This window comes from Phalacrocorax aristotelis, chromosome 6, assembly GCF_949628215.1.
Source record: "Phalacrocorax aristotelis chromosome 6, bGulAri2.1, whole genome shotgun sequence".
NCBI lineage: Eukaryota > Metazoa > Chordata > Aves > Suliformes > Phalacrocoracidae > Phalacrocorax > Phalacrocorax aristotelis.
This window is the reverse complement of record NC_134281.1, coordinates 26,249,119-26,393,297: the sequence shown is the minus strand read 5'-3', so window position 1 is coordinate 26,393,297 and position 144,179 is coordinate 26,249,119. Positions and strand designations below refer to the sequence as shown.

The following is a 144,179-nucleotide window of genomic DNA, read 5'->3' as shown; positions in this document are numbered from 1 at the left end:
AACATTTGTGTCTGCAGTTGTTCTAGTTGTGTCATGGAAACTCATTTAAGAAAAATACAGTTGGGATCAGCAGGTTTGGACAGTTTAGACGTAGGGGTCAAAGCTGGACACAGTCATGACCCAGAGAAGCCAAAGATTATCTCAGAACAACAACCTAATCATGAAGCTCATGATGAAGTTGGAAAAAACACAGAAGTAAATAGTTCAAAAATTGCAAGGTTGTTTGCATGAACACAGACAAAAGTGAGACTGAAAACAAGGAACCTGAAAAAGCTATATTGCTATGTGGAGTCCAGACTGAAGAGTATAGGCCTAGAGCTAGGATCACAAGAGACTGGATTTGGTCAGTCAGATGGATCCAAGCTCTTTCTATGGGTAAAGGAAACTACTAGAGGAAGAAAAGGAAGGTCTTGGAAAAGATAGCACCAGAAAGCACCTAGAGTTTATTATGGAATAGGTACTGTGCAACAGTTACTTAGGATTTTGAATCTTAGAGGAGCAAACAAAAGCATTTCAGCTTTAGAGTAAAGCCAGAAGCTACAGTTGATAAATGGGTCAATCTAGCCTTCTGATTGTGTAGAAAGTGAACCTGTCCTGTTTTCAGCTGGGATAGAGTTAAATTTCTTTGTAGTATCCAGTATAAGGCTACGTTTTGGATTTGTGTCGGAAACAGTGATGATAATGCGGAGATGTTTTAGTTGTTGCTAAGTAGCACTTACACCAGTCAAGGACTTTTTCAGCTCCCCATGCTCTGATGGGTGCACAAGATGCTGGGAGGGGACACAGCCAGGACAGCTGACCCAAACTGACCAACGGGATATTCCATGCCATATGACGTCCTGCTCAGTATATAAAGCTGGGGGAAGAAGGAGGGAGAGGGGACATTGGGAGTAATGGCGGTTGTCTTCCCAAGCAACTGTTACGCATGATGGAGCCCTGCTTTCCTGGAGATGGCTGAACACCTGCCCGCCCATGGGAAGTAGTGAACAAATTCCTTGTTTTGCTTTGCTTCCGCGCGCAGCTTTTGCTTTACCTATTAAACTGTCTTTATCTCAACCCATGATTTGCCTCACTTTTACTCTTCCGATTCTCTCCCCCATCCCACCATGGGGGAGTGAGTGAGTGGCTGCGTGGTTCTTGGTTACTGACAGGAGCTAAATCATGACAGAACCACAAGACTTAGGGTATACAGCTAAAAGTAATTTACTGTGCGGCATATTACATTATAAATTTATGGTGTTGTTGCACGTGTCTCCCTTTTTATCCTGTGCTGAATCTGTATTATACAGGGACAAGAAATAGTATTCTTTCATTTATTGCTTCCTCTACCCCTACCTCTCTTTCTGAAGAAGAAGAAAAGGGCTCAGGCATTGTCAGAAAAATCTAATGCCAGGAAAGAGCTATTTAAAGCTTTTTGGTCTTTTGTGAGGTGGAGTACCTTTAAATTTTCTACTCAAAAGAGCTGGGTGAACAGTATGTTAAAACAAAGGTCCTACCTTTCAGGTGCTTAATTTACTACATTTCATCTTATCCAGAGGTCTTCGGCTTTCATCAGTTAATGAAAAGAAAGTCATCTGCCTATTAACAAAATCCTAGATGCAAATATTAGTACTTGGAGTAGCTGGAAATAAACAAATGAAAAAGACCAAGTAGTTTTACAGAAAAAAATAAGAACAATTTAAAATTAACAACATTCTTGAACTTGAAATTATCCTCACAAGAAACACAAATATTCAGGGACCCATGTCCTCTCTTCCATATACCTTTTTCAAAGCTTTCTTCTTTCTTTCAATGAGCTATGAAGACATGAAAAAGCAGTTGATCTCAGAAACTTCCTATATCCAGAAGGAAGTGGTTTGTGTAAAATCAAATATTGCTGAAGTTTCTGGACATGCATCATTGGTTTTTCAATAGTAGCAAGGAGGATTTCCACGGCCTTCTGAGAAGAGAAGAAAACTTCAAAGTCAGTGGGCATGTTTTTTCACTGGAAAAGGCACAAAACTTATTAAGATCCATGGCCTCAAACCATGGTCTAGAAGCAGTTTAGTTATATTTTCACTGTGACTGACCACGTAAGCCCTGCTGTGGAGCTAGACTGCTGGCTAGATCCAGTTCAAGTGTACCTTTACTGTGTTCTGTGGGACTTATTCTGCAGTGGGCTCAGATCCAGTGGTTCTGGATTTCCACTTAACCCTATTTCTTAGTGAGAAGATGCTCTGGCTGGTAAAGGCCATGATGGTATGATGGGAAGGGTAGTGTGCTTTAGGAATAGACAATATTCCTTTAGGAAGATCCTAATCATCAACAGCAGTGCATGTTCCGCTCAGTGGCATTATTCCTCCTCTTTTTACAACAGCTTTACATTCTGTTAACTTTACTGACTGGAGATGACTTAATCTTCTATTACATGTGAGAGCAGAATCAAACCCCAGTATCATCATCTTGAAGATTAGCTGCTCCTTCTATGACATTAAGGCTCTTCTTCAAACAATACACATTCATGTTTGAAAAGAAGTTTTAATCAATATGTAGAGGAGTTTTGCTGTGTCAGGAGAATAAGGAAAAGCTCATTTTACTATAGTTTGTCTGAAGCTTTCAGAATAATCAGAGACTGCATTTATCAAGGAAACTAGCAGAGATAACACCAGTACATTCTGAAAGGGAGTATATTATCTTGAAACACTGGCCCTCTAGTTTTTTTGTTGCAGCATAATGGACATCATTAGAGAACTGCACAACTCTTCAAGTAAGGGAGTAATTTGAAAGTTGATCAGAAGAGTGTTACTACTCACATGTTCTTATAATTGTTATGTGCTGGGAAAGGACTGCTTGACTACAAAAGCAAGTTGAAGGTATTCACTCAGCAATTATGCTGTTATTCATAAGTTTTATTATCACTGTTATTAAGTTTTATTGTATTATCAAACAAAACAGGAAATACACAGTTTCTATTTCCTACTTAGAAATAGGATCTCTGCGGTGCATGTGTCATGTTTTATCTCTGATGCCAACTGTCTAACATTGGAATAAATTATATGCAAGAATGCTCCACAGATCTACAAAAAGGTTAATAATATATTTTTTAATAAGTTCTACAGGCAGCAGTTCTGTAAGGATTCAGTTTTATTTAATTTCTTTTGTATAATGCTCCAAGAAAAGCAAATATATTTTTATTCCCGATGAGAACCATACTGAAATCTGCTACAAGTGAAAGTCAGTTCTTTGGCGGCTGCTGGCTCCTGCTAAGATAAAAGGTGTATTTATTTAGCTCCCACAACCCTTAAAAATACTGTAGGAAAAGAATGTAATTCTTCTTAATTAAATATTTTAAATTAATAATATATTATATAAATAAAGACAGTTAAAAAGGACTGTCATGGCTTAGCCCCAGTCAGCAACTAAGCACCACATGGCTGCTGCAGACAGATGGACACTGAAAATCCAAAGAGGATGGAGGTCCACCATTCTTCTATAGGATGAAGCCAGTTTAGCTGGTAAAGATGGTGCTCTTTTGTCAACTTGTTTTCAAAGGTAGGCATTTAGATTGCCAGCTTTTTCTAAAGCAAGACAGTTCCACATTGATGCCATGAAACAAACTAGTTGAAATGCTTGATGATGGCTGTAATTTAGGATGTTGACAGCAGTTTAAAGGCATGCACAATACCATAATTTGCAGCAACATTACAGTAAGACCATGTACTAAAAGGTATTGCTTATTGTGGAATCACAAGGCAAGGAAAAAGGACTAGCTAGATAGCAATGTCAAAATGGTAAATCTTTTGCTACTGAGTTTGACTTGCAAGACCATCAGTGAGACACTGAACTTTCCACTGGACATACTTCAAGGGTATGCATCTGGTATAAATGACTGAGTGAATGAATTTTTTCATTAATTTCATGCAGATTTTACTGTGATAAGGCATAGTAATTTTCATCTGAATCAATCTTATGTGTCCCTAAACTCTATGTCCTTTCTGACTGACAGGTAACTGTTAGAGGAAAACACATCATGCCAGATCCAACAGACTGGAAGAAGTGAAGCTGCTGCTCCATGTCCCTGGGCCTAAACAGTAATGCAGCCGAAGATATGTTCTCAGGGGGCACGCACAAAGCACACATATGTGGTACCTATATACATAGATACATGGCAGGCCACACAGATCACAGACAAGAATCCACATGAACATAGACAGCACTAACAGCTGCTCCCCTCTCTGGTTGGGCAGGCTTGAAGTCAAATAATGAGGATATGTATGTACATATGTGCAAGAGAAGATCATGTTTGAGATCACCTGAGGAACCTGAACATACATAAGTCTATGGGGTGTGACAAGATGCACCTCAGAGTCCTGAGAGAATTGACTGATGTAGTTGCTAAGCCACTCTCCATGATATTTGAAAAGTCATGGCAGTCAGGTGAGGTCCTCTGTGACAGGAAAAAGATAAACATTGCACCTTTCTTTAAAAAGGGTGAAAAGGAGGACTCTGTCACAATCCACTGTTGAAAAATCTGGCAGAGGTTAAATCCCTTGCTTTCCAACTGACCTCAGATAATTCTGGGAGGTTGGGTGCAGCTGGGCTTAACTTCTGATTAACTCCAATGTGTTATCATGACTAGGTTCCTTTTACATTCTCAGAAACAGAATTAAGGTTCAAAAAGGAGTCAAGTGCCAAGTCACTTTATTTGGCCAATAACAAATGCCGAAAGAAAACCAGAGAAAGAGAGAAAAGGGGAAAAAGGGAATGGGAGAGAGGGGGAGAGAGAGAGAAAGAGAGCATGAGAGTGTTGCAATAGCTCTCACCATGGATCTGCAGTGGTCCATCAGGTCTGTCCAGTCTGGGCAGGTGGGGGGTCCCTGTGTCTAATATATCTTTGAAGCCTGTGGAGGGAGGGATGTTCCAGAACGCTCCTCCTCTAGTGTCCCCTTTTCATAGGGTTGTCCTCTTGCATAGTCGATAACTGTTCTGCATGCCCATACCTCCCACTAGGCGGTAGGGCCCATGCTCAGTACCGTTACTAGAGGGTGCTTGAAAGTTCTAGAGGGTCTGAGTCCCCTGTCCCCGTCCCCCGTCCCCAATATGTTGTCAGTTGACCCTGGGCAGAGGCACATGCACAGAGGACATGTACTCCGAGACAGCAGGACACACATTCCTGTCGGGTAGAACTCAATGTGCTGCCTTGGCGATTAAACTGTCTCACTCAGTTGCTCCGGTGATCAGGCTTCAGCAGTTAAACTTGCCTGCCAACAATGTTGAGACTAATTTCTAGTCCCTTACAGACCCTGAGAACTACTGACCTGTGAGCCCCACCTGTGTGCCTGGGAAGATCATGGAACAAATCCCTCTAGAATCTATGGTAAGGCAAATGGAGGACAAGGAGGTGAATTGAGAGAGCCAGCATGTCTTCACCAAGTGCAAGTCCTGTCTGACCAACCTAGTGGCTTTCTATGACGGAATGACTGCATCAGTGGACAAAGGAAGAGCTACAGATGTCATCATCTGGACTTCTGTAAGGCCTTTGACACGGTCCACCACAACTTCATTCTCTTAATTGGCTTTTCCCATGCAGCCTGCATTGTCTCACTCCTTGGAACCAAGCCTCTTAGTCTGAAGGGTGATCTGGAGAGCCAGACCCATGGCTCATGGTGATGGGTGTGCCACCTGGACACTGGGGCTGATGGGCCCTGGACAAAGTGCTCATCCTTGTGAGCCCTTGAATCAGCTGTCCACTTCCATTGGGCACCCCTGCACTTGGATTGTGCAGGTGTTCTGATGGCCTCTGCGATAGGCGTGGGAGTAGCCCAGCAGTCTGTGATTTGTGTTGTCCCTTGTGCCATTGTCTCTCTGAGCTCCCCAGTGGTGTGCAGAGGAGCTTTATCACATAACCTAACATTCCCCAATTAGGAGACCAGCTAGAATATTTTTATCCAACAGTTAAACCTCATTAAACCTTTATCTGCAAGAAACTTAATACCTGTCCAACTACCCTAATAGTATGAAACCAAACACAACAGGAGCCATTTTGTGATATTTCTTTCTTTTCTTTTCATTTGCTCTTCACATCTGGTACATACCAAAATGTCTCAGAATTTACCCAGATCAAACTAAGCTTGTGCATTATTACTTTGATAGAATGGAATTTTAAAGTTAGGATTCCTTTAGGTAATATTCAAATATCTACACTGTACCTGAAGCTTTTCTGAAACCTAAATAAGGTCATAGTCCTCTATATATTACAGTACAGGGTAACTAGTAAGTTTTTCATTAAATGTCCTGAAAATTACCAGAAGAAATTTCCTGATAGGTGGTGAGACAACTGGTGTTATCCTGATTCTTGAGCTCACAGGCTTCCTGTTGGAAATTCTTGGATTAACTGGTGAGAATAAGTGACTGGCTGGCAAACACCAAGAGCATATTCTCTGTCCCGTAATGCAGAGACTGACCTTAAGCCATCTTCTCCTTAATAAATGATTCATAAAGATTAGGTGAAGATAAAGGATTATACTTTATAAGTATACATAATACAGTATATAATAAATATTTAATTTATATATAAACTATAAAATATATATTTATAATCTATTATATATTTATAAATACGTATTATATATATTAATACAGGATTTTACTGTATAATTCAGATCACCTAGGAAATAAAATTCCCACAACTTAAGTTTCAGAATAGAACTTTGATTTTCAAAAAATAATTGATCCTTTCTGGAAAATCTCTCAGTCCTTCCGAATATACAGAATATACTCTTTCAAATATGACCGAGTGTTTTTATTAAATTCCGTGTACTTTGGTGAGCTTCCTTGGTTAATTTACTGAAGATAAAAGTCAAAGTAATAGGTAGCTTTAAAATTTCCAAATGATGTCTTCATTTTTAACAGTGTCTTTGACCTCATTTAATATGTTTATCTATTTTAATATATATAATTTATACATTTAGTGTATAAAGCCATTGGGACTCTTGGAAGAGGATTTAGAATGCATTGCACCTCCAGTATTTCCTGTGAATGCCGCTCTAGAAAAACAGAATGCAAAACTACCTGAAAGACATGAAGTTTGAGGTCTCACAATCTGAGGCCTATGGACCAGAAATGCAAAGCATTATTATGCTGTTATTTTCAGTGTTCCATATATGAAACCTTTAGACAGCAGCAACAAAAACAGGTTCTGTAACACAAAGTACATATAGAAGTCATAATCCTTCTTTTCATTAATTTTGAAGTATCCCACATGCTGAATTCCTCCTTTATGATTAGTCTTTTAAGTGCTTCACTAAAAAAATCACTGACACATCTGACTGCAAGCTCTTCTGCTTGAGATTTACAGTAAGATTATTTTCACTTTGGTACTGGTCATGAACAAAAATGGGGTTTTATGTGAAAATAAAAAACAGCCCTATGCTAGCTGTTCATCATAATCATATCACTATGAAATGGTAGGGCCAATTACAGTTTCCCAGAATGAATAAATCTTGTAAATATTAATGAGATTTTAATAAACTCTGAGGAGTAACAAGTTTATTTTTCAGAAGCAAATTCATTCAAAACATGTCATTTTAATTTTCAACTCTTCAGCACCCTTTTCAGTAAACAGAAAGACAAATGTTTAAGACCACCCTTCAGAACACTGTAAATTAAGCTTCTTATCACAATAAACAATTACTTCATGTTCTCTCTTTATAAAACCCAACATTAAACGTAAAACTGTGGGAACAAGGTCTTTTATGATATTTCAAACATTATTGTGACAACTGAAGTTTTTTATAATCTATTTTAAAATCAGAAGTTCAAAGAGTTTCCACAGACAAAAATCCCTCATACTACCCAGACATTTCAGGTATAGATTTGTATCCTTTGCCTGAACATTTGAAGGTTATGCTATTGGCATGCTCCCTACATGCACACCCACCCCTTAAGCTTTGTGGTGGGATTTTTCAAACAGGGAAGACCTTCTGTTGTCATGTTGTCAGAGAATCTAAATTAATCAGAATCATGCAGGCTGTTTTGGAAACTACTGCGTCTTCTTCCTTCCTTCACACACACCGCCACCTATAACTCACTAAGTATATTGGCATTTATAATATAAAACAGTTGTTTCCAAATTCAAGTGTGTGCACTCCCCAGGGGATGTGTAAGACAACCCATTGGGATACATGAAGAAATCATTAGAACTCATATGTATATTTAAGTTTTACTAAAAAAAAGTAAGAACAAAATTAAGCTTTGCTTATATTTGATGTACATTTCTGATGCCCTCACTTGGTCCATATGTCAGTCAGTCTTATATCACGTACAGTAGGTGAAGCGTCCTGGGGGAAGAGTGGGTGTTCACAGTGCAGAGGGGTGACCTCACACATTCACTTATTTTCAGCATATTACAACGTATTGCAATTTAAGTGTGCCCAGTAAAGTGGATTCACAGATTACATTGGTCTAGTTATAACAAAGCTTACCCTCACAAAATAGACAAGTACCTTAAAAAGATTCCTGCAGAGAGACACGGACTGAAGATAAGGCTAATATTTTCACAAGCAAACCAGATGGCAGAGCTGATGCTTCTCCTACTCCTAATACAAGCCCTTCATCAGCTACATTATGAGAAAAATATAAAGATGATCTAATCAGATCTCAGAACAAAACACCAAATGAGTTTGTACTTATGAAGAAGGCTATCTGAAGTATGGATTTACCTCTGCTATCATTAAGGACGAACCTCACCCTAACTGTATACTATGCCTTGAGATATGAGTTAATGATAGTACAAATCATAGAATCACAGAATCATTAAGGTTGGAAAAGACCTCTAGGATCATCAATTCCAACCAACAACCCAACCCTAGCATGTCTCCTACAACATGTTCTGGAGTGCCACATCTACACGTCTTAAATACCTCCGGGGATGGTGACTCTACCACCTCTTTGGGCAGCCTCTTCCAGTGCCCGACCACTCTTTCAGTAAAGAAACTTTTCCTAATGTCCAATCTTAACCTCCTTTGATACAGCTTAAGGTCATTTCCTCACGTCCTATCGCTAGTTACCTGGGAGAAGACACTGACACCCACCTCACTACAGCATCCTTTCAGGTAGTTGTAGAGAGCAATAAGGTCTCCCCTCAGCCTCCTCTTTGCCAGACTAAACCACCCCAGTTCCCTCAACCTCTCCTCAGAAGACTTGCTCTCTAGACCCTTCACCAGCTTCATTGCTGTTCTCTGGACATGCTCCAGCAACTCAATGTCTTTCTTGTACTGAGGGACCCAAAACTCAACAATATATTCAAGGTGCAGCCTCACCAGTGCCAAGTACAGGGTGATCACTTCCCTACTCTTGCAGGCCACACTATTCCTGATACAAGCCAGGATGATGTTGGCCTTCTTGCCCACCTGGGCACACTGCTGGCTCATATTCAGCTGGCTGTCAAGCAACACCCCCAGGTCCTTCTCCATTGGGAAGCTTTCCAGCCACTCTTCCCCAAGACTGAGGCATTGCATGGGGTTGTTGTGACCCAAGTGCAGGACCTGGCACTTGGCCATGTTAAACGTCATACAGGTGGGCTCAGCCCATTGAACCAGCTGTACAGGTCTCTCTGCAGAGCCTTCCTACCATCAAGCAGCTCAACAATCCCACCTAACTTTGTGTCGTCTGCAAACTTACTGAGGGTGCACTCGATCCCCTCATCCAGATCATTGATAAAGGTATTAAACAAGACTGGCCCCAACACTAAGCCCTGGGCAACAACACTTGTGACCGGCCGCCAACTGGATTTAGCTCTGTTCACTGCAACTCTCTGGGCTCGGCCATCCAGCCAGACTTTTACCCAGTGAAGATTATGCCCATCCAAGCCATGAGCTGCCAGCTTCTCTAGGAGGATGCTGTGGGATACAGTGTCAAAGGTTTTACTAAAGTCCAGGTGGATAGCATCCACAGCCTTTCCCTCATCCACTAGGCAGGTCACCTTGTCATAGAAGGAGATCAGGTTGGTCAGGCAGGACCTGCCTTTCATGAATCCATGCTGTCTGGGCCTGATCCCCTGGTTGTCCTGCACATGCCTGGTGAGCTCACTCAAGATGAACAGCTCAATAATATTCCCCAGTACTGAGGTCCAGCTGACTGGCCTATAGTTCCCTGGATCCTCTTTCCTGTCATTCGTGTAGATGAGCGTCACGTTGGCAAGCCTCCAGTCACCTGGGACCTCCCATGTTAACCAGAACTGCTGGTAAATAATGGAGAGTGGCTCAGCAAGCTCCTCTGCCAGCTCCCTCAGTACTCTTTCGTGGATCCCATCTGGCCCCATATACTTGTGAGCGTCCAAGTAGAGCAGCAGGTTGTAAACTGCTTCCTCCTGGATTATTGGGGGGTTATTCTGTGATCCATACCTGCCTTCCAGCTCAGGGAGCTCAAGACTCTGGGGATAATTGTTCTGACTTCTAAAGACTGAAACAAAGGCAGCATTTAGTACCTCAGCCTTTTCCTCATCCTCAGTTGCAATGTTCCCCTCTGTATCCATCAGAGGATGGAGATTCTCTTTGATTTTCTTTTTGTTGTTAACATATTTGTAAAAACATTTTTTGTTATCCCTTACAGCAGTGACCAGGTTGAGTTCTAGCTGGGCTTCTTCTTGCCTAATTTTCTCTCTGCAAGACCTAATGAGGTCTCTGTACTCTTCTTGTGTTACCTGCCCCCTCTTCCAAAAGTGGTAGACTCTCCTTTTTTACCTGAGTGTCAGCAGAAACTCCCCGTTCAGGCAGGCCAGTTGTCTCCCCACCAGTTCATCTTGCGGCACTTGGGGACAGCCTGCTCCTGCACCTGCAAGTCTTTCTTCTTGAAGAAAGCCCAGACTTCCTGGTCTGCTTTGCCCTTCAGCACTTCATCCCAAGGGACTCTCCCAACCAGTGCCCTGAACAGGCCAAAGTCTGCCCTCTGGAAGTCCATAGTAGTGATTCTGCTGACCCACTTCCTTGCTTCGCCAAGAATCAAGAAATCAATCATATCATGGTTGCTAAGCCCAAGACGGCCTCCAACCACCACGTCTCCCACCAGTCCTTCTCTGTTTGTGAACAGCAGGTCAAGGGAGGCACCTCCCCTTGTAGGTTCACTTGCCAGCTGTGTCAGGAAATTATCTTCCACACACTCTAGGAACCTCCTAGACTGATTCCTCTCTGCTGTGTTGTATTTCCAGCAGACGTCTGGTAAATTGAAGTCCCCTACTAGAACAAGGGCAACCGTTTGTGATACTTCCTCCAGCTGCTTGTAGAACACTTCGTCTACCTCTTAATTCTGGTTGGGCGCTCTGTAACAGACTCCTAGCAGGGTACCTGCCTTGTTGGCCTTCCCCCTCATCCTTACTCATAAGCACTCGACCTTACCATCAGAGTCACTAAGCTTTATGCAGTCGAAGCACTCCCTAACATACAAAGTCACCCCACCACCTCTCCTTCCTTGCCTATCCCTTCTGAAGAGTTTATAGCCATCCATTGCAGCACTCCAGTCGTAAGAGTCATCCCACCATGTCTCTGTGATGGGAACTGAGTCATAGCTATCCTGCTGCACAATGGCTTCCAGCTCCTCCTGATTGTTGCCCATGCTGTGTGCATTGGTGTAGATCCACTTGAGCTGGGCTATTGGTTTCACCCCCAACCCTGGCATGCCACCTCTAGGCTCCTCTCTGGTGAGTCTGGCTACAACCCCTTCCCCCTTCAAACCTAGTTTAAAGCCTTCTCAATGAGCCCTGCCAACTCAATACGAAATCATCATACTTATCAATAAGTGAAATAACATACTTAAGTGGAACATGCTCAAGAATTTTTCACTGATAGGGGTATGTGATCCAAAAAGTTTGGACACCACTGATCTAAAAAAAGACTCAAAAACAATACCTCTATCTATTAAGTGAAATCCAACTAATGTATACCTATAGAGACACAGTGACTATGGAGGCACAATAACACACACGTGTTTCTGCTTACACTAGAGCACTCGCTTGTTTAAAATCCCATTAACAGTTAGTTACAGCTGACAAAATCTTCCTAAAGGACATAAGTCTTCTTATCTACTGCCTGTGGTAATCACGTTTATAGCCCAAGTGACATCAGCTTTAGGCTCTGCTATTCACGGTCTCAGGCTCAAATCAAAATGAAGTTTTTTGGAGGTTAGCACAAAAATACTGTTGGTACTTAAAAAAATCTACACCATTAGCATACATCAATATAAGCATGCAACCTCCTTTAGCAGTAAGGAAAAATATTTATACTATCTATGGTGAACATGTCCTTTAAAGAGCAATATGATTTCATTCTTTTTAGAGACTGCTCTTCAAATCCATAAAATTCTTCTCTCTCTCTCTCTCTCTCTCTCTCTCTTTGTTCTCTCCATCTATGTTTTTACCATGACTAAAATGCTATGGAGATTAGTAGCTGTAAACACAGAGTAATTATATGCTGAATTAAGAATATAGAATCATAGAACCATAGAATGTCCTGAGTTGTGAGGAGGGACCGGCAAGGGTCATCGAGTCCAACTCCTGTCCCTACACAGGACAACCCCAAATTCACACCGTGTCTCTGAGGGTGTTGTCCAAGGGCTTCTTGAATAGCGTCAGGCACGGTGCTGCAACTTCCTCCCTGGGTAGCCTGTTCCAGTGCTCCACCACCCTCTGGGTGAAGAGCCTTTTCCTAATACCCAACATAAACCTCCCCTGGCACATCTTCCTGCCATTCCCTCAGGTCTATCGTTGTTCACCAGAGAGAAGAGATCAGCACCTGCCCCTCCTCCTCCCCTTGTGAGGAAGCTGTAGACTGCGATGAGGTCTCCCGTCAGTCTCCCCTTCTCCAGGCTGCACAAACCAAGTGACTTCAGCTGCTCCTCATACGGTTTCTTCTCTAAACCTTTTACCAACTTCGTGGCCCTCCTCTGGACACTCTCTAGTAGCTCTGTATCCTTAAAATACTGTGGTGCCCAAAACTGCACACAGTACTCAAGGTGAGGCTGCACCAGTGCAGAGTAGAGTGGGACAATCACCTATTTCAACCAGCTAGCAATACAGTGCTTGATGCACCCCAGGACACACTTGGCCTTCTTGGCTTGGTTGAACACTTGTGTTCAACTTGGTGTTGACCAGAACCCCCATATCCCTCTCTGCAGAGCTGTTCTGCAGCCTCTCATTCCCCAGTCTGTACGTACAGCCAGGGTTGCCATGCCCCAGGTGCAAAATCCAGCACTTGCCCTTGTTAAATGTCATATGGTTGGTAATACTACCAGTAGTAATTGGTAACAATAAGTAAGCAATAATATGTACCAACTAGTAAGTAGTCGTGTTGCTGTACGCTTCTATGGGAGAACTTATCTTGGGCCGCATATCTCCGGGACACAGGGCTCTACCCACCCTGGGGACAGTGATGCACAGACATCAATAGGATGGATACAAAATGTCCGTTTATTTAGCTGCGTCACACGCTTATACAGCTCTTGCGCTTCCTGTTCCTGCCACTCCTATGGGGAGGAGTCTATCTATCCGTCACATCCTGTGATCTTCCGGTCGCCGATCCCTGTCTATTCCCCTACATAGCTGGTATTAGTAGTTACACCTAGTAGTACCTTCAAAACGTAGTATGTCTCCTTTTAAAAAGAATAGACAGAAACATTGTGCACAAAAGCTACATGCACAGTTTGTATTCTTTTAAATTACCTTTTTGCAAAAATGGTAAAAAAATGCACAAAAGGCTTGTTAGTAATCTCTGCAGGGTACCTGTAATAAGACTGAATGGTTATGCACTTGAACTAACCCGTTGGAGTATTCAGAAAAACCTATTCAAGGATCACCCTTGCAAGCTCAAGAGTGATGCGTACCAACAAAGAGGAAGTCTGGCAAAAATGCCAGGAGGCGTGTACAGATGAACAGGGAGATCATAGACAAAGAGAAACACAAAAAGGAAGCCTACAGAGGGTGGAAGCAGGGTCAGGTAGCCTGGGAGGAATACAGAGAAATTGACCGAGCAGCCAGGGATCAGGTTAGGAAAGCTAAAGCCCTGATAGAATTCAATCTGGCCAGGGGCATCAAGGGCGACAAGAAAAGCTTTTATAAATATGTCGGTGATAAAAGGAAGACTAGAGAGAATGCGGGCCCTCTCCAGAAGGAGACAGAAGACCTGGTTACCTGGGATACGGCGAAGGCAGAGGTACTCCATGACTTTTGTATCTCAGCCTTCACCGGCAAGTGCTCGAGCCACACCGCCCAAGCTGCAGAATGCAAAGGCAGGGACTGGGAGAATGAAGAACCACCCACTGTAGGAGAAGATCAGGTTCAAGACCACCTAAGGAACCTGAAGGTGCACAAGTCCATGGGACCCGATGAGATGCATCCACGGGTCCTGAGGGAACTGGCGGATGAAGTTGCTAAGCCACTATCCATCATATTTGAGAGGTTGTGGCAGTCTGGTGAAGTCCCCACCGATTGAAAAAGGGGAAACCTAACTCCCATTTTTAAATAGGGAAAAAAGGAAGACACAGGGAACCTCTGTGCCTGGCAAGATCATGGAGCAGATCCTCCTGGAAACTATGCTAAGGCACATGGAAAAAAGGAAGTGATTGGTGACAGCCAACATGGCTTCATTAAGGGCAAATAGTGCTTGACAAATTTGGTGGCCTTCTACAACAGGGTTACAGCTTTGGTGGATAAGGGAAGAGCAACTGATGTCATCTACCTGGACTTGTACAAAGTATCTGATACTGTCCCGCATGACATCCTTGTCTCTAAATTGGAGAGACACGGATTTGATGGATGGACCACTCGACAGATAAGGAATGGGCTGGATGGTCGCACTCGAAGAGTTGCGGTCAACGGCTCAACGTCCAAGTGGTGACCAGTGACTAGTGGCGTTTCTCAGGGGTCGGTACTGAGACCAGCACTGATTAATATCTTTGTTACTGAGCATGACTAGGCTAATAGTGATCATACTGTTAGTGAATCCCTCGCGGACTAACAAGTGCTAACTGGGTATCACTCAGAATCTAAGCCCAGCTGCCCCTAGCCCCTCTGACATCTGAGGACTAGCTGGATTGCAAGGGGTGTTATTTTCTGCCAAATTTCTTCACCTATTAATGCAACAGTAAAATTGGCATAGTCGGCAGGATTGCCATGGATAAACTGCTGCAAAAAGAAGCCTGCATACAGGTAACGTACGAGAGACAAGTTCAGGAAATCCCCAATGGTAGCTCCCATTGACCCGGCACGATTAAACCCTCTTACTCGCGGTCTTCCTGAGAGTCTAAAAATATTTGCAGCAAATGTCCAAGATTGCTACAAGCCATTCGTACTCAGAATGAAAACACCAGTCGTGGTCATAGAAGAGGTCAGCAAGACCCCACCCTGTCAAACCCCATAATCACCTGGAGTGAGCTCGTACAAGAAATAGATAGACACAGATGCTGCATGGGCTGGGTTAGTTCAACCTAAACAAAACCCCAGTACATGCCCGGTGGATTCATCAAATTCATACCTCGCCACCCAAATCTGATGGGAGGCTTAGACTTAATAAAGAGGAGAGTGAATTGTGGCTAAAAACCCTAGCTCTGGGTGTGCCTTGACAATATTTACATGGTGCCCACACTGATGACCTCTGCATATTAGTACAATCTCTGAGTAAGAGGAATAACTCGGCTGAGGAAAATTACCCAGCCAAGAAATCCCCAACCTGTGATAGAAATATACCCTCTGCACCGGAGTGTAAGTTAGCTGATTTGACAGAATCCCAACCGAAAAACTCTTGCTCCCAGGGAGGGCAGTGAGCCACCCTGCCTGGCAGGTACTAATGATTCAATGGCTCTCTGATAAATGCTCTGAACCCAGCACCACGATTCTTGTTGGAGCCCAGAAAATAATGGTAGATTTTCTTATTGATACTGGAGCCCAGATGTCAGTAATTACTAAAAACCAGCAGAAACCCTTGGCATACAACCTGGCTGGTGCAGGATAAAATACACAAGAATTGAGGGTGTGATAAAGGAATGCCCCACTGCAAAACCCATTCTCTGGTTACCAGGGGAACAAAGACTAACCAAGGCAGAGATATTACTTAGTGCAGCACACACTGACATGTGTGACACAGTGAAGCATGATCAGCAAGTTTAGGGAGGTGATTCTCCCCCTCTGCTCTGCCCTCATGAGATGAGACCCCACCTGGAGTACTGTATCCAGCTGTGGGGCCCCCAACATATGAACTACATGGACCTGTTGGAGTGAGTCTAGATGAGGACCCCAAAGATGATCAGAGGGTCGGAGCACCTCTCCTATGAAGACAGGCTGAGAGATTTGTGGCTTCTCAGCCTTGAGAAGAGAAGGCTTTGGGGACACCTTATAGCAGCCTTCCAGTTCCTGAAGGGAGTCTACTAGAAAGCCGGAGAGGGGCTTTTTACAAGGGCTTGTAGTGATAGGACAAGGTGTAGTGGCTTTAAAATGAAAGAGGGTAGATTTAGACTAGATATGAGGTAGAAATTCTTCACTGTGAGGGTGGTGAGGCACTGGAACAGGTTGCCCAGAGAAGTTGCGGAAGCCCCATCCCTGGAAGTGTTCAAGGCCGAGTTAGATGGGGCTTTGATAAACCTGGTCTAACGGAAGGTGTCCATGCCCATGCCAGAGGGGCTGGAACTAGGTGACCTTTGAAAGCCCCTTCCAGCCCAAACCAATCTATGATTTTATGATTCTATGATAATTATTTGAAAGTAATTTTACATTCTGATTTAAAAATAACAGCAATGTTTGGCTTGTACCTGCATTCCTCTCCACATTAGAAATGTGGAGCACAGTGTTGGGGGTGAGAAGAGGGGGAAGAGAAAGAAACCATATGAGTTTTTGGCTGTGCAGTTCCATGAAGTTTCTTTCTATGCTTACTCTTCACAGACTAGTCAAAGAGATGGTGCTGTGTTGGTTTTTTTTTTTGGCACAACCGATGAATATTGCTTCCCTTCAACAGAAAATAAAACAAACCAAACCCCACAAAACAATAGAGTTGGTAAAAGTAGGTCTGAAAGGAAGCATAGAAGTCTGAACAGTGATACAACATGAGCTCTGGTTAATAGTTCACTGGCAAGTAACAAAAGTGATTTGAAGAAAGATTGGATCAAACTACAAAGAATTTGGAAGGATCACCAGAGAAGAACACCTGATTGCACTCTAAGTCTCAGTGCTGAACTGACTCACTCAATCAGGGCTTCAGTGGTATGAAGCTGAATTGAAAACGCCTGCACCTTTCAGCTAGGACTTATTAAGAGTACAGTGCAATGTCCTATTAGTAATGATGCCTACCAATTATTCTTTCACAAAAACCATGGTCCTAGGTAAGTCAGTCATGATTTTGCCACCAGCTTTATGCGTCACTGTCAAACAGCGATGTAACTATCAAAAGACCTTAAGGAACTTTTCATATTTTATGACCTATACAATGTTGGTTTCTCGTCAAATATAGATGACTTTGTGTCGTGGTTTAGCCGGCAGCTCAGCCCCACACAGTTGCTCGCTCACTCCACCACCGGTAGATGGGGGAGAGAATCAGAAGGGTAACGCTCGTGGGTTGGGATAAGAACAGTTTAATAATTAAACTTAAAAGAAGCAACAACAGAAATGCAATGTAAAGGAGAACAACGAGAGGTGCAAAACCCGGGGGGAGGGAGGGGAGGGGAGGGGGGAGGGTAATTAACCGCCAAAACAAACTGCACGCGATGCAGCCACCTACCACACGCCGACCCGAAGCCGCGCCTCCCCCGAGCCGCAAACTGCCCCCCCTCAATATACTGGTCATGGTGTCACATGGTATGGAATGAACATGCCATCGGCCAGTCGGGGTCAGCTGCCCCCGCCATGGCCCTGCCCCTCCCAGCCCCCCCCGCCACGCGGCAGAGAGCGGGAAGCTGGAAAGGCAGCCGACCCCTCATGGTGAGGAGAATTAACCCCCTTCTCAGCCAAAACCAGCACACTTTGAAAACACAGTACAGCTCCCTATTTGTCTATGGACTTTGCATAGATAACTTTGATTTGAGATTTTTTCTTAAGACGATTAGCCTGTTTTCCAAAGGCTTTGTGAATAGCTCAATAGTTAGAGAAATAGCTGTGGATCATAAAAATTACTTTAGAGCTTTCTGTGCCTCCATTTGTGTCATCAGCAACATCAATAATATTCTACATCTTCTTTCTGTAGTTTAGAATATCTTTTATCCTTATCATAGGTCATCATCGTGGGGTACGTAAAGCAAACCAAAACATTGATACTGTCAGATGATGCAGGTGGAAGCAGATTGCAGGCTCATTCATTTGTTACAAAGTGCAGTGCAGCCTGCAGTGCAAAACAGAAATGCTTATTAGCACCAGTCAACCTTCTCCATTCACACACAGTTCTGCTGGATAAAATTGCATTGCTATAAATTTGTTGCCCATATTAGCTAATGAATCTACAAGAAAAGTTAAACTAATTAGTGCATGAAAAAGGAATATCTTCCTCTAAATATATGTGGTTCGTTCCCCATGGAGGTGTGTGTAAATTTACATTTATTTGTAAATATTGTAATGTAATTTGTAATGACCAAAATTAACTTGTGCGTCAATAAATTTACCCAATTCTAGGCATATAGGCATTTTTTAGTTATGCGTTTAGACTGGTTTCTAACGGTAAATGCCTGGGAGAATTTCAGAAGCTGTTAAATTATTAAACCTATCAAATATCATGCATATTAAAAGCTAAGAATTACAAAGAAATTCAATAAGAACATTCTCTTTATGAAGCTCATCCTTTGGCCTATGAAGTTATTCACCAGTGAAATAAAATCATTGCACTTGACTTCAATGGATTTTAAACCAATCCCTGTAAGAAGGAGAAGAAACACAACTCTGAAGTTAATGTTTGCAAACAAATTTTTTCTAGTTTCCAGGTAATTCCTGCCACATAGGCTTCTGAAGCATTCCTTCAAATGATGCAAACCTAAAAATTCTGAGTGTTTTGCATTCTTATTCAAATGCTGTCCTGCACACTAGGTTGAAATGACATTTTGCTCATTTAGCATTCATAATGTCAACAAGATATCAATATTAAAATCGGTAATTGATTAAGTTCAAATGTGAAGAGAGAACTCTTAATTTCAGGAATCATTTATCTATAAAATTGAGATAAATTGATTTTTTGTGACAATTATCATACCTGAAGCAAAGAATCAAATCCCTGTTTACACTTTTTTCCCTGTTCCAATCCACATTCAAAATGAAATGGCAGAATATCCAAATTTAACAAATAAGTTCAAAGTGATCCCAAATTATTATTGCATTCTTCATAATTAAAGAGCAAGATTTGGTGTGACAATAATTAAATTAAACTATATTGTTGCTGTACGCCTCTATGGGAGAACTTATCTTGGGCCGCATATCTCCGGGACACAGGGCTCTACCCACCCTGGGGACAGTGATGCACAGACATCAATAGGATGGATACAAAATGTCCGTTTATTTAGCTGCGTCACACGCTTATATAGCTCTTGCGCTTCCTGTTCCTGCCACTCCTATGGGGAGGAGTCTATCTTTCCGTCACATCCCGTGATCTTCCGGTCGCCGATCCCTGTCTATTCCCCTACACTATATCAAGACTCTTTTGAGTATAAATAAATAGAAACATGCAAAGGGAAGTTTGAGACAAGGTCTTGAGCATCTTATTCAAAAACATTTTTGATATTGTATTTCTATCTTTCAAGGAAACCAGAGGTTAGAAAAACTTTTGCTGCATATGAGTGTGATGGGGATAGGACAAAAAGGATACGGAAGGCCTGAAAGGCACTGCTCTGTATATTTTCTGGACCACAGCAAACCCTTATTGCTGTAGTTTTCCTGTCAGCTCCACTTAAATAAAGCACTGAAGACAATTTTCACATGCATCTTAAGATTTCCTGTGTTCTTCACTTCCTTGTATAGGATCATAGAATCACAGAATAGTTTGGGTTGGTAGGGAACTTTAAAGGTCATCTAGTCCAACCCCCCCTGCAATGATCAGGGACATCTTCAACTAGATCAGGTTGCGCAGAGCCCTGTCCAACCTAACCTTGAATCTTTCCAGGGATTAGGGATTCTACAACCTCTCTGGGCAACCAGTTCCAGTGTTTCACCACCCCCATAATAAAAAATGTCTTCCTTATAACTAGTGTGAATCTACGGTCTGATTTAAAACCATTACCTCTTCTCCTGTCACTACACGCCCTACTAAAAAGTCTCTCCCCATCTTTGTTTTAAGCCCCTGTGCTGGTTTTGGTTGAGAAGGGGCTAATTCTCTTCACTGTATTGCCTGTGGTGGTCGGGGACCTTTCCAGCTTCCTGTGCTCTGCCATGTGGGCAGGGGGTCAGGAGGGGCGGGGCCACAGCCAGGACAGCTGACCTCAACAGGCCAATGGGATGTTCATTCCGTACCATGTGATGCCATGACCAGTATATTAACAGGGCAGTTGGCACACAGAGGGGGCAGCTGTGGCTTGGGGACTGGTGGTGTTGGGTGGCTGTGTTGCATGCTGTTTGTTTTGGTGGTTCATTCCCCTTCATTCCCCCTGGTTTTTTGTGCTTCTCATTGTTTTCCTTTCCATTGCATTTTTGTTGTTGTTTTATTTTAATTGTTGAATTGTTCTTACCTCAACCAAAGTGTGTTACCACCTGATTCTCTCCCCTGTCCCACCTGTGCGGGACTGAGTTGCTGGCTAAACCACAACAGCTCCCTTTAAATATTAAAAGGCCACAATAAGATCTCCCCAGAGTCTTCTCTTCTCCAGACTGAACAACCCTCAACTCTCTCAGCCTGTCCTCATAGGAGAGGTGCTCCAGGCCTTTGACAATTTTCATGGTGGTCCTCTGGACCCAGTCCAACAGGTCCACATCTTTCCTGTACTGAGGTCCCCAGAGCTAAATGCAGTACTGCGGGGGGAGTCTCACCAGTGCAGAGAGGAGGAATCACCTTGCTCGACCTGCTGGCCATGCTGCTTTTGATGCAGCCCAGGATACACTTGGCTTTCTGGGATGTGAGTGCACATTGCCAGCTCATGTCCAGCTTTTCAGCCACCACTACCTCCCAAGTCCTTCTCAGGGCTGCTCTCAAACTGATCATCTCTTAACCTGCATTGATCGCAGGGGTTGCTTCAACCCAGGTGCAGGACCTTGCACTTGACTTTGATGAACCTCATAAGGTTCACATGGGCCCACTTCTCAAGCTTGTCCAGGTCCCTCTGAATGGCATCCCATCCCCCAGGTGTGTCAACCGCACCACTCATCTGCAAATTTGTTAAGGGTGCACCCAATCCTACTGTCTATGTTGCTGGTGAAGATACCAGTACTGGTCCCAATAGTGGTCTCCTGAGGGATACTACTCATCACTGATCTCCATCCAAACACTTAGATGTTGACCACTACTCTTTGGATGTGACCATCTAGTGGGTTACTTCTCCACCAAATAGCAGAACCCATCAAATCCTTAACCCTCCAATTTAGACAGAAATAAATTGTGGCAGACTGTGTCAGAGGCCTTACAGAAGTGCAGACAGATGACATCCATAGCTCTTCTGTGGTGGTTTTGGCTGGGATAGAGTTAATTCTCTTCACTGTAGCTGGTAAAGTGCTGATGGCACACTGATGCTTTAGTTGTTAAGTAGCGGCTAAATGTCACGAAGTAGCACCTATAGTAGCCAGGGATCTTTCCAGCTTCCTGTGCTCTGCCACGTGGGCAAGAGGCCAGGAGGGGCGGGGCCACAGCCAGGACAGCTGACCCAAACTGGCCAATGGGATATTCATTCCATGCCATGTGATGCCATGACCAGTATATTAACTGGGGCAGTTGGCACTTGGAGGAGGCAGTTGCAGCCTTGGGACTGGTAGCATTGTGTTTGTGGGTGGTGAGTGTCTGAGTCATGTACTGCTGGTTTTGGTTGTTCAATACCCCTTCCTCCCTGCCCCAGGTTTCACCTCTCTCGTTATTCTCCTTTTTATTGCATTTTTATTGTTGTTGTTGTTATTATTGTTTTATTTTAATTATTAAACTATTCTTATCTTAGTCCACGAGCTTTACCCTTCTGATTTTCTCCCCCATCCCACCTGTGGGAGAGTGAGCAAGCAGCTGTGTGGGGCTGAGTTGCTGGCTAAACCACAAAACTTTTCCACAGGTATAGTCACTCAGTTGTAAAAGGCCACTAGGTTGGTCAGGCAGAGGTGAGGCTGACAGGTCAGTAGTTCTGAGGGTCCTCCTTTCTACCCTTTTTAAAAATGGGTGAAATATATATATAGTATACATTAATTTGTTTTTCCTTCCTAAGAACTAAATCTTCTGGTGTTTTGGGCCTTATTCTACCTTATCTGCCTCTTATAAGTAGAGTCTTTGCCCTCCTTTCAATAAAAGATATACAACTGTCCCTGGAAAAATAACGTGTGTGAATGTACACAGGTGTAATTCCTGTGTGTTTTCTTGTTTTATTCCAATAGTTTTTGCAAAGCAGTCACATCATTGCTATACATTTGATATATTTTACATCAGAATATAGTTGTCACCTATCTATCCTCGGGAGATAATTATTAGTACTGCTTCCAACCTCATTGGACTGAAGTCTATAGAAGCACAGTGAATCACTTTATTGGAAGTGACTTCTGTTTTTTGGATGTATTGGGATGTGAGGAGAGACCTGAGGCTGCCCTCATATCAGATACAGCCAGTCCCAGCCAGCCCCCAAATGAACCTACCACAGGACACAGCTCAGCCCATCAGCAATGCTGGTGGTGCCTCTGTGATAACGTATATAACAAACAGTATAAAACACTGTGTAGCACGTGTGAGAGATGAATGACCAAAAGGAAAAAAAAAGTGAGAGAAACATGCCTTCAGACACCAAGGTCAGTGAACAAAGAGGGGAAAGAGGTGGTCCAGGAGCCAGAGCAGAGCTTCCCCTGCAGCCTGTAAAGACGACCATGTTGAAGTTGGTTGTCCCTCTGCCTGGGGGGGACACCCTGCTGATGGAGGACATTGGAACAGATATTTACACTGTGGCCAGTAGAGGACACCACACTGCAGCAGGTTGACATGCCCTGAAAGAAGCTGCAGCTCATGGAGAGCCCACGCTGGAGCAGACCACTCGTGAAGGACTCCACCTCATGGAAAGGACCCACACTGGATCAGTTCACAGAAGCAGAGGATCACAGAATCACAGAGTGGCTGAGGTTCCAGTGGACCCCTGGATGTCATCTGGTCCAAAAACCCTGCTCAAGCAGGGCCAGGTAGACCCTGTTGCCCAGGAGCAAATCCAGATGATTTTTGAATATCCCTGAGGAGGGAAACTGCACAACATCCCTGGGCAACTTGTTCTGGTGCTCAGTCACCCTCACAGTAAACAAACGTTTCCTGATGTTCAAATGGAGCCTCCTGTGTTTCAGTTTGTGCCCATTTCCTCTTGTCCTGTCACTGGGCAACCACTGAAAAAAGCCTAACTCCATCTTCTTTGTGCCCTCCCTCTAGGTATTTACATACATTGATAAGAACTCCTCTGGGCCTTCCTTTCTCCAGGCTGAATAGTCCCAACTCTGTCAGGCCCTCCTCATAGCAGAGATGCTCCGGGACCTTCAGCACCCCTGTGGCCCTTCACTGGGTTCTCTCCAGTACAGCTATGTCTCTTTTGTACTAGTGAACTGTCATGATCAACTGTTGGGTTGAACAATTTGGCAGAGGTTTGCAGCCAACCTCAGGTAGCTCTGTGTGTTTGGGAGCTGCTGGGCTTAACTTTTGATTAACTCAAATATTTTATCATGACTAGGTTCTTTTATATTCTTGGAAACAAAATTAAGACTCAAAATGGAGTCATGTGCCAAGTCACTTTATTTGGCCAAGAATAAGTATGCAAGAGAAAAGGAGAGAAAGAGAGAAGAGTGAGAAAGGGAGGGAGAGAGAGTTGCAATAGCTACCACCACAGATCTGTGGCATCCCGTCAGTCCAATGTATCTTCAAATCCAGTGGCAGAACATTCCAGACATCCCCCGTGGTCTCCGCTGGTTTCACCTTTTATAGCATTGTCGTACTGCATAGTCAATAAGTTCTCAGAACTGTTTTGCATACCCACACCTCCCACTCGGCCATGGGGTGCATGTCCAGTACCATCACTAAAGGGTGCTCGAAAGTTATAGAGGGTCCGAGTCCCCCCCGCCCCCCCCCCATATGTTGTCAGTGGACCCTAGGCCCAGGCATGTTGGCAGAGGACTGGGGCCATGTGCTTTGAGACAACAGGACCCACTCACATTCCTGTCTGGTAGAACTCACTCGTTTGCTGTGGTAATGAGGCCTTAGTAGTTAAACTGTCCTGGTTGCCATGATGATGAGGCTTCGGTAGTTAAACTGTCCTGCTAACAATGCTGAGACAATATTCTAGTCCCTTACAGAAGCCCAGAGCTGGACACAGTCATTCAGGTGTGGCCTTAGCAGGCTGAGTAGAAGGGAAGGATCTCTTCAGTCAGCGTGCTGGCAGTACCTTGTCTTTTGCATCCCAGGATGCTCTTAGCTTTCTTTGCAGATAAGGGCATGTTGCTAGCTCGTGGCCATCTCAGTGTCCACAGGACCCCCAGGTCCTTTTCTGCCAAGCTGCTTTTCAGCTGGGTGACACCCAACACACATTGCTGCCTAGGGTTTTGCCTCCCCAGGGACAGGACTTGGCACATCTCCTTGTTGAACTCCATGAGGTACCTGTCAGCCCATTTTTCCTGATTATTGAGGTCCCTCTGAATCACACTACAATCCTCTGGTATACCAACCATTCATTCCAGCTTTGTGTCATCTGCAAACTTGCTGAGAGTACACTCTGCCCCATCATCTGAACCATTAGAGAAGAAGTTAAGCAGGATTAGACCCACTATTGACCCCTGGGGTACACCACTAGTTATTTGCCTCCCAGTAGACTTTGTGCCAATGATCACCAGCCTCTAGGCCTGGCTGTTCATCAGCTTTCAGTCTACCCTACTGTCTGCTCAACCAGCCTGTACATCAATATCTTCTCTAAGAGGATCTTCCGGCAGACAGTGTCAAAGGCCTTACTGAAGTCCACGTAAACAATACCCGCTGCTGTCACCTCATCTACCAGCCCAGTTATTTCATCCTAGAAATCTATCCAGTTGGTCAAGCATGACTTCCCCTTGGTGAATCCATGCTGACTACTTCTCATGATTTTCTTGTCTTTCAAGTGCATGGAAATGGTTTCCAGGGTTAGCTACTCCACTTTCCCAGGGATCAAGGTGAGGCTAACCAGCCTGTAATTCCTTGGGTCCTGCTTCTTGCCCTTCTTGAAGATAGAAGTGACGTTTGCTTTGCTCCAGTCCTTGAACACTTCTCCCAGTCACCATGTTTGATCAATGATTTTCAAGAGTGGCCTCACAAGGACATCTGCTAACAACTTTAGTGATCAGATATGCAATCTATCAGGCTCCAAAGACATGCCCAGTTTGTTTAAATGTTTCTGAACCTGGTCCTTTTTCATCAGTCTTCACAAGTCTTCCTTCACCTAGATTTTCCCTCTGGCCACTGGGACCAGGGTTCCTGAAGGCTGGTCTTGCTAATAAAGGTTGAGGGAAAGGCAGCACTCAGTCCCTCAGTCTTTTCCATGTCTAGTGGAACCAGGTCCCCTGTCCAATTCAGCAATGGGCCCATATTTTTCCTAGCCTTTCTTTTGTCACCTATGTACTTAGAGAAGCCCGTCTTTTCTTCAACATCCCTTGCCAGATTCAATTCCAGTTGGGAATACGGTTAGGCTTTCCTAATCTCATCCCTGCATGGTTAGGCAATGTTTCTGCATTCCTCCCAGGTAACCCATCCTGGCTCCCACCCTCTGTATGCTTCCTTTTTGTGTTTGAGTTTGGCTGGGGGTTCCTTGTTCAAACAGGCAGGCCTCTTGTCATTTTTGCCTGGCCTCCTGCTCAGTGGGATGGACCACTTGGAGGAGGTTATCCAGGATTATAATCCAGAATAATTGTTTCAATAACCAAGAATAATTATTTCTTGGGCTTCTCTTCCTTTGAGGGCCCTATGCCACAGGACTCTTCCAAGCAGGTCTTTGAAGAAGCTAAAATCTGTTCTCCTGAAATAGAGGGTTGTGAGCTTGCTTTTCACTCTCTTCCCTCCCCTCAGAATCTTGAACTTCACCATCCCATGGTTACTGAAACCAAGGCTACTTTTGATCTTCAGATCCCCAATGAGCCCCCTTGTTGGTGAGTATGAGGCCCAGTGGAGCACCTCTCCTTGTTGGCTCATTTGTCACTTGGGTCAAGAAGTTGTCACTGATGCTCTCCAGGAACCTCACAGACTGTTTGTGGCCTGCTGTGTTGCCCCTTCTGTATATATCAGCGTGATTGAAGTTCCCCATGAGGACCAGGGCCTGTGAACATAGCTACTCCTACCCGTCTGTAGAGGTCTTCATCCACCACTTCTTCCTGGTCAGGCAGCCTATAGCAGAAAATGACTACAATGTCACCTTTACCTGTCTTCTCTTTAATCCTTAGACATAAACTCTCATTTGACTCCTCATCCATCCCCAGGCAGAGTTCTGGAAAAATAAATTAAAGACAGAAATCCTAGCTATGCAGAGGTTTTGAGATTAAGATATCAAATTATCATATCTTTCTATTTAATTGTTTGGAAATGCTTCAGAAGAATTAGTCAATGAAATAAAAGATTTTTAAAATTAACATGATACTTATCAAACTTTTATTGTTAGAAAGAAGTAATTAGAAGAACTAAACTGAGTTTAGTATTGGTAGCATTTAAAAAATTTTGTCTCATATTTTACATTTTACATGAAAAAGCCAATATGAAATTCAGTAACCCAGTTTGTTCCCTTTGGATTATATTTTGGAGTGTGAAAAGAACAGTCATAACAAATTTTTAAAAAAGGGAAGAAGCAACAATTGTAAATGCAGTTAAAAATTCTGAGACAGTAATAGAGATTTATTGGTAGTAACTTGATATATTTTAAAAATCTTCCCCTAGGAGAGTACGGTTTACTGATTTCTTAGAACTTCACTTCATATGTATGAATGTTTGAATAGTATGAAATGGAGTGTCTGCATTCTGAATAAAGTCAGTTTGTCACTATAAAGTGAAATGAGAAAATGTGTTAAAAAAAGAAGTTCCTAGTACATCAGCTGCAAACATGCCAGGAAAATATAATATCTGTCACCTGCTAACTGACTATAAACTGTCCTTTTGGAGTCCACACAGAAAGTTCTGAACAAGTACTTTACTTCATAAATTTAATCTGTGATTCCTCATGGAACTATTTCACTCACTTTAAAAAGCACATTAATAGGTAAATAACATGTAATAGGTAATAAAGATCTAAACTTTTCATCAGACTTACTTTTAACCTTCCTTTCTACATCTATTTGGCTCAGGAGAAATGTAACCAGGAGTCTTATCTTTTTGTTCAGTTACATAGACAGGATGAACATTTGTAATCTGAAATAGTAGAGGTGCTGGGAACATTTTTGAATACCATTTGATTTTTTGAAATTGTTGTGGTTCAACCGTGGCCAGCATTTAAGCCCCATAGAGGTGTTCATTAACGCCTACCCCGGTGGGAGTGGAAAAATAATCTGAAGGGTAAAAGTGAGAAATTTCATGGGTTGAGATAAGGGCAGTTTAATAGGTAAAGGAAAAGCTGGGCTTGCAAGCAAAGCAAAATAAGAAAATAAGAAATTAAATCACTACTTCCATTTGCAGACAGGAGTTTAGCCATTTTCAGGAAAGTAAGACTTCATCACAGCTGACTCTGACTTGCGAATACAAACACCGTAACTCCAAATGTCCCCCCTTCCTTCTTCCCACAGCTTTTATTGCTAAGCACAACATCATATGGAATGGAATATCCCTTTTGTCAGTTGGGGTCAGCTGTCCCAATTGTGTCCCCTCCCAGATTCATATGCGCTCCCAGCCTACTTGCTGGTGGGGCAGCATGACAAGCAGAAAAGGCCTCGACACTGTGTACACACTGTTCAGTGATAACTGAACACTGTTATTACTGTTTAGTGATAACATCAGTGTGTTATCAACATGGTTTTGGTCGTAAATCCAAAGCATAGGACCATAGACACTACTATGAAGGAAATCAATTCTATCTCAGCCAAAATAGTACAGATATACACCACCTCAGAGTCAAATGTTTCATGGGTTTTCATCACATTCTTCAGTCTGGAGTTACACATGTCAGTAAGAAAACTTGATCCAAACACCTTGATCCACATTTTGACATGATTTCTCTAAAGGACTAATTTTGAAAAGTTTTATTTTATTGAAATTACTAATGACATCTGTCAGGAAACACAAAAGTTTCACAGAACAGAATTGTCTTCTAGCTAGCAACAGAAATGGCTATCCATTTATAGAAAACCCCAAATATTTATCAAGAACTTTAACTTTTTGCAGTGATATGTTCCATAATGGAACACAGGCTTCTCTATGGCCCACTCATTTGGCAGAACATGAACCGATTTACAGTGAAGAATAGAACTTTATGAGGCATATCTTCGTACAAAAGGGGTTAGTGAGAAAGGGATAAGAAAGAGGCTGTTTTGCAATGAAGAACTATGTGACAGATTTAACACTCTGTCTGGGTCTAATCCAGTGGAAGAATGGAGAGTACTCTTGTTCAGACCATGATAGTCATAGGACAGGGCCCCATATCATTCCAGTTTTGGCAAGTTAGATAAAGCTAAGGGATAATATAAACCATTAATGCTGATAATTTTCAAAGCCAATTATGTTGTAGACTGAGATTGACTTGTGTGCCAAAACACTCAATTATAGATAATGTGTCAAAGGACTATTGGTTTTGAACTAACTTCTGGAGGGATGAAACTACTGACGAGGGCATATTTGAAATTCTGTTATTTAATTCTAAAATATTTTTATATCTAAATTAGAAAAATATTCATTTTATATGCCCTAAGAGGTAATTGGAAAAGGACTTTTGCACTCAACTCTTACTTTATATCATACTTGTATATCATGAACTGAGACAAGATAAGAGGCCATCACAGGTGGTTTTACCCCACTGAATACATGTAAGGACTAAACAAACCCGTATTCTATTTTTCTTTTTTCCATTTTTATTTGTTCAAGGAAATACTAATATCAGACTTTAAAATGCTACATTTTCCTACATGCTGGGGGCAGGTTTCTGTTTCATTTCGAGAAGAATGTTGCCTCTTTAAGAGATACAACAATACATGACATTATTTTACCTACTTTAGAAATTTAGTTGCTATGGATTTAACATGACAGAAATTTAAAAGATTTCTTGCAAAATCATGTACTGATAACACAGACAAGCTTCACTGTCACTAGGAGTGTAATTCCTTTTTATAGAGAATAAAGAGCCTTAGTCTGAAAACAATGGTAATAACTAAAGAGAAGATTGTTTACTTTGGCTACAAAATGACCAAAACTCAAGATGAGTGAAAAGGAAAACCTCAGGTTTTAAATGGGGCAACATTTTTTTTTTCTAAAATGACAGATGCCGAGACTTAACATAGATGCTAAGAAATTTTTGTTGTTGTTGTTGTTCCTCAATGCTGCAATGTTGACGCTTCTTTTAAAAATGAAATTTACACTGGAAATGGTTTTGTTCAGAAAAATGGGAATATTTTACACAAAATATTGTCTCTCCCTTCATCCTCCCTCTTGCACCCATAAGTTAACCTATACCTTGGCATATATCTTAAAATTTTGATCTTTCAGAGAAAATCAAGCCATGATCCACAGCCTGAATTTTTCACATCATTATGCTGGTTTTGTTATATCCTCGTTAAAAGACCACAATGACAGTAATGCTGATACTGTCTACACTGGATATGTGAGTGGACAGAATTCCAGTGTGAATATGGACACATAATCTGAATGCATTAAAAACCTTCTATACTCTGCTATGGTTATTGCAAGTTAATGTCTAAACTAGCAACTACTACACTGTTGTATCTGAAGTACTACACTACTACACATGCCAGAAGTATCTGAAATCTGAAAACAGAGAATGATTACAGTAACTCAGTTGCTACCAAGTAATAGCAGATGGTGATGGTAAATCATCTTGTTTAATTACAGCCATTATCTAATACATTCCCATCTGGAGCATTTGCATGTGTGTGCAAAGAAGAGTAAACATTATGATCCTCCTCTGCAAATGGACCTATAAAGGCACAGAAAGCAAAGAAGTGAGTGGGGACATTGCCATAGTATACTACCTCCCTTTGCAATTACTTTCTTTGAACCCATTAAGCAGAAGTTACAAACAGACTATGGAAGAGTTTAAGAGCTGTAGATTCCATCATAGTCCTTACCTAGTTTCCATGTACATATGACATCGTGAGATCCAAAGGCTGTTGACTTTGTTGTCCTTCCACATGCAGGTCTGATAAGGTTACTGGGACTCCTCTTCAGCCAGGAGTATATGGAGCATTTCTGAGGAAAAAGATTTAAAAAATTAACTATCAAACTTTTCCATGTTGCTGTATTCCAAGGTTATGGAGTGGCTTTACCTATGTAGCTGTACTTTCTAAATAAAAACATTTCAGGTACTTCTGGCACTCTCTATTCTTCAGCAGCCTGCTGCATATATTGTAATGTGCTGTTGATGGATAGCCATATAGCAGTAGATATTAAAATATGCATATAATTAATCTATAGCAATTTTTAATTCAGTTTGTAATTATATTTATTATGATACTTCATTGGATATACATAGATTAAACAATTTCAAACATGGAATTATAAATATTGAATGTGATTATACCATATTAGCACTCAATGTGTGCCAAATTAAATGCAATGATCACTGTGTGAAGCTGTATAACATGGAAAATATTATTTTTCCTGGTTAGATAACCTTCTGGTTTCTAACTAGTTAACATATGGGAGCAAGTGAGCAACATGAAGACCTCAGTCAAGAAAAATGCTGGAAAGTACTTTTAATTTTGCACATGGGGTAGTTCCATTGATTCCAGAAAATCATCTGCTCACAGAAAATAATCAAGGGCTCTGATGGACGAGGCTGCTATTCTAAAAACCGCAAAAAGACTTGATTACTCTTTGCTTTTTACTGCCACCACCAAATCATCTTGATGTACTTTTCAGAAGTCTCAGTCAATCCTTAGTCTTCTGCAGCAAGATAATTTACAAGTGTATAAAAATAAGCAATTTAGTAATTTCTTTACTGAAGAGCTTGAATAGTTTAATCACCCCTGTTAGGAGCATAATCTTAGTTCTACCTCGTTCTCTTCATCACTTTTGTGAATGTAGATTCTGTATTTTTCTGGTTTTATTCTGTTTGATGTTTTCACAGTCTGTAAATGAGGTAGTGAACTTGGTTACTGAAAGAAAGTACCACATTCAGTATTTTATACACAACACTATGATACAATAATATAATGATATTTTGGACTATGTTTCTAAACTCACTACCACAAAAAAAAAAAAAGCATCGTGTTAGCTAGAACATTTTAACTGGCTCCCCAGCACAGTTGTTCCTTCAAAAGAAGCAAGCTTTAGGAAGATCTCTTACTAATGCTGCAATGTGCTTCTGGTGAAAGTTTTTATAGTCACTTAACCCATAATCAGTGTTGCAATTTGTTAAATTACTGGGACAGATTTCAGATTGTGAAATATAATCCAGTGCATCTATAAAACCTAGAAGTAAATTTCTAACAAAAAAAAGCATTTAATACTGCATATGGATTTCAAAACCAAGCTTTAATATTTTTTGTGTCTGGCACTAGAAAAATGTTGATTAATATCAACCAACACAGGGAAAAAAGATATGTTTACAAAAGTTATCCATCGAAGGCCTTTCTCTTCCCTTTTCAATCTGATATAAAAATGCTTGTTTTCTCCTACAGTAGAAAAGAGTAAAACTGCACTAGCAAATTATAATTTATATGCAAATTTAATTAATATCCTCTCACTTTAAAACTCTAAAATGCTTTTCCATTTTGAAAGATGTTTACTTCCATAGCATCCTTTTGCATTTGGATAAAAAATGTATCATTTTACCTCCTTCTACTGAATTTATTTTCCTCTTTTCAATGGAGAAAGAACACACGGGTACCCTGGCTATGTTAACACTGTTTTCATCGATCATTGATTTGCTTAAGCTTCTTCCATTTGGGGAGGAAAAGAAACGAAGAAAGTAGTACAGTATCTTTGCTATTACTTTATTTTTTTCCTCTATCAAATAGTTCAATAAAGTATCAATACCAATAATTTGATTATAAAAAAACAACATGCAATATGTCTGGTTCACTCCCCGACTGGACAAGTGGCTTACAGAGATATATGCAGTTTCAAAACATGCTTCTAGTGTTTAACAGCAAATGGGAAGTGACTGAGATTTAGGTGCAAACACTCCAAAGAAGAGATGTTGGGTATTTCCCATACAGATTTATAATGCATAGAACACAGTGTAACCCTACTTCCAATTGAGACTTTTCAGCATTTAACCTATAAAGAAATCAGTAGTCTTTTCTTTATAAAACTCAGGTCTTAAAGGTGAGTATACATAACTGCACACAAGATCATGCATATGAAGACCACCAAGATATTATTATGCTAGCATTATTCACATTGAACAATGCCTCCTCCTGTAAGGTTTTCCTGGATGTCTTCATCAGCTTGCAACTCAGCATGAACAGGGGAAGCAGAGTATGGCCTTATTTTATTTTAGTCAAGTAGAAAAAAGAAACATCACTCTTAGTGTTAAAGAGCTGATTTATTTGATCTTTGAAAGTAAGCATTGAATGTTGTCCTGGTTTCAGCTGGGATAGAGTTAATTTTCCTCCTATACTCCTGGTATAGTGCTGTGTTTTCAATTTAGTATGAGAATAATGTTGATAACGCACTGGTGTGTTAGTTGTTGCTAAGTAGTGCTTACACTAGTCAAGGACCTTTCCAGCTCCCCATGCTCTGCCATGAGCAAGAACAAGAAGCTGGGAGGGGACACAGCTGATCCAAACTGACTGGAGGAGGAGGAGGAGTACCCCAACTTCCTTTCCAAAGCCTGCTGCATCCTAAGAAGACTCAGTAACAATTTTACAAAGATCAGTGAGACCACGTCTCTTCTTATTCTGTGAAATAGTTCCGCAGTTAAATCCATTTTTCTTTTGATCCTGAAGAACTGGGACTTCACTTATGAAAGGATGAAAAATCTGCCAAAACTGCCTTCTCTGACAATACAAAAAACCTACACAGCTAGCAGCTACAAACAGACATCTTAGTCTAGGTTGGTTAAAGTTAGTTAGCACAAATAAACCTGCAGCAGCCAGGCATATAAGATTTGACTTCAGAATCACACATTTTCTGAAACAGTGAAAGAAATTCTATGCAGCCTATGCAGATTACAGTTAATAAGGAAATATATGGATCTATAATCCCTTATGGTACCATAATTTTTTTCCATATACACCTCTACTTTTACTGAATTCACTTCCTCTGTCCTCCCCCACTACCAACACAGATTTGTATAACAATATATTTTCATCTCCCCTAAGAATCATAGTTTAACTCACAAAGATGCAGCGGATTAATATTTTAGTTTTTTAATTATCATAAAGCATGAGTGGAGGTATACAGAAATAGTCACAGAAACAAAGAACATTTAATTCATTTTTTCCTAGGAACCATTATAATTGCAGTGGTTCTGGGAAGTAAAGGGTGTAGAGCACTATCAAACTGGACAAGCTCTGTTGAACTTCCAAACATTTTCTCTCTCTGCTACTTGCTTTTATGCTCATGTAGAGCAATAAACAGCATATTCAGGACTGACCTTAGATCATCACAAAAGACAATGTTATAAACTCATTTACTATCTAATATGTCTTGATGAAATTAAAAATCCTACAGCAATAGAAGAGGGAAAGGTATGCCTAATACATATTCATAATTAACATTCTACATATTAAACTGCATAATATATACACTTTGGAATCAGTACATTACCCAAAAGAATCACAGTTTGTGATCTACATTAATGAAGAATGTTTCTTTAGAACAGTGACATGCATCTTCAGATCTCATCTTTACAGACTAAGAGACCATGTTTTGTTTTGTATCTTGTTGGTTCATCAAATCTCTTTTGCCAAGAGTTGTAAATGCTCCCACTATGTTTCTGCCTTTAACACTTTAAAGGTTGCTGTCAAAACTAATATATTTTCCTTCTCCAACAGCACATTTTTGACATTGTAGTCACTTCTGTGGCTTTACTGCCCTATCCTGTCCAGCAGCTTTAAGCAGTCATCTTTTGTGTTCTTTCTTTGAACGGTGAACTGTAGTATCTTTAATGGATTAAGTTAATAATGCCATTCAATTTTACACTGGTCTCATATTTCCCAGGTCTAGTATTGCTGGAATTATATAACCTGGTCCACAAGCCAGTTGAGATCCAGCTGTTTCTTATGAAACAGCTAACTCGAAATATGGAAGGATTGTTGCTTCCCAGTCAGGCATATGCCGTCAGGGCCCTCCATTTTATTAATATCCTTTTCTCTATTAGAGTATTCCAGCCTCTCAACTACATCAATGGATAACAAATTAGTTAATGATACATGGAGCCTTGGCATTATTTCCCTCAGGCCAAGCATTCACCTTTTGTGCACTTTGGCACAGCTCCTAGCTTACTGTAAGCTACGTGCTTTCTTACTGATTGCCTTCCCACCTTGCCCCATCTTGCTCCTTGCTCTGTCTGGAAGACTGACATCACTTCAGAGTCGCTCTTGCTTTGATGATAAATTTAGTGTATGTTCCAGAGCCTCCAGTTACCCAAACCTCTGCCCTTGTTCCCAACTCCATTCCCTCACTTGTATTGTAATACCTATTTGAGAGGCCATACTGTAAACTATATCGCTGAAATGATTTGGATTAAAAATGCCTCCCTCTTTAGCAGGAATGAATAGTGAGAGGTAGTGAAAAGCAATCTCCTAATTTTATTTCACTGCTGAAGCCAGTTTTCCAGGCTAGCCCTCTCTTATATCTGTTTCTCCCTTAGACATGTATCCATCCTCTGAGAAATAATCCTTTCTCTAATTAGGGAAATTCTAATACTACCAATTATATCTTTGGATATATCTGAGATATAAAACACACAGGTAACCAAATTTTTTATTAGTCATATGGTTTAGTTTTAGGTAGCCTTGCGAGGAGCAGGGAGTTGGACTTGATCTTTATGGGTCTATGGCTCTAGGATTCTATGATTCTCAGTATTATGGGAGATTAAAGTCCATTTCAAAAACTGAAAATACTTTCAAAACTAATAAGGCAACTGCTGAAAGGATGCTGAACACCTATGTTCCTAACTAAATCTCCTGTATTCAGATATTATAGGTAATATAATCTCTATATACTGCATAATATATATTACATAATATATAATATTATGTAATATATTTATGTAACACATGTGTAAGAGATAATATTTATAATTATGTGCAATATACTATATAATATATTGCCATATTTAAAATTCTAATAATATATGTACTGAAAACTGTATTAAGAACACTTAACTGCAAGTTTTTATGTGCCAGCACTTTTCTGAAGGCTAGCCGACCACACCCATTAAATCTTATTCCAAACCATCTGGTAATAGAACACTATACTGATTATTTTTAAAGGCTAGAAACATCTAGATCCGAATCTAGAAAGTGATAAAATAACCATGATTAAAATAAAAAATTTCCCTTTGATTTTACATAATAACTTTTACACTTACTTTTTTCATGTATTTTTTTAGTTTTATTAAACTGTTGACATGTGCTGTAATTTTACACTCTTTATAGACCTGAGTTAAATAAGGAAAGTTTTCTTTTGTGCACACATATCAATGATTGACCATAACTGACCTTAGGGTACAGATCAGACACTATTTTGCTTTAAAATTATGATGTTTTCAATAAAATTAGGAAATAAATTAATCTGAAGTAATATGATACTAATTATTTCTTTCTATCTTACCAAAGCTTGGTATTTGTACAACACCAGATAACTAGTGCGCATCATTTGTTCACATGATTTTATAGCTATGTTGGATGCAAACTTTTATTTGGACAATTTCTGTTAATAACTAGAGAAAAAATGTTAGTTAACAAGAAGAATAACAGCAATTTATCACTTTGATGAGGTATATGATAGACTGCAACAAAACAGCCACTTCGTACACAGCCATTCCTGTCAGAGAAGATAAAGAGAGACAGGGCATAGCATCCACTTCTCTCTTCATCGCCTGGAACAAAGCTTGACTGACAGGGAAGGTTGACACTGTTAGCTGATCTTGCAGAAAACTTTTATTCTTTCTGTCATCCTGGGTGATGTGAGAAGACAGAAAGTCAGCCTGGTTAGAAGAGGAAAATTACTGAACAGAAGAAAATTTCTGCTGGAAAATACTGCCAGAGAAAGGCCTGCCAGCCTGGGAACTACAAGACTGGGAACTCAGCCTGTGAATCAGAAACACCCTTGAAAATTGCAGCTGGGTTACCTAGAACCTGGAGACATCCTGAGATACCACATATAAGGGCAAAACCAAGAGACTGTAATGACAATTTATGATCTGAGAAGGTGAAAAACAGTCCAGAAAAAATAAAATTGGTCTTAAAGAACCGAAAGCATCATCAACTGTTGGCTGCTACAGGTGAAAAGTAGAAATTAATTGCATCTATTTGTTGCTCAAGGTGGTGGTGTCCTATGCCCTCTTATGTATCTATGACATAAAAAGGACTTAATTTCTATCCAAAATGAAGCCTCTCTGAGATCTTCTCATGCTGTACTTACTTTTCCTTTCCTAGACAGATTGAACTGTCCACAAAAACTTTCTATATCTTGGACTCTCACCAGGGATGCCTGGCTGACTCCAGGCATTGTGACATGGACCATCTCTGAAGCTAGACCGAGCCTGTTACTTTAAAGGTCACCCTTTGAGCCTACTTTTGGGGTTAGTTCTGTTTGTCCTCCTTTTTGAGATGGTTTGCTGCCCTCTGAAGTCTACCTAATTCACTTGATATCAATATCATATATCCATATAATTAATCTATCATAAGCATATCTACTGTTATATTGTTGATAAGTTGCTTTACTTATGAAGAGTTGATAATAAACTGTAAGAGTATATACTTACCTGGTTGTTGCAGCTATTGGTTATTGCTATACTCTAACAACTTATACTTTAATGTTGATTAATACTATATTATTGATTGTTGATTAATTTATAATAGCTTGATATATAAATATATTTATCAACTGTAGGTATTCTTGCTAGTGGTGATTTTGTGGTATTAGTGGTAATCTGTAGTAAAGTAGGGTAATTTAAAGGATAAAGCCTCAGTGTTCTTGTGTATTATGGAATCCTATGAACTCACGGTAACAATCTCTACACACCTGCAGGCTGGGTAACCCTTTAGGTTGTGACACATGGATCTTCCCCAAAACAAAATGCTCTCATTGGAGGGCTTATCACTCACAGAATCTCTTGTCCAGAACTGTGGGAGCCAGTGCGCCATCACTGAGATCAGGCACTTGCCTAAATGTACCATCTGGAGACACTTGGACTCTTTTCACCTATATCCAGAGCAGGCTGATGTAACTGTCAGTTGCACCCCCTGCTTGTGTAACAGTTCACTTCCATATAGTCCATCTTTAGAAGAACAGCACAGAAGATGAAGCATACACTCTGGCAAACCCTTTTTGAGTCCAAAATAACATTCTAAGTATGTGACTCCAAAATAATAAGGCAAAGAATTTTTTTTAAATTTTGAAGTGCACTATTGTTATGCCTCTATTGTTTTGTAGCAGGCCTCATTTGTCAATTGCCAGTTCTTCAGGATTCCATGCACTGGAAGCCCCATTGCAATTATATTTAATAGATTTGAACATGACCGTGCTCAGAAAACAAGACTGATTGCATGCATTCAGAATTCATCACTCCACGTAAGACTACAATGAAAACAATATTATATCAATGTGACATCAAAACTCTCTTTAAAACCTGAAACATAAGTTTTTAGCAAAATAGAAAATACAGAAACACAGGATCTAAAAAGAACTTTACAAAACCAACCAATCTAGCCTCCTCACCAAAGTAAAATAAAAATATACTGTCCATCTTGGAGTAGTTATATATTGGAGAGGGAAGCAATCTTCCCAGTGTCAGGGTTTCTAATACTCTCCACTTAATAAAATCTTTATGTTGTTGTTCCCTTGTATTTAAAAAAGGTAAAATACTTCATATATTATACCTTGTGAAAACAGATAACTCGGTACTGATCTCTTTACAGCTTCCTTTTCTGTATGAAGAGATTGCTTTTCACAGACTTTTTTGTGAAAGAAAAGAAGATACATTTTCACACAAGTGTGACATAGGTCAATTTCACAAGCCTTTTATAATTCCCATTGAAGTCTCCCGAGTTCGTCTGCATCTTTGATGAAAACTGGTATCCAAAAATTAACCAGCTCTTATATACTATTAACCACTCTTATATACTGCAACTAACTCTCTCATTAAGACATATAAATCTCAGTTTCATGAAAGAATCCTGGCAGATTTCACTCAAAACACTTGACAGCTAATTATTGTTACTTATTCTCTGAGTTTATTTTTCAATCAGGTCTACATTTCATATATTTCATATGAGTAGCCATAGCATATGATGACTACATCACATTTTTGTTCCCTCTTTATAATTGTTGAGCGTCTTTTAATCTTTGCAAATATATAAGTATTATTTAAAACCATGCTATTGTTCATCTGCTACTTTAAAGCTCATACTTTAACAGTTCATCCCCAGCATGGAAATCATACTGAGCAGTTTACAAATTTTTGAAATCATTTTTTCATATTTTTAAGCATATCTTTGTCCTTAACAGGTCTGTTGAAGTACTACCGTATGTCTCACACATCCTATATGAGTTCTTAGAAATAATTTAAACATTTCAGCTGCTGCTATTTCCTTATGTACTCTAGTACGGGATAGTTTATTTTCTTCCTAGTAGCTGTTATAGTGCTCTGTTTTCAATTTAGTATGAGAATAATGTTGATAATGCAATGATGTTTTAGTTGTTTCTAAGTAGTTCATACACCAGTCAAGGACTTTTCCAGCTCCCCATGCTCTGCCGGGTGCACAAGAAAGTGGGAGGGGACACAGCTGATCCAAACTGACCAAAGGGATATTCCATACCATATGACATCATGCTCAGCATATAAAGCTTGGGGGAAAAAGGAGGACGGGGGGATTTTTGGAGTGATTGCGTTTGTCTTCCCAAGTAATCGTTACACCTGATGGAGCCCTGCTTTCCTGGAGATGGCTGAGCACCTGCCTGCTGACGGGAAGTAGTGACTGAATTCCTTGTTTTGCTTTGCTTGCATGTGCAGCTTTTGCTTTACCTATTAAACTGTCTCAACCCATGAGTTTTCACTTTTCCTCTTCCAATTCTCTCAGCAGCTGAATGGTGCTTAGTTGCCAGCTGGGCTTAAAGCACCACATCCTCAGATAGCCTAACATTATCAGGAAGGTCTACTTGCTTTAGAACAAATAGCTTATTTATATTCTGTCCAAACTTTGTCCCATGAGACTGTTCCATTGCTAAAGAATGAACAGTGCTACATTTCTGGTTGACACCTGTTTTTAACAAATTTTTGAGGGAAGTGCAAGTAGGGGACACTCAGATTATGCCACAGTCTAATGAAGGCTTATGCCCACCACTCTTTATGCTGGCTGACTCATAAACCAGCTTTCTCCTGGCTCTTTAGCACATAGGTTGGCAATCCTACTGCAGGGAATATTTCTATAGTCAAAGGCAATGCCATGATCCACCGTTGGGTTGAACAATTTGGCAGATGTTAAATCCCCTTGTTTTCCAACTAACCTCAGGTAGCTCTGGGTGGTTGGGGGCAACTGGATTTAACTTCCTATTAACCTAAATGTTTTATTGTGACTAGGTTTCTTTTACATTCTTGGAAACAGAATTAAGACTCAAAACGGAGTCAAGTGCCAAGTTGCTTTATTCGGCCAACAACAAGTATGCAAGAGAAAAGGAAAGAAAGAGAGAAAAGAGCGAGAAAGGGAGAGAAAGAGAGTTTGATAGCTACCGCCACAGATCCATGACATCCCTTCAGTCCAATGTATCTTTGAATCTGGTGGAAGAACTTTCTTCTTTCTTCTTTCTTTTTTCTTCTTTCTTCTTTCTTCTTTCTTCTTTCTTCTTTCTTCTTTCTTCTTTCTTCTTTCTTCTTTCTTCTTTCTTTCTTCTTTCTTCTTTCTTCTTTCTTCTTTCTTCTTTCTTCTTTCTTCTTTCTTCTTTCTTCCTTCTTTCATCCCTTCCCTTCCTGCAGGTCTCCACTGGTTTCACCTTTTATAGCATTGTTCTCAGAACTGTTTTGCATACCCACACCTCCCATTCAGCGATGGAGACGCATGCCCAGTACCATCACTACAGAGTCTAGAGGGTCCGAGCCCCCCATATGTGGTCAGTTGACCCTGGGCCCAGGCACATGTGCAGAGGACTAGGGCTATGTGCTCTGAGTCAACAGGATGCATATATGTCCCTGCCTGGTCAGACTGTCCTCTTTGCCGTGGTGATGAGGTTTTGGTGGTTAAACTGTCCTGCTCAGTTGCCGTGGTGGTTAAAATGTCCTACTTGCCATGGTGGTTTAAACTGTCCTGCCAACAATGTTGAGACAAGTTTCTAGTCCCTTACAGCCAAGAATTAACTTTAATCTAAAAGGGAACAAAGCAAAAGGAAAGAGGAAATAAAGCTGTGACCTTGTACCATTTCTCCAGTGAACAGCAAGCAAAAATGAGGAAATGTTTCTGTGTACAGTTTCTTTTAATAATTATTTTCTATTATTTTGCTTTTTCAAATGTATCAGTTGCACCATGCACAGGAAATCATGAGGATGTCAAGCCAATAATTATTACTGCTTTAAATGAGATATAGATAGGATGAAAAGAAGGCATCAGGGAAACAATTTTAGAAAATTAATTAATTATAACCTGATAACAAATATTAGCATATATGAAAAGTTTCTAGTGGAATCTTCAGGCATCTAAATAGAAACACTGATCTGAATCGTTGCTATTGTACGATTCATTGCTTCTTTTGGGGTGGAAAAAAGGAACTCTGGCATATTCTTGAGGAAAAAAAAAGTATTGTAAACCATTTAGAAGAAGAAAAATTTTCATTGTGAAAAATAATTCTAAATACAATGTACAGCAAGATTATTTTAAGAAATATGAAAAATATTATTTCAGATTTTGCTCTTCAGTTGATGTGAACCTCCAGAAATGTGCTTCCATTTGGAACTCTTTCCGTTTTCTGTACTTGTCACCATGTTCTCTGCTGCAGAAATACATTCCATTTATAATACTAAATAAGGGATCTACTTCAGTTTTGACGATAAGACACTATGTAGTCTGCAAGCCCCAAAGTGCCACCTTAAATTATGTGTGTAGTAACCATGTGCTGCCACAAGTTATGCAGGTAGCTATTACATAGGATAGCAGTTCTTTGTTACCGGTATTCTATTTCTAAGAATCATAGGATCATTAAGGTTAGAAAAGCCCTCTAGGCTCATCAATTCCAACCGTTAACCCAACATTACCATGCCTCCTAAACCATTTCTACACATTTTTTTTAACACCTCCATGGATGGTGTGTCCACCTCCTCTCTGGGCAGCCTGTTTCAATGCTTGACCACTCTTTCAGTAAAGAAATTCTTCCTAATATCCTATCTAAACCTCCCCTGATACAGCTTAAGGTCATTTCCTCTCATCCTATCACTAGTAACTTGGGAGAAGACACCAACACCCATCTCACTACAACCTCCTTTCAGGTAGTTGTAGAAAGCAATAAGATCTCCCCTCAGCCTCCTCTTTGCCAGACTAAACCACCCCAGTTCCCTCAACCTCTCCTCAGAAGACTTGCTCTCTAGACCCTTCACCAGCTTCATTGCTGTTCTCTGGACATGCTCCAGCAACTCAATGTCTTTCTTGTACTGAGGGGCCCAAAACTCAGCACAGTAGTTGAGATGCGGCCTCACCAGTGCTGAGTACAGGGGCATGATCACTTCCCTACTCTTGCAGGCCACACTATTCCTGATATAAGCCAGGATTCTATTGGCCTTCTTGCCCACCTAAGCACACTGCTGGCTCATATTCAGCCAGCTGTCAAGCAACACCCCCAGGTCCTTTTCTGACGGGCAACTTTCCAGCCACTCTTCCCCTTGCATGCAGTTTTTGTGACCCAAGTGCAGGACCCAGCACTTGGCCTTGTTAAGCCTCATACAGTTGGCCTTGACCCATGGATTCAGCGTGTCCAGGTCCCTCTGCAGAGCCTTCCCACCATCAAGCAGATCAACACTCCTGCCCAATTTGGTGTCATCTGCAAACTTACTGATTGCACACTCAGTCCCCTCATCCAGATTATTGATAAGATATTAAAGAGTGGCCCCAAAACTGAGCCCTGGGGGACTCTGCTTGAGACCAGTTGCCAATTGAATTTAGCTCCACTCACCACAACTCTCTGGGCTTGTCTATCCAGCCAGTTTTTAACCCAGTGAAGTGTACACCCATTCAAGCCATGAGCTTCCAGCTTCTCTAGGAGGAAGCTGTGGGAGACAGTGTCAAAGGCTTTACTAAAGTCCAGGTAGACAGCATCCACAGCCTTTCCCTCATCCACTAGGCAGGTCACCTTGTCATAGAAGGAGATCAGGAGGCAGGTCAGGCAGGACCTGCCTTTCATGAATCCATGCTGTCTGGGCCTGATCCCCTCGTTGTCCTGCACATGCCTGGTGAGCACACTCAACATGAACTGCTCTATAACCTTCCCCGGAACTGAGGTCAGGCTGACTGGCCTGTAGTTCCCTAGATCCTCCTTCTGGCAATTTTTAAGATAGGTGTCACATTGGCAAGCCTCCAGTCACCTGGGACCAACCCTGTTAACAAGGACTGCTGATAAATGATAGAGTGAGTTTGCACAAAAGCAGAAGCTAAGTAGCAGACACAGTGAGGAAGAGCATATCCTTTATCCAGAGACCCCTGACGACCAACAGGCATGTGCAAAGGACATTTGCATATGATAATGAGTTATCAGAAAAGTGATGTCTATGTATATCTTTTCTCAGAAAACTTATGTATATGTACGTAAAGCTTGTATATGTTATGACACTAACCCTGTGCAGGCACGCACATTAGGAGGTGTGATCCCCTGTGCTGCAGTAAAGAATACCTGCTTAACAGTCATTCAGGCTACTGAGTCCTGATTTTGGCTTTTCACGACATCATCATAAAATATGGGATTCATTAAGGTGAGGGAATACTTGACTGCATTTCATCCGAATTTAATCCAAATTTGAATCAAATCAAATCCAAATCTGAAAATGCCTAGATAAGAAAAAGTATACCAATTTACAAACTTTGTTTTGGTGTCAACAGACTACACTTCAGGTGTGCAGGAGAACAACTGGAAGAACAAGCAATCTAACACCAAGACCAAACTGCTTGATCTGGTAGTCAGAGGAGGGAGCTGCAAGACCAGGAAGCATTTGTTTTATGATTATACCCTTGAAGAAGACCTGAGAGTCTGATAAAAGGGAACATCCTGCCTCAGCTGGGTAATAAAGTGTCAAAACCGTGTTAACTAGGGGAAAGGTAAAGGCAGCAGGGGGAGATCACAATCACCAACTCAATTCAGGAATGAGAAGTCTTGCCCCCCCCTTAAAGAGCATGCATGTTAATTTCCATAGCTAGCAAGGAAAGCTAACCAATGAGTGGGAGACAAAATTTGGTAAGGCAACAGGGAGAGGAGATCCCTGGAGCCTTTCTGAGGAATGTCTCAAGCCCTCACAAGATGCAAAAACCCAGAGGGCAGTCCGTAGTGACTGGCAGACATAAAAAGCGAAGGCAAGTGCCATAAGGGAAACTTTTTAGACCAGTGCTCGTACTGACCAGACACCCCCTGCTGGCTGGACCAATGCTGGAACCCAGACTCATGATCTCTCTCTTCCCCCCTGCCCCTCCCCAGTCTTCCCCTTTTTTTCCTTTATTTCACCCTTTCTTAATAAGTACCCAAGATTTGAACTAATTAGGTAACACGAGGCTTAAGCCAAGAGATATATTTGACGATATTGGTAGGCTCCTGTCAGTAAAATTATGATTTTGCACATTAAAAGTAATGTTTGACCTTGAGTGTCATTTTACCTTAATTCACACCAAAAGGATGGTGAATCTGAGTCACCAATCCCTCCTCTGGCAGGATGTGACAGGGTGGTCTTTAGGTGACCCTACAATCTGATTCAGATAAACATATATTGACTTTAAAATGTTCCTGAAGAATTTTTTATATTTTTTTAATATATATATAATTTATATTTTATATACACTTTATGAACAATTTTCAATATTTTTATTACTCAGTACATGACTGCTTAGCCATAATATTATCATGTAAACAGATAAATAAACAGAACTGAGGACTACAGAATTTGCTAATATAGTATTATCACATTTCTATGTGAAATTAAACAAAGCCTTAGTGCAAATAGTCATTATCTCTGCATAGTCTCTAAAATGTAAAACTGATGCTTTGAACTTTTACAATACTGATTCATTCAATAAAAATCTACAACCAAGCCTCCAAGTTTAATAGTTCTTGCAGTTTAACATAGGAAAAGGCCAGACACCGAAGTGTATTCTATAAGATTTAGGCTGAACTCTGCATGACTCCTGGATATTTACCAAGGATTACCAGTACGGCCTCCTGTGACCCACTTGTCAACTGGGGATGTTATCACCGTATTCCATAAAAAAGGCAGTAAAGGTATGCCCATTGACATATGTGGAGTAAGCAAACACTACAGGAAGGGATGCTCCAGACAGGTTGTTTCAGCGCAATCATTCAGAGCATATTCATTTCATATGAGTGAAAATAATACCTTCAACAACAAGATCCCTAAAGGACTGAAAAAAATTGCTATGAATCTGGGGAGGGAGGGTTACACCTAATCTTTTGTAAATGTGTACATCACCGATTGTCACAGTCCATTTGGATCTCTCAAATATACATGACAATGTACATTAAACATACATGGCAACCGTAAATTAAACTATAAGCTCATTAGGAAAGAAACATGACAAATGCGAGCTCAATTCCCTTTGTACAGACTAGTATAACATGAATTCACTAAATTCATCACTTACGTAATGGGGTTTTTACCTCAGAAGTTCTCTAATTCTTAACTTGTAACTCCCAGCTCATAACTTTTGTAACTGGTAACTTGTAACTTGTGCTCCTATGAGCAAAATAGTTACCTAGCTGATGGTGAGTATGTTCATCCTTCCTCCTCCACTATGGTGCAGGCATTCCCTGTGTCACACTGGGCAGTATGAAAGCTCTAGCAGTCCAGCTGCTCTTGAATTTTCTTCCAAAATCTTTTGGGGTAAGATGAAGAATTTACACCATCCAGCTTGGAAGTTTGGTCTATGCCATTTCCATGAGTTAGTAGATTCTGAAGAAACTGCCAGGCTACCAATATGCAAGGAATATGGCTGCAGGAGATAACGGCTGCATAATGACCTTTAGCTCTTTCTGGCCACTGTGTCCTGCCTATGTGTTGCCCTTGCTTTGACCTGGTGCTGCTCCCCTCATCCATCAGGCTTTATCATGAAAATGACATTAAAAATTTATTACCTAACTTTCCCTCAGAAATATGGAATAACTATACTTGGTTAACTCTAGGCTATAGACTACCACCACATGTGATAATATTACCCAATAATTCTACCCAAGCAAATGTCCAGCATCCAGGGCACAGGAGGTATTTACTACTAAACAGTTACACAATAAAGAAAACCACAGTATCAAGAAAGTTCATTCTTCATGTAAAGTAACAAGATAAACAACTTTTAATGGTTGAACTAATTTGCTGTTTAAAACGTTCTATTTGCTTCAGAAGATGCAGAGAGAAATGCAGACTCAATATCCTGACAACAGAAAAGTTCTTGATAGTTTGTGATACTGATATCCCACAGAAAATGGCATTTTCCAGTAAGTAATATCAATGAACCATGTGAATTTAGCAAAACAGAATCTGGTGCTCAGTGTTATCCTGAGAAGCGGGTCCGTTTGCCTGGTGTGCAAAACATCAAACTACGCACAGAGCGGAGGTATTTTATTCAAGTCATTTTTGTGCAAAGATTGGTGCTATCTGGTAACCCACAAAGCTAGCACACTGCACTGAGAAACTACAAGGTATTTATACAGTTAAATATGTCAATCACAGCTAATATTCACATGCCTCAGCTAACAATTGGTTAATTTTCACTTTGATGTAACAGTACAGCTCACTTTTATTTACTACGCATGCTCATAGATTAAGGGACTTGTTAGAGAGGGGGAAGTTCCTGGTCTATAGACCTGATTTTTAGTATTATAACAAGGATATTTCCCCTACTGGGCACTTTGTTTTAGTTCTTATCTACATCCCAATTAGTTGTTCTCCTTGACTGTACACTTTATCAGCCCATTGTCAGCGTCTTCTGAGGAGGGATGTATTTATCTTTTTGTGTTAAACAATCACTACAACATCTTTTAGACTAGACACATTAATTAATCCTGACATCTTTTATACACCTGAATATATCTCTTGATATATTATCAGATTATAAGATTATCAAATTATCAGATTATCAGATATTTAATATCAGATATTTAATATTTTGAGACAGGAATCAATTCTATTTAGATAAAACATAGTAGTACTCTAGATTTATGTTACTTTTCAGTTATTCTAACATTACAGTTTGCATCGACATCTCTGCTTTCTGAGCAGCAACACTGTGCGTAACAGTGTTGTTGATTTCTTTTGTTTAGAATATGCTTATTTTATTAGGAAAACTACATTGTTCACTAAGTTTAAAAATACAGCTTGGCTTATTTAATAATATGCTTTCTAGTAGCAACCTTTCATATGTTAAATCTCCAAAATTTTTCTAGCATTTTCTGAAGACATTTTCATTAATAATAGGAAGAAACAAACTTGTAATCAGATTTTTTTGCCATGTATGATGAGGTATTAAATACTGACAGTAAAATTGAAGGAACAGAAAAAGCTAACACAGAAGAAGGATACAGGATAAATAGGTTTCATTTAAAAAAATTTTCTTCTGCTCACCTTAAAATCTTCAGTTTCCTATGAAGTAAATTAATGAAAAAGAATGCCTACCACCATTACATACTTTGTCCACTAAAAATGCAGTTACAGGTTAACTGTACATATATAAATGCTGGTCAATATCATTAAATATTTTCAGTGGGTAAAAAAAGAGAAAACTTTTTTTTAAAAAAGTCAGAGCTTTTTATTTTAGTATTACTAGAAAATAGTTCTTGATTATTTTTGTGTTTCATAACTGAATGTCTAAATTTCACTCACTTTTTATATAAGAAAAAAAATTACTGAAATTTGATTTAACATTCAATTAAATTTTGGGGGGCCTCAAAACATTTCTGTTTTATGTTAATCAGAAAGCTTAAACTTTTTTTTATTTTAGGACAACTCATCTTTTTTTTTTTTTTAACTTAAATACAGATCCAAATAATCAATTATTCGTATTACTCTGCTAAGCGATTACACAAATTAGAGACTGAGCTGTTGTTAGTGGTTTATGATTAATCAGATGAGACCTATTGGAATCTAACTACTTTTGACAATGTGGGAACTTGTTTATGTGTTTTTCAGAATAGACTTATTTATTTGAAAATGCTCCCCAATATGATTGTGTGGCCACTCTAAAATTATTTTTCTAAAATATTTCAATCCACCTTTTGTTTTACTCTGTGAGGTAATGAACTCTGTATGGAAAGTTCTAAGAGAATAGTTATATACACTTTTAGAATTCTAAACAATCCCCAAGTTCTACTAAGGTAATGTCTTGCAGATCATCATGCACGATCCAGAGCTCTTTCTCAAAAAACATCTACAGAAGATGTTTTTGTTCCTCTCTTATACTGCTGGAAACCAGGCTGGAGTAAGAAGCATGTAGCATGCTACTGATAGGTCCGTTTATTCCTACCTTTTACACCCTCTTTATTAATTTACATTCAGGTATATGCATTTCATATTTTGCACAGAAGGAATGTAAAATTTCAAATGGTTCTATATATCTGTAAACATGACAAAGGCAGCATCAAGATCTAACGATTTATTGAAACATGGGTCTTTTGAAGGCAATGACTTATCCTATTTTTATTCTCTGATCATTTTGTCCCAAACACTATGATATTTAATAAAGCAGGTAAATGGGAATGAAAAATTAAATTCACTGCATGGTTGCAGAAAGAGATATAAACACCATGCTCTTATTGAGCATACTGATTGTAGTAAATGGGTGACAAAAAAAAGCCCCACACCCAGAAGTATCTGAACTTTATTGTCTGGCACCAATCCCTCAGCACTTTATGTTACATTTATGTTATATTTTCTCCTCCTTCTTCCCACAGTTGCACCATACATTAAAAAAATAATACATTTTGCAGCACTCCAGCCTTAGCAAGGAGGGTTATCAAGAGAAGAGAAAAATACTTGAGAAGGGAGAATTGTTCCTCTCCTTCCTTAGTGACTGACTCTATGCTGTCATACGTACTTCAGCAAAAGCAAACCATGATGTTTCTAGCTAGATTTTATTTAATTTTATTTCATATTACCTCTCTTAGTGTATCAGGAAAATTTTGCTGTTCCTCAAAATGATTTCCATTTCCCATGATTAAATCAAAAAGCAAACCAAGACTGTCTTCAACTAACTCTTTTCTTTTATAAAAAAATATGTTAATCTGTAGTAAAGGCAGTAAAAAACATGAAAGCAAGAGTTGGGTTCTCTAGTCTTCATCACAGGAAATTAAGAACTTAAAAATTGAGAAAATTCAATGGAGGCAGGTGAGTGTCTGAGGGGGGAAAAAACAAAATTAAGTGCACTGAGGAGTGAGTGGCAAAATCAAAGGGTCAGGCAGAGAAAACCAGAAAAGGATTGAGTAAGAATGATATGAGGGACAGGCTGAGGACAAAAATATATTGACTCAAAATTAATCCAGTATCACAGGCTCTCGAGAGCAGTACAGATGCATCACCAGGAGGAAATAAGTTATACAGGGAAGGAAATAAGGCAAGAAAGTAGAGACAAGCCAAACCCACCTCCCAGCCAAGGGACCTAGGAGGAACACAACACATTTTCAAGCAGACAGCAGAGAGGCTCCACTCATAGCAGGTATATTAAGGATTAGTCTTGAGCCACAAAGTTATGAAATATGACTGTAAGATATTTTTAACATATGTCTTATTATCTGTGTTATTTGATATCCTAGGTACAGAAGATAGATTTCATTTAAACGCCTGTTTTATTTTAGTAAAATTGAAAATACCTTTCTGGCCCTTTATGCAAGAAATATTTAAAATATGATAACACTGTGCCTCTAAGGTCAGACAGCAAAGCACATAACTTGTTTTAATTAAAGATAAAATCAAGATTTAATACAAAATTTTAACTAGGATTAGGTCTTTAATCTTATTCATCTTTAATCTTATTCAGGGTGGGATTAGCAGTGTTGACTATGGTATGCAAACATGAAGTTTACTCTTTAAAGGCATGAGGCAGTTATTTTCTTATAATATGATGATTTTAATAACTGAGATTTCAGGAAGCCACAGGAAGAGATAACTTTGGCTACTACCTACCTTTACCCAGGTCATATGATATTATTTGAGAAAGGCACCTCACAGCAACCTTTACTTAGCCATCAGCACTGAAGAAAATTAGATGTGTGCAAAGCAAGCATTCAGTGGCCTAAGGTTATTCCCTTTCAGAGGCAGAGAGATAACTATATCGATGACCCTAAGCTGCTATCTGCGAAAAGTAATCACCCCACAGAAGATTAGCTGGAGGTGTCACAACAATGTTTTGACCTTCATGCTGTACCGGTGTTAGGCAGGCATTTCAGTGAAAACCAGCTCTGCAGCAAGATCCTAAAGTAAAAGCATATTTTTATTAATTTTCTGTTAATGCTTTGTCTCATGCTGAAAGTGTATTCCGGAAGTAAACTGCACATCAATCATTTTCTGTATGGGGCTCTTAACACATTTGCTTATACAAAACGTATTTTACAGAGGGCACCCTAGTTGTTCTGAAGCCATTTCTCCATTACAGAGTCTTGCAGCACTGATTCATCATATAGACTTTAGGTGAACATCTCTGGTTCTTCCATTTCAGTAGAACATAAAATATACTGTAAAATAGAATTGATTGTAGAACTGTTCAAATCTGGATTTTTAAATTCAATTTACTAATTAAAAAGTATCGGATAACAGGCAATCTGTGGCAATCTGTTTGATCTTTGTGCCACAAGACACATTTATTCTCAGCCAAACTATCCAAGTTATTGTCGTGGTTTAGCTGGCAGATCAGCCCCACACAGTCGCTCGCTCACTCCCCCACCGGTAGATGGGGGAGAAAATCAGAAGGGTAACTCTTGTGGGTTCGGATAAGAACAGTTTAATAATTAAACTTAAAAGAAACAACAACAGAAATGCAATGTGAAGGAGAACAACGAGAGGCGCAAAAACCCGGTGGGGGGGATTAAGGGAGGGGAGAGGGGGAACAAACTGCCGAAACGAACTGCACACGACGCAGCCACTCACCGCCCGCCGACCTGATGCTGCGCGGCTCCCGAGCCCCAGCCTGCCCCCCCTCAATATACTGGTCATGGTGTCACATGGTATGGAATGAACCTGCCATTGGCCAGTCGGGGTCAGCCGCCCCCCCCATGGCCCTGCCCCCCCAGCCCCACGCCACGTGGCAGAGCAGGAAGCTGGAAAGGCAGCCGACCCCACAGTGAGGAGAATTAACCCCTTCTCAGCCAAAACCAGCACATTCTCCACCCCTTATTCCATACCATTTACACCATGCCCAGGTCCCATACGATCCAATAGAACCATACCAACCACCACCCCTTCCCATCCTTTAACGTAATACACAGACATCATTCCCTTAGTCTATGGACCTTCCCTGTAAAATGTCCATAAAAATGTCCATTGAGTTCACCCAGTCCATGACTCTGGGCTCCATCTGTCATATCAGTCTTTCAGGGTGGGAGAGATGGTGTGTGTGTGGCGTTGGGTTGCTGCATACAGAGTCAGTCATCATTCCGTCACTGCTGCACGGCTTGTTTCACAGTTTATCTTCCATGGGTTGGGAGGCTCGTACTCTGATATCATTGATACAACACAGAGGTGACACACAATATTATACAGCAGTTCACATTGTGCCATTGAGTTCATTGACTGTTTTCGCCCAAAATCAAATCCCCTTGAGGCACACATTGGATTTCTCCATCCTCCTGCACCACCCACCAAGTGCAGCCAGGTCCTTGAGAAAGAGCAATCTCACGAATGTGTTTGCCTTTGCCTGAGGCAGGAAGAACCCAGACTGTTTTGCCCAGCATAGTTTTTATGTGCACTGCAGGGACTCTGTCCCCTTCCACAGTATGTAGGATTTCTGACTGGGCAGGGCCAGCTCGGTTGGAAGATCCCCTCGTGTTGACTAACCACCTGGCTTTTGATAAATGTGTATTCCAGTGCCTAAATGTTGCACCTCCCCATTGCTCTCAGTGTAGTTTTTAACAGTCCATTGTACCGTTCAATTTTCCCAGAGGCTGGTGCGTGATAGGGGATGTGATACACCCACCCAATGCCGTGCTCTTTGGCCCAGGTGTCTATGAGGTTATTTCAGAAATTAGTCCCATTGTCTGACTCAATTCTCTCTGGGGTGCCATGTCGCCACAGGACTTGTTTTTCGAGACCCAGGATAGTGTTCCGGGTAGTGGCGTGGGGGACAGATTATGTTTCCAGCCAGCCACTTGTTGTTTCTACCATTGTAACCACATGGTGCTTACCTTGGTGGTTTTGTGGGAGTGTGATATAGTCAATTTGCCAGGCCTCCCCGTATCTATATTTCAGCTATCATCCCTGATACCACAGAGGCTTTACCCACTTTGCTTGCTTGATTGCAGCGCATGTGTCACATTTGTGGATAACCCGCACAATAGCATCCATGGTCAAGTCCACCCCTCCATCACAAGCCCACCTGTATGTTGCATCTCTCCCTTGAGGGCCTGAGGTGTCATGGGCCCACCGAGCTAGAAATAATTCACCCTTATGTTGCCAGTCCAGATCCACCTCAGCCACTTCAATCTTGGCAGCCTGATCCACCTGCTGGTTGTTTTGATGTTCTTCAGTGGCCCGACTCTTGGGGACGTGAGCATCCACATGACGTACCTTTACAACCAGGTTCTCTACCTGGGCAGCAATATCTTGCCACAGTGTGGCAGCCCAGATGGGTTTGCCTCTGCACTGCCAGTTGCTTTGCTTCTACTGCTGTAGCCAGCCCCACAGTGCATTTGCCACCATCCAGGAGTCAGTATAGAGATAGAGCACTGGCCACTTTTCCTCTTCAGCAATGTCTAAGGCCAGCTGGATGGCCTTTACCTCTGCAAACTGGCTCGATTCACCTTCTCCTTGAGCAGTTTCTGCTACTTGTCGTGTAGGACTCCATACAGCATCCTTCCATCTCCGGTGCTTTCCCACAAGGCGACAGGACCCATCAGTGAATGGGGCATACTGCTTTTCATTTTCTGACAGTGTGTTATACAGTGGGGCTTCTTCAGCACGTGTCACCTCCTCCTCTGGTGATAATCCAAAATCTTTGCCTTCTGGCCAGTCCATAATTACTTCAAGATTCCTGGGCGACTGGGGTTTCCTACTCGAGTCCGCTGGGTGATCAGTGCGACCCATTTACTCCACGTAGCATCAGTTGCATGGTGCGTAGAGGGGATGTTTCCTTTGACCATCCAGCCCAGCACTGGCAGTCGGGGTGCCAGGAGCAGCTGCGCTTCAGTACCAACCACTTCTGAAGCAGCTCGGACCCCTTCATATGCTGCCAATATCTCTTTTTCAGTTGGAGTATAGCGGGCTTCGGACCCTCTGTATCCCCAACTCCAAAACCCTAGGGGTTGACCTCGGGTCTCCCCTGGCACTTTCTGCCAGAGGCTCCAGGTAGAGCCGTTCTCCCCAGCTGCGGTGTAGAGCACATTCTTTACATCTTGTCCTGCCTGGACTGGCCAAGGAGCTACTGCATGAACTATTTCTCATTTAATCTGTTCAAAGGCTTGTTGTTGCTCAGGGCCCCATTTGAAATCATTCTTTTTACGGGTCACTTGATAGAGAGGGCTTACGATCAGACTGTAATTTGGAATATGCATTCTCTAAAAACCCACAACGCCCAAGAAAGCTTGTGTCTCCTTTTTGCTAGTTGGTGGAGACATGGCTGCTATTTTGTTGATCACATCCATTGGAATCTGATGACATCCATCTACACATTTGATTATTTAAGAACTGGATCTCTTGTGCGGGTCCCTTCAACTTATTTTGTTTTATGGCAAAATCAGCTTTCAGAAGGATTTGGACTATTTTCTCTCCTTTCTCAAAAACCTCTTCCGCTGTGTTGCCCCACACAATGATGTCATCAATGTATTGAAGATGTTCTGGAGGCTCTCCCTGTTCCAGTACAGTCTGAATCAGTCCATGGCAAATGGTGGGGCTGTGTTTCCACCCCTGGGGCAGTCGATTCCAGGTGTACTGGATGCCCCTCCATGTGAAAGCAAACTGTGGCCTGCACTCTGCTGCCAGAGGGATTGAGAAGAATGCATAAGCAGTATCAGTTGTGGCTTACCACTTGGCTGCCTTTGACTCCAGTTCGTATTGAAGTTCTAGCATGTCTGGCACAGCAGCACTCAACGGTGGAGTGACTTCATTCAGGCCACGATAGTCTACTGTTAGTCTCCACTCTCCATTACACTTCTGCACTGGCCATATGGGACTGTTAAAGGGTGAGTGGGTCTTACTGATGACTCCTTGGCTCCTCAGTTAGTGAATGAACTCATGGATGGGGATCAGAGAGTCTCAGTTGGTGCGATATTGCCGCTGGTGCACTGTTGTGGTAGCATTTGGCACCTGTTGTTCTTCAACCTTCAGCAACCCCACAACACAAGGGTCCTTCAAGAGGCCAGACAAAGTAGACAGATGTTTAATTCTCTCCATCTCCAAGGCAGCTACACCAAAAGCCCACCTGTACCCTTTTGTGTCCTTGAAATACCCTCTCCTGAGACAGTCTATGCCAAGGATGCACGGAGCCTCAAGGCCAGTCACAATGGGGTGCTTTTGCCACTCATTCCCAGTTAGGCTCACTTCGGCCTCCAATACAATTAGCTCGTGGGATCCTCCTGTCACTCCAGCAATGCTAATGGGTTCTGCCCCTATATAGTTTGATGGCATTAAGGTGCACTGTGCGCCGGTGTCCCCTAAAGCTTTATACTCCTGTGGGTCAGACGTGCCAGGCCATCGGATCCACACAGTCCAGTAACCCCAGTTATCCCTTTCCTCCACCTGGCTGGAGGCAGGGACCCTCTAGTCCTGATCATGGCAGTCACAACTCACTTCCTGTAAATGTGAATCAGGAGTCCCTCTATTACACTTAGAAATAAAATCAGCACTTCTACTCTGTCTGGGGAATTGCTCACTGGAAACTGGAGCAACAGCTTTCCTGGAATAGCCTCCCTGAGTGACTGTTCTTCCTTGCAGTTCACGCACTCGTGCCTGTAGGGTCGAGGTAGGCTTGCCATCCCACGTCGTCATGTCCTCTCCGTGGTTACGCAGGTAGAACCATAGGGTGGCCCATGGTGTGTATCCCCTCCTTTGAGCCAAAGGATGCTTATTCCTAACAGCTGAGACACTACTCTGTAGAGGTGGGGTGCAGGACAGATCTTCTTTGAGTTGCTGGACCTCTTGGGACAGTTTCTCCACAGCAGAGACGAGCGAGGAAGAGAGATTTGTTTCATAATCCTGGAGTCTATCAATCACCTCCGCCACTGTTGGTGTCTCATCATCTTTCCAGGACATCACTGCCAATGAGTTTGCATACGAGGACGGTGCACTCTGTACAACCTTCCGCCACATGGGTTGTGTGCACTGGGCTTCATCTGGACCTTGGATGACCGTTGATCATCCAGGTCACCATAAATCACCTCAAGCACAGCTAATTCCCTTAGATACTGGATGCCTTTCTCCATAGTTGTTCATTTTCCTGGGCGATATGTAACATCTTCTTTAAAGGGATACCTTTCCTTCACTCCGGACAGGAGTCACCTCCAGAGGCTGAGGGCTTGTGTTTTTTTCCCAATTGCTTTGTCAACGTCCCCTTCCCCAGAAAGGGAACCCAGTTGTTTGGCTTCTTTTCCCTCTAGTTCCAGACTACTGGCCCTCTTATCCCAGCATTGGAGCAGCCAGGTGACAATGTGCTCACCTGAATGACGGCTATAATCTTTTTGCATATCTCGCAACTCACTCAAGGACAGGGATCGGGTGGTCTCTATTTCATTTATGACTTCTTCCTCCTCTCCCCGTGATGGCCCTGCTTTTTCAACATCTCGTTCTAAACGAGTTGATGTCCACTTCCAATATTTCATCTTGTGTATGGGGGCAACTGATACTGGTAGGGGTTTATTCTCTGAGCCAGCTCCAGTACTTGTTGTGGGGGTTTGAGTGGCTGCAGTGCCTGTCCTCAGGGCTGGAGTGACTACAGTGCCAGTCACTTTGCATTTTAATCCAGAGACCTTCTCTTCTCCTTGGGAGCACTGAATACTGTTGAGCAGGGCTCAGTACACATGGGCCAGGCCCCAGCATGTTGCAGTTATCTGTGTCTCTCTGGAGTTCCCAGCATAACAACATACTTTCTCCAAATATTCTACTAGTTTTTTAGGATTCTGTACTTGTTCAGGGGTGGAACTCCAAAACACTGGGGGTGCCCACTGCCCCAGGTATTTGCCCATGCTGTCCCACATGCCCTGCCACTCATAACTATCAAGCCTTGGGGAAGATTTCTGGGTGATATTTTTAAGTTGCTTAGTCAAAACCAAAACAGCGTGCCCAAAAACTAACAATAAGTGCACCTTATCCACCCAAGGGTGTTCAAGATACAAAAAGGTTGTTGTGGTAAATGCAGAGACATCATAGAACAAAGTTGCAAAGGTACTATTCTGTATTTCCTCCATATAAAATCTCTCCGAGGAGGAGGTATAATTGCTAGTTGCCTCAACAAGATGGTATCCAAAGTACAGTAACGGTTTCAGCAAAAACCCCAAATAGCAGATAAAGCTGTAAACGAGTGTTTGTATAGCAAATCTTGTAGGCAAAACATTACTAATCACAGCAGAACACAGCAGACTAAACAAACCAACACCGATCTTTAACACCAACTGCAAAAAGGACAACATGGTGCTGTGACCATCAGCAGTTATTATCTCCAACCCTCAAGCCCCACGTTGGGTGCCAAAAAGACTGTTGTGGTATAGCCGGCAGCTCAGCCCCACACAGTCGCTCGCTCACTCCACCACTGGTAGATGGGGGAGAGAATCAGAAGGGTAACGCTCGTGGGTTGGGATAAGAACAGTTTAATAATTAAACTTAAAAGAAACAACAACAGAAATGCAATGTGAAGGAGAACAACAAGAGGCACAAAAACCCGGGGGGAGGGGGGAAGGGAGGGGGGAAGGGGAACGAACTGCCGAAACAAACCGCACACGACGCAGCCACTCACCGCCCGCTGACCCGACGCCGCACGGCTCCCGAGCCCCAGCCTGTCCCCCCTCAATATACTGGTCATGGTGTCACATGGTATGGAATGAACCTGCCATTGGCCAGTCGGGGTCAGCTGCTCCCGCCATGGCCCTGCCCCTCCCAGCCCCCCGCCACGCAGCAGAGCAGGAAGCTGGAAGGGTAGCTGACCCCCACAGTGAGGAGAATTAACCCCTTCTCAGCCAAAACCAGCACAGTTATTTACCAGAAAAATTTGTTATAATTCTGATTTGTTATAATTCAGATTCTAACTGTTGGTAATGCAAACTTTCAGTCAATAATTTCTCCAAATCATGTAGATTTAACATAAATCTGCAAATGATGGAATACAAAAGTATGTGATGAAAATCTGAAATGCCACAAATGCACCCAGCTCAATGACTTAAACTCTTCCCTTATAAATCAGCTGAAGGTAATAAAAACACAACACCTCAAAGTACAGCCATTTTACAAATCAAAACGAGAAGATATGTGGCAATTTCTCAGACATCAGTAAGGTGCTCAGAAATGGCATGTCCTTGCCTGAGGACCTTGAAATAAGTCAACTCAGATTTTAATCTTTTTCCTAGTGAAATTAATTCTTTTCAAAAGCCTATCCTGCTTATTGGAAATGGCAGATGTGCATTTATTCTCCAGTTCTCTTTCCATCTTTGCTGGTCTGTTTCCAAGAATGTTGCTGAGCAACAGAACTCTCTCTGGCCAGCTTTTCTGAGCATTAAAAATACAAGTGTACATGCTGAAGCTAAAGAAATAGGACTTTTCTCTGCTTTCCATGGAGTGGACACCTGTGACATGGAGTGTCACAGGTAGCAAAACCAAACATTTAATAGGCAAAAGGTGCCCCATGCTGTAAGCAGGAGAGCGTGCTCTGTAGGCCTTCACTTTGCTCTTAAAATGAGAGACCATCTGCAGAGACACATTGTTGACCTCACTAGCTTGTTCCTGACCCAGATCACATTTGACCTGTGAATTAAGCATTAATTAAGAATTTAGCATCAATTAAGGCTTTGAGCAACATATGTTTAGTGGTACCAAATGGGACATTCCTTTCTAAAAGGGCTTTTATGCTTTCAGGAGGCACTGCCCATTGAGAATTTAAGCTATCCAGATCATACACTGGCTATGTAACTATTATTTATGTAACACTGCTGCCATTATTAAAAGACACGAACAGTTTCATACAACAGCAATCTTGTATATAGCACCTATTTTCAGGTTTTGTTCTATGAGTGGGAAAGTTATTAATTCTACCATTCTCTGTTAAATTTCAAATACACTGATTGAGTCTACCCCAATACATAGAATTCACATCCAGCAGGCATTAACTAAGGCCTCAGTATTGCTTCCTATTTTCTTAAAACAAAGCATGTTATTATCATAATGATTGTCATCATTATTAGATTTTTAGCTACTCTGCAGCTACTGAAAATAACTGAGCTGTAGAATCTATGAAAACACACCTAGGGCAAAATATAGGTTTTGAATACTCTAACTCCATCTGCCTCTATGTCTAGGAAATATTTAAATTCTGAAGTGTGAATAATAAATCTCTTAGAAGAGGAAAAAAAGACTGGAAACTCTCCAAGCTCAGCATAACTGTCCTTTGACTTTGCCTTATGAGTCTCTGACATAGTACAACATGAAAATTCATAATCTTAAAATAAATAAATAATTACAAAAGATCTTCAAGTAAATTCACAGTTCCTTTTTGCTTTTATTAACATTATTTGCAGGAAGACAAAAATGTACTAAGGGTAAAATTACCATGAGCATCTACATGTCCAGAAGTCTCACTGCTGGAAGGTAACAGAACTCAGAGACCTCTTGGACATCTGTCTGTCAGTGTACACTTCCCCAGAGCATCCATGGAGATTGCTGTATGAACATTTTATGTTTCAGAAGGACGTGGACCTGATTCCCCTAAAGACAAACTGCAGATATCTCTGTAAGTGCAGACATTATCAGTGCTACTCCAGCTCTTGGATGAGTGGGTTAGGCATACCTAACAGGAAACAATTTATCTTACAACTTTTCTCACTAACCTCTGTGAGGAAATCCACATACACTTTATTTTGTAGTTTAAAGGATACTCTAGATGGCCTTGTTCTTTGAAAATAAAACAGCTATGGCATGCAAGCCACCTTCTTCATGATCAGCACTGTGTACTAATTGAAATAGTATGATACTAAATGCTGAAAGAGAAATTCAATTTCACTGAACAAGGTCAGAGTGAAGTCACAAATTTTTATTAAAGGAATGTGTTAAGACAAAGAAAACATGGTTCAAGATCCGTCATAACTGAGATATAAAAGTACTTTTTTGCACTTTGTATGTATGCCAATTAGCCTTCCAAAAGGGTCTGATTCATTTTTCTTGTGAGAGTTACTTACTGCTATTTATACATTGCTATATTAATAGCAGGATCTTTAGCATGATTTACATGCTCTGCTGGACACAACCTGAATCATAAAATCATAGAATGGTTTGGGTTGGAAGGGATCTTTAGAAGTCATCTATTCCAACCCCCCTGCAGTGATCAGGGGCATCTTCGACTAGATCAGGTTGCTCAGAGCCCTGTCCCTCCTGACTTTGAATGTTTTTAGGGATGGGGCCTCCACAGCCTCTCTGGGCAACCTGTTCCAGTGTTTCACCACCCTCACTGTGAAAATTTTTTTCCTTATATCCAGTCCAAATCTACCTTCCTTTAGTTTAAAACCATTACCCCTTGTCCTGTCACTACAGGCCTTGCTAAAGAGAGCTCTTGAATGCTGAGAAGAAAATGTGTAGTATGCACACTGCTTCTTCTACCTGTGTTTAAAGACCAATGCTTGAGAAAATGATAAAATTACTCAGCAATTTCCCTTAACTCATGTGTCTTGCCTGATTTTTTTGTTATATCTTAAGACTGATAGCTGATGTGGCCTCATCTTTTGCATGAATGATAACTGAAATTAGGCAAGCATATATGTGTATCAGGATACCAATGTGCTTCCCAGGAGATAAAAGTAAAGCATTTGCTTGGACTGTGGAAAATGTTTCCCTCATTTCATGCACACATAAATATACAAAGAACATAAAAATATATTTTTATGTAATAATAAAAAAGACAAATTCTATATATCTATATATGCAACATATTTACAATGCAGGGGTTTTTTTGTTCACCAAGCAAATGCACTTTCTGGCATTTGTATCTCTCCTGTGCAGATGATCCCTACCAGTTATTTTTGTTACAACTCAGTCACAGCTCTAATTACTTTCTGACCAGTATATATACCTTTGTAAATTTGCAGTTCCAATTTAAGCAGATCCTTTTGTCCAAGTCATCATCTCACTGCTGGGTTCCATAGTATAATGATATCTGACTGCTTGTCATTTTATAATAGTAAATAATTTTCTGATGCTAGGACCAACACAAATACAGATTTATAGAGAAAATACAATAGTTCATATCTATGAAAGTCAACACAAATATGAAGCTATTTCAGCTGGAAAAGATGGAAAGAAGAATCAAATACGTAGTATTTCTGTACTACCTCCTGTCATTTTCCTTATTACCCACTGACTACATCCGGTCTACTCAAAAAGGAAATAAGCTTTTTTCAGATGCTGTGATTCCTTTCATACTCATTCCAAAAAAAGGTAAAAGCACTAGATTTATGTGTAAAGGGACTGTGGAAGGTCAGACTTCATATGAGGTTTCTGCTGCTCACACCTGAAGAGGGAATAGCAAGAGTCTGGGGCTATATTCAAGCAATGAGCACTGTTCTTTACCCCTATGGTATATTTGAAGATTTATTCACACGGTTGTGTTTTTACTGTTATCACAGTATCCATTATGCTAGTCTGGTGCCTCAATATACTTTACACAGCCAGGCCACACTATGCCTTAAAGAGGAAGGGAAAGGAAAGGAGTTGAAGGCAGGCTGAGATCATCCTTCCACCTCCTGAAAGCAAAGGAGAGAAGAGAGCAGAGCAACCACATTGTGGGTTAGTGGAGAGTGTGGGTCTTCCAGTAGAAAAGCTGTGAAGGAGGATTCCTCAAGGACCTGAAGCAGAAACTGGTGATCCTGGAAGAGTTGCTGCTGGAAGGACCTGTGTAGGGACTCATATAATAGAAAGAGTTGGTACTTTAAGCCTGTCCAGTTCTACTTTTCACTGCTGCTATATCAGGAAAAGGCAGGTCCTGGCCTGTCCAGAAACATTAGACCAACAGGGAAAAGTAAATTAGTACTGGGGAGACAGAAAAACTCCCAGGTGCTGTGAGCACTGTCTCCCTCAGAAAACTACTTACCCAAGCTACACCTGTAAAATGTCACCATTTAAGTAGTATGAATACATTTGGCAATGCTGTGGTACTTGTTTGGGGTCAGTATTGTGAACAATTTACAGGATTAGACACAATATTTCTATTGTGGACAGACCCAGCTTCAAATGTGGATCAGCATATCTGGAGAAAATAAGCCATATCACTTCCCATATACAACAGAAGACTGGTTATTTTTAGCTCCACCTTTACAATTACTAGCCATAAAAATGCTAAGTTACTATGAAGAAGGACATAGTTATTTTTTCTTTCACAGCTATGGCAGAAAATACTTTTTCCATGAGATCTAAAGCCTAATTTTGCATTCCTTTTAGATTCCGGTCTTCTAGGTAAAATTTCAGTCAGGTCTTCAGCATCCTGTACACCTTCATGATATCCAGTGTTTTACCATTATAAATGTAGATTTGCCTACTTGAATGAGTGAATAAGAACTTTCTGGCCTTATACTTCAGTTGAATGAATAGCTGTAGCTGCATTTAAAACAACAGAGCCAAGGAAAATCTGTTTCAAGGCATTCAACTCGTCTCCAGGAAGAATGACCCTAGGGACTAGGTCCAGTGAATGATTGTTCTCACTGTAAATAATTTATTTTTCTAAATCAAGATGTAGGTGCAACTCTTCTGGTGCAACTTGTACTCAACGTGGCTCCTTGTGAGGAGAGAGCCTCTGTTCTCTTTATAGCCGCCCCTTAGTGCTGGAAAACTGTGCTAAGGATCTCCCTGAGCCTTCTCTTTTCCAGGATGAAAAGACCTAACTCCTTCCATCTTTCCTCATAGGGCAGGTTCTCCAACCCTTTGATCATCTTTGTGGCCCTCTTTGGGGGCCAATGTGCCTGTGTCTGTCTTGAACTGTGGGGACCAGAACCAGGATCTTATTTGCCTTTGTTGCTGTAGTAGCAGTCTGATGATTCATGTTCAGCTTGTCCACCAGGACCCCCAGGTCCCTTTCAGCAAGACTGCTCTGTAGCCATACAGATCCCAGCCTGTAGTGGGCAGGACCTTGTACTTGTCTTAAACTTCATACTGTTCTTGCTAGCCCATGCTTCCAGACTGTCCAGGTATCTCTGTAAGATGGCTCTCTTTTCTGATGTGTCCACCTCACCGTCCAGTTTAGTGTCATCAGAAAACTTGGTAAGGGTGCTCTCAATCCCACCATCCAGATAATTTATGAAGATGGTGAACAGCATGAGGCCCAGTATCAACCCCTGGAAGACCCACTTGTGACAGACTGCCAGCCTGAGTAAAAAATATTGATCATCACCCTCTGAGTATTACCTGTTAGCCATTTTCCCACCCATCCTGCAGACGACCTATTCAATCTGTACCTTGCCAACTTGTCCAGCTGAAGACTGTGGGAAATAGTGTTATTCTTTGCTGAAGTCCAGGTAAACAACACCCACTCCTCTCCCCATTTTAACAGAAGATATTATTTTGTTGTAGAAGGTGATCAAGTTAGTTTGGCATGATTTGACATTGGTAAATCTGTGCTGGCTTTTCCCAATCACCTTCATTTGGTTAGTAATACTTTCTAGGACTCATTTCATTACTTTCCCAGGGACTGGGAACTAATGGGCCTGTAGTTTAATGGGTCCTCCTTTGGGCCCTCCTTGCAGATGGGTGTGACATTTTCCCTCTTCCAGTCATCAGGGATATCCCCTGATCTCCACAACTTTTCAAAGGTTATAAACAGTGGCTTTGCAGTAATGTCAGCCACTTCTCTTAACACCCTGGGGTGGGTTTCCTCTGGGCTCATCAATTTCTGTGGGTGGAGCCCTTGCAAGATGCTGCAGACCATTCCTTCTCCTGTTAATGGTGGGTCAACATATGCATTGCTATAGCTACTTGATTCTGTGACCTGGGGTCCAGTTACACTGCTCAAGACAGAGGGAAAGAAGGTATTGAGAACCTCTGCCTTGTCAGTATTATTTGTAATGTAGTGTTCAGCCTCAGCTGGCAAGTGAACACCACGCAGCCGCTCGCTCACTCCCCCCCACCCCTGTGGGATGGGGAAGAGAATCAGAGGAACAAAAGAACTTGTGGGTTGAGATAAGCACAGTTTAATAATTACAGTAAAATAATAATTATAATAATGATTATGATAATAATGACAATAATGTTAATATAATTAAATGGAAAAGGAAGGAAATAAAAAAGAAAAGAAACCGATAGAAACACAAACAATACAGTAGCTCACCACCTGCCGAACAACGCTGCCCATCCCCGAGCCGCAATTGCTGCCTTCCCCCAGCCAGCTCCTCCCAGTTAACATACTGGGCATGACGTTACATGATATGGAATATCCCTTTGGCCAGTTTGAATCTGCTCTCTTAGTCACCTCCTCTTCTTCCCTTCCTATCTTTCAAAAAAAGCTTGTTGCCATCCATTATGTTCTCCTAGTTATGTGGGTTTTCCCACCAAGTTTCTGTTATTCCTATGACATCATTACTCTCAGACTGGGCACAGAGCTCCAGTTCATTCTATTCATTGACCAGACTATGTGCATTATTTTACATGCACTTGAGGTGGCTAGTCTTAGAATTCTTGCCTTTGGAGAGGGTTGAGATGCATTCCTAACTATTCTGGCTGGTGCTTGTCTGCGCTGCTTCTTATGAATACACAGTTATCACAGCTTTCAACCCTACCACCACAGTTCGCTAGTTTAAAGCATGATTCACTAACTAGCCAATCTGCTAGCAAAATTTCTCCTGCTTCTTCACGATAGGATCCTATCTCTCTTGAATAGGTTGTATTCACCAAACATCCAGTGATCAGAGAAACCAAAGCTCTGTCAATGACACCAGCTACTAAGACAGGTATTGGTCTGTATGATGCATTGACTTCTGTCTACACCCCTACCTCTGACTGGCAAGACAGTGGAGAAGATCACTTGGGCCCCTGACCCCTTCAATTGTGCACCCAGGGCTCTGAAGTCCTGCTTGATATTGCCCTGATTGTGTTTTATTGTGTCACTGGTGCTCACATAGGAAAGCAGTAGGGGATAGCGGTCATGCTTTTTACCAGTGTGGCACCCCAAACCAGATCTTGGCTCCTAGGAAGCAGCAAACTTCCCTTGACTGTATAACATGCTGGCAGATGGGTGCCTCAGTGCTTCTCAGCAGAGAAACACACTACTAGCACTTGCTGCTTCCTTTGACAGCTTTTAGTGTGTGCAACTGATGAGGTTTCTCCCTATGAATCCTGCTCATTAACTTTGTCCACTGCCAAGGCTTCATATCTGTTGCTGGTTTGTGTATACAAGGAAGGGGAATGAGGTGATATTCTGTTCCCACAGGTCACCAGACACCATGACACCTCCTTCTCCAAGGTACTGTCTGTTCATTTTGAAGCTCTTTGGTAGTCCTTGGAGGTCAGTACCAAGGAGATGTTATATTTATTCTTGTAAAGTCTCAAATTATTGTCTATTCCTTGTTTACCCTTCCTAACACAGAGTAACCTGCTAACTTCCTCTTGCAGCTCTTCCACCCACTGCCTGAGTGACTCCACCAGACCACACCTTGCACAGGTGGATCTTTCACTCTCCTGCACCCAGGAGAAGGGTACAGTCTTTGCAGCCCTCTACCTGGACAGCCACTTCCCTGATAGCAAGCTCTGTCTGGGTGGCTGCTTCCAATCATCCCTGGCTAGTCTGGCTAGTTAGCTTGCTCCTTGCTGGTTCCAGCGCACAGCCCAATCTCTGACACATTGCTTCCAACAACCTCAAAGCACTGTCTAAGAAGCCCTTCTAATTCCCCGGAGACCTCAAGCCACCAAGTGGCTTGCACAGCCATCAGTTGGTGAAGGTGACCATCATTGCTGCAGCCTAAGTCTGTCATCATGCTAACGCATCAAAAATCTCTTCAAAAAATGAGTTATAAAAGATCCTGCTATTACATTTTTCTCACAGCCTAAAAAACAACACAAAACCAGACCCAACAAAATAACCCTAGTACATTCACCATTTCTATCTATGGCTTTCTTGATATTTGCATGGAAAATATTGAATTCCTAGAAAGATGGTCAAATAGGTACAAGTTAAATGAAGAGTGATATGGAAAAGAACTAGCTTTCCTAATTTATCTCTTCTGGGAGTCACTTTGAGTTACACTACTACCACTACCTTAAAAGTTTTGTGTCAAATGCTTCATATTTTCCTTAATGCCTTCCAACTCACTGTTCACTAGTAGCTTAGGAAGCTTACTTTGTTTTTAAGAGCAGTTTATAATGAAATATGTTAAACTTAACATCTCTCCTCTGACACAAGTCTTCAGTAAGCTCCTAAGTGTACAGTGCTCTAGAAGGTGGCAGAATGTCACTGTAGCTTTTAGTCTTTAATTATTTCCAAGCCATCATTTCTGTTTTCTACACTTACTGTGTAAAATACAGAGAGAAGAATTACAAATATGTATCCACATTTTCAAAGCCACAAGGCACAACTGGATGAACTCTGATTAAATAATTGAAAGATATGTAGAATATTTTGAGGAAAATGTCATCCATTGTCTCAGAGAGAAAGTTCCCTATATTACATGTATTTATTAGGCATTTATTGTATCTGTATATAGACTTTTTTAGTAAATTTACCTAAAAAAAAAAAAAGACACTAAATTGGCATTTATCTGAATCTTTTTTTCCTAAATATAAGACGGAAACAGGAAGTAGTAGTAGTACACAGAGAAAAAATGATGTTGCAATATCTAAAAAAATATCTTCAGCTGATGCACAAAGCTGTTGTTTAAGAGACATCAACAGTATCTACTTACTTCAACTACTGATACTCTATGAATACGTTAATTCAGCAATAGATAGATTTCTACAGCAATGGATTCAAGTACAACCAAATGTGGCTTTTGGCTACATCCCTGTAAAGATCCTCTCACGTGTGAACTTTTTCCTCCAAATACGAGTAGCTAACGTATAATCATGTTTAAAAGCAATATCAGGCTTGCATTTTGTGCACACTATTAGGATTAATTGGTTTTTTTTCCCCTGCCTTTCTGTGCCTTTCTCACACTTTCAGACTGCAGTCTTTGCTCTTTTTCTTCAGACTGCATATGCTGTTAACAGCTTAACACCAAGCAAAAATACACAAATTATTAATTGAACTCTAAATTTTCTCTAATTGTTCTTCCCCACACTGTCAGTACAGACTTCATACTTTCAACTGCTGAAGTGTACTTTGCCTAGTGCTGACGGGACATTTTCCAGGCAAAAGATTCATTGGAAAATGCCAGTTTGCTTGATTACAAGCATTTCAATTTACACTTCCTGTCTAAAAAATTTTCAGTGAATTCCATGCATAACTTTTTTCAGGCACATGGTAGCAGGAGAAGAGACCACACATTTTCAAAGCCTAGGCTGGCTGGATGATAGACCCTAAGGACTTTGGAGCTGTCTTGTCATAAGTCAGAAGGATTTGAAAGGCCTAGGTCTAATTGGGACTCACCTCTTGGCTCTGCAGAAGGGATTGAGGAACAACATTAATTTTAGAAAAAGTATTAAATAACCCAGGAGTATATTCTGTGACTAATAATATAATTTTTTAAATGAACATTTGTTTTAATTATTTTATGGTAAGAATCATTCCCTTGTGTATAAAGAGAAAGAAGTTTTCCCTTCATTCTAGTAATGAACACTACACGGCACCAAAATTAACAGAAAATCGTGATGCTGATGAAATCGCTCTGGAGCTAAAAAGTGCTGTTTGAGCCCAGCATGTGCACTGAAGCCTCCTTGCAGACAACATGGAAGCAATAGAAACCTTTCTGCTTTGCTAATCCTATGCAAAGTTTCCCAACTATATTTGGTGAAAGATGCATTGTGAAAAATAATAGACCGTGATAGCTGTTCACTGGGCTGAAAGCTGCATGAACCCAGCAACTATCAAATGCTCTGACCCTTTGGCACTCATGGACCTGTGTGTGTTCAGTGGTCAGACAAGAAGTCAAAGTGTTCATGTCTCTCTGCCAGCATTCTTAACTATTTAGTCTTCATCAAACCACACTCTTTTTTTTTTTTTTTAATTTTTAAACAGAAATTAACTCTTCTGTTATGAATAAGCTTATGGAAACAAAATAATTTAAATACCAAAGAAGGTAAATTTCAAGAGGCCTGTTCTTCAAACATATGAGCTAGCCTACATTGGAAGGAAAATGCTTGTTTTCACATAATGATTTCTTCATCCTGCATTAAAGAAATTCCACAGAGATAAAGCAACTCATTTATTGAAGAATTTGGTAAACAACATCAGCAGTTAAACAACCATTCATATGAGTAAAACAAACAGAATACATAGCCAAATTAGGCATCTAAACTTTATGATGCATATAATTCAGAATTGTTACTAGCCTAAGGTGAGACAAAATTCTTAAATTATGGGGGGTTTTTTTGTCATATTTTTAAGCCTGGAGAATCAATTTACAGTAAGGCATATATCTCTGTTCCAAATGCAATTCTATAACTAAACCATTTGTAATTTTACGAAATTGCCTAAAACATTAGTCTTTCTTGGTGTGATTTTCCTGGTCCCAATGAAATATATACCTGGTGAAATGTTTAACCTATTTTCAATAAAGACTTACAGTATTTGCACAGAATAATGAGATTATCCTTTCAAAGGAAAATAAAATCAGAACTAAAAGGGAAAATAAACTGTAAACATTATACATGTATACTTAATATATTTCCTAATGTTTATAGTACAATAGCTACATAACCTAGTATCAGATTCTGTAGCGTCTTATAGACATAGACTCCAAGCAGTTCTGAATTATGAAAAAGACCCACATAGGTTATCATATTATTTACAGGGTTGAAGTATTCTGTAAACATTCACTAAATAGAATATTTTTCCTGTTAGTGGAATGAATGACAGAAAAACTCTTCACTGCTACAACAGACGAATATTACCACTAAAAAAAAAATCTATTCTTTTTGGTTAATTTCAGCCCAGTCCTGAACTTAATGCTATAGCAGTCACTGAACATAAGACTGATGATCAACCCCTAGTACAGGAAAAGTGTTCAGACTTCCTCTTCCACAGATTCCCAGGCATCCTCTCAGTGAACATAAACACAACACTGGAAAAAATAGATTCACTGATGATACCAAAAGAGTCTGGGGGCACAGTACCTTGTCAAAAAGCACCATTATATACTGAATTGCTATACTATAATATTGCAGTATTATATACTGCCATAGCAGTATAGACTAGTGCCCTGAGCCACCAACCATTTTCAAGCAAATACCTTTATATAATTCAGGTGTAACTGTACTTAGCAAAGAACTAGAAAATGTTACAGTGGTCAACATATGTGTGAAGGTGAAGAATCAAGACAGAGCGTAAAAAGCTTTGTCTATGAAGGCCATAATTTGGCACAGCATTCAAGTTATTTAACTTGCAGCACTAAAATATCACTGTGTTGGCTAACTATGTCAAGAGAACATACCAGAATTGTAACTCTGTTGAGTTAGTATAAAGGTAGTTATGCTAGATATAGAGCTTGACGGACAGAATCCATTGCTATTGCTTTTATTGAAGCAATTCAAACTAAGTAGTACTTCTGCATCTTTAAATGTTATTCTTATACAGCTGAACATAAAGGACATCCAGAATGCTGTAGTGCCATCTTGTGGCAGCTTTTTGGATAGCATTATTGGCATTAAGAGCCTGAATTAAACGTTTCGAAATAGCATCAAATAACCAGATTTGCTGTAGTGAGTTTGGACTGTATTTTTAGATCTTTTTTGTTTAAAAAATTAAGACATTTCTATGTAAGCGCAACATCAGTGTCCCAACAGTATCTGAAAATTTCTTTCTGTAAATCAGTACTCCAACTGTGTTAAGCTTTCTCAGCCTGCAGTTATTCAGGTACACAAATATTAAAGGGTTGGGCCTTCCTAACAAAACAAAACAAAACTGATAAAAAAGTTCTAAAAATAAAACACTATGTTGGTCTGGAAATTACTGTCAATATTTCCCTTGAGATTAATCTATTTCAATAAAAGAACAATGCTTTTTTTAAAAAAAAAAAAAAAAGTTAATCAGGGGAAAAGAAAAAGTTTTCCTTCCCCTTCTCATTCCATTTTAGAAGTACCACAGAAAATACTATCTTTAAAAGACACAGGATATAGCCTTTCTCTGAGAACAGCTCTCTTCCATGTGGTCTTTCCAGCAGTCAGTTAATGAGCCAATTCCAGCTTTTTTCACATACTTGATATTGTCACTTATTTCCCTCAACTTCTATCAGCGAACCTGCAGGTTATCTTAGATCTTATAAACTGAAGAGTTTACTGGTCTTTTCCTCTTTTTAAATTTCAGCTGATCTCAAAAGTAGCTGCTCTGGTTCCTCTCAAAAAAAGTCAGTTCCAGAATCTTTCATTTTTAGTATCAAAACCAGGTGTTCACTAGCAGTTTATGTGTGTTTATTGTAGTACCAGCTTCATTGGGACTTCTTGCTCATTAGCCTCTGATGTATTTATTGATAGTATTCATACTCCATCTGAACTTTTGTTTGCTAAGCTGAGGCCAAAGCATGTTAGGACTCCAGTATACGCTAGTGGGAGCTTGGTTATGCCAGCAGTCATTCTTAGCATATATCTTAGAAAGTATTTTTCAAAGCAGAATCTGGATGACGAGAACTGTGCAGTATATTTAAATTAAAATTGCATTCTGGTCCCATATAGCTGCGTCTGTCCCTCCCTAGCTCTAACTGGAATACCTGTCTATGTTCCTGTACTTGCTTTGTTTTCTATCAATATCACAACAGTGGCTCATAGCCTGTCTGTAAGGCCCTACTAAAATCCTGTTCTTCTCCGCCTTCATTGCAGCTGATAAACATCCAGCTTTAGCCTCTGTAAGTATATCTGAAAATAGATTTTTCACTAGATAATCTTCTAGGGTCACAAACAACATATTTGGCTTGTCACAGATAACATTTATTTTCCTTAGACCAGCAGAGTTTATGCTGCTTAGTATTATCACATATGTAATCTTCTCGCAGCAAGTTATTCTTCTAATTTGTCATTACTATTTTCCTTAGACCAGCTGGGTTTGCACTGCTTAATATTCATACATTGGTAATATTGTAGCTGCAAGTTAGTCTTCTACTTTTTCATCAAAATAGGATTGTATTAATTTTAATATATATATATATATACAGCGATGTTGTGGATTACGGGTTTATCACTTCAAGATACTTCAAGTCACATCACTTGGACATGACTAAAGGTTGCCAGCCACATTAAGACAAATCCACAGTTTAAGTAATAGAATATGCATTGGTGAAAGCTGGACTTCTTCAGGCTCAAATAAACACCTACACCTACATAAATTTATGTTTTGTATCTAGCAGTAATGATACATTCAGGATGTCACTGTGGAACTTCACAAAAGAATTTCTGTTCAAGTGCTAGGACACAGAAAAGTATAAGCCAGATCACATAACAGAAAATATAATCCCAGTGCTGTATAGATTATCTAATTATGCATTTAAACATATATAATATATAAAAATATGCAAACATGCAAATTGAAGTCCATGAGAAGTTGTAATTCAGATAAAGGAGATTAACCTGACTGGCTACTCAGTGTCACTGAAACTATACCATTCTTAAACTCACAAATTGTGGTTCGTAACGGTTTAGTAATGCAGGAATCTGGTACTGCTCCTCTTTTCACGGGTGGATTTCATCCACTGAGAAAAGAAAAACATTGGAAAACATAAGGAACACAATGGACACTTTTTTTATTTAGTATGTAACTTTGAGGAATACTAATTGGATTAAATGTCCATAGGGACATTTAATTCCATAGGGATATTTCATTTCATACTTAATTGCAATACCAATTGTTCTATGTTGCAATCATTCAGTTGTTAGAGGAGTGATACCCCTATTCAATGCTGTTTCTTTTTAAGACTGTTCAATTAATTATTGAAATAACTACATTACTGAAATTACTAAGTATCAAAAAGGAAACAATAGAAAGGAGGACAGTGCAAACTCAAACACAAGGATTTCATCCTATTTTGACTGAGACAAAATAAAAATAATATAGCTTTAGTTAAAGGTAATGCACCACACTAAAATCAAGGGGGTTATTCAGGTTTCAAGTTAAGGCTTTATTAGTTGGAGCACTTGCAGAACTGAAACAACAGACTGACAAATAATACTGTTTTCTGAAAAGTGTAATATTCTGAAAGATCTTTCCCATGAACCACTGATGAGTGTTCAAACACAGCAACAGTAAGTAACCTTCTGCCTAATTAAAGAAGTCAGAATTTTGTCTGGCAATAACTAAAATAAACTAATTTTTTTGAGCATGATTGCATAAGTCTCATATTCAAAAGTCTACATTTTATCAAAGTTGTTTAGGATATTAATAAAGAATAAAAATATCAGTCAATAAGTGAATTGCATGTTGTACATGTAACCAGTGCAATCACAACTCAGTGAATACATCACATAAGAGGGCTTTTTTTAAGGAATGTTACTGTCAGTGGATAAAATAAAAGGAAGAAATCAAAGCACAAATTGGAGTGAGAGAATGTTTTAGTTATTTGTTTCATGAGATTGATTACAGAAATTAATCAATCTGACAACACTAAATCAATATACTAATTGATAAATCAATATATCCCAGTTATTCATTATTTCTCACAATTATGAAACTATAAAATAACTCCAGAAGCAACCAGAAAATAGTTTTAACAAAGGTTCATATTTATCATATGTCATATAATTACTTTGCCAAATTCACTGTTCAAGGAGTTTGAGGAGATTAAAAGAAAAAAATAGGGTATAAAGGTGATTGGACAAACTTATGTAAATTTTCTACTTGCTCTGTTAAATACAGTGATCTAGATAAAACTTCTACCATAGGAAATTTCTACAAAACTTATCTCCAGAAAGACATAAGACAGACAGAGGAAGTATAAAGTAACAAGGCAGGCAACAGGACCCCTTGTGCCAGCTGGGGACCAACTAGCTGGAAAGCACCTTGGCAGAAAAGGACCTGGGGGTCCTAGTGGAAAAGCTGAACTGGAAGCAGCAATGAGTCCTTGCATTAAAGGAGGCCAAGAGCATCCTGGGCTGCATTAGGAAGCTAGCAGGTCAAGGGAGGAGATCCTGCCTCTCTACTCAGCACTGATGAGGCCACATCTGTAGCCCAACAAAAAGCCACAATGATAATAAAGAATATTAATTCTGAATTCAGTTCTGAATGAACTGAAAAATACAAAGGGGGTCTTTCTCTCCCTTTGGATGCTGTGGAGAGATATAATCTTCCCATTTTACCTGGCTAATAAATTTATAATCCCAAAGAGCCGGTCCATGCTCCACATAGCCTGCATCAGCAAACCCCTGCCTTCTTTGGCCACAGGACTGTTTCAATCCCCTTTCTCTTTTGATTTTCTACCCTGCTTTAGCCTTGATCTCTCAATATCACTCAGCTGAATCCCCAAACTGGGAGGTCTAAGACAAGCTGATGCTCCAAGTCAAACTATCCCCTTTTAGGGTGAGACTTGAAATTTAACTGATCAAGAAGGTTAAAATATTTATTGAATAAGCAACACAAATTTAGGAAACTAATAATTCCTTCATTGACTCATAGTATCCTCTCACCAGGATGTTGCTGCAAGTAATACCGAGTTCCAAGTCTGTTGTGTAGGACTAGTATTAGTACTGATACACAGTTATATTACCATGAAGAAATCTCATAAATAGCTCACAATAGGACTATTAATCTTCAATCCTATTGCCTTTAATCCTGCATTTAGTATTGAGCTACAAGCCTATCCCTCCATTCAGGTTTATCCCTCCTTCATCCTTCCCTCCACACCATGACTTTTGGGCAGAGGCCTGCTAGAAAGTCCAGTGAGGTTGTCAAGGGGTCCCTCCCTCCAGTGTCCCAGACAACCCAGGTGCAAATCTTGGCCTTATGCCCATCTGTGGGCATTTACACTTCTCTTTGATAAATCTCCTCGCTTTTTCTTCTCTACCTGATTTTACACCTTATTCTCCCTCCTTTCTTTTCCTGCATCCACCCTTTTGCCACTTCCACATCTTCTTTTCCTTGATAACTCCCAGATAGACCAACTGTGTTTAACCTCTTTTTCTCATGGTCTCAATTCAGTTACATGCCATAGCAGCAATATATTTGTGTCATGCTCAAACCCTACCTAGGCCTTTTAATAGCTTTCATCACACTGACAGGCCCTATCAAAAGCTTTGGCTGTTTTTGAGGCCTGATGTTCTAGTTAGACATCCTGCTCACACTATTTGGGAATGCTAGGAAACATCTCTTGTTTTTCAAACATTACAAATCATATTTTAAAAGATGAATCAATATATAGTGATGAGAAGTCACTGTGAGGTTTTGAAGATGAGCTACTGCATCAAATGCCTCAAAAACTTTCCTTAACTGCAACAGGTAATAGTCAGTGTTTATTCAAATACTTCAGATTGCTCAGTCTTTTTAAACAAAACAAAGAGGTCATGTGTATTTCTTAGAAGACTCAAGGCCAAAGAACAGTGTTTTCTGTCCATTTAGTGAAAAAAAAACTATATGGGCTTGTGTAGCCATCTTTACCCTTCTAGTTCCCCAGGTTGTTAAATAGGAAACTACAGGCCAAACATGGTGTGGAGAAGGATGGATTTCCCTGTGCTCTGCAGCAACACTGGACTTCCAGCCAGCACATCAGCCACCCACTGCAGTGGGATGTTGAAGGCATCTCCATCAATCAGCTCTATGGGAAAGCACATCCAACATCAGATTGGTTTAACAAATTTCTGTTATCCCCTAATCACTCATTTTCCTGATTATACTTTATATTCAACTGGGAAATCTTCTCCCTGGCAAGGGGATTGAAGTTGAATTTCAGCCATTTCAGGAAATAATGTTTCTCTGCTATGGAAGCAAACTTATTGCAGATATAAACTGAGTTAAACTGGTGGTGAGATCACAGAGATTTTGCTGTCTGTGTAGGTCCTATACTTTCTCTGTTAGCAGAGATTTGTAATCTTTCTCATCTGGCATAGCTCACTCTCCACTCTGGTCAAGTTCTTCCAGGGCTTGCACTGCAGCTGCAGCACCTCCTGTTTTTACTTTCCCCCATGTGCTATTCCAGCATCCATGATCTCTCTGGCCAGTGTGCTGCCAGTCATGTTTTTCACACTCCTTGTCCACCAGGATCTTCAGATTACTGGCCACCTAAGTCATGCTTTCAATTTCCTCCTTGCTCTCAATGCCTGGAGGAATTGTTGTGTGTCCCTTCTACTGAAGATTTGAGGTTTTTAACAAATTTGCTTCTCTCATGCTTCCAGTGTTTACTAACAGATGTGCCTTTGTCAAGCGCAATGCAGAGGCAGATTCCTGCAGGAACTCCTGTGTTTTCTTAGCAGTCCCATCTTGGACACTGACAATGAAGTAGTATTTGGTTGTTGACCCTGACAGACGAGATAGGAGCTTGTATTCTGTCTCCCCAGGGTTCTCAGTCAGTATTAACACAGTTGAGGAGATCCATGTTAGAAAGCAAACCTGCACTAAATATGATCTGATGTACCCACAAACGTTCATAGATGCAAGGGGCTCTGGAAAGAGATCTGGCTTCTCCCTTCTGGGAAGGAAGTACCATAAAATTTCTTTCAGCTCGTCTGCAATTTCCTGGGATGCATTGCTCATCTCCTTTTCCTGGTGGAAAAAGAAATTATGGTGGTGCTGGGATGGACTGAGAGCAGTGTTGAGGAGCTTGGACTTGAAGAAACTGCAGTATCTCATCCACATGAAGGAGATGGTTGGCATGGATGTTCACACTGCGATCTCCTCCTTGAACCCTCCGCTCTTTAGCAGGGAATGCAGATTCCAGTCCTTCACAATGCCCCTCATGGCCTAGAGCAGGTGGGTGCACTGGTGGTGTTAAGGGGAGGGAGAAGCAGTGGGAAATCAAACTCACCCATGGCCATTTTGGAGATGAGGTCCTGCTAGAGGAGGCTGACTGTTGAATTCAGATCAGCACACAGAACATCCAGGAGATGTGATGAATCACTCCTATCAATCTCATCCAGAGAAAAGACATAATCAGAAACACCCAGGTCATCCCAGTCCACGCCGGCACTTCTCCTGTTTCTCTGGGCATGGTTTGCAGACCCATTACTTTTGCCATGGTAACTTTCTTGGGTCTGAGGCATCTGGTCACTCATGCTTTGCTTGATGATCTCAAGGATGTCTGTTGACTGCTTCTTCCTGGTCTGATGCTTCTCCAGGTCTTAGCACTGACGGCACAGATTGAAGTTTCTCCTCTCTCTCACAAAAAAAAAATTAAGCAAGGAAATCTGACATCATTACCTTTCACTTAATGTTATTGTGTAAAAGGAGTCAAAATTCCTGAAGAGAAGTAACAAAAACATGAAAAAAAAAAATAGTTCCTGGGAGCAGTCCTGGAAAAACATTCCCTCAGGAGTATTAGCAGGACACCTTCTCTCAGAATGCCTTCTTAATATCTGTTCTTAAACACTGGAGATGCTTGAAGACGTTTCTGTACTTCATCTTACATATTCTTTAGGTCCTGGGATGCTCTTTCTCAGTCTGATGTTGACTAAGCTTGGTGTACTGTAAGATCATGGCACTCATAACCAAATTTAGCTGTCTCAAAGCAGGAGCCATCTAAGCCCCCTTGTAGTAAGAGTCCTAGTTGATGACTTATGATAGGCTGGTGCTAAAATTGGGAATGCCACACGTTCCCAAAACACTTGGTAGTCTCACTGTTGCTGAAGGGTGGTAATCAAGCATGGAGGGGCAGGAGAAACTCTTGGTGCTTTTGATACCAATCACTAACATACAACATTCTCTTTATGGGTGAGATAGCAACCGTCTTGATGCTGGTGTTCCTCCACCATCTCCCCAAATCCTAGACAGAAAACCACATTAAGATTCATCTGAGTCTTTCGGTCCCCCAGGGACTGCTCCTGTAGCCATCTTATGTGCCCTCAAGAAATTTGGCCAGTTCTGCCCACAAGAAACATACAAACCCTGAGTGGAGCAGGACCTCATTCAACAATGTTCCCACACAAGTACAGGAACTTTGCAGATGTCCTTGAAAAGAAGGCTTCAGAAACACTACCACCCCATCATCTATACTCAGGCCCTGTCAACCTGATCCCAAGGAAGGAGTTGCCCTTTGGGTGCATCTGTGCTGGGTCATGCTCTGAGACAGCAATTCTCATCAGGAGCAAGCTGCTATATAGGTATCATTTGCCCTTCTCCTCCACTGCTGGGGCCCCTGCATTTTCATGTAAAAACGAACAGGTATCTCCAGCACTGCAGAGGTAACAGGGGGCTGAACAAGATCATGATGAAGAACTGGCATCCGCTACATCTTATCCCTGGGATCTTTGTCTGTACACATCTTTCTGATTTAAAAAGTTGGGCTTTAGGGCAAATTTGCTGTACGGCAAACGATGTGCTCTTAATACAGAAGCAGAATGAATGGAAAACAGCTTTCCACACAAGAGATGGCCACTGTAAATATCTGGCGATAACATTTGGTGACTGCAATGCTCCAGCCACCTTTCAGCATTTCATAAATGATGTTCTGAAAGAATTGCTTGAATACTGTGTTGTGGTCTATCTGGCTGAAATTTTAATACTCTCCACTAATGAGGAGGTGCCTTTAGGTGATGTCTGGGAGGTCTTGAATTATTTACATAGCCCTAGCTCTACACCAAAGTCAAGAATTGCTCCTTCTGCCAGCAGATGGTAGAGTGTATGTGGTATCTGCTTGGCCTCAATGGTTTGTGTTATCAATCCCCCAAAAAACTGAAGCAATCCTAAGGTGGCAGCCTCCTTCTACTGTGTGAGGGGTGACACAATTATTAGGATTTGCAAACTGCCAACAAGATTTCATAGACAAGATCGCTTCTATTGTGGTTTCCATAAAAGTTATCAGTGTGGATGTATATGGCTCAGACTGAGCCATGCGGACTACCCACTCCACACTCCGCATTATGGCCATTCATCTTACTTTCCCCTGGACCCACCCTCCACAGCCCCATAGCCTTGATGACTCTCTTTGATGCAGACATCATAACTGCAGTTGTATAAATGTGGGGAAACTGGTCCAACTGGGGTGTTTTGTTACAAAGGAAAGAAAAAGTGAAAATGGGACTTGATTATGGCTATGAAAACAATACAGTTCACACTGAATGCATCACTGTGTAGAGAAAGAGTAAAGCTACCTTGCAGGCCAACCGTTGTGTTGATCCTGACTGGGAGACAGTTGCACATTTAGGAGTTAGTGATCCACAGAACCTGAGGAGGCTCTGTGCTGTGTTGTCCTTTGCTGAACTGTGGTGGCTTTCGGGTCTGCATTGTGCTGCACAAATCCCTTGCCTGCAAGATAAACTCAGGAGTTCATTGCAGCAGAGGGACCTGAAGGCAGCTCCCACTTGGTATCAGCCATTGTGTCCCCTACACGTCCTTGCCTGTATCTGGCAGAGCAGCAAGAAGTTCTTGTGTGATCATCCCTTAGGAACAGAGCTGTTTTCTTGTGGGGAAATGATACAGTAGCTTGAATGACCAAAAGGGAGAGCTTCTCTCTATGAACAGGATCAGCTCTGTGCAGCACATCATGGGAAAATCCATCTAAGCTCCATCTGGTGCTGCGTGAAGGCAGGTGCCTAGCTTCTGAAGGGACATAAGACTTTCCCACTATCTATGTTCCCCTTCTTACTTTGCCTTATTAAAGCAGTTATCTTATTAGGCCATTTCTTGTTGGGCCTTTCTTATTGGGATCCAGAAAGACCCCTGCACCATTTCTCTCAGGTCACCCCCCACCCCCTGGCACAGAACAGACATCCAGTCCCCAAAAGTGACATTTATATCAGCTTTGTGATCTGCTTAGTAAGCAGCTCCTTTGTATTTATGAACTTATTCACCATGATGCGTACCTAATTGGCTCTTAAGCATTTTGTGATATTGCCATACCCACTCTGGATACCACATGGAACAAAGTGTTAAGGCTAACCTAGACCAACACTACCAAAGATAAGGCATTCCTGATACAAGAGATTGGAATGGCTGATTTCATTAAACTCCTTGCAGCTCCTACACATTGACATCATTCTGGAAGTAAACCAACTCCTTTTTGCGAGGCTTAAGGGAAAAGAGAACTAAGGTGATCTAATATAGGTAGAAGTGGAACAATGAGCTTGTTAATGGAAAGCATGTTAGTAAGAGTTATGGAGAAATTCTGTTCAAGTAGTCTGAAACTATCAAAAATGGTACTTTCCAGAACTAAGTAATTTTTCTTCATTTTTTAGTCAACTCATGCCTGGGTTTCCATTCATGGAAGAGCTGTTGGACCTTCAGCAGTCATCTCCAGCACCTTTGTCTTTAGAATCTACTACTGACAGTAGACAACTCCACTTGAATAGCTGTGTCGCCTCTTCAACATCAGGCTTCTCATGAAATAAGTCTCTTCCGGAAGTGCCAGATTTTCAATAGTGATTCAAGGAAGCTGAAGTTCTACCTTAGTTTTAGATTATGGCCATGCTGTTTTGTTAAACTGCAGCTTATGCTCACACTGAAAACTCCTACTCGTTCTTTCAATATGCATGTTATGTCAAATGTCCTTTCACATGGTGTCCCTTCTTAAACCAGAGAGAGAGCAAATCTACCAAAAGAATCCACTAACAAGCACTAGCCTCTAACATACGTTAAGGCAAGCAAGCCCTGTGGCAAGCATAGCAGCCTGCCAATTAATAGCTGAACTGCTCTAACACTTAAAAATTTGGTCTAACACACTCCAATACAATACAGCGTTATCCTGAACCCTTTGAGCTCAACTCTGGGCATGAGGAGGGATTGTTTTGGGTTAATCTTGGTAGGCAGATAAGCACCACACAGTCACTCACTCACTTCCCCGCAGTGGAAGCGGGGAGAGAATCAGAAGGGTAAAAGTGCAAAAGCCCCGTGGGCTGAGATAAAGACATGGGACAGGCAGTGGACATTGTCTACCTGGACTTCTCCAAAGCCATTGATACAGTCTCCCACAGTCTCCTCCTGGAGAAATTAATGCATTATGGCCCAGACAAGTGGTCTGTGCAGTGGGTAGGGAATTGGCTGACAGGCTGCACACAAAGGGTGGTGATAAATAGCTCCTTTTCCAAGTGGGAACCTGTCACAAGTGGAGTCCCCCAGGGATCAATATTGGGCCCAACGTTATTCAATCTCTTTATAAGTGATCTGGATAACGGCATCAAGTGTAGCCTGATGAAGTTGCGGATGACACTGAATTGAGTGGGGAAGTAGACACTCCAGAAGGAAGAGCTGCTCTGCAGGGAGATCTGGAGAGGCTGGAAGAGTGGACCAACAAGAACCTTATGAAGTTCAACAAGGAGAAGTGTAAGGTCATGCACCTGGGAAAACATAATCTGGGAGTGCAGCACAGACTGGGATCCACCTGGCTGGAGAGCAGCTCTGTGGAAAGCGACGTGGGGGTCCTGGTGGACAGGAAGCTCAGCATGAGTGAACAGTGTGGTGCTGCAGCCAAGAAGGCCAACAGCATGCTGGGTTGCATCAAAAAGGGCATTGCCAGCAGAGATAAAGAAGTCATTATCCCACTCTACTCAGCGCTTGTCAGGCCACACCTGGAGTACTGTGTACAGTTCTGGTCCCCGCTATACAAAAAGGATGTGGACAGGCTAGAAGGGGTCCAGAGAAGGGCCACCAATGTGATCAGAGGACTGGGAAGCCTGCCCTATGAGGACAGGCTGGGAGAACGGGGTTTGTTCAGCCTTGAGAAAAGGAGGCTCAGAGGGGATCTCATCCCCATGAGTACCCCAGTACTTAAGGGGTAGCTACAAAGAAGATGGAGACTCCCTTTTTACAAGGAGTCCCATGGAAAGGACAAGGGGGAATGGACACAAGTTGCTCTTGGGGGGATTCTGATTGGACACGAGAGGAAAATTTTTCACAGTGAGGACAGTCAACCATTGGAATAGTCTCCCCAGGGAATTGGTTGACTCGGCCACGTTGGACACCTTCAAGAGTCGTCTGGACAGGGTGCTGGGCCATCTTGTCTAGACTGTGCTCTTCCCAGAAAGGTTGGACTAGATGATCCCTGAGGTCCCTTCCAACCTGTAATTCTGTGATTCTGTGTAATAGGTAAAACAAAATAAGAAATTGCTGACACTGTGTAAGTACTGTTCAGCAATAACTAAAACATGATTTTGTTATCAGTATTGTTTTGGACACAAAACCACGACACACCATGCAAGCTGCTGTGAAGAAAATGAACTCTCTCCTAGACAAAAGCAGTACACAGGGTCAGCTCAAAGAGGTTGCCCAAAACCTTGTCCAAGCAGGATTTTAATATCTCCACAGATGGAGACTCCACAGTTGCTCTGGGTGACCTGTTCTAGTGTCTGACCACCCTGACAGTAAAAACTAAAAGTGTTTTCTTGTTTTACATTGAATTTCCTGGGTTTTAATCCAACCTGAAGACAAGAAAACACAAGAGAACACAAGAAAACCCTTGCAGGTTAAAGACTTTCAGGACAGGTCTGAGGAGGTTGACTTTTTTTTATTATCACGGATATACTTGTTCAATGCCAGGGTATTACAGAGTCATTCTTTAACTGGGATTATGCAGTATACTGTGTCACAAAGCCAAATATAGCTGCCATTAGGAACAAGCTATAGCTCCGATATTTAATAAACAATTCATTTTAAATATGATACACAGAAAATGCAGGAAAAAATGAAGAAGCGAGTAATACAGAAAATCAAAGATGTTATAAAATCTGGTGTCATGAGCAAGTCAGAGCCGAGCATTAGTACACATTTGATTCCTATAGACAGATATCCTCCTCTTGTATAGAGCCACTCCAGTCTCACCAGCATTGTTTGTGACACTCTGACAATTGGACTTTTCTTCAACTCTTTCACGGTTCCTCTATTATTCCTCTTCCTTTGTCATAGTGGCTCTTTTTTCCTTTATAATGTGTTTATTTAGTACTTATCTGTCTAATTCTGTATCAATTGTCATGCTGTCTGGTTAGCTGTTCTCCTGTGGAAAGCCTCTCTCCCTCTCTCTCTCTTCTCTTCATCCCTTATTCTTCCTCTTTGCTATTTTAAGATTGTTTTGTTATTTTTAGAATGTCATTACAAGTATCAGTGTCTCCATCTCAGCCAATTTTAAAGAGAGTCTCTTCAGCCCTTCAGAAAGTCAGGCTATCCTACTCTCACTAATGTGTTTAAAATGTGCCAAATGATTCACTCCCTAAGAGCACCTTTTTTGTTCTTTTGACTATAGAGGAGATTAAAGAAGTAGCTGAGATGGAGAAATCCACATTACAGTTGTTCAGAGCGCAGTCCAAAGACTAACACCAAATGGCCAAGTTAAAAAGTGCAGTGCGGTGAAGTATACCATTTATAGCCGTTCATAAATTCATTATCTTGTACTGAAGAAACCTGCCCCCCCTCCACACACACACACATTAGAACTTGCTGGCATGAAAGGAAGGCACAAGCTGTTTTATCTCTCGCAGAATCTTCTCACTATTGTTGGATACATTCAACCCTGCTTTTTCAAGGAGGTCTTTGATGTCTTCCTCGGTGAAGGATATATGAAAAGTGGAAAACTTATCTCTGTAGTATTTTACTTTACCTAGAAAAAAGGTAAACAAAATATGTAATGCCAAACAGAAAACCATAAGATCATTCAAGACAAGCACAGCCTTGAGGAAAACATTAATTCCTGGAGATCTGCAAGTTTCACATACAAGTGTTTTATCACATTAAGATCCTGCTGTAGCCAGTGAAGAGAGAGAGGAGGAGATCAGTCAGAATCTGGAGGTGCCTCTTTCATTACCTGTTTCATCAGTTACCATAGAAAGGGGGATAAATCTTTCTGGACCTGCCTGTTCCTCACCGATAACTATAAAGGGAAGTAGTAGTAGCTGGTTACTCTGGCTTCTGAATGTGATGCCTCCCCAACTCCTCTTTAGTAGAAGGGCCACAATTTAGTTACACTGATTTACAGAACAAACCAAGAAGAGTGTTAAATCCCCATAGCTCAGGACATAAATTGCCTGTCTGAGAGGGTGAGTACATTTGTGCTCATGCAAGCTTCTCTCCATTATACATAGAGCCTGCCCTGTTTCTTTTCTTCTGGGTGCATTTGTGGCAGCAGCACTAAGTAAAGGACTCTAAAATGCTTGGCACTGGAAGTTGAGAATATGAAATGCAAATATACAGAGACAAAAACAGCATAAAGTACATGTTACCAGCACAATTCACGTTGTTGAAGAGTGGAAAGTGCATGACTGTAGGACATGACTTGTCTCCTGGAAAGATATAGCAATCAGAAGGGTTGTTCTCATCCATTTCCTGGTCCTCTATCTTGGGAAATGGGATATGGTTTGTCTGGCAGTACGTAGATGTTTCCTTTATAGTCTGAGACACAGAGAAATTGCATGCATTTTTTATTTTGTTTGCTTGTTTTTGAACTTCTAGAAAAAATTGAACCTATCTCCAGTAATAAAATTAATTGCTGCAAAACAAGTATGGTTAGTTTCTTAGACTATATTTAACTGTTACATATAATATATTTAAAAGTCTAAGTTTCCCTCAAGCATTCTCTGAGGAGCAGACTAAGTCTAGAACATAAATGAAAAGCAAGCATTCACTTCTGAGGTCACTTCTTTGCTAGAACCTTTGTATTGCAAATTACAGCTACACCCAGAAAGGCCATGTGGTGGACGTTGAAAGATGTCAAAATTAAAGGGATTTGGCATCTATAAAACAGTCTGAAGACACTGCCAGGTTCACAGACTTTCAGAACAAATTTTACTTTCCAAAGCAACCCACCCTGTTGCTCTACCATTTTAACAAATTAAAAACTCACTATGAGTCGCTTATGGTGACCTGAGGAGACACCAAGCCACTTGATTTGAGGCACACATTAACTTTAATGTTGGCATGATTTTGCATGAAATCGTTGACTGGGGTAGGCATTGTGTTGGGAGCCTGCACAAACAGAGATTTTCTGTGGTGTCCCAGAGAAATATTATTCCCACGTGTTCAGGAGTTCAGAAGAAACAACCTTTTTTCACTCTCTCTGAATGGGTCTGCTCTAGATGGCACAAGGGTTGTCAACAGCAGCCACTTTATGTAAGCATCCCAGAGTAACTGATATCTTACACAATTCATTCCAACAACCCCTCCACAAAGAACACACTTCACAACCAAAGATGGGGCCTTAGGCACTAAGAACACTGCTGGCCTCTCCCATAGACAGGCACTTACTGACACGGTGGTATTTCTTTAACCCCACCAAATTGCTTCAGGGGTTAGAGTCTACAGATTTATCCCTTTTCCTTAATCACTGTTGGGAAAAGATGGAGTTGCAGCTAAAGGCATGATAACTCTTGTAATCACAAAAGACAATCAAACCTCTCACAACATCTTCTTCGAATGATACAAACCAGTAATAACATTTTGAAAGCCTCGCGAGTTCTTTTTTAACTCAAGCTCCCCAGATTCATCCCCTAGGCATATATGTTTTAATGGAAGCAATTACAGAAATAGTATTGTACATTTACCCTAATTTGTGATGAAATTTGTTTAGAAGAGGAGAACAGAAATTGAATATATTAAGAGGAAAAAGCCTACACAAAGGGAAACTGAGCAAAATTCTTACAGATACTAATAGGAGGTGTCCTCAAATGTAAAGAGGTGTTTTTCTGTAAATAATGTCTGTTAAAAGGTGTTCTGCCTTCTGATAGGGGCTTATTTTACCCCTGGCAAGGGTTTCTGCTCATCTTCGCTGGAGAATTACATTTTCCAATACCCTTTACCTTTATTCTTGTTGAGGTGTGAGTTGGTAAGGATGAGATCTGTCCCATGGTCCCATGATCTCCATTTAATCTCAGGCCTGGGTCGTCAACCCCTACATGAGCTGTGTTCTAGATGTGCTGGTCTCCTGCTTAGCCACAGTCATGTCCATGTCTTAGCCCTCTTGTTTGGGACCCTGATGCAAAGGCTGACTTCCCAGTTTGACCTTGAAATGGTGTTGTCACTGCAGGCCTGCCTAGTGATCACTGGACTGGTTACCCTCAGCAGACTTTATCCTTACCTGCCACCAATCCTGATCCATATTGACTTCCCAAATTGGCCTTGGACCTGGCTTATCACAGCAGACTTGCCTGATGATTCCAACCCTTAGTTGAATGTGACTGCCATCTCCAAGCCTGCCCTGCTTGTCTCACTTGCATCCTGTGAAACTGGGCACTGTCTGGCAAGGCTCTGCCCTGCCTGCTCTGTTATCATGCCTGGCTCCCTTTCACTTAGGAGCAGCTGGCCCTTGGCAGTTAGTTCAGGCCTTCCTGAGCCCTGTGCCAAGGACTTGGAGCCCAGCCCACACCTGTGCAGGACCTTGCCACTATGATTCCTTTTGAGGGGTGAGCATGGCCCTGGGCTCTAATAGCCCCACAGTGCCAACCTCTTACCCATTCCCAGGCTCCTGAGCAATGTCCTTCCTCAAGCCTGCCAGCCCTCCAAGGCTTGCCAGGGGCAGCTCAGAGAACCCCCTGCTCTACACTTTTCATTCTCAATCCAGCCTGGACCCTGGCCTGAGCCCCCTACCCAATGCCAAATCTCTCGTGCCATGTCCCCTTTCCAGTTACCAGTCCCTGTGTTACCTGAATAGCCCACTGACAACCACAGCAATTACGTCACTCCACAGCAAGGCCCTTCTGAACCCTGACCTCCCAAGCATGTGGACACACTATGCTGGGATGGAAGGCTACTGTCAGGGTCCTGAATGCACTAACAGGCCTTAATGACGCTGGGGCCTCCATGTGTACCCTTCCCACTGGCCCAGGGGCCTTATTGATATTGTACAAGTAGCAGTGTTCAGCTCAGCCACAGATGTGCCTGGCCATAGGCTCTATTGATCTACAACCCAACCCATGAACTGACTTCCAAGCTTGACCCCAGACCTGCCTTTTAGCCATGGACTTGCCTGGTAATCTGGATTTCCAATTGACCCTTTCCAATTTGACCTGCTTTGTTTGTCTCTTTCAGGTGCTGCAAGGTGCTGTAAATCCTGGATTTGCAACTCAAAACCAAAGCACCTGGCTGGTGAGGCCCCTGCCCTGCCAGTCATGTTACTGAGCCTGGCTCCCTGTCGCTTAGGAAGGAGCTGGCCCTCACTGCTCCCTGACAGTCTTATTTGTAGTCAAATGGAAATGGGGACTTGAAGAGATCAGTTAATCTGTTTTCAACGCCTACTGTGAGATGCTCAAAGAAGCCAGAGCCTCTGGATGCAGCTGCCTCCACTGTCCCTAAAGTGATCACGCTGAAAATACCCAGAGAAGCAACAGTTTGAGATCCCAGCACATTTTAGATTCTTATGAGTTACTAAACTTCATCAACTTGAATCAACCTCCAAAAGAAGTTCCAAATCAAATATTATGTTTGAAAGGAAAACAAACTACAGCAAGGAATGGTGATAGTTTTGTATAATGTCCTTCCCCCCAAAATATGGAAGAAATCAATGTCAACACCATGCTTCCTCATCACCTTCACCGAGATGAGGTTCTCTTTGATGATTGCCATCAACTGCCCTAAAGGAAGGAGTAATATGCCAAACAGGCAGAAAAATTCTGGTCAGCCCTTAAGGAAAAAAGGGAGTCTAAGAAACTTGTGAACTTTCCCCCTGATGCACCCTGGACAGTCTGACGGCTTGATAACCTTGGTAGATTACCATACAACACCTGTAAACAAGACAGACAAAATGGATCACGTTCTTCAGTTATCTTTTTCTGCTAACTGCCTAGAAAAGAAGCCCAAACAATTAGATGATCAGCGTACCAACCTGTCAGAATCCATTCAGATATGTCTCTGAAAATTGCTTTGACAATGATTGCAATGCATTTCTGCAGTCCCCAGCCCAATGACCCCAAAGGAGGTTCTCCAAAGCCATGACTACACATGTACCTCAAAAGGATCTCCAGAGCTGAAATCAAAGGAAATTATCAGATCTGGTTGCCGCTGTGCTCGAAGGACCAGAGGGTAGGCAGAATTTATTGCCAGTCCAGCATCAATCAAAGACATGGTTTCATTTTTGGTCAGGTGAGAGGGCTGAAAGTTATCTAATCCAATGAAAAAAAGAAATGAGATTTCATAAAGACATACATGAATATACATACACACACACGCCCACCCCAAAAGATTCCTTTGGTCTTCACTGATGTTTCACCCCAAAAATATATTGAAACCTGCCTTTCCTTGCCAATCCTGCCCAACCAGATATCCAGATGTGTTCTGACAAGAGGAATCCAAATCCCTCTGAACAACCTCTCTCTCTGACTGTGGTCAGCTGCAGACCAGAATTGCTGATGGGTTTTTTGAAGGTCAAGAGGTCACACCGCTAAGCACCATAGTTTTAAGATAAGAAGATCATTGAGTGGAAAAAATGAATTCATGAGCCAGCTAGAGATCATGACACCTAACTGCAGTTGTCTAAATACAGGTTTCTACTTACACACTAAGTGCCAAAGCTGCTATTATCATAAGTGAACACCCAGCTAGGGCAGGCAATGGTATCTGGAGACCAATGTTACTGGTCATGCATCAGGAGCACAACTCAACTTCATAAACTTAGCTGGCCAGTTCCAACTCCTTAGGCTACTTCTTGTGTCCTCCACATTCTCCTCCAAAAGGGCACAGTGGTCCTAAGGGTTTTATTCTGTGTCTTCCAACTTAATGCTCTTGTCCCTTGTATTCAAGGGCAGTTTATGTGACATTAGATGCTTGTGTTTACATGACAGAATTGAGTTTATGTATCTGCAATGGTGTTGCAGATCTGGATTCCAGTAGCATGAAATAATTCTGTTTATTTGCTGCCCATATTAAGATGCTGTTAAAAGAGGGTGGATCCTGGAAACAAAAGCTAACTCGCTCTTTAAAGAAGGTAAATGGCAAAGAGAGTTTTCTTCGTTTAACATCACACAAGCACAGCATAAGAGCTCTGCTAAACCCCATGCACTCTGCCCCATAGATCTAGTTGGATAACATAACCACTCTGTATTTTCAGAATACAAACACATCATGATTTCATTGGATTTTCTTACGGCAGTTGTAGAGGAAGTTATTAGTTGTCCCCCATTTCCAGGTAGACACACATTGGATTGTTTTGAACATCATCTTAATGAAATGGCACAGTGAGCCTGGGAAGAGACAATACAATTCAGAACATAGTTGAATCTAGAGAACTTCACTTTTTGATTGGTGTGACAAAATCTGAGGGAGATGTGTGGTGATAGAAGAAATATGTGCAGAAGTGTACAGACAGCCTGAGGGCCAAGGCCTGAGTGCTTCAGAAAAGAAAGAACCATGCTTTCCTATAATTAACACTAAGCAATGGACTCTTAGTACAGCTGAAACAGATTTGAATAAGCCACTGAAGGCACAAACTATACAGGCTTGGGCCCTCCACCAGCTGGCATATTCACCAAGCTTGAGGCTCACAGGCTCTGAAGTGGACTAGTTACACCAGTGCTGTACTTGAGTTCAGGCTTGATCTTTTCTGGGCCTCCTACAGCATTCTTGTGGTTCAGAAGAATTGTTATTTCTCTTCATCTTCTTTTGAGCTGAAAGTGCCCCGTATAAAGTGAGAGCCATGCTACAGCCCAGTCAAATGACCTGTATGAGGTGGGAGATATTAGTGGAAAACCACGACAACTTCAAGACGCCATGTGAGAAAGCATGAGAAGATCAGAGCAGTGAAAGAGTTTGGAGGACTGTACTGTGCAGACGGACATAATCCAGGCCTTGTCTATGAAAACGCTCCTTGGAACAGTAATTGGGGAGAAAAAAGACCTGTCTGCAATGTCCAGATTTAATCTCAGAGCACCAGTTGGTCCACTCCGGAAGGAACTGGCCAAAACCTGCTTATACACTGTGGCTGATGGAACTAGCAGAGCCCTGGATCTAAAGAGACCAGCTAAACACTGCAAATCTATTTGAGGAATTTCAGTGTAAAATTTACTTTGCAACTTATGTGTATCCTGCTTAGACCTCCCCTGCTGTCTTTGATGTAAATCCAAATAATCCTCATTTCACCCACAATTGAGTCTATTAAATATTGCAGATATAAGCTAAATGAGTTCAGTTCATTGAAAACAACCTTTGGCTTAGATAAAAGGGCAGAAATGCCGATTAACTGCAAAAAAAGCCCCACAGTAAGAATGGAGTTGCCAGTTAAAGAAAACCCACTTTTGCTTTAGGATGTCTTGGTTCATGACTTTTTATTTCAAAATTTCTCTAGTGATGGAAGTTCCATATGACACTTGACATGAGGGCACCCTAGGTGTTCAACAGCAATCCACTCAGTAGTCCACTACCTGCATCTGTCAAGATCCTTATACATCATCAGTTCAGCATGCCTAAGTCTTGCTGACAATACAGGCTCAGTCAGGAGCAAAGATAGATGGGAAACAGTGATTGTTCAGGATTAGCTCTCTTATTCTATTTACTTAGGTAGGCAGATTCTAAGCGCTTTCATAAGACCTGAAAGGATTGTGGGTATTGGAAGCTAGTCCCTGCATGAGGATATCACTGGCATGCATGCTGTAATGTGGTTTTCACCAGGTCTTCCTACAGTGGTTGTACCCAAGATTTAACTGGAATTTAAGTTTACAAAACACCAAAGCTGGAGATTTTTCAAAGCACATAAAATAGAAAGAGCAATCAAAGATATTAAAAATGAAATAAACTTGCCTTGGAGATTTTCCTGGGGTGATTTGAACACTATTCCTAGAGGACCACCTTCTCCAAGATGCTCTGAGAAAGATCAAGAGGAGAAAAAGCACAAAAACTAGTTACATTAAAGAAACAGATAGATGGCATCCCACAGGGCAACTTTTTACTACAAATACAGTTAGGCATTTCTACCTGGGACTGGGAGGGCTTCATTGCTATGATAAGCATGAATTTACAATACTTGCCTCCAAATTCCTTTTCTATCTGTTTGCCCAGTTCAGCACAGCTCTCCATTCTTTCCTCCTTTGTCTTCATTGCCCAAGTGTTATGCATTGCTATGCTTAGCTGTCGGGATTCACTTTTTTCCTTGACTTCTATAAAAGAGAGAAAAGAAGAAAAGGAAAATAGGAGAATGTACAAGAAAGGAATCACCATTTGTAAAACCACATTACTGAGAATACAAGTGCTTAGTAATCTCAGCATCTTTCACTTGCCTGACAAATTCTTCAGCAGTTTCTCAAAGACTTCCTTAGGATCACTCCCACTTACAGCACACAGCTGAAGGTCTAGTAGAAGAAGAGCAGCTTGATAAGCCACTAAGGTATCTGAATTACTCTCTAGGAAAGATAAGATAAAAGTTACATCACAGTGGAATTTATCTTACCGAACTTCTGATTAGACCCTAACTGACACATGAATTAGTGAAGATGTAGTTCATGCATTCAGTGCAATCTGTAGAAACACTGACCTCATTCCTCTTATTCTAAAGAAGTTGTTTAAGCTGGTGAGCTGAACCATGTACCAAAGTGAGTTATTTATCTCTGTTGACAATAAAAACACCTAACACTGAGCATTCACATCTGGACAGCTGCACAAACATACCAGGATTCAGACAGCCTTTGTGTTCATCTTGGAAGAAAGGTTCCATGAAAATAAGTAGCAGGAGGAGAAGCAGAAATATAGTTTGGAGTAAACGGGAATTTTCTAATATACTTCAAATATTTCATTTCCATTTTGAATGTAAAAATAAATAAACAAATATATAAAGAAATAAGAAAAGTAATGATGATTTGAGTGAAACCTGATGTGATTTAGAATCATAGAATCATAGAATCATTAAGGTTGGAAAGGACCTCTAGGGTCATCAAATCCAACTGTCAAACCAACACCACCGTGCCTCCTAAACCATGTCCTGAAGTGCCACGTCCACATGGTTTTTTAATACCTCCAGGGATGGTGACTCCACCATGTCTCTGAGCAGCCTGTTCCAATGCCTGACCAGTCTTTCAGTAAAGACATTTTTCCTAATATTCAATCTAAACCTCCCCTGACACAACTTGAGGCCTTTTCCTCTCATCCTATTGCTTGTTACTTGATAGAAGAGACCAACCCCCACCTCGCTACAACCTCCTTTCAGGTAGTTGTAGAGAGCAATAACATCTCCCCTCAGCCTCTTATTTGCTAGGCTAAACAACCCCAGTTCCCTCAACATCTCCTCATTAGACTTGTTCTCTAGACCCTTCACCAACTTTGTTGCCCTTCTCTGGACATGCTCCAGCAACTCAATGTCCTTCTTGTAGTGAGGGGCCCAAAACTCAATATGGTATTCAAAGTGCAGCCCCACCAGTGCCAGGTCCAGGGGCATGATCACTTCCCCGCTCCTGATGGTCACGATATTCCTGATACAAGCCAGGATGATGTTGGCCTTCTTGCCCACCTGGGCACACTGCTGCCTCATGTTCAGGTGGCTGTCAACCAGCACCCCTAGGTCCTTCTCTGCTGGGCAGCTTTCCAGCCACTCTTCCCCAAGACTGTAGCATTGCATGGGGTTGTTGTGACCGAAGTGCAGGACCTGGCACTTGACCTTGTTAAACTTCATACAATTTGCCTCAGCCCATTTATCCAGCCTGTCCAGATCCCTCTGTAGAGCCTTCCTAATCTCAAGCAGATCAACGCTCCCACCTAACTTTGTGTCATCTGCAAACTTACTGAGGGTGCACTTGACCCCCTTATCCCAATCATTGATAAAGGTTTCTTCCATTTTTTGTTCATTTGTTCATTTGTTCATGTATTACCAAAAGAATACTATGGGAATGCATTTTGTGTTTCACTGTCATTAAAATCTAAATTTTTTCAGGTGACCTTTTCAACATGGAAGAAGAACAAAACAAAAACCAGACAAAATTCTCTGGGAAATTTTACTTTCACAAAATGAGAAAGAGAGCAGAAAAACAGGTCCATGAAAGATGCCGTACTTATATTTACTTTCTTGTCTTTGGGGTTTACTGTCAACCAGCAATGCTGGTTAGCAAATATGATGCTACAGACTGCCTGTAGCATCAGAAGTGAGAGTAAGTGAGAGAGAGTGAGACCCTCTCTGCCATCCCTTCTGTCCCTGAGTTTCCCAGGTGGAAAGATCAGCTGACATATTGCAGTGTAGAGCCAGTGCTACCTCACAAGCAGTGTGGACAAGCAGGAAGTTTGGACCTGAAAGTGAGTGTGAGCCTTGAATCAGGCTTTACTTGTACTCCCTGACCACAGCAGCTGCACAAGAGTGCTGTAACACCACCTTTCCATAAGCCCATTAGTACAGTTCATCTGACATGAGTGAATCCCTCCATAATGTCAGGGTGGTTATTTCAGTTACATGTTCCAGATTTCGCAAATCATTACGAATACAAGAGACAAGGATGCCTGGATTTCCTTGTGCTGGCTGACACTCCTGTCAGTCCCTTAAGGAAAACATTAGGCAAGCAGAAAAGAATGTTAAATTAAAAAAAAAAAAAGTTTAAAGAAGCCAATGGAGAAGCACAATAACCTACCATGTCCATATGACCCCAGGTATTCACGTAAATGAAATCTTCCTTGGAGTGAGGTGAGACTGTCTTTGAAGAAGTAGAAGGATAATTAAAATTAGAATACTCCTTCCAATAAAACAGTCATTGTCTGCCAATGAAAGACATCATGAAAGCTAGCCATGCACCTAAACATAGGTGTACAGTGCTATATTAGATTCCTTGGAGGATCTCCCTGCCTTGTGCCTGACACTCCAGAAGAGTACTAATCTCCTGCTGGTCTTGTTGCTCACTCATAGCACTGTGTTTGATGTCTTAGACACCTGACATCATCTCAGTCACCTCTATTATTTCACCAGCAGTTCTGAAAGCCTCCTACCTCAGAGTTTAAGATATCATCTCTGATGTTTCTGCATCATGAGGAATCTAATGTGAAGGAGATCCGTCCACATTCACTGGCATTATATTGAAACTTTCCCCTGTGGTACTGGCAGAGATTCACCTGAGCAAAATTGGACTTCTAGAGTCCATGCTCATAATGCCATTATCACTCACCACTTCTTTCTATTGGTGCTTAGGCTAACCTGTCTCTCATTCTTCATTTGACAGAGCTCTCAGTTCCTCATGCTTGCAATCACTCATCTTTTCTAAGTGTACTAAATGTATTCCATGATTGGAAATCTTCAGGTGGAGCAGGAAACCTTCTTCCTGGTGCCAGAAGTAACCAGCTTCCAGCTCTTGCAATTGTGAGTCTCCACTTCCCAATTGGATTCCTACAGAGTGCTCCTCCTTTGCTACAGTTGGAATTTTGTCTCTTTAAGCTGCACAGACTTGGATGAAAACTGGACAACCTCTATCTTGTCACCTCTGATAATGATAAATGGAGTACCAGTGGAGCTTCTGTTAGGCACAGCTGTGTTTCTGTTTGGAACTAGAGGTCTGAAGGGATTACTCAAGGGTAATGTGAAGTATGCACTCAATTTCAGCGGGTACAACAACTGATTTAAGCATACTGGCAACAGAAAAAACGTAATACCTTTTATAAACTTTAGATTTTCTTCCATGCTTCCAAGAGCACTCCCCCATAAACCTGAAAAAAAGAAAACGTGCTTCAAGTGCTTGCTTTATAATAGTCTTGCTAAGAATTCAGTCTAAGTTTGCCTTTCAGTATTATTCTTCTCTTAACTTTCAAAATTTGTGAGACCATGACTGAATCAAAACTCCTCTGCCTAGTCTTCCCTTACTGTCTACTGAAAGAATTATACATCTCCTGAGATTATTTACTCCCTCTTCCTCCTGCTAGGTCTACACATGTTTGTGGACCAGCTGTTTATGTTACTTAAGGCCAGCATGCCATGGGTACTCTCACGCTTCAGAACACTTGGTCAAGCACTTCCCTGGGCCATCCTGGAGGAATAAGTACTCTTCATGGATGTGTTGTGTTTATTTTTTTCATCTTCTGAATTAATCAAATAGTAAGAACTAGAGTGCTTTTTTCTCCCCCCCCCGCCCCGCATGACGCCAGGGGTGTGTTTTGAGGAGGCTGGGGCATGAAGTCATCAAACGCAGGATGTGTTTAAGGATGCCAGATATGTTTAGTTGTGTCACAGACAGGTGAGATGAGATTTTCAGCTATATGACTTAGGCAGGAAAGGAAAGAACTTTGGGCCTGGACTGAAACAGAGTGAAACAAATTACAAAATAGGAGCTACAGTAGCATGTATGTAATTGTGAAGCATCTCTCCCTGTAGAGTGAACATGCTGGGATTACAGAACATTTAGATATCCAGGTTGGAACTATTTTATTAACTTCAGTAACCTACAATGTAGGTCTCTAACTTGCCATAAGAACCACAGAAAACTGGTCAATATAGAGAGAGGAGTGTACAGAGGCATGCAGATGTTCCAGTTTGAACATTTAAAGTGAGACAAACTGTTCTCCAGAATTCATACAATATTATGCATGCATTCATGGAATAATAGATGCATTCTCGTTACCTACAGAAAGATGCAGAATAGCTAAACCTGTTTCTTTTTTTTGGTGTTTGTTTTTTTTTTTTTACAAAGCAGAATTAGAAAGACTCACCTTGCATGTAGCAAATGTTTTTCCTCTTCTTTTTCTTCAGCTTACCCTTCTCAAATTCACTTCCAAAGTATTTGGTACTCACAAAAGCACCCAAGGCAGTATATCCAGCCTCGTGTGGAGTGAATTCAAACCAAGTCCCTGAGAAAAATCAAACAGCATTGTCACTCAATATTCATAAACAGAGCTGACCTCACTCTCCCAAAGTAGCATTTTCATTGTTTTTCTTCTTCCTTTCTAAAATCACCTGATATTTGCTAACAAAGATGAATTGGCATATGAGGAACATACTAAGTTGTAAGCATTCTGCCATCTGCTCTTTGATATGCTCTTGGTACCCTTCCTATCTTGGCCTCCAGCTGCCACATCAGAAAAGTTTTGATTTCCCACAGATCACATGCCATATTATACAGCTCTGTGCAGATCTCTCAGATGTGCGCAACATCTCAAGGGCCTCTCAATGTATATACATAGGTGACAGAGTCTGTCTTCTGTAACGTTCTCTAGCATCAATGAAGAGAAGAGACTGGGCTTGATTCAAGTACCCACAGATATGTAACTGGGTACCCATAGTACCTAGGGACCCATGGTGAGCTGAGTCACCTGCATGGGGCCGACAGTTATGACATAGGACTGAAATAGCACTCATATTCTTTTAGAAAAGTAGGTGAAGTAGGCAGAGTATGCATACTATACAAAGTATGAAGAGTAAGGCATCTCAAATGGAACCTCAGGCCTCTGTGTGGACAACTGAGTCAAGTCTATTTGCTCCAGAGAAAGATCAACAATTTTAACATGTATGGAAAATAAAATTCGATGGCAACAAATTTTTTTTGTTGGTGGTGACTATTATCCTGCATCCACTTGCCTAAACTGCAAAGCCACCTACTCTTCATTTCAAAATCCCTTCCTTGATCATATTTCCTTTCCAGAATGAAGTTCCCAGTTCTCACTCAGACCTTCCAGGGTTATCACAATTCCAGGCCAGCTTGTGCTTGATCTATAAATCAAGTCCCATCACCTTAAATCAAAGCGTACTGTTGGTAAGTGGAAGGACATAATTTGTCCTCTGTGCAAGTAGGGGTAGGACAGACAGCCAGAGTTTTAAACTGTAGTGAGGGAAAAGTCAGTTGTTTGAAAGTATACTTCTCCCTGTGAAGGCCGCCTTCCTAATTACTGAAAAAGGGTTTAGTTGCCTAGTTCAGTTTTAGAAGCACTGGGTTATTTTGGAGTTCAGCATGAGGCTGACGGATATGATGGAGCATTTACAAGAGATCTGCACACTGCTGAGAACTCAGATGGAGGTCAGGAAGATCCAGGATGGCACTAGATGCCTATATTCAGGCTTCTACATTTTGAAGATACATTTTATTGATCTGCTTTATTTAATCTGTTTAGCCTATTCTATTCTCGGGATGCCTCATCTTATCCTATTGTGAAAACCACTTCTACAGAATGTGATTCAGCCCCTGAGAGTGCATGGTTTTCTCCATTACCTATAAACAAAGACGTAGGCTGACAAACTGTGATTGGATGTCAGCACAGTTAATGCCTGCCATTAAGTTAGAGGAACTTAATGCATGGTATTTAAGATACAGTTAGACTAGGAGCCTGTATTTTACCTGGTGAGTTTCCACCTTCTTCCTGTAGTTTTTCCTTATCCACTGCTGCATAAATCGGGTAAGGGTTTATTCCAGTTTCTGAGGCCTCCCTGTGGTCAGCCAGCTCATTCTCATCGAACTGGAAGACAAGTATGGACTTCTGAAGGAACATAAAATGCCCCTCCCCTCTGCTATACCACCAAGGACATCCCTACTTAGGAAACTGGATTAACCAAGGAGTTAGATTAACTGCTTCTACCTTTCCATATCCAGAGGTAAGTTGGCCTGCTCTAAAATATTTCTTCAATTTACACAACTCCTCAAAAAAACCACCCACCAAAGTAAAATTTAGTTGCAATTACTCTGAGATCTTCAGAACACTCCCAAGGTGTTTGCAGTTAGCTTCTTACCTGCTTCAGTATTTTGTATACAATACAGGAGGCCCAGAAGTCGGTGAGTGAGTAAAGTTCATCTTCTGATGCTTCCTCTAAGGATTCCTCTGCTTTTATAATATTCCAGTGTAAGTTATTGAGCTTTTCACACAGGTCCTTTTCCAAGGACATCAAATTTTCTGACCATTTCCTATCTTCATATAGGAGAGACATGCACCTTTTAAAGAGAAAGAAAGTCTTATCTCTAGCACAGGCGGAAGCGAATGGGGCTTTGCTGCTTTTTCTTTTTTTTTTTTTTTTTTTTTTAATCCCATGCAGGAGTGTCTTTAAAAATGTATGAGAGGAGAAAGAAGTCCCAGGCTTCTACAGAAGCAAGACACTTTACATCATAGAATGGTGTTATTATTCCCTGATCAGTTATTTCCCAGCTGCATATGGATAATATAATTTAGTTAGTTAGATAACCTGAAGCTTGATATCAGCTGGGTACTTGCCATATATTAAGGGTAACTTGCTGCAGGAATATAGATTTTGCAGGTAGCATTAGTGAAGTCTGCCAAGACACAGATAATCCATCAAAGAACTTGGAACAAACTTAAACACGTAGAATTACTTATATCATGTCATCATTTTGCACTAGAGACTTGAGACATTTTTTTGCCTGTTATTAGGACCAATAAAGCTGGTACCCTTGCAGAATGACGTCATCTCCTAGTAAATTTATAGCTCTCAGCTCATGCTAGCTACCTGCAGAGATGTAAAGGCTCACTCTGTTCCAAGACCAACTCCACAGGCTAATTCAGATATATATTAAGGTGTACAGCATTACTTTCTTCATCTAGAGCAGCATATGTCTTGACTATCTGCAAGGAAGGAGATCTTCTGGATTACTGCAGACACCATATACGGTACCTAACCATAGACAGTGACAGTTGAGGTGGCCTAAAGTGTTCAAGACTTCCACCCTCATGTGACAGACAATAACACAAGATCTGTGAAAGACCTCTGTCCTCTTGAACCAGCTGCTGAAAGCCAGACAGGATTTCCTCCTAGGGCATCTGAACTGTCACTGGAAGTCTGCCTTTAAAGAACGTAAACCTATCCCCTTAAATAAAATGGAAGGAGTGGTGTGTATGTCACATACAGATATGCATATTGAGGCACCTAAATTTAGACAGAGTTCTATGCTTACAGGGCAGATTTCTATATGTGATTTATAAGCTAGACTGCCCCCACAGTCACTTCAGTGTAACAAATAATCCTGGCCTGTCACTGACATGCTTCATGTGGGCCTTGAGGTAAAATGGCTCATGTTCTTGAATGTCATTTCTTTTCATTGCATATAAGGTAAGCCTAAAAAAGTAAATGAAGTATAAATATTCAAGACCATAATGCCATTTAAGTTGCCACAAGGATGAGTGACATCACCACAGATTTGGTAGATTTGATGCAGTATGTGCAGGAGACAGTGCTTTTCCAAACTGGTAGGGGGTCAGCAAAGTAAGTACCTGAAAGGGCACTAGATATTTACATTTAGGCACCTGACTCATTGCCATACTCTTGAGAGATATAGCTTAGTGGCATGGGCCCCTCTTAAATATACCACAGCCTCTATTTAAACAAGGCCTTCTGCTTCTGAGAAGTATGTTACCTAGAAGTTTTCAATGCTTTGCTGGCTGCTTATCACTTTCCTGCTCCCCATGGCCTGCCAACAGGGGGAATTGTCTCCTCCAGAAAGTAAGAGCAAATGTCCAAGTTGTTTGAATCACCACTGAGAGCACTAACTTCTTCCTCTCTGGGAATGAAAGGTCAGTCTTGCTGTGCTGTAGTTAATGTCACAAATATTCCCTGTGCCTCCCACCATCACACAGGCAAATACCTCACCTACCACTCGGTTCATCTGTTGTGAGCCCTACAGGGAGTTCTGAACAATGAAGAAAGTGTGGAATTGATGTTGAATCTATGGAACAGGAAAAAAATTCACAATCACACCAGGCAACAGGTACCTACCAAGTGGATCCTGACACTCCACACAGATACATGACAGCATCCAAGAAATTCTGTTTCTTCAGTGCCACCAAGGTCCCTAGAAGGGCTATCATGGCACGCAGGCCTCCGCCTGATCCCAGAACAGCAATATTAGGCACATTGTTCTGGGGAGTGGAAGACAGAAAACATATTTCATTTAGAGAAAAGGCTTAACATAGAAGGATAAAAGCTATTGCAATTCTCATCTGACCTGCTTCCTTGCTTTAGAACACATTGCATAATCTGCTTCTTTTCCCCTATTTCTCCTTTTCCTTTGCATCACAGTCACAAAATCATTTCTCCTTTGTATTGTGCTATCACTTGTCTTCCTGGTACTGAAAATTTGTCATGGCTGTGTTTCTGTGCTGTAGCTTCAAAATCTAAATAAAACTTGAGCAGTACTCATTGTGTTTCTCTAGATGTCACCTGTATTCCCCTTTTCCCCTTCTGTCACCAAAACCTTTTTTTTTTTTTCCCCCCAAAAAAAAGACAAAGGTAGAGCTATTACAGCCAGCCACAGAAATTTCTCAAGAAGCATGTTGTGTTAGAACTGTCTGGAACAGTTGACTTTCTTCACAGCAGCCCATATGGTGCTGTGCTTTGGATTTGTGGCTAAAAAGGTATTGATAATACACCAATGTTTTGACTTGCTTCCCACAACATCAAGACTCTCTCTTTCCCACTCTGAACTCCACCTCCAGTAAGCAGGCTAGGGGTAGGTAGGAAGTTGGGAGAGGGCACTGTTGGGATGGGACAGCTCACCCAAACTGAATAAAGGGATATTCCATACCATGTAACATTGTGCTCAGCAGTAAAAGCTCAGGGAAAGGAAGAAGTGGGAATGTTTGTGTTTATGGCATTTGTCTTCCCAAGTAACTGTTATGTGTGCTGAGGCCCTGCTTTCCAGGAAGTGGCTAACATTTCCCTGGTGATGGGAAGCAGTGAGTAAATCCCCTTGCCTGTACACACATCCTTTCAACTTTTCATTTCCCTATTAAACTGTCTTTAATTTGATCCATGACTCTTCTCACCCTCCTTGTATTTTTTTTTTCTGTCCCATGGGAGAGGAGAGTGAGCAAGCAGGGTGTTTGGCTGTTGGCCAGAGTTAACCCACCATGCATGCCACAAGGATAAAATGAGCATGGAGTTAAGGAAAGATGTGTGCAGGGTTATCTTGTATGTCTGTCTTCACAGCATATGAAAAAGCATAGGGCTTGATGTTGCTGTATGATTATATGCGATGGTGTGCATCTGAGGATGAAAGGGTTTGAACATTGAGACAAATGTGTGTACAAGAATGCACAGACATTAGCTGTGTGCATGCTTATTAGGATACAAACACATCCAGGTGGTTAACTGTGTGTGTCTTCTGAATGGTGCATATATATTCATATATAGACATACATCTAGATTCATAAAAATACTGATGTATAAAAATATATGCAAAGGCAAGTTGATTAACTTATTAACTAGCTGATAGACATAGGAATTACAGCTGGGAATTCCACTGAAAATTCAACGTCCTGCTCCCTTTTAAATTCTTGGAGATTCCCAGCCTAAATCCTTTTCCAAGCAGAGGACCAAAAGCATGCACTGGAAAATTTGTGATGACAGATGATGCTTCCAAGGCACTGGACCTCACTTCAAATGACACTGTGTGCCATTCACATCACTGGAGTGTTATCCCTTTTTCCTTAATAGGACTGACAGTGCTTACCTGGTCACAAATAATCTGATGATGACTTTTCAGGCACTTCAATATATTTTCTCTTCTCTTCTGAATGGCTTTTATTTCACCTTCTGAGAGATTGTGAGACAGACGGACTTCATCATCATCCTGGCATACAAAGTGAAACACATTCAGGGTAAGAATATTTCTCATGGCAAGAAAATCAGTATATGGGATCCATACAGATGACCCAGCTTTCTACAGACCAGCCAGTGTTCACCCTGAGCCAACACCTAAGAGCACTGTAAAGAACATCAGGGAACTAATTTTTGTATTACACTTTAAATACAGGGTGAAAGAGGCAGTATTTATAAGCCTAATAAAGAAAGTGAAAAGGAAGGAACACAAACAAAAATTTCAGTTCTTCCAGATTAAAAAGGCCTCAAACTCCTGACTGAACAAAATATTCTGTTTTCTAAGAAGAAACATTGTTCTTGTTAGCATTTTTTCACAATAGTAACCACAAATCTGAAGTATTTTTTCTTGTGGAAGAAATTTATCAAATTCAGAGAAATTTACCAGTTGATTTTCCTGAGCCAGTGGTGTATTTTTCAGTTAAAAACAAATGTCTAATTTGATCTAATGTTCACAGTAACCTCAAGAAATACAACTTTCCTAGTTTTGCATTAGATCACGCTCTAGAGCACCGCTTCTAAACCGTAATTCAGACACTCCAGGGGTGCCTGTTTAACTCCACTATGAAATGCATTCATGACTAGCTCTTCTGTGGAAATCTATAATGCAGATGTTTAAAGTCAGGTGACATGAATCCTACCCTTTTTCTGATTCATGTCCTAGACGATCCTCTTTAGTTATCACCTAGAGATGAGGTCTCAAAAATTGAAGTTAGACCTTACAGATACTTTGCAGAGTAATGTTAGCATGAAGTACATAGAACACCCATTTTGTAAAACAACCATGACACAAGTGTCATAGAATGTGGACAATGAAGCAACCAGAAGAGGAATTAGGAAATAGAGGGGAAACCAAGTGTTGTCCGAAATGCGGATTCATCGCCCAGTGTGCAATCACACACTAAGGAGAGACATTGCTAATTTATTTCAGGGTTGTGCAAGCCTGGGTGCTTGGTTGTTTTCCACAAATCAAGCACACCGAAGCTGGCTACCTCATTGTATTTATACAGTAAGTCCACACATACTCTGCCTACCTGATGCATATTCATTCTAATCTACATAGGTTGCATAATGGCATTAAGTCACTCCACTTGGCTGTGCTTCAGGTCCTTCTGCACATGCCTTCCTTTCTTTGTGGGTCTTGATGGTCTTTACAGATTAAGTACCCTAACCCTTTTTACCCATGGTCATATGTTATGCAAGGACAATTTAAAGCTATTTTCTCTTGCCAACTTTCCATAATTTTCTTCTAAAAGGAATGCTTGCCCCTGATTAAATGGGTAATTGCTGATGGCCAAGATATCCCAGCCCTAAGCCTAGGTTAAATATTAAAGGAGTCTAGATTCATGCTAATTAAACATATACAATACCTGTTCTTTCCAAGGAGGGGTTGTTCTCTTTCACCAGGGTAGAAAGAATCAGAATAATCAGAATTTAAAAGGCCACTACTGATATCCAATAGAGGTTTAGTCCCAGTATGGCCATGCTTCAATATTCATTTTTTTTAATGTGCATACCAGACTATTAACAGAGAGCTGGTGAAAAGAGATGTATATCTTACCTTTCAAGTAATTCATTGCTGCTAATTCTTCTTCATTGGAATAGTAATAATTCAAGAGAAGGGCTGATGTGTACTTCAGTCTCTGGGGTTTTTTCTTGCCTACATGAGTTTCTTCAACAAAGTATCTTGCATCTCACAACAAAACATTTTCCTCAAAAGCCACTGTGAACATTTCCAAAACATTCTTACTGACCAAGGCCTTGATGTCAGTTGTAAAAGAAGGCCATGCATCCACTTTTCTGTTTCACAAAATTAGGTTCTAATGAATAACACAAACCATTTGTACCACTATAATGTAGACCTTGGACCCTATGCCAGTTTGTACCAGCTGGAATCTGGTCAGGAAGAGAAGCCCTGCTGCTACCAGGCCATGGAATGTATAGGCCTGTACCTGAAGCAAAATCTCTGGCCAATGAGGATTATAACCAGAGAGTATCATGCTCAACCTGCCTGCCTTTCAGTAATTCATCGGGGTTGGGGGATGCCTCCTGTGGCTCTGGCAGGGGCTGGGTCTTGTACTGTGGCAGTTTTAATAATAGGGTGCAAAAGGGCCTCTGTGGTGACACCTGTTACCTCATATGGATCAGGCTCAGGTAACAGTGTGGCTGAGATGGGGGCAAAAGGCCCATTGTCACAATCAATATCAGAATCATCCTCCTCTTCAACAGCTCCCAGTGCATAGATCTTTTGAATAATCTCACTCTCTGAGACTGGGTGACTACACTCTCTCTCTAGCTTTTGCAAAGCCAGAGGTCTAAGATTAGTTTCTAACCGCTGAATTTGTTGGCTTTTTCTGTGACTATGAGATTCAAAGCCTCTGCATCCTTAGCTCACTGTTCAGTATCTTGAACTCATTGCTCAGCACCTTTTAGCAAAATACCTGTGGCCATTAATGTCTCTGTGAGAAGCCCAGTGAAGGGTCCCTTGCTTTCTTTTGCTTTATGTTTGGAAGTTTATATGCCACTTACGAAGTTCTGTTCACAGTGTCTTCCAGTCAAGACTATTTTCAGTGATCCATCTCCTGTTTCACCTCAATGTTTTCCATCCCTTACGTTCTTGCATTTTAGCTGTTCTCCTACAGCCTTATCCATGACCTGTGTATTTACAGAATCCCACTTCTGACATCAGTTAATGTCACGGTCACAACCTATGAGGGATACCTAACTGATGGGAGTATAAAGATTGTGACCGTGGGTTTGTAGGGTTCTGTAATACACAAGGGCATGGAAACTTTGTTTCCATTGATTACTTTATTACAAATTACCACTAGTAAATAAAGTATAAATTAATTATAATTTACCTATATACACACCTATATACATATTGTTTGAGGTGTTACTGGTATGGCACTCACCAAATAACTCCCAGGAGTAGAGCCACTCAACAACCGAAAAGCCTCACTTTGCAGATGATCCATGTTGTGGAGTCCAGAGTCAGCCAGGCACCCCAGATGAAGGTATGGTCTGTCTGGGAGATTTCACAGAGAAGCTCACTTTGGGTAGATAGTGAGTTACTTTTATATCTTTGGTGTAGATATGTAAGTAGGCATGAGTTGTGTAGGTACATAATTGGGACACCAGTTCCTGGAACAGTTGTTGCTGACTTCTGCTTTCCTAGAAGGTCAGCTTGTAATTGTGGTTTCTTGGTTCTGTGCTTATCTCAGGCTCTGAGCTGTGCATATCAAGGATGTCCCAGCCTCCCAGCCAAGCAGATGGCCTTCTCTGTCAGTATTTTTCCATTATCACTGGGTTGCTTTTATGGCTGCTCCATCTCTATGTTTGTTCAGTCCTAAGGAAAGAAGGCTCAAGAGGACCTTATTGCTTTCTACAAGTACCTAGCAGAGGAGTATGAAGAAAGTACAATGAAAGCTTTTGTTAAAACCAGAGTAAGATACAGTAATATAAGCTACTATTTCAGGAACACTTCCAGTCATTTATCACTGTAAGCTGAAATAATTCCTGGTGGATTCCATACCCTTAAACTTGCTTCTTTTCTCTTTCACGCTGCCCTGCTGAGCACTCAGAGCAGCAATTCTGTAACTTCTTATTGCAATTGCAATTATCCCCTTGAATGCTTTTTTCTTTGTTTTTTTCTAGCAGACAGTATAAGGCAAATATCTGTTCATTTTAGTAATGAGGTTCATATGCTTTCTGTGAGTTTGTTCACGGATGCTGGCTCATTTTTCTTCTGGCTTGCCTGGTCAGTTTTAGTGCTGCTGATTTTGAAATAAATACACAATAAATTAACTAAAGCCACTCTTTGTATATTTCATTAAAGCTTGTGGCAAGGAGAACATTTTCTTGTGTCTTTTGAGGCTAACGTTTCTGAATAACTTAAAATAAAGTAAAGCTAAGAAAGAATAGTATGATGTAGCTGCTGTCACAGTTGGCATTTTTTTTCCCTTACCTTAGAGGAACAAGCCAGATGTCTAGAAAGCAGTGTACAGTGCCTTGCTAGTTTACCTCGGTTATCTGACACATCTGCAAGAGACTATCAGATATTATACACAGATTATGCAAAACCTTCATCCTTCTGGAGAAGCTGAAATATTCTGACAAATGTCGATCATCCCACAGACTCAGAAGTGTCATCAGACCCCTATGTTTAGCCAACTGAATCTAACCTAAGAACTCTAATGACAGTAACAGGACCTTCAACATCTATCCTACACATAGACACCAACATATGGGTCCCAACATGGGTCTCTTAACCTACAAAGTGATTTTTTTTCTCCAGTATGTACTTCATTCTATCACATAGATCAGTTTAGTGGTCCAAAGCTAGCAGATATGACAATAGAATCCATGACTGGAGATAATCAAAGCTTGCTTGGACAAGGCCTTAGGCAATCTGATGTAAGTTAGCCACACTCCAAATGGAAGCGAATCAGAGAATATCAGAGGTCTTCTCCAACCTCATTTGTCATACATAGGATTTACAGAACAACCATATCCTTCTGGAGCAGCAGCTAGAAGCCAAAGGATACATTATAGGTCATTTTAAAGGCACCAGGCAGTCAGTCAAGGTACATAAATTCCACCCCAAGGTAAAGCAGCGGTGGGGTCTAGAGTTACTGAAATGTCCACAGGCAGACTTTACTGGGGTGATTCCTTGCCCTTACATGCCATTATCTTCCTATGTACAACCAGAAAATCAATCACCTTGTAGGAGATAATTCGCTGTGATTATAGGTACTGTTAACAGGACGGATTTCACTCTGTCTTATGTGGACTTAATAAAACAGCTCTCAGAACTTGCCCAAACTGCCAATTGTTTTGTGTGAGGACACTGCTCCTCTGTTAGCCTCCACTGTTATATTGGTTTTGGCTGGAATAGAGTTAATTTCCTTCACACTACCTCATATGGTGCTCTGTTTTGGATTTGTGACTGAAACAGTGTTCATAACACATTGATTTAGTTATTGGTGAGCAGTGCTTCCACAGCATCAAGGCTTTTTCTGCTGCTCCCGCTGCCCTGCCAGGAAGTAGGCTGGGGTTGCACAAGAGGTTGGTAGGGGCCAGGGTCAGGACAACTGACCCCAACTAACCAAAGGTATATTCCATATGATAGGTCATCTTGCTCAGCAATAAAAGCTGGGGTAAAAAAGAAGGAAGTGGGGGATGTTTAGAGTTCTGATGTTTGTCTTCCCAAGTAACTGTGAGATGAAGCCCTGCTTTCCTGGAGATGGCTGAACACCTGCCTGCCAATGGGAAGTAGCGAATTAGTTCCTTTTCTTGCTTTGCTCACGTATGCAGTTTTGCTTTACGTATTAAACTGTCTTTATTTCAACCCATGAGTTTTCTCACTTTGACTCTTCCCCCATTCTGCTGGGAGGAGGGGAAGTGAGTGACCAGCTGTATGGTGCTTAGCTGCTCCTTCAGATTAGCTGTCTATATGTTATTTCTATCTTGGTTTTCCATTTGGAGAGATCTAAATAGATGCCACTTAAGGAAACACATAGATGGAGAAGAGAACAGTTTACTCTCTAATCCTCACACTACATCTAGGATGGATTTGAGCCCTTCTGGACTAGAAACTGTGGCCTGTTTCTGTGTGAGGGTCACAATAAAACCATAGGGTTCCTTTTTGTTTAGTTTTGTTGGGTTTGGGTTTTTAATGTATTGGTGTTTTGGGTGGGTTTTTTTGCATTTTCAAAACAAAATGGTTAATTTAAGAAATTCCAAGTTGTTCTTTTAGCAAACCAGGCTGCTCAGGCATAATTTTCCCTAGAGTGAACCATGCTGGATGTTTCCAATCACTTTCTTGTAATTTCTGGGCCTGGAAAGGGCTTCCAGGGATCATTGCTCCATAATCTTGCTGGATAGTGTCCTGTATTCTCTTTTTTGCCTGTCTGGAAAATGTGTGTGAAATTTTTCTTTTTCCGGTCATTTGGGAATTCTGCTCATTGCCACTGTCTTTCAAAGATGATATTATCAAGATGATATTATCAAGCCAAGTTTAATGCGAGTGGAAATTTAAAAAAAAAAGGAATATTTATTTTGATGCTAATAAAATATTAGCAACAACAAAAAAAGTTTTGCAGTAAAGATTAGCATATCTTCACCATGTGGCTTAAATCAGGATGTCTTGCAGATACCAGCAGTGGAGACCTCCATCTCTCTGTCTTTCCCCCTCAACCTCATAGATCAAAATATCCTTTGATCTCATTGCGAGGTTCAGAACTTTACCTGAAAAAAATTGTTCAGCACTGGCAGCTTCAGCATAGCAAAAGATGGGGTGTTGTTTTGGGCTAAAAATAAAGTGTAAGTGAAAGACAATTTAGAGATATTCTTCCCACATCCTGTATAGATTGCAGCCAAGCTTTCTTCATTAGGACTACTTAAGGGGAAAACTATTGCCCATGCTGAGCAATAATATAGCTTTGGTTGTTCCTATAGATAAGAACATAGAGGGGTTGTTTATTTGCTTCTGTAACTATTGAGAGTGAGTGCGTTAATGCACCTTTAGGCATAAGCATGAGGGGGACGGAAGGAAGAGTGGGGATTTTGCATTCAGATGCATAAACACACTTGTGTTTCTGTGTGATTGCATGCATGTACATATAACTGCATGCCCATATCTCTGAGTGATTGTTTTTGTTAGTGGTTTAAATATTGAAAGGTATTTGAGTGTGTGCTTCTGAATATGTTTATGTGTCAAGTTGTAGATGAATACCTAGAGCTTCAAACGGGAAAATACTGTTATTTCCTGAAGTCTGTTCAGGTGGCTTATAAATCTATTTGAACTGCAATCAGCCCATTTTATTTTATCATTCTGTTGTAAATTTATGAAGCTACTCATCTGCAACATCATCACAGTGGATTAAACTGCTGGATTGATTTTTTTCTTCAGATGGAGAATGAGGAAGATCTGAATTTGGGAAACATCACAAGAGTAACTCACTTCATCCTGCTGGGTTTCAGTCAACTTGCCCAACTCCAGCTCCTACTCTTTGTGGTAGTTCTCTTGGTCTTCACAGTCGCTATGATGGGAAACATCCTCATTGTCCTCATATCAAGTGTTGATCCTGCCCTTCATACACCCATGTACTATTTTCTTAAGAATTTGTCTTTGACTGGCATCTGCTACAGCTTAGATATTGTGCTCGAAATGTTGATAAATTTGTTGTCAGAAAGGAAGACCTCTTCTTACACAGCTTGTACTTTGCAATTGAACTTGATCATACTATTTATCATATCTGAGTGTTTCCTGTTAGTGATCATGGCTTCTGAACTATATGTAGCAATTTGTCACCCATTACCCTATGCTATCATCATGACCAAAAAGACATGTAGGCAAATGTCAGCAGTAGCTTTGCTTTCTGGATTCCCTGTAGCAGTTGGGCTCACCGGTTGGCTATTCAGCATGTCTTTCTGCAAGTCAAAGTCAACCATTTCTTCTGTGACATCTCACCTGTACTGAAATTGGTCTGCTCAGATACCTACATATTCAAGCTTCTGGGGTTCATTGCCACTCTGCTTATCATGGTGCTACCATTTATCCTAATCACCATCTCCTACATTTACATCATCTATACCATTGTGCAGATGCCCATGGCTAAAAGCAGGCAAAGGGTGTTCTCCACATATGCTGCTCATCTTGTGGTTGTTACTCTCTTTTACTGTGCAACCTGCTTAGTTCATTCACATCCCAAGTCAAGCCTCCACCAAATAACAAAAAACTTGTGTCTCTTTCCTACACAGTCATTATTTTGATGCTCAGTGCCATCATCTACAGCCTCAGGAACAGTGACCTAAGGGAAACACTAAGGAGGGCTACTGGCAGAAAGATTTTATCAGAAAGACTCACAACCTTATAATTTTTCTATTAGCAATTTCAGAAGTTTCAGACAATCTGTAAAGTTAAACACAATTAATATTGTCTTCGGTTAAACAACAGCTGAATAAATATCCCGAATCTTGCAAAAGTGTGTCTGCCTATGCATAAGTCCAGTACATTTTCCTTATTCACCCTCTTCATAAATTTCCAGATTTTCCAGGTTTTAAAAAACACCACCAACAAAATCACTATTATTTCTTTTGTAATATTTTTACCACTGAGAAATAAAAAGGAAGGAAAGAAAAAAAAGAAACGTAATCATAATCCTTGTTTGGGGTTCTCATCTAGTTTGCTTTCCTATTATTTGCAGATGCTAGCTGGGATAAGCCATCTCCAAGAGATCAAATCCTACTGAATTTTAACTGCCTAAAGTTTGACCTTCAAGCCTAAGTTAATCAAAGAATGACCCCTTTATGGGTAATGGGAAGAAACAGTCACTTCTGGAAGGCAATCCTGCTGTAAGGTACCTGTCAAAGATAAACAGAGGAATCATTCTATAGGAGTATCATTTCTCATCATTGTCTTCAGGCAGAAGACTAATGTATCTCTCAGAGATGTTCATTTCTGATGACAGTAACCCATCCAGAGTGACGGGATTAGATCTAAATACCTAACAGATGAAGTTCACAAACTCTGAATTTTTTTGCTTACTGATTTCTTTGGCAATGGGAAAGCAATCAGAAATGCATTTCTACCATAAAGAAAGTGCAGACCAACATTAAGGTACAAACAGGTGATTCATACACATACAGGGAGAGAGAGAGAGAGAGACTATGCATGTATATAGATTTATACATATGGATATCTATTTTTACATACCGGTGTATATATTGGTATGTATACATACATGAAAATGCATAATAAGTTATGTTTGGTTAGATGTATTTTCCTAAAAGCATCCAGCCTAGAGACCATTGACTGGTCCAACAGCCAACTGCTGCAACTACCCAGCATCCACACCCTTCAGAGCAAATACTGTCTGCAGGGGATTATACAAGTTGTTACTGTATAACTCTTGGACACAGCCACTGTGGTTCATTTCTTTACTATTTTTACAGCATAAGATGCAAGAAACACTATGAGGACTCTGTGGTACTCAGTCATCGTATGTGTGGTACTCATTCATAATAGTATTTTAACATTGTAATAGGAAAAGTACATGTTGCACACATTAATATAGGCATGGAAAGATGTAAGAGTGTTGTTGAGTAGAAGCCATGGGGTGATGGTGATACACTGTAACCTTTTGTGTTATATGTGCTATATGCTAAATCTCCTTTGTGCACCCACAAAGGAGCTGAGAGAGACAACAGCAGTAAGGGAGCCCAAATAATAGCCTGCTGGGCTGTGCCCAGGCCCATCACATGGGCCATTAACCCATCAAAGGCCGATCTGCACAAGCCCAGAGGAGCTGGCATAAATACCCTCCTGGAAAACCAGGATTTTTATTTGAAACCTTTCCAGGGAATTTCATACAGAAGATTCCTCTTTCTGGAATCTTAATTAGCATTCCTGCATTAAAAGTTGGTATACTCTTCTCAAAATCTCAAAATATTTTAATAGATTTTACTATAACTGTTATTGTCATGAGAAGAGCAGAACAGGGGAATGAACCAGCTGTTGTGGAATTCATCATCCTGAGTTTATCCTCCTGACATTTCCAGTGACCTACTCTCAGGGAACGTCCTGATCATGATGCTGGTTGTGACTGATCATAACCTTCATAGTCCCATGTTCTTTTTCCTGAGCAATCTGTCATTCTTGAAGACCTGTTACACTTCCACCATCCTGCCCAGAATTCTGGCCAAGTTTCCTAACAAATACAATATTTCACTTAATGATTGTTTTCTGCAGTGCTTTTTCTTCACTGGGCTAGCAGGTGCAGAATGTTGTCTCCTGACTGTCATGTCTTATGACTGGTACATTGCAATATGCAAACCATTGCATTACACAACCATAGTGAACAGCAGGTGCTGCCTCCAGTTAGCTGGTGGATCTTGGATAAATGGCTTGCTGGCTAGTGCCATAGTCACCTCTCTGACACCACTGTTAACTTTCTGTGGCTCAAATGAAACTGATCATGTCTTCTGTGACTTCACTTTGCTGGTAAAGCTCTTGTGCAGTGATACCCACTGAACTGAGCTTGTAATGTTCATCTTGGCCTCCCTTTTGACACTACTCCCATTTCTCTTGACAGTCATGTGTACATCAGCAACACTGTCCTCAGGATCTCATCCTCCACAGGAAGGCATAAGGCTTTTTCTACCTGTTCATAGAAACCTGTCACCTCACTGAGATGACACTTTTCTATGGGGCCCTGATTGCTGTGTACTTGGTACCAAAAACAAACATGCTGGGAGACCTCCACAAAGTGTTCTTTCTCTGCTACATAGTTCTGACTTCACTCTCTGGTCTAGAAGAAGGAAAAATTATCTGAGTGAGAGGAGGGTTATGAATATATTTAGCTCTGCCCCTACTGACAATTTGGGCCCAGCTTGCAAATACAGAAGGTGTAAATGTAACCTCTACTGATTAGATAAGTACAATGACACAGAACCTATGAGGTATGTGCCTTTTTGAACCAGAAGACTAGATGGGTTTCTAAAGAGCATCTCGACAGAACTACATGCCTGTCAGTAGGCAAATGATTTGATTTCCCTGAACTGAGATTCCAAAACACATACTGGTGTGGTTTTGAGTGCACTAGTTCCTAGGCTTTTCTTACAGTTGTGGCCAGAAGCAGGGAAATGTAGTTATGTGGTAGAAGGGTGAAACCCTTCTTCAGTTTATAAATCCTCTTTTAGATATAACTGTGGTGTAGCTTTGTGCAAACCCATTCTACATAGTAATTAATTTCCTGTGTGGTCCAGGAACTGCCATGCTAGTCTCAGCATAGATGAGACAATGGCCTGCCCTGGACCATGGTGCCAAACCTAGACTCATTGATAGGTCCAGTACCCATCGACTTTTCAGGTCGATCATGTGTGTGCTGGAGTGAACAAAGAGTACCATAGACCAGCTCAGTGTAAGAATTCAGGAGAAAAACATTTTGGAGAGTTTCGTCCTATGCACCTGAAGATGTTGCTGCAAAGGCTCTTGCAACAGAAAGTCCCATCACCACCTCAACAGGGGCCAAGCATCCTTTCTGGGAGATTTTGATTCACCTTGTGAGCAAGGATCCCAATAAATTATTATTACTTTTTAATAAACTCTGTGACCGTCTGTGCAACATAGTCAATAGGTCTGGCTGGGATGGAGGTAACTTTCTTCAGAGCAGCCCATACGGTGCTGTGCTTTGTATTTGTGGCTAAAACAGTGTCGATAACTGTCTACTAGTTTACACAGCAAGCTTTTGGAGTGGGGGGGGATGTGAGGCTGCATGATTGGCCTCTGTAAGAAGAGATCAGGTACTGCCCCTGTGCTGGACACAGTTTCAGACAACTCCAAAATAGACCCATGGCAGGGCACAGCTGAGCCCATCAGCCAAGCTGGTGGTGTCCCTGGGAAAATAGATGTAAGAGCAGAAAACCGCAGACAGGCAGAGGAGGAGGGGAAAAAAGAGACTGAGAAACAACCCTGCGAATGCCATGGTCAGAGGGAAAGGAGGGATGGGAGCAGGTATTTCCTGCATCCCGTGAAGGACCACATGGCAGAGCAGCATGATGTTTCCTGAAGGAATTGCAGGCCATAAGAAGGACCCCACTGAAGAAGGGGAAAAGCTGAGGAGGAAGGAGCAGCAGAAAATGGTTATGTATTGACCATAACACCCCCATGCTCCACACCTTCTGTGCTGCTTGGGGCAGTGGTCTGAGTAAGGTAGAGGAGTCAGGAGTAATTGAGTGAAGTCAGGGGAGGACCCAGGTAACTGGAGGCTTGCCAATGTGACACCCATCTACAAGAAAGGCTACAAGGAGGATCCAAGGAACTGCAGGCCAGTCAGCCTGACCTTGATACTGATGCCGTGAAAAGCCAAAATCCGGACTCAATAGTCTGAATGACTATTAAGCAGGTATTCTTTATTGCAGTGCTGGATGCACAGGGGATCACTATCACTCCTTCTAATATGCATGCCCACACAGGATTAGTTGTGTAACTTATACAGCCTTTACATACATATTCATTGGTTTTCTGAGAAAAATATACATATTCATTAATTTTCTGAGAACTCATTATCTTATGCAAATGTCTTTTGCACATGCCAGTTGGTGTTTCCGGTGGTAGTCAGGGGTCTCTGGATGAAGGATATACTCTTCCTCACTGTGTCCGCTAGTTAATTTTTGCTTTCATACAAACTCAGTTCTGAGATCACGTATATACTGTCCTTGAGGGATAGTCTGTTCTGGTTTAGTGTTTGCTCTGCAGTTCCTTATCTTTATGGTTCTGTACATCTGCTTTTCTAAGGTCAAATGTCAACATCATAAATTTGTTTTGGAGCTTCTTGTCTTGAAGCCTTTCTGATTCCCTCGAAGCAACAAGTTTTAGTCACAACAGTTCTAACTCTGTCAGTACTAGGGAAGATTATGGAGCAGTTCATCCTGAGTGTGTTCACCAGGCAAGTGCAGGACAATGAGAGGATCAGGCCCAAGCCAACATGGCTTCAAGAAAGGCAGGTCCTTGTCAGTACCAGGGAAGATTATGGAGCAGTTCATCCTGAGTGTGTTCACCAGGCAAGTGCAGGACAATGAGAGGATCAGGCCCAAGCCAACATGGCTTCAAGAAAGGCAGGTCCTGCCTGACCAACCCAATCTCTTTCTATGACAGGGTGACCCACCTAGCGGATGAGGGAAAGGTTGTGGATGTTATCCACCTGGACTTTAGTAAACCCTTTGATACTGTCTCCTACAGCATCCTCCTAAATAACCTGGCAACTCATGGCTTGGACAGGTGTACCCTTTGCTGGGTAAAACCTGGCTGGATGGCCGAGCCCAGAGTTGTGGTGAACAGAGTTGGCGACCAGTCACGAGTGGTGTTCGCCAGGGCTCAGTTTTGGGGCCAGTCTTGATTAATATCTTTATCAATGATCTAGATGAAGGGATCAAGTGTACCCTCAGTAAGTTTGCAGATGACACCAAATTGTGCGTGAGTGTTGATCTGCTCAAGGGTTGGAAGGGTTGGAAGGCTAGCAGAGGGACCGGGACAGGCTGGATAAATGGGCTGAGGTCAATTGTATGAAGTTTAACAAGGTCAAGTGCCAGGTCCTGCACTTCGGTCACAACAACCCCATGCAATGCTACAGTCTTGGGGAAGAGTGGCTGGAAAGCTGCCCAGCAGAGAAGGACCTAGGGGTGCTGGTTGACAGCCACCTGAACATGAGGCAGCAGTGTGCCCAGGTGGGCAAGAAGGCCAACATCATCCTGGCTTGTATCAGGAATATCGTGACCATCAGGAGCGGGGAAGTGATCATGCCCCTGGACCTGGCACTGGTGGGGCTGCACTTTGAATACCATATTGAGTTTTGGGCCCCTCACTACAAGAAGGACATTGAGTTGCTGGAGCATGTCCAGAGAAGGGCAACAAAGTTGGTGAAGGGTCTAGAGAACAAGTCTAATGAGGAGACGTTGAGGCAACTGGGGTTGTTTAGCCTAGCAAATAAGAGGCTGAGGGGAGATGTTATTGCTCTCTACAACTACCTGAAAGGAGGTTGTAGCGAGGTGGGGGTTGGTCTCTTCTATCAAGTAACAAGCAATAGGATGAGAGGAAAAGGCCTCAAGTTGTGTCAGGGGAGGTTTAGATTGAATATTAGGAAAAATGTCTTTACTGAAAGACTGGTCAGGCATTGGAACAGGCTGCTCAGAGACATGGTGGAGTCACCATCCCTGGAGGTATTAAAAAACCATGTAGACGTGGCACTTCAGGACATGGTTTAGGAGGCACGGTGGTGTTGGTTTGACAGTTGGATTTGATGACCCTAGAGGTCCTTTCCAACCTTAATGATTCTATGTTTCTCTAAGTTAAGCCTGGAAAAAAGGGAGAGGGAATGTGTTGCTCTAATTTCTGTCTTTGATTATCACTACCCAGATCTATTTTAATTTGCAGTAAATGAATTTATTTTCCCCAGCTGAAGCCTGTTCTGCCCTTGACGGTATTAAGATAAGTGATCTCCCTGACTTTATTTTGACCAATAAGCTTTTTCATTCTGTTTTCTCCCCGTGTTGTTGGGAAGGGGAAATGGGAGAGCAACTGTGTGGGAATTTTTCCCTTAGGCAACATGAACGCACCACAATAACACACCAATATTCTGGCTTTTACTGAACAGCACTTACATGACATCAAGACTTTCTTTCTTCCCCCCTGCCCCATGCCCACACAGAGAGTAGGCTGTAGGTGGGCAGTAGGTTGGGAGGACACATAGCTGGGACAGCTGACCCAAACCAACCAAAGGAATATTCCATGCCATATGACATCACGCGCAGCAATAAAAGCTCTGGGAAAGGAGGAGGAAGGGGGAACATTTTGGTTATAGCATTTGTGTTCCCAAGCAACCAATACCTGTGCTGAAGCTGTTTTCCAGGCATTGACTGCAGCCAGCATAACTGATGTCAGAATAACCTTTCTGAGAAGGAGGATAGTGAGTCACTGGTACAGACTGATTAGGACTCTTCTGCTCTTGTGGTTAATGCAAGCTGGTTAATGCAAGCTGGTTAATGCAAGCTGCAAAGGGAAAATGGTGTCTTTTCCTCAATGTGGTGCTGCCTTTTTCCAAGATTTAAACATAAGCTACCAGGTGGAGAAGAAACTGCAGAAGCATCAGTAAAGTTTCACTGGGAAAGAAAGGTGAAAGAACCAGGCCCAGAAATGAAATATTACAGTAATGTCATGGTAGAGCAGACTTCTAAGAGAGGTTGGCAAGTTTTCCTTCTGTCCTAAGGGGAAAGTGATGACTGCCAAGGATACAGTGCAACACACAGGGTAGTAGAAAGCACTTATTGTGTCACTATTTATCCACTGTTACATCTCAAGTAATTCATAACAGAAAATCTCAGTTCAAATTGCAACATTACAAATTGCAGGAGACAACTGAGGGATGCTTTCCCACTCTACTCTATGCCCCAATGTAAACTGCAAACTGCTTTTGTGTTTCATGAGTTTTTGCAAAAAGGACTTAACAGTAGGAAAATCCCTCAGTGTTCTGATTCTACCTTTAACTGTAAGCAACAAAGGGATTGGTATAAGTCAAGGAACTGAGTAATTTTAATTGGATTAGAAAAGCCATGTAGAGATGTTTGTGCAAGCCAAGACTTAGAGTTGGAAACTGCCAAAATCTTAAAGAAAGCATGTACAAGAAATTAAAGTTGCTGCCTCAGATGATCATATCACAGATTTGAGCACATATGCATCACAATTCTTCCTGCAGTTGTCAAAAAGATGCATTTCTGAACTGTTTTGTTTTGTTTTTTTCAGTTCATTTTCACTACAGATCTTCCCAAAAACCACTCCCTTTCTTGACAGAGGCTTTCTCCAAGAAGTGTAAGGAGGATCAAAGGAAGAAAGAATTTGAGCAGAAGGCTAGGCAGAAAAAACCAAAACCAAAACCAAAACCCAAAACAAACCCCCAAAAAACCCCAAAAACCATTCCACCATTTAGGGATCTAGGAGAAATGGATGAGGATTGAGACAATGTCCTTCTACTTGAAAGTGTTCCCCTTAGACACAGTTTCTGTAGTAATATTGAAAGGCTATGAACAGAAGGCTGATGATGCATGTTCATGGAAAGAATTAGGTCAAAATTAAGGGTCTTTTACTCTTTTCCTTTAGTGTTCAGTGGATCTGCTTTTATTTTACTTTGGGTCTCTTGTGACCTATCTATATGCTACCACTCAGGGTTTTTTCTCACCCAGTTAGTAGGACAGACCTAATTCTTCTTTTAAACCACCTTTTGCTACAGAGGGGGGCATAGAACTTGTGAGCAAAAGACACTGGACAACCTCCTCCTGCATTCATATAAGTTTATCCTGGTGTTTACTTTTGGTTGGCCACCACTCAGTCCAGACAGGTTTATGTCCCTTGCAAAAAAAAGATTCAGTCAAGCGTTAACAAACTTCTCAAGCCAGGCACAAAACTGCTATCCCAGTATGTGACGGTTGTAAGGAGGCAAGACAAGTATGTAATATGCTTGCTGCCATTATTGCATCACTTTTAACTGCAGAAAAGCATAGTCATATGGAAATTGATCTTTAAAGATCTCCTCCAATGTGTATTTGTGAAGGGTCCAGACAAGAAGTCTTATGAGGAACAGCTGAGGGAACTGGGGTTGTTTAGCCTGGAGAAGAGAAGGCTGAGGGGAGACCTTACTGCTCTCTACAACTACCTGAGAGGAGGCTGTAGGAAGGTGGGTGTTGGTCTCTTCTCCCAAGGAACAAGCAATAGGGCAAGAGGAAACGGCCTCATGTTGTACCGGGGAGGTTTAGATTGGGTATTAGGAAAAAAATTCTTCACCAAAAGGGTTGTCAAGCATTGGAACAGGGTGTCCAGGGAAGTGGTTGAGTCTCCATCCCTGCAGGTATTTAAAAGATCTGGCGCTTTGGGACATGGGTTAGTGGTGGACAGTGTTAGGTTAATGGCTGGACTCCATGATCTTAAGGGTCTTTTCCAACCAAAATGATTTTGTGATTCTGTTTATTAATTTTATTTAATTTTAATTCATTTATTTATTAATAAATTGTCTATTTATTTAATTATTAATTTTGGAGCTTAGTTTAAAAGATGCAGTTATTATATTTTCTGGAGGTAGTTTCCATTTCTACCTGTTTGTGGAACTGCTAAATCTGTTACTTTTTCTAGGCATTGTTTATGCTAGTAAATTTAATTGTCAGGCTTTCAGAAGATGGAAAACAAGGCATTTCTTCTTAGATAATTGGTTATAATAGTGTCTGTAGGCACTATAAGTCATTCAGGTTTGCTCATTGACAAAAAGGTTTGTAAGAGAGGATGAGAACTAAAATCCACAAAATCAGGCCCTGCCTCACTCCTCAAATCCACCCTCCCCAACTAGATGAGAGTAATACTACCTGTTTTTGCACTTCTATAGCCCTCCATTGGAACAGGTTTCCTATCAGTGCAGAAGGACCAAAAACATCTCCATCTGTTTTCTGCTGGAAAGAAGAAAAGGAAAGAAAGGGCATACTGTCTGTAATACAAAGCTGGGAGAGACAGGGAGAAGATAGTGACAGTCCAGGTACTGGAAGCATTTTAAAGCTTTAAATGTTTAAAAATGTTTAAATGTTTAAATGAGTAAAAATGTTTAAAAAAAAAAAAAAAAGATTTAAAGAAAATCGTTGCTGTCATCCAGAGGAGTTGAGGTTTGAAAATCTTCAAGTCTTAGTAGCACTGATACATCAAAAAAATAAGAAGAGTTGACTGTTGTCTTCATGCTTGTTTGCCCACTGCTACGAGAGAGAAGCTGTCAATTAAAAATAAAAACCAACCCAAATCCCCCCCCATATATTAATGTGAACCAATCTACAGCAATCTGCATGCAACAATCTGCATGTATTGATCATGCCTCTCTTGAACTTAGGACATCTCATACTCATTTGATTGGCTTGTATTTGAATGCAAAGTTCTCATAACTAAATGTGTTGAGATGGTTATAGCCAGAGTTTCTGTAGGAGGAGAACTCCATGCAGTCTTTTAATTTAGTATAACTATGTTACTACAGTGAATACCAAAATTTTCAATAACTTTTTTATAAGCCCAGTATGACCCCAGGGGAATACCCTACTCCAGACAGGGGATTCCCAGAGCCCTGGGACGACTGCTAAAATACTCGGGAGTGCAGGTAGTGTTTTCCTCAATTCTTCCAGTAATGGGGGTAGACTTTGGAAGAAACAGGTGAAGCCAGGTTATCAATATCTGGCTCCAGAACTGGTGCCTTTGCCAAAAATTCAGGGTTTTAAACCATTGAAGAGCCTTTGAGACACAAGGTGTACTGGGGCCTGAGAGGGAAAATGAGTCTTTGGATGTAAGCTGGTGGAGCTGATTGAGAGAGCTTTAAACTAGAATCAATAGGGGAAGGGGTATGTGAAAAGCCAGGAAGAGCACTCACTCAAGGGCAGCAGAACCTGGAGTCCCAGTTGGAGCTCTGCCTTCTCAGTCTCTCATCTCTGCCCTCTGCCAAAGCTACTCACTGCTCTGCCACTCACAGGCATTAGGAGTGAAGTTTCCCTTCTGATCACAACCAAAGAAGGAAGTCTCTGCCTCTGCTGTGTATCAGCTGCAGTGCTTAAAAAGTTTCCTGTCCTCAGTCCTTCTAATGACCACTTGCTTTTCAAGTCATTTGCAGCAGTGGAAAGATGTGCCTGGATTTACCTTGCTGAAGTTCAGTCTTTCAAAAACCTCTGGTCTAGTCTACTCCACTCACAGCAAGGGACAGACGATGTGTCTCCATTTTCATGGAAGTTAACCTCCAGTTCATGCCCACATTCCAGTCCTCTGAGCACCAACAAAGCGCGCATGCACAGTTAGTCTATGCTTTACAGCAAATCAACCAGGTACCTCCAAGCTGAGATTTCCCTGTGAGTCTTGGAGCAGTCAGTTCTAGGGATGCCTCCAGGTAGCTGGTGTGAATGGGACAGCTCAGGTTTGCCTCTTTCTGCTTTTCACAGTCCTCTGTGATTGTCTGAGTGGGTCTTGAGGCCTGTCACCTCCCATATGTCTCATGACACATCCCAAGAGAGGCAGGACATGTTCTCAGTGCTCACCTTTAAAGACATTGCCGTGGTAACTTGCAACACAGGTATGTCCACTTGGACCCTTCTGATATTTTGAACAGAAAAATACACAGGCACAAAGAATAATAATTCCATAACGGCACCACCATGCAGGGCCGAAACATGCCTGTATCAGGTTTGCAGGATTCCTATGCACAAATTTCACCCAACACACGATATTTAAAAAGCACAACAGTATTTATTGCTCTATTATAGCCTGGCATAAGCAGTTACTCCCATATTGTTTTCCCTTTATGAGAGTCTTACCAACCCAACTACACCCAAGACACCGCTGAGCAGGAGGGTGGCCATTAGCAGGGTCATCACAGAGAAGGGAGGTAGGCGCAACACCTTCAGGGCATCACCTGAGGTTCGTAGAGCATGGTCTGTGTCCTCTCTCCTCTGTTTTGAGCCACACTTTTTTATACCCTCAGCAGATTCAGTGGAAAAGTACTGACTAGGCATTCCCGCACGTGTGGCCAGCACATGCAACAACGCCTCATCAATAAGAGGGATGTTTTATCTCCTGCCACCACGTTGTTATTCAGCACACTCATGGAGGTAGGAAGATGATCTAGCCATCCCATGTCCTTTGTTCCTCCTAATCTATGCAGTTGTTGTTTCAATAGGCCATTAAGGCATTCCACCAATCCTGCACCCTGTGGGTGGGAAGGTAAATGTCACACCCACTGTATCTCTCTCTCAGCAGCCTATTTTTCTACTTCATGATTGTTTTTTTAAATGAGAACCGTTATCTGATAGTATTTCATTTGGTGTTCCATAGTGTGTTTCAATTGCGTCCAGACAGAGAATAGTAGTATAAGCATTTGCATATCTACATATCTATTAGCCACGGCCGCAGACTCTCCAGGGTGTCCTGCTCCCACATGGACTCATCCACAGGTCACAGTCCCTTTGACTCAAGTCCACACTGGAGTTCCAGTCTGTCCAGTACAGCAGCACAGAAACAGCAGCTGGGCCCTGGCCATCTGCCAGCCCAGGCACATGGCCATTGCTGTTATCATAAGATTCCCAGGCACAGCAAAGTAAGGTGATAAGCAGTACAACAGTACAGCAAGCAGAAAAAGCAAAAAGCAGCCACTAATGAGCACTAGACTTTAAGGCATACAGTGTGTATATATATATACAGTAAGGCAGGCAAGCCCCATAGCAAACACAGAAGCCTGCCTATTAATAGCTAAACAGCAATAACAGCTACAAATTCAGTCTAGCACATTCCAATCAAAGCTGTTGTTATCTCAAACCCATTGTGCCCCACATTGGGCACCAAAAGGACTGTCGTGGTTTAGCCCCAGTCAGCAACCAAGCACCACGGCAGCCGCTCGCTCACTCCCCCCTGGTGGAATGGGGGAGAGAATTGGAAGAGTAAAAGTGAAGAAACTCGTGGGTTGAGATAAAGACAGTTTAATAGGTAAAGCAAAAGCTGCACGCGGAAGCAAAGCAAAACAAGGAATTCATACACCACTTCCCATGGGCAGGCTGGTGCTCAGCCATCTCCAGGAAAGCAGGGCTCCATCAGGCATAATGGTTACTTGGGAAGACAAGTGCCATCACTCCAAACATCCCCCCAATGCTTTAACACCTCCATAGGTTCCAAAGCCCCCATGGTTTGGATCCCGCATGAGTACATGTCTCTAATTTATCCCACAAAGTACACCAAGGCTCTGTTGTCCAGCCAGGTCTATCAACTGGAGGGGTTCTTTACACCCCCTGTTTCTTTCCGTTTAAACATCTTACAAATTAAAGCTGCACCTCAGATGACCACAATACCAAACTGGATGTATCAATTGTTCCAATGAGGTCAACCTGCACAAAGATAAATCAGCTGGAATAAGTTTACAGCCACACAAACAGCACTGAGCAGTAACAAGAGCATGACAACACCCAACACAAAGGACACACCAACATGCTGCCTCTATCATGGGGAGTCAAAACTCCAATGGCTGAGGGCTCCTTGCCCTCCCCCCCCGCCCCATACACAGGACAGCGTACCCTTAGTGCAGCTGTGCACTCCACTGACCAAGCCCTGCCCAACACAAAGGACACAAAGGTTTGTAATTTTTCCATGGCCCTACACAGACCACCGTCTAAAATCCCTCACACAATGCCCCAGCCCATGGGCTCAGTAGTGTGATTGCACGGGCCAGTTCAAGAGGTCATAGGCCTTGCACAGTATCTTCTGGCTTGGAATGTTTGATTTTATTGTCAGTGATATTAAAGACTCTGATTTCCTGATGCACCACCCTGGCATTCCGCTCATGCTCCCTTATGTCACAGTTCTGTTTGTCTCTGCTTGGCTCCAACACCTTTATGGTGTTACTATCTCACTAGCATTTGAGATTTTTCCAAGCAGCCAGAGAAGGGAAACTTGGGGTTGTGATTTCAGGTGTTTCCCAAGAGTTCTAGGATGCAAAGCTATGCTGAGGTGGTTGTAAAAGAATTACTTTGTCTTATACTCAGAAAAGCTCCTCGTGGGCACAGAGAAGACTCAGTCTCTTACTTTACAGTTGTTTTGAGTTACCAGCCAAAAGAGGAATTGCTGAAAGCACCAACCCTTTCCTGGAAACATCAGAATACTGAAGAGGGGTGGGAGATTGCTCAAATGTTTATTATCATTTAGTTCTACAGCTTGGTGTTGTCTGAAATGTCTCCTCAGTTTGAGTCTGCGTTCCTCTGATAACACAATATCTCATACACCACAGAAGGCAAAGTGGTTGCAGCTATCTGCTTTATCTCTCGGTGGGATGGAAATCAGACAGTTAAAAAAGTTCCAGGAAGGAGATTAACTCAGATTAGATGTCATGCTGGCAGGCTCTGGAAGAATAAAATGTGAAAGGTGAAATCTAGTAAACAGGAGAAGCAGAGGTTTTCTAAGAACTCTGGAAAAATCAGGGAGCATGTCCTCTTATAATGCATGTCAGTGTACATGAAAGAGAGGAAGGGGGTTGAAACAGTCAGCAAGCATTTGCTAAGGGTAATCCAGACCTGACCAACATGGTTCCCTTCTGTAATAAAATGACTGGAGTTATTGATGGGGGGAAGCAGTGATTGTCATTTATCTTGACTTTATCAAGGCTTTTGACATTGTTTCCCAGGATAAATTCTATCCAGGCTAGGATGCTATGATCTGAGTGTATGGACAACTGGATGGGTAAAAACAAGTTGGATGATCAGGCTCAGAGAGTGGTGGTGCTGCTTAGTAGGCCATACTTTACCTGGAGACCTGTAACAAGTGGAGTACCACAGAGGTCTACACTGAGGAGAGGTTGAGGGAAGTGGACTTGTTCAGACAGAACTTGGGGGGACCTCACAGCAGCTTTCCAATACCTGCAAGCAACCATCAGGAAGACAGAACCAGGATCTTCACAGCAGCAAATAGTGGGAGATTGAGAGATAAAGATAATGGGTAGACATTAAGAAATAAATAGTTAAATAAAAGAGGTTCAGGCTACGTGTAAGAAAAGCTTTTTTTCACCATGAGAACAGTGAAGCATTGGAATCAGTTGCCTAGTGAGGCTGTCCAGTCTCCATCCTCAGTGTCAGTGTCTTAAGTGCATCCCCCATCCTGGAGGTTTGACTGTCTAGGCTCATGGCCAAATTAGAGCCAGCGCAACTGAGGGCTCTGTCCCTTCCCTCTAGTAACACTGGAGCCAGTGCTCCCAGGGAGAACGTCAGAGAGGCCTCATCCAGGGCTGCTCCCCTTTTCATGGAAGCTGCTTTGAAGAGGAGAGTCCAACTCTGGTCACCACCTGAGCTCCAGCTCCAGCTGTGTCTCAGCCATGCTTGTGCCTGGTCATGTAACCTGCTGACCTGGACCTTGGTCCATGGACTGACTTCCAAGCTTGACCTCAGACTTTCCTCACTGCTGTGGACTTGTCTGGTTATCTAGAACACTAGTGCTGGAGGCTATGAGTCTCCAGTAGGTCCTGTGCCTTAGTTACTCTGACAAGTGATTTCTGATATCCCAAGGGTACCTCTGATGGCAGTCAGCTGCTCCAGTAAGAACCAGGTCACCTGCTTGGTTCAGCTCTCACTGTTCCTGTCAGAAGACAGGGAAAAAAAAAAGAAAAAAACCCAAAACCAAAACAAAACCACCCAACCCATACCTAGGCTCCGAGGAGGCTCTTGCCAAGGGTCTCCAATGAGATATGCACTCAATCGGACATATCCCACTCCTCCCACTGCTGCCTGAGTACTGAGCACTCCGGGTGTTCTGAACAAGCCCAGATCTCTCCAAATTTTGGAGAGGATGGTGACAAAAGCATGTCATCATGTTTTGGTGACATGATTGTGACATGAACCCTGCACCAAACCACAGCTTGGGGTTTGTAAGAACAAACACAGCAAACAACAAGCTGAGGTTTCCTGTTTCAGCTCCAAACTTTGTACGTATAGTTTGCCTCTCTGTACATGTCTCCTGCCCGGCCATAACAAATCTTTTGGCTCTTCAGGACAGTGGCAGAAGATGTTGCTTCTCCTTCTGCTTGCAAGTGCTTTTCTTCTTGTGCCATGGGTTGGGGCTCATGAGTACAAAGAGATGAGATTTAGACGAGGACATGCAAGGACAGAAATGGGCACTGAGTAGGAAAACTGTCTCGTACCTGCCTTGCCTCTTCTTATATCTCTACTCTCTGCTTTAGTCATATCTCTCAGCTCACACTGTGCCTGAAACCAGTGGCACATTACAGGTACTAGTGTAATGCCCATTGATAGCTTTTCAGACAGCCAGAGTCAGGTGTGGTCATTCATCCCCAAGAAGTGTTGCTCATTTTATTCCCCATTGTGCATAAACAATGCTGTGGACAGCCCAAGGAAGGAGAGTTATTAGCGTCATTTGCATATGACATCAGAGGATGATCTTTTCCCTCATGCAGCTCCAAACTTGATAGGAAATAGAGGTATATGTGATATTAACACTTCTCATTTCTCTTCCAGGAAGGATCATTGGCAGATTGGAAGCTAAGGCCCACTCCAGGCCCTACATGGCTCATTTCTTAATTCAAAATGTGCCAGATGAATCTGACGTGGAGCATTCCTGTTTCACCAAGATGCAGTGCTCTCAGCAGCTCATTGTGTGGCTCGAAAAACGTAAGGCCCTGTCTTTCTTGTACATGGGATTTTTTCAAGTCTCACACAGTCATGAAGAGCCACAGTCCTGGTCTGGGGTGAAAGAGTGCTCTGTGTCTCTCTAGGCACACCATGGCTCTCTGTGAGCCAAGCCATCCCCTGTGAGTTGCAGGAATTGTCTGCTTGGGGCTGTGTGCCACTGGGCACAGGAGTCCTCAGCAGTGGTCTCCATGTCTACAGTTCTATCATGGCTCAGAGCTACTGTTAGAGAAGAGAGGCTGTTGTCTCCCATTCCCAGCTTCCCTTTTATCTTCAGAATGGGCCACCTCAGACTTACGTCAGCATGGGGTAGGGGACGTTCATCTGAACGTGGAAGGAACCCAGGTTACAGAGGGCAACTTGCTGAGAATTAATCTCTGGGGAGGCACAGCCCACGACTACCTTGATTCTATGGTTCTATAGGGGAGGTTTAGATTGGATATTAGGAAAAATTTCTTTACTGAAAGAGCGGTCAGACATTGAAACACGCTGCCTATAGAGGTGGTAGAGTTACCATCCGTGGAGGTATTTAAAAGACGTGTAAATGTGGCACTTCAGGACATGGTTTGGGAGGCATGGTAGTGTTGGGTTGATGGTTGGACTTGATGATCCTAGAGATCTTTTCCAACCTTAATGATTGTATGATTCTACCTCCCTCAAACCACCTGACATGGGGACTGTGTGGCTGTGATCAGTGCAGCTGGAACATGGTGGTATTTTCTCGCAGGAAAGTGAATATCACTGTCCCTCTGGGAGCCCACAACATAAATAAGAAAGAGCCGAGCCAGCAGGCATTCCACATTGGCCACTGGGTTATCCATCCCAGCTCTTCAGGAGATACCCTTGTAAATGACATCATGCTGCTGAAGGTATACCCCCACACATGCTTGCCGTCTGAGGGATCTCCCCCTGCTCACTTCCCCAACCCCATGAACTTGTTCCCATTCCTATGCTCTCTCTGCTTGGCAGCTGCAGCCCAATGCCAAGTTGAATAAGAAAGTGAGTTTTATCCCCTTGCCCTATCACAATGAGGATGTGCTACCAGGAACTATGTGCAAAGTGACTGGCTGGGGTGAAACATCAATAACATGGAAAACAACTAATGTGCTGATGGAGATGGACCTGAAGATGTAGCACGTGAGGAAATGTGTGAGATGCCTTTGAAACACTATCAATCTGTGCCCATGATCTGTGCTGGTGATGAGAATGGCAAAAAATCGATTTTCCATGTAAGTGTTGCTTTGGGCCTCAAGCTTGGCATGAGGTTGGGACTCAGGTGAGGGACAAAGGGGATTAAAATTAACTAGGTTCTTCAGGATGATATGTTGAGGCTCCTCTTAGGAACTCTGAAGCTGACATACTCCCTGAACCGGGGTGCATTGCCCAGCTGTCAGCATCGTGTGCCTTTTTATACACCTGGGGTTGTTCTACCCAGCCTAGCCACTGCTCCAGCAGACTCCAGATCTCATGTAAATCCTTTGTTATAATGTCCTGACACAGTGGGATGGCTCAAATATTCCCACATGTCTAAAGTAGGACTAGATTCTTCTTTTCAGGGATATGAAGGCAGTTTCTGAATCAGAGATAGCCTCCAGGACTGAATTGCTTCATGGATTGGCTTAGAGGAGTAGTAAGGCATCTACAAGCCCTGCAGAGCTGGGTCTGGAGGGAGGTGGTTGAAAGAAGATGTTCTTTACATGGGGGGAGGCAAGAGGGCCAGTTTCTTCCTTAGCGCAGGGGGAGCTGTATTCTGACATGTGTGACCCCTCTCACTCCTTTTACCTTACAGGGTGATTCTGGTGACCCATTAGTCTGCAGTGGGAAGGCATTGTTTCTTATGGACACAAATGTTGCATCTTCCCTGAAGCATTGTCAGGAATCTCTCATCTTGGATACGTGAAGAGCTGAGGAAGTTTGTCCTCCAAGACCTCCCTGTCTCTCCCTCCTCTGACTAAAATGCTCAGCACCCCATTTCCACAATGCATCAAACATCTGCTAATGCTCAGAGGCTTCCAGGGGCAGCTGAAAAGGAGTCAGAGATGCCCTCACAGCATAGGCACAGGCTTCTGTGCTGAGGAATGTCTCCATGGCAAGGTAAAAACGCAGGTCCCAAGTACACACAGGTCCACATTATTCATTTCTTCCCACTGCTGCCCGACAGTGCTACCTCCTGCTCTGTTTTCTGGACACCAATAAAAACATGTTCAAACTTGCTTGTGTGTGTAGCCTCCCTGGGAACAGGACGGAACACCTGAGCACGAGAATGAGGAGATGACACTCTCTGGGACAGGATGAGCAAGATGGTGGCTGGGGCAGGAACAGGAGTCTTCAGAGTGTATCACAATGGATGTGGACAGGGCACAAAAGTTCACTGACAGATAAGGGCAGAAAACAGAATTACAGAGTTGTCCCTGATGCATGATGGATGGATGGATGGATGGATGGATGGATGGATGGATGGAGAGTGGAAGGACAAACAGGTAGAGGAGTAGGTGGAAACACAGGTGGCTGTTTGATGGCAGAAGGAAGTAACACAGTTGGGGAGGGGGGGCACCTTCAGATGCTGATGTCAGGGTGATATGAAGTGTCCTTATCCAAACTCCCACCAACTCAACTCATTCACTCAGAAAGACACTATGCTGGAAAAATATCAGCGGACCATTTCTGCCTGTGGCCAACCAGAGATTTGGTTACGCACTGTGTTGGGCTACAGACAGAGAGAAGACGCTGCTCCTCCTTCATAGCTCTGGGTAGTCCAGCTCAGCTGTAGGTGCCATCATTTCCACATGAACCTGGTGTTCCAGGTGAAGGGCCCATGGGGCATGCAATCCCTCCTGGCTAGCAGTTCTATCCGCCATCTTCCTTTGTTTCTTCCTGTGAAATCAGCATGTAGATACAACTGCCTTTCCAAATGACTCTACCCAGTCTTTCAGAAAGAAAGGTATTACCTCATCCAAGGGGAGATCCTGTGGGTTTCCAGTACCAACCGGGAGCCACCTCAGGATCCTTAGACAGGTTTTAAATCCAGCCCGCCTTTTCACAGCTTTTCTGTCCTCTCAAGCCTCAGCAAAGTGTTTGCTTTGTGTAGCTGTACGCTTCTACGGGAGAACTTATCTTGGGCCGCATATCTCCGGGACACAGGGCTCTACCCACCCTGGGGACAGTGATGCACAGACATCAATATGATGGATACAAAATGTCCGTTTATTTAGCTGCGTCACACGCTTATATAGCTCTTGCGCTTCCTGTTCCTGCCACTCCTATGGGGAGGAGTCTATCTTTCCGTCACATCCCGTGATCTTCTGGTCACCGATCCCTGTCTATTCCCCTACATCTCCCCCTCCCCATGCTACTAAAAATTCTACAAAGCTACTTGCGTAAGCGGATACATATTGCGGTCAGGTCTATATTCATGTAACTCTCGCAGGCGCTCTTTGATTTGTCTTATAACACAGCATAACAATGGCAGCCCACAAGTAACCATGGTTACTACACACAACAAGATCCCCCCAATTATTACTATCCAGTTCCAGTTTATATCTCTCTTTTGCCGCCCTTTCCCAGTGTCGCTCTCATTGCAATATTGCTTGCGATCTTGTCAAGGAGCTCATTTCTTTTCCCAATGGTACGGCTAGCATGAGGATCCATGTCAGCAGACCCTGCAAAGAGACAACTCAGAAAGGGATCATTCATTATACATCCTTGCACAGTTCTGCTTTCACACACTTTGCAGGCACCCATTCTATGCGCCCTTCATTCTCAACCGTGGCGTAGCCCCTCCCCAGGCATCTCAGTTTCCATCCTCTCTCCCATTGCTCACTGCCTGGGAACCTTACTCGTACCTGCGGATAGCGCTCGCCTGCTTGAGCTTTGCCAAAGTGCTTCTCCACTGCTGTAACTTGCTCCTGCCCGCGTATAAAATGATTAAGCGAATATAATGCATGCATTAAAACAGTTTGCTGAGCTGCTATGGGTATAGCTCCCTTATACCTCTCCCCCTCCACAAGCTGTATTATTTTTGCTTTCAAGGTGCGATGAACACGTTCAACTATTGCCTGCCCCGTGCTATTGTAAGCAATGCCGTGTTTTAATACAATATTCCAAGCTTTACACCATTCTTCGGTACTTCGAGCCCGAAAGCATGGTCCATTGTCTGTTTTTATCTCGGTGGGCTTTCCAAGCCACGCCATTACCGTAGTCCAATGCGCAGTCAAATGCGTTGCGGTCCGCTTCCGATGTTGAGTAACCATGATGACTCCACTATATGTATCAACTGTAATTGCCAGGTGCCGTCCAGGGGCCAACTGTGGACATTCAGTAAAGTCAGTCTGCCAGATAGCATTTGCTTCCAGTCCTTGAGGGTTGACTCCTGCCTCCCACAATGGCGAGTGCTGACAGTAAGGACAGGTGGCTACTACTTCTCTTGCTGCTCTTATTGAGATGCCACACTCCTTTGCCAAGGCTTTAGCACCCAGGTGCAGTTGTTCATGCAGTTTCTTTGCCTCCGCCAATGTCCAGACTCCCGCGGCTGCCTCATCAGCCATGCGATTCCCCTCAATCAGTGGTCCAGGCCCCGTCTGATGACTGCGAATGTGAATTACTGTCACAGTTGCTCCTCGCTGCGATAAAGCAACCTCTAGCATCAAGGCAATTTCCGTGTGTGGTACACCCTCTTGTTTCATGGACATGACTAATTTATACACGTATAAGGAGTCTGTGCACACATTTATATGCCAATCTATATCCTTTCGCAGGGCCATCTCTAGCGCTTTCTCTTCTAGCCACTGCACACTTTTACCCTGCTCCTCATACGTCTGGCGCATCCAACTATTCTCTTGTTTCCACACTACCGCCGCTCTGTTCGTCTTCGAGGAAGCGTCTGTGAAATATGTTGGTCCTGGGTGAGGGGTATCCAAAACTCTACTATCCACACTCAAATCCACCACTTTGGCTGTCTCGGCCCACCTCTGTACCGTGCCTGTGACGATTTTCCCTGGGTATGAGTATACTGCCAATTGTATATCCTCTTCACTCTCTACCGCCTTCTGCCATTTCTCCCCATTCCACGGCACTGTCAGCTTATCTGGCTCCTTCCCAAAGATTCCCTTGCTTTCCCGTCACAGACGCCAAATCATTCCCCTGGCTACCTTGACTTTTGTGGAGAATGCATCCTTGGGAACCTTCTGATATACCCATCGCAGTGGTTTTTCTTCCCCTGTCCGTATTTGATATAGCAATCCTAACCCTCCACCAGCGGTCAGAATCCAACCTGCAATTAATTCCTCTTGGGGGTCCCACCGCCATACTCCTTCCTTTTGCATTCGACGTTCTATCATCTGCAACTGCTGGACTGCCTCAGGGTCTAAACTCCTGGGCTCCCATGGGTCGGTCCCTTTCAGCAACGCATAGAAAGGTTGCATCTCCTCACCGGTGATGCGCACGAATGTCCGCAATCACTGCAGTGCTCCTACCAGCTTCTGTACATCATGTAAATTTTTAACCCTAGGTGTAAGTTTAATAGGCTGAGCTTGTATGGAATCCCCTTGTATTCTAGCACCCAGAAATCCACACACTGGTCCTCGCTGTACCTTTGCCTCAGCTACCTTGAGGCCCTGTCCCGCAAGGCCCCTTTGGGTGTCTGAAAAGACTTGTTCACACAACGCCTCGGTGGGCGCAGCTATGAGGACGTCATCCATGTAGTGGATCATGTAGATTCTCTCCTGATACTGTTGCCTTACTTGCTGCAATGCAGAAGCCACATACCTCTGGCAGATCGCTGAAGAATTTTTCATCCCCTGCAGAAGTACTCTCCACTGCCATCTACTACCTGGTTCTGCGCAGTTCACCGCGGGCAGAGTAAAGGCAAATCTCTTTCTATCATCTGGATGTAGCGGAATGCTGAAGAAGCAGTCTTTGATATCTAAAACAATGACTCGCCATCCTTTCGGGACAGCACTCAGATCTGGTAGGCCAGGTTGGAGAGGTCCCATGTCCTCCATCTGCTGATTTACTGCTCTAAGGTCATGCAGCATCCTCCATTGGTTTTTATCTTTCTTTTTTATAGCAAATATAGGGGTGTTCCACGGGCTCATCGAGGGCTCTAGGTGCCCTGCTTCGTGCTCTCGTTTTACTATAGCTCTTACAGCCTCTACTTTCTCTGTGGTCAGGGGCCACTGCTCCACCCAGACGGGCTGTTCGGTTTTCCACACTAACTTGTGGTGACAAAACCTCTCTGAGGCAGTGGCCCTTATGCTAAATTTTTCAACCCGATCCCCATCTGGGCAAGGGCGTCTCGCCCTAACAAGGGGCTTGCTACCCCATCTGATACTAGTATGGTCACTACGGCCGTGAGGATCTTCCCTGCCTCCTCGTCCATGACTTCGAGTTTCACAGGGCAAGTACTAGTTCTCGTCTGTTGTTCTCCTCCTACCCCTATTATACACTTTCCCATGGCAAGGGGCCAAGTTGGTGGCCACCATTCGAGTGGCATCACTGTGACATCTGCCCCGGTATCCACTAACATTCCCAGGCATATCCGTGCCGGGCAACTCGGCTCTTGTGGGGTAATCATCACTGCTGCCATGGGTCTCTCGTTACAGCCTATGACCAAGGCCACGCGGGGGCTGTAACCTGCAAATCTTGCTGGTTCTGCTCCCCTGCCTGAAGGTTCACTCCCCCTTGGCCCGCTACGGTGGGCCAAGCTCCTGGCGCTGGCACCATGATGGGGGCCATTTGACTCACAGGAGGCGCGAATCCCCCTCGCTTCGCCCTCCTTTGGCCGTTTCCCGGCTTCGTAGTTCGACAATCTCTTGCCAGGTGTCCTGGCTTCCCACACGCCCAGCACCTCCCTACTGGGCGCGCTTCTCCTCCATTACGTCCTCCCCTTTCCCCTAGCGGGCACCCAGCTTTAAAGTGCCCTTGCTGTCCACACAAGTGACATCTCGGCCCCACCCCGGCCGCTTGCACCATCACCCTTTCTTCGCTTCCACAGTCAGGATTCTGGCAGACGTGTGCTCCCGCACCGCCATGCTGATTCAACGCCTCCTGGCGCAAGACATGCCTAATGGTTTGACCCAATGATGCCCCCACCGCCAGGGTGCGGAGGACATCTTGTGTCTGCGGATTTGCTTGATTTCGGAGGCAATCCATAAGGACTGCATCCTTGGCTGCTGGTGGCAATTCTGATTCTATAATAGCCTTCTGCAACCTGTCACAAAATGTTGTAAATGGCTCTGCTAGTCCTTGCTGTATCTTTTGCCAAGGTTCTGCCTTTTTCTCATACCTGCCCACTTCGCTATACGCTTTGCGGGAACTCTCCGTTACCGCTTGCAGCTCCCTGCCCCTCCTCCAGGAGCTATCTGGACAGGGAATATCCCGGGCATCTCTATCCTTACTCCATCGAGGCTACAATCTCTGGCTATCAGCCGCCAGTTAGGTAACTCAACTGACTGTCGCCTGGGCGCCCCCTTCGTTAAGAGTCCTGCCTGCCGCCGAGTTACTTCCCCTAGTGCGCGCATAACCTGCTGCAACTGCTGCAGCACGTCCTCCGCGGACCCCTCCGGAGCTGCAGCGCTCCCGACCTCCCCTTTTTGGCGGTCCCTCTCCTCCCTCCTTCTGATTGGTCCTCCGAGTCTCTGCTGCCTTATGCCTCTTTTTTGCGCGCTGCAGGCAAGCTGCCCCCTCTTCCCACATGTGGGCATCGGTTTCTCCCCCAGCTTCTGATTCGCTGCTACTCGAGGTTGTTCTATACCCCCCCTGTCCTCCCCTCCAGGCACCCCAATCCCCCTCCTTGTCCGACTCCCATCTCAAGGGTTGCCCCAGGAGCCAGTCTCGAGGGTCGGGCAGAGGGCGGTGCCTCTGCCGGCGCTGCTTCCGGCGCTGGTCATCTTTCTCCTTCTGCTCCGTCACTCCCGCTGCATCCGCTGCCACGTCACCCTCCCCGCGCCTGTGCCAAATCGTCCCAGGGTATTCAGGGGGGCATTCCAAAGGTCCTGCTGGCTCAACAGGGAACACCGCCGCTTCCCGATCCACCTCTTCGGGAGCCTCAGACTGAGTCGCTGGCCAGGCTACTCCGTCCGAACTCTCCCCTTCTTTCCCATCCCCCGCGATGCTTGCCCCTGTCTGCGTCCCCACTGCCCCTCCTGGGTCTATTTCCGGGCTACTGTCGCCTGTAGCACCGTGCAGGCACCGCCGCGCCTGCCGCCACGTCTCCTGATCATCCCGAGCTTTCAATAGTAATCGGTGTATCTTTCCCCAGAGCTGTATGTACTGGGTTTTTCCCATCATAGCCCTTTTGGCTAACTCCTCTTTAATTCTCACCCACTTATCCTTATTAAATATGTCTGCAGGACTCCGTATGAGCCCCTGCGTAATCATCCATTGGATGGCCTTTGAGGTAGGCGCCTTCGATATCGAAGTACCATATTCCTTCCCCAATCCCTTCAGTACCTTTACGACTGATTCCATGGCGCGCTGGCCGACCTGCGGCTCCCCGTCCCGCCCCTGCGTGCCTCAAGCTATCTTTTCCCCCCGGCGAACTTGCCATGCCGCCCCGCCGACCACGTCGGGGTCACCACTTGTAGCTGTACGCTTCTACGGGAGAACTTATCTTGGGCCACATATCTCCGGGACACAGGGCTCTACCCACCCTGGGGACAGTGATGCACAGACATCAATATGATGGATACAAAATGTCCGTTTATTTAGCTGCGTCACACGCTTATATAGCTCTTGTGCTTCCTGTTCCTGCCACTCCTATGGGGAGGAGTCTATCTTTCCGTCACAGCCCGTGATCTTCTGGTCGCCGATCCCTGTCTATTCCCCTACAGCTTTGCAGCTGTAAAATGCTTTAGGATGTTGAAATATGGAGATTGTTCGCATATTGGATCATCTGAGCAGGACATGGCTGGGCAAGGATGTGCTTTTGTGGAGTGGTGACAGGATAGAAAAATTCAGAGATAGAAAATGAAAAAGCGGTATTGCTGAGAGACCACACTGACAACTTGTGCAAGACATGTTGACTGGCTGGCCAGAAGAAAAAGAGTGTATTGAATCTGAACTGTTATTTTAGACAAACTCTGCTTCTTACATGAACCTTTGTGAAAGAACCCGTTCTCTTGGGAAGACACCAGTTCTGACAAACAATGGGTCTCACATCCCTCCCTTTATCACTGCAGAGCTGTGTGTGGTTAAGCACACATTCATCAGCATTGTGCTTAGTAGAGGAAACAGCTAAGACCCTGCTGGTACTCAAAAGCACTGCATTACCCCACGCAGCTACAGGAATACACATGTACATACCTGTACAAGGACAGAAACAGCCCCAGAGGCTCCACTGTAGCTGTAGAAACACACCTCCTTTCTAAGTCCTCCTGTTTCACTCCAAGTACTTGGCTCCCTTCTTTCATAGTATGGAACAAGTAACATCCAAAATTGCTATGTATGAGTACAGGAGGCTATAGGATGTCCAACTACATCGTAAAAATTCTCAAGCCTTCCCCTCACTCATCCTAAGCACTAACATGTATTTCTGGTCAAATGCCACTCAATTCCTGGGCCTGTCATGGGAAAAAAAAATCATGGCCAGAAGGGACCAAGGGCTGCCCACAGTCTTAGGCATCACTCCCAGGCTTTGCATCCAGTTCTGCACCCCAGTGGCTTTGCTCTCATACCCCATAACATCCCCTTCCACCCAAATTCCACCCTACAATATCCCTTTCTAGGACCAGCACCACCTTCTCTCAAATGCAGTCTTCTATGTGTGCCATGTGAGCATGGAAGGAGTAGTAAGCAGCATTAGTGGTTATGTGGAAGATGAACATGGCCTCCACAGGCTGCTTTCCTGTATTATTCTATAAGTGCTGGGTAGAAGCACTCCATATGTATTCTGAAGCTGTGAACTACCCTGATCAACAAGATCTGGCAGCATGGCAATGTTGAGGAGGGAGAGATTAGCAAGAGAGCTGACCTGCCTAGGTAAAGATATAAGAAATGAGGGAAAAATATTGTCACTGTCACTGTGAGATGGGTGACAGTGTCTGCACCCCCTCCTCACCAGGAACATGGAAAGGATCCTTAATGGCCATGGAGATGCCCCGCCACAGAGTCTGCAGTGGTCACATTGACCTCCTTCCCCACCATGCCTGCTATGCCATGTGGGCCACAGGATTGTCCTCTGCAGGGACTTTGGCATTTGCTCGGCCCATCCACTTCCTAGTAGAGGGCCTGTGGGGACAGTGGGTGGGAGAGGGGGATTGTATTGGCCAGGCATAGATCACTCTTCTCATCCACCTCTCAGCTTGCTGAGCTTGCTGCATTTTGTCAGAAGGCTACATAGCCTCATCTTTGCATGAGTTGAGAGGTGTCAAGACCAGAGAAGAGAAGAAGGGACCATGTTAGCCACCTGGAGACAACAGAAAAAGCCACAGAGCCAGCACTTGCCCCCCACCCTTCCTGTAGCTACAAAAAACTCTCTTCAAATTTCCCTGTTCATAAGCTAATACTGTGCTCTAGTCCTTTCCCTTTCTCAGCCCACCCCCTTGCCCTGGTTCACAAGTCCTACTCCACAATGGCCCAGAAGGTGTCCACAGACCTGTGAAGGCAGGACAGAGATTATTATATTGAGTCTATGGATGGACAGAAGGGCAACCTGGATGCTTAGGCTTTCTAAAAGTAAAACAGGGGGACCACAGGTTCAACGCAAAGGGAGGAGAGGACTCAGTGTGAAGGAGGTGGGGTAGAGCAGTGCGAGTCCAAATAAACAGTGTTCTAAAGACACAGTGGGATTGCTGGGTTACAGACCTCTAAATTTCCAGGTGGGCGGAGGGCAGTGAGGACTATGGGACCAAACAACTTGGTTCTGTAGAAGACAGGAGGATCTGAGTTGGACAGGATCATCTTCAGTGTCTGGGTACACTTAGGAGCAGAGAGGTCTATGGGTTACCAAAGATGCCTGGGCCGTAAGTCTGTACATGCATCCTCCTGCTGACACAGTGCAGGCTGCCATGGGCTAGTCTAGAAACTCTTCCACTAGGATACCGTGGGGTAGGCTCTCCCCCAAAATACCAGGGTTATGTGGGGCAGAGGGAGAGGGAACACTCTTCTGGAGGGTGACGCTGCATCTCAGGCAGAATGTTGGCTCCTGGAAGACTTCTTGTCCTGGTTGTGGGAGAAACGTCACCTGATCCCAAGTGCTGGGAATTGTCACAATACCATCTTGATGACCCTACATGTTAAAAAACCCCTTAATGTTAAAATTTTAACACTAATTTTATGTAATGTGCACCCAGCAGTATGATATCTAAACAGATAGTCTCAATGCAATGTTGTAGTGACAGGTAGTGAGTGGATACTAGCAGGATATTGTGGTCTTTAATGTACAGGATGCCAAACAAAAGCAAGCTATTCATTCGTGTTTCCCTGAGCTGCTGTTAATAACAAAAGTTCCAAAGGACACAAAGTATGATTAGCAAATCCAAGGGACAAAAGTCCACCAAAAGTTACTGAACAGAAAGGAGAGAGGAATTAATTTTGCAAATCCTAGACAAGCGGCCTAAGGTGCTTTGGTATTACGGGAGAGATACAGCCATTTCTGACATCCTCTTAGCAATTATATGGCATGAATCCCTAGATGCTAAGCAAACTATCTTTCAGATGAAAAATGCCTTGAATGTGCTTACTTCTCTTTATTACTCAAGAACTAACTGGTGGATGGTTTGTTTGAAGAGTATGGGGCAATATTTTTGCCTGGGGAATTACTACCTTTTTAGATGTCCCAGGCTATTCCATTTTGTCTCCAGCTGCTGTTCCAGAAGTTATATGGTGCATCCTGTGTTGTATCACCCAAACTATGACAATGACTCTAACACCCTAAAACACTTCTATTGAACCTGTATTTGAAACTCAGAAGGGCGATGTCTGAAACTCATATTTGAAACTCAGAAGGAGATGTTCTGATATGTTCAGCTTGGCTTGCAGCTCCTACTGTACAGGAGCTGAATCTTGCAGAGCCCCTAAGCCGAATCTGCTAGCCCTGTTCAGATTGTAGTCCAGAGCATCTAAAGTAGCACAAGATGACAGTAGAGAGTTCTTCACTAGGAAGTCAGAATGCCTTTCCTGTCCCCTAGGTGTTCCCTCACTAAATTTAAGAAAAAGACACCAGGTCTCTGTCCTGGTTTCAGCTGGGATAGAGTTAAATTTCTTTGTAGTAGCTAGCATGGGGCTATGTTTTGGAGTTTTGCTGGAAACAGCAGTGATAATGTGGAGATGTTTTAGTTGTTGCTAAGTAGCACTTACACTGGTCAAGGACTTTTTCAGCTCCCCATGCTCTGCCAGGTGCACAAGAAGCTGGGAGGGGACACAGACGGGACAGCTGACCCCGACTGACCAATGGGATATTCCATGCCATATGACATCATGTTCAGTATATAAAGCTGGGGGAAGAAGAAGGAAGGGGGGACATTGGGAGTGATGGCGGTTGTCTTCCCAAGTAACCGTTACGCGTGATGGAGCCCTGCTTTCCTGGAGATGGCTGAACACCTGCGGGCCCATGGGAAGTAGTGAATTAATTCCTTGGTTTGCTTTGCTTCTACATGCAGCTTTTGCTTTACCTATTAAACTGTCTTTATCTCAAACCATAAGTTACTTCACTTTTACTCTTCCGATTCTCTCCCCTGTCCCACCAGGGGGGAGTGAGCGAGCGGCTGCGTGGTGCTTGGCTGCTGACTGGGGCTAAACCACGACAGTCTCTCAACCAGGAAGGTGTCAGACACAAGGATGGTCATGCCAGCAGCAGGTTTCTTCTCTTGTTCCAAACTCTACTAATCAGGAGCAGAGTTGCTTGACAGATGTACTGAACAGTCACCATCACATGAGTTGCTTCACCTGATGTTCTTTTCCCCTACCAAGTTCTTCCCATTTACCACTAGCTACCCTTCTCAAATAAAATGCCTACCCCTGCTTACCTTTTCCTCATTAGCCTAGGTTTTTCTACCTTTAAAGACTTCTTTGATACTTATGATATGGTTGCCCTGGTAATTTCTACCTTGCTGATTAGTTCTGTTAAGCTCATATTCCCCATTTGTTATCAATAGTGTCCTATCATTTCTCATAGTGCCCTGAGTCAGGTCAAACTATATACACACATTACACCCCTTTTGCTGTCTGCAATGCCTTCTAATTACTCCTGTTGTTGTCTTCTCAGTGTAGGCCAGGAATGGTGGCCATCTTAACACATACCCTAATGCCTATTTTTAGATTCCTATACATAGGTCCAAATCAGGTGCTGAATCCAGTCACTGATGTTAGGTAAGATTATTCCCATTGCAGTTTCCTAAACGTTATATAAGATGGGTTCCAGCAAGCATGACACGAACTACTAAAACCTACAAATGTTACAAAGTGAACACTGGTTCCTTCATCAGTTAACAAAAAAAAAAATACAGCTTATTTCAGAAAACATCTAGCATTCTTGCCATCTTCCCTCACTGGATCATAGTGGTAGCCAATACCCTTTAACCACTGAGGCTCTTAGGCATATGGCAGAGGCCAATCTATCACACGCTACCTATCACTGAAACTCATGAGGATAGAAGGCTCAGGCATTTGTTCATATGTAGCTGATGACATTATTTTTCCCTCTGACCCATACCTTTCCATGCTCTCTGATTCCATTCCGTGAAGGAAGGAACTGTTCTATTTGTACAAACAGCTCCTTGAATTGCATGGTGACGTTGTTTGCATAAAGCCCTTTGTATTTCCCTTCGTTCTTCATGTGGAGGTGGACTACCTAGTAAGAGAGTGTTTTGTGGACTAGCCATCACTATCCTAAATCATTCAACATGGAGAAAAGATAACCAGAAATTTTGTGGGAAGAAAAAAGGAGGAGAACAAACAGAAAGCATATTTAGATTTCAGTAATTTACAAGTTTATTGACAATTGCTTGTAGATGGACTGATGAATGTATGGCTGGATGGATAGATAGGAATAGGTACATGGATGGATGTCTACAGAGAGACAGGAATGTTATTAAATTATTTTCTTTCATGTTCTCCATTGCATCCACATTCATCACCACCTCAAATTCCTGGGTGTTTAGAAATAACTATACTCCATGTGATGTTCTCCCTTAAGGCCTCCTGAAGCTGTGCACTTCTCAAGCTACAGACGATGGATTGAGCAGAAGAGATAGCACCAGTGTTCAAGATACCACCTTGCTGATGTCCAGTCTGTTGGTTGGGGTGGGTGTGAGGTACATGAAGATGCAGTTGCCATGCATCATAGACACCACAGTGAGTTAAGAGGCACAGGTAGAAAGGCTTTCTATCTGCCAGCCAAGGAAGGGATTTTGACAACAGCAGTAATGATGTTGATGTAGGATACAGCTGTAATAGCTAGGCTACCCAGCAGAGTGAACACTGCTAAGAAGAAATTCATGCGCTCTAGGGCCTGGGTATTTCTCATTTAAGCTCAGTCATTGGTGTGCTATCACAATAAAAGTGACTACTGAGGTTTGAACCACAGAATGACAACTGGAAATATACCACTGATAGAGAAAGAATGAGGACAGCCCCACCAGTCCAGGCAGTAATCACCAGCAGGCTGCAGACTTGTGAATACATAACGTTCACATAGCCTAGAGGTTAGCAGGTGGCCACACACCTATCAAAGGATATTACAGCTAACAGGAGAAACTCAGTGGTACTTAGCACGAAGTAGAGAAAAGTTTGAGTGAGACAACACCTTCAAGAAATTGTTTTGTTGCCTAAAGCCAGGAGAAGCTCCTGAGGAAGAAGTACATGGGAGTCTGAAGAGGATGGTTTATCGGGGTGATTGTGATGATGAGAATGTTACCTGTTAAAGTCAAGATGTAGGTGACTAACAGGATGGTAAACAGCACATATTGAAGTTGATCATCATCAGCAACACCCAAGAGGATGAACTCCATCACTGTTGTTTGAATCTCCATCTGTAGCTTATCTATAAACAGACAAAAATGTTTTAAAGGAAGATAATACCACACCACAGAAAACCCCTAAAAAGTAATGAGTGAGAGTCTCCAAAACCTTGCTCCTGAAATCAGCCAGTGTTCCCTTTTTACTGGGTGTTCTTCCAAAGAAGAGGATTCATCAAGGCTCAATAAATCTCCACTCCGAATTGCCTGCTAGCCCTCTCCACTGGTTTCTAAGATGAAGTCTACAATGCCTTTCTGGATAATACTCAAACTCAGTGATAAGCAAGTAAAGGCAAATGAATCCACATTGTAGGAGAGGTTCTTGAGTACGAAGCAGTGATCCTTCCTTCTTCTCCTTTTGTATCTGATCTTCTTGAGCCACAATGAGAACCTGATCAGGTTACCCTGAGACATTTCAAAAGGAACAAGACACCTGTATGTATGCAACCAAATCAGGCATTTAATGCGGCCAGACACCCTAAATGAGGTGCCTGAAACATGTGCAAGTTTTGAGTTAGTCACAGCAGGTTTTTCTAATCAGTTGATGACAATAAGGATTGGTAGGCATAATCCATCTTCATCTTAAGCAGGTAATGAAAGGAAGTCTGAAAATCACCTCGTGGACCTTTCTTGCTCTTTCCACTGACAATACACAGAGCTTAAAGTACTTACTCAAATTTAGATGTCTTACTTTTAGAGATGAATGCTCCTTGGACTCTTGTGCTATGATTTTGATGAAAATACTCAGATTTATTATTATTACAATGGAAAAAGTATTAATTACTACTAAAAGTTAACAGGAGTCCTGACATGAATCTATCACCAAATCTTACGTTAAGCAGACATAGCAATAATATAGAAAATTTAAATTTATAAAGTGACTATTTCTAGTAATTTAATTGGACAGCACATTTAGAGAAGATTTCAAGGGCTAGAAAACCTCTTCTTCTGGGGAGAAGACAATATATTTTGTCTTAATAGACACATTTTCATCCCCTTCAGGAAGTCAGAGGGTTGGGTCATATGCCACACTTCAGATCATCTTTGTAATGATCTAAAAGAAGAGAAAAGTATTCACCATGCAGATTGAGAAAAATATTCCTGAGAGAAAGACCTTGTGTTTTACAAACCCTCAGAAACATCTTTCAGATCACATCAGCTGATTATTGTTCTGTCAACTAATCCCTAGAAATCACCTTTTAGCCAAAGAAGACTCCTCCTTTTGAGATGTATTCTCTTTTGAGGAGGTTTTCTTATGCACAGGTGTGGTGTGTTGACCTTGGCTGGCTGCGGTATGGTACGGAATCTCTTTGGTCAGATTGGGTTAGCTGTTCTGGCTATGTCCCCTCCCAATCTCTTGCCCACATGCAGCCTACTGGCCTTTGGAGTGGGGTGGGTTGGAGAGATAGCCTTAACGTTGTGCGAGCACTGCTTAGCACTAGACAAAACACCTGTGTGTCACCAACACCTTTCTAGCTACAAATACAAAGCACAGCACTATGAGGGCTGCTATGGGGAAAATTATCTTCATCCCAGACAGACCCAATGTAACAGGTCACAGTGCCAGTCTCATAAGTAACAAAACCACATCTTATTTTCTAACATTTCAAGTATGTAGCCTTTTTTTAAACTAACCTGTACCTAGCAAAAAGATCTGTTGCCTGTATGCTGGTTATATGCATGTATAACCTGCCTTTCCAAGTAGATTATATATTACTAAAAGGTTCAACACTAACTACCTTGAAGGAGAAAAAGAAAATGCTTAATTTAGTGCCATTAACATTGCTTCCACTTAGCAATTACTTTAAAAGATGCTGGCCTAGCCTTTTCTCAGATCTTTTGCTGTGTGAGTGGTTACACCTGTGCTATTTAATTTGGTTTATTCTAGTTTTCTCCCTTCCCAAGATGGCATGTGATGATTTCCCTAGGAAGATCCTTTGTGGTCTTCTGGTAGTGTAATTGTTTGTCACAGAAATGCCTTCTTTCTTGGCTTGTTCAGTTGACTGGGATTATGATTCTTTCCTTTTGGTAAAATGTTTAGACAGCAGTGGATATGATTTATCTTACCTATCTTTAATATCAACACTGTGGAGCTTTGATTCACTTCCCTACACATAGCTGCCTAATGGCAATTTATACCTTAGGGTATCCAGGCTTCTTCTGCAGTTTCAGAAGGGTTCAAAGATTTCTGTCAAAGTCCCAAGGTATCTTCCATATTACCTACGTTGTCAAGTCCAGCAGTTGCATGAGCTGCAAAGTAAGGACAGGATTCATGGAGCAGATCATCTTGAATGCCATTGCGAGGCATGCGCGGGGCTACCAGGGGTTCAGGCTCAGCAAGCATGGGTTTATGAAAGGGACATCCTGCCTCACTAACATGGTCTCCTTCTATGATAAGGTGACCCACCTAGCGGATGAGGGAAAGGTTGTGGATGTTATCCACCTGGACTTTAGTAAACCCTTTGATACTGTCTCCTACAGCATCCTCCTAAATAACCTGGCAACTCATGGCTTGGACAGGTGTACCCTTTGCTGGGTAAAACCTGGCTGGATGGCCGAGCCCAGAGTTGTGGTGAACAGAGTTGGCGACCAGTCACGAGTGGTGTTCGCCAGGGCTCAGTTTTGGGGCCAGTCTTGATTAATATCTTTATCAATGATCTAGATGAAGGGATCAAGTGTACCCTCAGTAAGTTTGCAGATGACACCAAATTGTGCGTGAGTGTTGATCTGCTCAAGGGTTGGAAGGGTTGGAAGGCTAGCAGAGGGACCGGGACAGGCTGGATAAATGGGCTGAGGTCAATTGTATGAAGTTTAACAAGGTCAAGTGCCAGGTCCTGCACTTCAGTCACAACAACCCCATGCAATGCTACAGGCTTGGGGAAGAGTGGCTGGAAAGCTGCCCAGCAGAGAAGGACCTAGGGGTGCTGGTTGACAGCCACCTGAACATGAGGCAGCAGTGTGCCCAGGTGGGCAAGAAGGCCAACATCATCCTGGCTTGTATCAGGAATAGTGTGGCCAGCAGGAGTAGGGAAGTGATCATGCCCTTGTACTCAGCACTGGTAAGGCTGCACCTCAAGTACTGTGTTCAGTTTTGGGCCCCTCACTACAAGAAGGACATTGAGTTGCTGGAGCGTGTCCAAAGAAGGGCAACAAAGTTGGTGAAGGGTCTAGAGAACAAGTCTTATGAGGAGCGGCTGAGGGAGCTGGGGTTGTTTAGTTTGGAGAAGAGGAGGCTGAGGGGAGATCTTATTGCTCTCTACAACTACCTGAAAGGAGGTGATAGCGAGGCAGGTATCATGGTTTAGCTGGCAGCTCAGCCCCACGCAGCCGCTCGCTCACTCCCCCACTGGTAGATGGGGGAGAGAATCAGAAGGGTAATGCTCGTGGGTTGGGATAAGAACAGTTTAATAATTAAAATTAAAAACAACAACAACAGAAATGCAATGTAAAGGAGAACAACGAGAGGTGCAAAACCCCGGGCGGGGGGAAGGGGGGGGAGTAAGGGAGGGGGGAGGGGAATGAACCGTCGAAAAAAACCGCACGCGTCACAGCCGCCCACCGCCCACCAACCCAATGCCGCGCCACTCCTGAGCCGCAAACTGCCCCCCCTTAATATACTGGTCATGGTGTCACATGGTATGGAATGAACATGCCATTGGCCAGTTGGGGTCAGCTGCCCTCACCATGGCCCTGCCCCTCCCAGCCCCCCGCCACATGGCAGAGCACGGGAAGCCGGAAAGGCAGCCGACCCCTCATGGTGAGGAGAATTAACCCCTTCTCAGCCAAAACCAGCACAGCAGGGATCGGTCTCTTCTCCCTAGTAACAAGCGATAGGATGAGAGGAAATGGCCTCAAGCTGCTCATGGGGAAGTTTAGGTTGGCTATTAGAAAAAACTTCTTCACCGAAAGGGTTGTCAGGCATTGGAACAGCCTGCCCAGGGAAGTGGTTAAGCCTCCATCCCTGGAGGTATTTAAAAGAAGGGTAGACATGGTGCTTGAGGATATGTTTTAAAGGTGGACTTGGCAGTGATAGGTTAACAGTTCGACTTGATGATCTTAAGGGTCTTTTCCAACCTTAACGATTCTATGATTCTATGATTGAGGACAGGATTCATATCAGTAGACAGTATAAATCCAAGGTAGTGGTTCAGGAATTGTCTTCAGTGAAGAGACGAGTAATGATCCCTCCAAAGGGTGATTTATACAATAATTTTAGCCATCAGTCTTAAGAAAAATAAATCACATTTGATAGATCCTTTTTGGCCATGCACGGAGCAAACAGCTGTAACTTAGAAGTAAAAGCCAGAGATTACAAAAATTTTAGGAAGGTTTATGCCACTCTTGGAGTAGTAATTCTTGGCTCCATCTTAAGTACCTTTTTTTTTTTAAATTATGCTGCTGGTAAAGATCAGCCAATGGGGGTAACAGGGACATGAAGCACTGAGGTAAGTCATCTTAAGTTGCAGAGGTGGGAATCAGCTGCAGATGCATACATCTGGATTTAGGCATATACAGTGAAGCTTTGTATCTGTGTGTTGGGTGTCTCAACACCTGAAACAGTCAGTGCAGATCCACTTAGTGAAGCCAATTAAGCCGGCAGAGCAATTAATCTGCTTAAATGCAGGTCTCCTCTAAAGTGACCTGAAAGACTCTCTTGGCCTCAGTGTCTGTGTTGATCAGCACTCCCCCAGATAGTTGGGGGATCAGAAGATCAGAACTTGGGCACCGAACAAACACAGGGACACCAACATGGAAGAAACTTAAGGTGGGAGGAGTCCATTGCCTGAATACTGATGTCTGAATACTTACAACTAATGACATTTTGCACACTCAGGAATCCCACCTGCCCTCCAAACACTGCTTCATGGGTGAAAAGCTGAGGCTATCCCACAAGTCCTTTGTTAGACCCATTTGAAAGTCTTGAATACCATAGGCAGCCTCAGATACCATTGGACACCTGTGCTAAGGCAAATTAATCCTACCCGTAGAGCATGCCTATGTTGCCAGCCTGCACAGCAACTTTTCAGTCCAGGGTTCTATTCCTCTGACATGCCATTTTTCAGGAAAATTAAATGACTCTCAGGATCCCATCTGCAGCAAAGGTTCAAGGCAATACTTAAGATGAAATCTCAGAGAGTTTTAGTCTCTTGATAGGCCAAAGACTGCTCAGAGAGGTTGAAGAATTGGCTTTCTGCATTAATTTAGAAATTTCTTTAGCTCCCTCAAAACTAAGAAAGGCCACAGAGGACCAACAGACAAGCTGGGACATGGTGATATTGTCCCCCAAAGTTAGTCTAGACCTAGCAAACTCATATCTTCAGATAGTTCTTGGTACCCTAGGTACATGACAGAGTTCTTTACTGTGCATAGCTAGCACAGTGCTGAGCAATACCTTTGGATGAAGTAAATCAGTGTTCTCCAAAGCAGGGTGTGCAGAACAACCTACTGGGACATGGAAAGAAAATATTTCAATATCATTAGTATGTAAAATAAAATAAAATAAAATAAAATAAAATAAAATAAAATAAAATAAAATTAAATTAAATAAAATAAAATAAAATGTTTACTTCACCTTTGTCTCACCTTTTTTTACATTTCTATATTTATGTATGATTTATGATGTACATAATGTGTTAGTACAGTTGTATATGTACCTAATTTATAAGTAAATAAATATAACAGGGGTGCATGCTCAAAAATTTTTTACTGATGGGGTGTGTGATCAAGTATTTCGAGACCACTGAAGTAGATCATGTTAAGGTCCATGAGTGCTGTGAGGTATCAGACCAGAAATGCCTGTGCTGTGGAAGTAATGCCTGAAAGGTTGGTCCATGAGGAAGTACAAAGGACAGTA

General features: G+C 42.3%; 4 protein-coding genes across 7 annotated transcripts; 2 read left to right on the top strand and 2 right to left on the bottom strand.

The window, feature by feature from the left end:
- Positions 1 to 73,913: 73,913 nt before the first annotated feature.
- On the bottom strand, positions 73,914 to 75,309 carry LOC142058325 (up-regulator of cell proliferation-like). The gene is given in 4 exon segments (XM_075095472.1): positions 73,914 to 74,029; positions 74,032 to 74,107; positions 74,531 to 74,800; positions 75,016 to 75,309. Coding segments are annotated over 4 exon segments (756 nt in total).
- A 5,365-nt stretch (positions 75,310 to 80,674) lies between these two features.
- PLA2G4C (phospholipase A2 group IVC) lies at positions 80,675 to 102,806 on the bottom strand. Of its 4 annotated transcripts, none has more exons than XR_012661127.1 (16): positions 102,554 to 102,731; positions 99,493 to 99,612; positions 97,758 to 97,900; positions 95,766 to 95,964; positions 95,377 to 95,494; positions 93,758 to 93,895; positions 92,708 to 92,761; positions 91,699 to 91,761; positions 89,371 to 89,493; positions 89,122 to 89,250; positions 88,895 to 88,957; positions 87,247 to 87,342; positions 86,111 to 86,265; positions 82,389 to 82,564; positions 81,460 to 81,776; positions 80,675 to 81,293 (listed from the first exon to the last, which is right to left on the bottom strand). XR_012661127.1 is itself a non-coding variant. In XM_075096751.1 (15 exons), exons 1-15 carry the CDS (start codon positions 102,614 to 102,616, stop codon positions 81,607 to 81,609), a joined length of 1,803 nt encoding a protein of 600 aa, XP_074952852.1. In that variant the 5' UTR covers positions 102,617 to 102,806; the 3' UTR covers positions 80,675 to 81,606. The 4 variants fall into 4 exon arrangements, 2 of the variants coding, with proteins under 2 accessions (XP_074952852.1, XP_074952853.1); XR_012661126.1 differs by having other exon boundaries at positions 82,396 to 82,564; XM_075096751.1 differs by having other exon boundaries at positions 80,675 to 81,776; positions 82,396 to 82,564; positions 102,554 to 102,806.
- Positions 102,807 to 106,551: 3,745 nt separating this feature from the next.
- Positions 106,552 to 107,518, top strand: LOC142058324 (olfactory receptor 10A7-like). Its single transcript, XM_075095471.1, is given in 3 exon segments — positions 106,552 to 107,077; positions 107,080 to 107,361; positions 107,364 to 107,518. Coding segments are annotated over 3 exon segments (963 nt in total).
- Positions 107,519 to 122,733: 15,215 nt separating this feature from the next.
- Positions 122,734 to 125,329, top strand: LOC142058348 (duodenase-1-like). Its single transcript, XM_075095485.1, is given in 9 exon segments — positions 122,734 to 122,795; positions 123,208 to 123,290; positions 123,293 to 123,356; positions 124,102 to 124,243; positions 124,344 to 124,502; positions 124,505 to 124,603; positions 125,164 to 125,191; positions 125,194 to 125,259; positions 125,262 to 125,329. Coding segments are annotated over 9 exon segments (771 nt in total).
- The last annotated feature ends 18,850 nt before the right edge of the window (positions 125,330 to 144,179 follow it).

Bases quoted from the DNA above. Each gene is read 5' to 3' on its own strand.
- PLA2G4C (XM_075096751.1), bottom strand. From the start codon at position 102,616: ATGGATCATCTGCAAAGTGAGGCTTTTCGGTTGTTGAGTGGCTCTACT. The intron at 95,965-97,757 runs GTAGGTACCTGT...TCTCTTTAAAAG, and splicing joins GGAGTGTCAGGATCCACTTG to GTGCATGTCTCTCCTATATG. The intron at 87,343-88,894 runs GCAAGTTTATTT...GTCTCTTCCCAG, and splicing joins ACCCCAGGAAAATCTCCAAG to GCTCACTGTGCCATTTCATT.